Source organism: Strongylocentrotus purpuratus, unplaced genomic scaffold (genome assembly GCF_000002235.5).
Source record: "Strongylocentrotus purpuratus isolate Spur 01 unplaced genomic scaffold, Spur_5.0 spur5_contig_843, whole genome shotgun sequence".
Lineage (NCBI taxonomy): Eukaryota > Metazoa > Echinodermata > Echinoidea > Camarodonta > Strongylocentrotidae > Strongylocentrotus > Strongylocentrotus purpuratus.
Genome location: NW_022145550.1, coordinates 259,379 through 403,557, shown reverse-complemented (window position 1 = coordinate 403,557; position 144,179 = coordinate 259,379). Strand labels below are relative to the sequence as shown.

The window sequence follows — 144,179 nt, the reverse complement described above, 5'->3', positions numbered from 1 at the left end:
TTTTCTATTGAAATTGAGATTTACTATGCGCTCATAACCTCCAAAATAGTTTAAACAGTCATCTCGACTGGTATCTGATTCTTAATGCCTATTTGGATCAACTTCTGGGGCCCTGTGGTTTTAACGTATGCTACATCTTATTGTATTGTTCATAGAGGGCTTTTAACATTTACAGCCAAAATATTTGTTCTGAAATGCATGAAAAGAATGGTGGGCCCCTGAAACATAATATTTCATATTGACAGTAAATGTAACCGACGAGATTCGAGGCGAGCTCCCCTTGAATCTCTTCGGCTCGATTTATTGTACATTTGCTAGCCCTTGGAACGCCTTTGGCTTCAAAGTCGGCCTTTGCATTTCTAGATATCTCTTCATTTTTGTTTGTCTTGTCTTGTTGATGTGTTTACCGGGTAATCGAACAAAATATCGAATTACGCAGTTTCTTGTACATTATGGAAATTTGTACGTAATAGTTTCTGTTATTGTAATTTGTCTTCACATTCATGATTATCAACCACGTCCTGCACATGACATTTTGTGATATCGTTTTATTTAATGTTTGGAAATGAAAAAAAGAAAAGAAAACAAGAGAGGAAATGAAGTAAGGAACGTGTACTTGACTTTCAATCCATTTTACCTTAATTTCATTGTATAATACAGTACGTTTAACAAAACACTGTACCCGACTTTGGTAGCTCCTGATTAAAAAGTCATAAGGAATATGATTTTAAAATTGGTGTCCTGACAAAGAATAACTTATTTTCTGTCAAATGATACCCTATTCATAATATTTCTGTTTGCGGATGAATGAGCACCAGGGTCTTTAAAAGTGTTGTCAAAGTCGCCTTGTATCAAGTTTGGGCTTAAGGCTTAAGGAATGTGGGTCTGGTCAGATGTAAGTGCTTCTTTGGTATTAAATCATTTTACAAGCAAAATCATGCATCGTGCTTCATCAATAACATGATGCATCGCATCAAGGCTTTCATCGAACTTTATTTCCAATTCACAGGATAACCTTTAGTTATTTTGAACAGCCGAACAAATATTCGTCTCATGCCTATCTAAGTTCTCTCTGCTCACTTGTCAGCTGCGCCATTTCACACGGGTAAGGAACATAAGGTGTTTTTCTCGAATAGCGAATGAAAACTCAAAGGTTACTACACCCAAATGCAGGAAAGCACACATATGATGATAAATATTTAAGAAATTGACGACAGACTTTCATGATAAAAGATAACATTCCAAATAAACTTTATCCATTTTGAATCACTCAATAAGGAGGGTTAGCTTAAACACGGGATGCGACTGAAATCAATATTGTACTAATCATACCAAAGAGAATATCATAAATTTTGTGTGTAATAAGCATTTCGTTGTCTTTGGGTTGATATCAACAACATTTCCTTTCAACTGCCTAATAGTCGTTGTAAATAAATGAGCCATTGTTTTTGGAATGGGATAAACCAGACATAATAGCTTTTGACCAACATTCATTGCTTTAGCCCAAACTTGGTACAAGTGGATTTTGACAATGCTTTTTGAAAAGCCTGCTGTTCAATCATTCTTGGCAGCACAATTCTTTAAATGCTATCATTAGACAGGATATTAATTATCCCTTACATTGAAATATGATTTAAGGTTACATAATTTATAACTTTTTGATTAACGCTACTAAAATTAGGTACATTTTCTTGTATACGCACTGTAGTGCATCTTTATGGATCATATATATATATATATATATATATATATATATATATATATATATATATATATATATATATATTATAGTTGAAGGTGACTTGCCGTAATGATTTTTAACATTATATAATCAAGTTTGTAACATAATCATTTTCTAGAATATCAACCCTATTTTAACAAGAGTTTCAAGGGTGGTCAATCTGTTTGTTCATTATTTTAATGCACAATAATGACTGACTCCGACTTATGTATTGTATCTTTTCATTTTTCTTATCGAATGACGAATTCGAATGATGAAAGCGATTGCAGAATTACGAAATTGATCCATTCAATTGTACGTTGGCAGCAAGGTAGCTCGGCAATATTTGATACTTCTTTTGTGACATGTGTAGATTGAACATTTTGAAATAGATTGAAAAAAAATTGGAAATGCAGGAATAAATACGAATTTGAAAACAACGTTTTCGAAAGAAACAGAACGAAAATGTGAAGGTGAATGAAAAGCAAAGTTGTTTAAATGGAGGGGATTCCTTCATTACAAGGGGGATGCTCAGGAGATTCGTAAAAAGGAAAGAGACAAACATTAACGACTCAAATTAATCTTGGTAGCTTGTTTACTTTAATCTTCGCGTTAACGCGCCCTTTATTGACAAAGAAGATGTTGATATTGATATAACTTACTTTGGGGCTTGGAGGGAACTCTGAACTGTTTTATCTAATCATTTGACCGCCATCAAGCACTTGTGATAAGCACTCATGAAAGGTCTGTCCGAATGCGATGCACTTGGCAGCAATTATTTATAATATTGGACAGTCATTTGTACAGAATGCTTTGGTTTTGTTGTCAATTCTTATTCGACCAACTGCGCTAGCACTTTTTACTCTGCAAACATTAACGAGACCTGGATATTGCAAACGAAGGTTTTGAAAAAGTAACGGTTAATTAAGGCGTTGTATTTCAGACAAGTATCTGCGTTGGGGACAAGTGTTAGCTGTGGTTATAGTATTTCAGCAGGGGCGTATAATAGTTGGTTATTACATTATTCCATGCATATGAAGGAAAGATTGAATTTCTCCATAGGGCCGTAGAAGATGGCAACATTGAGAACGTAGAAATATTATTGATGGCTATAGATTATTTCCTCTAATCTATTTCAGTTCTTACACACACGCACTCTCTCTCTCTCTCTCTCTCTCTCTCTTTCTCTACATGATTTGTCAATTTATCATGTGACCAAATTTCACGTTTTATTCTTCCAAAGTTTGATGAACTTGTTTAAATTTTCCATTTACACTAGAATGTTTATGTTACTAATTTATAAGGTTTATCGATTATTTGAAATGCTTGATTTATGTTCTGAGAGTAACGATTGTTTAGTTGTAACGATTAAAGTTGAATTACACTTATAAAACTATATATATATGACACTCATCATTTTTGTAAGGAACGTATTTAAACAGACAGTGCTGGCTAGCAGCCTAGTGCATTTTTGCTTATACACAGATGCATCACAGATGTCTTGGACTAGGACAGCTAGAGACAGAAGAGAATGGAAATTTCATGAGGAGGGCTTTGTTCAACGTCTGGATGAACTATAGCCTGATAGATAGATAGATAGATAGATGCATCTCCGACAGTAGTCATTTTTCAATAACACTAATTGAATATTTATATAATATCACTGTAACAAAGTAACATTTTATAATTGAACTATTTATGTGTGTGTGTAACATTCATTGTTTAATTAAGTAAAAATGTACAAATGTATGTAATTTGACAACACCCATTTATTGAGAACAAAAATCCCTTCATGCTACAAAATCACTTTTATTTGCTATAATATTACTTTGTCAACATATAACAAATGGTTTGATACATTTCATGACTTGCGTAAACCAAATATGAAAAATGACCTTTCACTCTATTGTCAAAGGAATGGTTGTGTAAAAATAAAATATTCCAACTAAACCTGAACACCACATGATAACGAATCATCATCTATTATTCTTATCGTAGGCCTTCTATTAGAAATGAGCTCATAACTCGAATAATCACTTTATCTAATTTCTTGTTATCTCTTATATACCTTTAACATGCAGATTGCAATCTTTGTCCACCTGTTCCGGTGCTGATCATTCCCAATGAATTCTTGATTGACACCTTACAAAGTTTCATAATGTAGCTCCGAACTGCTTTTGGCTACTTTTCGTTCTACACTGTTTGATATGTTCTGGAGTAAAATCTGAATGATCCTCAAGCAGACACACACAGTTAATATCATGATTATTCTGAAATTAAATTTAAAATATATTTTGTGCATCTCTTTTAATGAACGATATATTTGGATACCTCCTTGTATATCAATTCAAAATGCATATGTACTTCTGCATTTAACGTACGATGTGTCCCATCTAATGGAACTAGCTTTTATTTGCTGACTATAAAAGGATGTTGATTCTTGGAAAGGCTTTAACCAGTTACACTATCAGACCCTTTCCCATCGCCCCCCCGTCTTCACTCTTGAAAAATTAAACTGATCGCCGAAAACAAATGTATTTGTATTTGTTTATGTGGCGTCATTGTGCATTTGCACGATAACTATTTTACACTGGAAACGCTCTTTAGGAAATACATGAATTTGAAATCATTTACTCAAAGCTACACTTGTCTATTATTTCCTCTAATCCATTTCAGTTCTTACACACACGCACCCTCTCCGCCCCCTTCCCCCTCTCTCTCTCTCTCTCGTTCTCTATATGATTCATCAATGTATTGTGTGACCAATGTGTATGTTTTATTCTTCCAAAGTTTGATGAACTTGCATACATTTTCCATTTACACTAGAGTGTTTATGTTACTAATTTATAAGGTTTATCGATTATTTGAAATGCTTGATCCATGTTCTAGAGATTAACGATCGTTTAGTCGTAACGATTAAAGATGGATTACACTTATAGAACTATGTATATGACACTCATAGTTTTTGTAATCAACGTATTTGAACAGAAAGTGCTGACTAGCAGCCTAGTGCATGTTGTGCTTATAGCCCCACACAGATGCATCTCCGAAAGCTATCCTTTTTCAATAATACTAGTTGAATGTTTATTTCATATCACTGTAACAAAGTAACATTTTATACTAAAAATATTTAAGTGTGTGTGTAACATTGATTGTTGAATTATGTTAAAATGTACAAATATGAGTAATTTGCCGACACCCATTTATTGAGAGCAAAAATCTGTTCACGCTACAGAAACACTTTTATTTGCTATATTACTTTGTCAACATATAACAAATGGTTTGATACATTTCATGACTTGCGTAAACCAAATATGAAAAATGACCTTTCACTCTATTGTCAAAGAAGTGGTTGTGTAAAAAATAAAATATTCCAACTAAACACCACATGATAACGAATCACCATCTATTATTCTTATCGTAGGCCTTCTATTAGAAATGAGCTCATAACTCGAATAATCACTTTATCTAATTTCTTGTTATCTCTTATATACCTTTAACATGCGGATTGCAATCTTTGTCCACCTGTTCCGGTGCTGATCATTCCCAATGAATTCTTGATTGACACCTTACAAAGTTTCATAATGTAGCTCCGAACTGCTTTTGGCTACTTTTCGTTCTACACTGTTTGATATGTTCTTGAGTAAAATCTGAATGATCTTCAAACAGTAACACAGATATTATCATGATTATTCTGAAATGAAATTTAAAATATATTTTGTGCATCTCTTTTAATGAATGATATAGTTGGATACCTCCTTGCATATCAATTAAAAATTCATATGTACTTTTGCATTTAACGTACGATGTGTCCCATCTAATAGAACTAGCTATTATTTGGTGACTGTAAAAGGATGTTGATTCTTGGAAAGTCTTTAACTACACTATCAGACTCATTCCCATCGCCCCCCCCCCGTCTTCACCCTTGAAAAATTAAACTGATCGCCGAAAACAAATGTATTTGTATTTGTTTACGTGGCGTCAATTATTTTACACTGGAAACGCTCTTTAGGGAATACATACATTTGAAATCATTTACTTAAAGCTACACTTGCCTATTATTTCCTCTAATCCATTTCAGTTCTTACACACACGCACCCTCTCCGCTTCCTCCCTCTCTCTCTCTCTCTCTCTCTCTCTCGTTCTCTATATGATTCATCAATGTATTGTGTGACCTATGTGTATGTTTTATTCTTCCAAAGTTTGATGAACTTGCATACATATTCCATTTACACTAGAGTGTTTATGTTACTAATTTATTGGGTTTATCGATTATTTAAAATGCTTGATCTATGTTCTAAAGATTGACGATTGTTTAGTCGTAACGATTAAAGATGGATTACACTAATAGAACTGTGTATGATACTCATAATTTGTGTAAGCAACGTATACAAACAGACAGTGCTGGCTAGCAGCCTAGTGCATGTTTTGCTTATACACAGATGCATCTCCGAGAGCTGTCACTTTGTAATAATACTATTTGAATATTTTTTCATATCACTGTAACAAAGTAACATTTTATACTTGAATTAAGTGTGTGTACTATTAATCGTTAAATCATGTCAAAATGTACAAATTTGCCGCCACCCATATATTGAAAACAAATATCCTTTCATGCTGCAAAATCACTTTTATTTTCTATATTACTTTGCCAACATATAACAAATGGTATGATACATTTCATGACTTGCGTAAACCAAATATGAAAAATGGCCTTTCACTCTATTGTCAAAGGAATGGTTGTGTAAAAAATAAAATATTGCAACTAAACACCACATGATAACGAATCACCATCTATTATTCTTATCGTAGGCCTTCTATTAGAAATGAGCTCATAACTCGAATAATCACTTTATCTAATTTCTTTTTATCTCTCACCTTTGAAATGCTGATTGCAATCTTTGTTCACCTGTTCCAATGCTGATTAATTCCCATGAATTCTTGATTGGCACCTTACAAAGTTTCAAAATGTAGCTCCGAACTGCTTTTGGCTACTTTTCGTTCTACACTGTTTGATATGTTCTTGAGTAAAATCTGAATGATCTTCAAGCAGACACATACAGTTAATATCATGATTATTCTGAAATGAAATTTAAAATATATTTTGTGCATCTCTTTTAATGAACGATATAGTTGGATACCTCCTTGTATATCAATTCAAAATGCATATGTACTTCTGCATTTAACGTACGATGTGTCCCATCTAATGGAACTAGCTTTTATTTGCTGACTATAAAAGGATGTTGATTCTTGGAAAGGCTTTAACCAGTTACACTATCAGACCCTTTCCCATCGCCCCCCCGTCTTCACCCTTGAAATATTAAACTGATCGCCGAAAACAAATGTATTTGTATTTGTTTATGTGGCGTCATTGTGCATTTGCACGATAACTTTTTTACACTGGAAACGCTCTTTAGGAAATACATGAATTTGAAATCATTTACTCAAAGCTACACTTGTCTATTATTTCCTCTAATCCATTTCAGTTCTTACACACACGCACCCTCTCCGCCCCCTCCCTCTCTCTCTCTCTCTCGTTCTCTATATGATTCATCAATGTATTGTGTGACCAATGTGTATGTTTTATTCTTCCAAAGTTTGATGAACTTGCATACATTTTCCATTTACACTAGAGCGTTTATGTTACTAATTTATAAGGTTTATCGATTATTTGAAATGCTTGATCCATGTTCTAGAGATTAACGATCGTTTAGTCGTAACGATTAAAAATGGATTACACTTATAGAACTATGTATATGACACTCATAGTTTTTGTAATCAACGTATTTGAACAGAAAGTGCTGACTAGCAGCCTAGTGCATGTTGTGCTTATAGCCCCACACAGATGCATCTCCGAAAGCTATCCTTTTTCAATAATACTAGTTGAATGTTTATTTCATATCACTGTAACAAAGTAACATTTTATACTAAAAATATTTAAGTGTGTGTGTAACATTGATTGTTGAATTATGTTAAAATGTACAAATATGAGTAATTTGCCGACACCCATTTATTGAGAGCAAAAATCTGTTCACGCTACAGAAACACTTTTATTTGCTATATTACTTTGTCAACATATAACAAATGGTTTGATACATTTCATGACTTGCGTAAACCAAATATGAAAAATGACCTTTCACTCTATTGTCAAAGGAATGGTTGTGTAAAAATAAAATATTCCAACTAAACACCACATGATAACGAATCACCATCTATTATTCTTATCGTAGGCCTTCTATTAGAAATGAGCTCATAACTCGAATAATCACTTTATCTAATTTCTTTTTATCTCTCACCTTTGAAATGCTGATTGCAATCTTTGTTCACCTGTTCCAATGCTGATTAATTCCCATGAATTCTTGATTGGCACCTTACAAAGTTTCAAAATGTAGCTCCGAACTGTTTTGGCTACTTTTCGTTCTACACTGTTTGATATGTTCTTGAGTAAAATCTGAATGATCTTCAAACAGTAACACACAGATATTATCATGATTATTTTGAAATGAAATGTACAATATATTTTGTGCATCTCTTTTAATAAATGATATACTTGAATACCTCCTGGTGTATCAATAAAAAATACATGTTTCCTGCATTTAACGTACAATGTGTCCCATCATACTAGCTATTATTTGCTTGGCTTGCTGTAAAAGGATGTTGATTCTGGGAAAGCTTTAACCAGCAACGCCAAAACAAATGTATTCGTATTTGTTTGTCAGTTCTTACACACACGCACTCTCTCTCTCCCTCTCTCTCTCTCCCACTCTCTCTCTCTCTCTCTCTCTCTCTCTCGTTCTCTACATGATTCAGCAATGCATTATTTGACCAATTTGGATGTTTTATTCTTCCAAAGTTTAATGAACTTGCATACATTTTCCATTTACACCAGAGTGTGTAAACTGTAAAAAAAAAAGGTTGGGCAGATGTTCCTGGGCAAATCAAAGGTGGGCAAATTTTGTCCAATAATTGGGTTATTTTCTCCCAACCATTTACTATATATAAAGTTACCTCATGAAAGGTAAACAAAAATAGGTTGGGTAGGTTTTACTTGGCAAATCGATGTTGGGCAAATATCGCCCAACAGTTGGTTTATTTCCTACCAACCATGTAGTAACCGATGCAATAATTGGATAATGTTACTGGGCAAATTATTGGGAATGTTTTCGAGAAGAATGAGTTCTGGTAAAGATGAGAAATATTTTGTGAGGTGTCTCATTTTTGTGTGTGTCGGTTTAAAAAAGGATATCTTAGTAGAAATATACCCTGATTGCCCTACAAATGCCCCTATATTCGAGATATGACCAGAAACAGTTGATAGAATGAACATCACCCTCCTGCTAATTGTGTAATCCCGTACACTCCTTTATGTGTGCAGTACATGTGAACTTAAGCAGAAATTTAGGTTTTGATGAATCCAAAACATCATAGTACATCTTGATTATGTACAAAATATCAATCTGCCTCAAACGCATCAAGTTTCTTGTATAATGTTATCCAATGATCATTAACTAACTGAATCTTAACTTACAAAAATCAAATAGAGGTGTTCGCTAAGTAGACTATACGAGCCTTGTCCAAGATTCAGATATTGATGAGAAAATATTATTCTGTTGAAGTTCTTTATTGATTATTAACTACAGGAAAATGCTTTAAATGATTTCTAAATTTCAATATTGCCCGAATCCGCCTTTCATTAAGGATGCACAATTAACACATGAAAAGGGAGAACATTACATGTCTGCTAAACATATCCATACCAGAAAGCACAAAATGGGACATATCCATGCGCAGCTGGATTAATATGTTGACGTTCACTGGGTCATGGCCGTGAGGACGGGGATGTTAAAAATGTATATACGCACTGTTCAATGTGTAAACAAATTGCGACGGCATATTATTGGGTAAAAATGACCAGGGAGCGTCTTATTATCAGTGTTTGGAGAAATCAGATATCAAAAGTAAACTATCAGGTCATAAAATATGACCATCAGTATCATAATTACGGTATTTATTTGAAGTTAATGATAACCCAAGTATTCACTTTATATGTTTACTTTTGTCTCTTGAGTGATACGTGGATTGCAACCTCCGGTCATTTGTCTTTCTATTGGCATCTAACCAAGTTTTTAAAAAATTGGCTCTAACCTGTACTTTAATTTCTTGAGTAACTTAGATACTCCTGGACACATTGGTGCCATTCTATCAATATGCTGTCACCTGCCCTGTCGATAAATATTAAACTGAAAAACAATCATGAAATTAGTGCAAGGTACTTAATGTCAAATTGCTTGTACTACTTGATAAAATTCAATTCGGTCCCCCATGCGAGCTTGCTAGACAATGATACTTTATAAGCACATGTAACGCCACTCTTCATACATCTAAAGAAGGCCAAATCTGAACACATCACCTAACGAAAAATCATCATGGAGAAAGATAAACAATTCATATCTTTTGGAAATCAATAGATTATCCATGAATTACAGTGCACATGTCAGGGATAGTTATGAATAGCTTCGAGGTTTCCCTTCAGGTGCCCCAAATTATGTAAAAGAGATTGACTTGCCAATTTCTTTTATAGAACACACTTCCAAATGTCTTTAGAAAGAAAATATATCATCTCCCTATATAGTTTGATGCTTTTGAGTCACTTGTGTAACATTTGCGACCATACAATCAGATTTTGGGTACGTTAGACATATTCCGCCTCAAAGCCTCATACCCACTAAATGTCGTTGTATTTTGCTACTGAAGTTGAGATTTACTATGCGCTTATAACCTGAAAAATAGTTTGACGCAGTCATCTTGACTGGTAACTGATTCTTATTAAAGGGCACATGACATCGAAATACAAGTGTATTCCTGTTGGTGTGCAGTCCTGTATACATCTCATATTTTGATATGTTAACTTCTGAATTTGTTTCATAGATTTTTAAATATTTTTTGAAATATTTGTTTTTCAAACTTGATAAACTCCACCCCAAAAACCTCCAGATCTCATTCCCCTTGTGACATCATCTGTCAGTCATCAATGAGCTAACTGGAGAAAGTGGCATGTAACTTTGCCAAAGTTGACCACCTGTTACAATACCACAAACAATAGCAACATATAAGTTGCTATGTCAGACATGTCAGACTAAACAAATATTCTAGAATAGACAATGGTATGTAATTTCCCACAACTTAGCACACGTTCATAATAGAATTGCATGCTTGACATGCCTGACATAGCAACTTGTATGTTGCTATTGTATTACGTATTGTAACATGTGGTCGACTTCTGCAAAGATACAAACCACTTTTTCAAATTAGCTCATTGATGACTGACAGATGATGTCACAAGAGGTTTTTGGGGTGGAGCTTAGCAAGTTTGAAAAACAAATATCTCAAAAAATATTTAAGAATCTATGAAACAAATTCAGAAGTTAACATATCAAAATATGAGATGTATACAGGACTGCACACCAACAGGAATACACTTGTATTTCGATGTCATTGGCCCTTTAAGGCCTATTTGGAACAACTTCCGGGGTCCTGTGGTTTGAACGTATAATACATGTTATTGTATTGTTTATAGAGGGTTTTTAACATTTACAGCCAAAATGTTTGTTCTGAAATGCATAAAAAGAATGGTGGGCCTCTAAAACATAATATTTCAGATTGTCAGTAAATGGAACCGACGAGATTCGAGGAGAGCTCCCCTCGAATTTCATCGGTTCCATTTCCTGTCAATTTGCAAGCCCTTGGAGCGCCTGTGGCTTCAAAGTCGGCCTTTGCATTTCTAAACATCTTTTCATGTCTTGTTTTGTGCAGGTGTTTACCTGGTAATCGAAACAAATATCGAATTATGCAGATCCTTGTACATTAAGGAAATGTTTACGTAATTGTTTATTCATTGTATTATCTTTTTCAATTTCTGATTATCAACCACGCCCTGCCCGTGCCATTATGTGATATCGTTTTATTTAGTGTTTGGAAATGAAAAAAGAGAGGAAAGGAATGAGGGAACGTATACTTGACTTTTAACCCATCTTAAGCTACGGTCACAAAGGTTCGTACGAACGATTATTTCGTACGAATCTCCCTGTTTTTCCATTGTATTCCCGAATTTTCATTGTCTGAAAATCGTTCGTACGGCGTTCGTAGCAGTTCGTAATGGCATTTGTGACCGAGGTCTTACTTTCATTTCATTGTATAATACAGTGCGTATAAAAAAGGTGTACCAAACTTTGGTTGCTACTAATTAAAAAGTCATAACCAATATGACTTTGAATTGCTTTCCTGATGAAGAGTAACATATTTGCTGTCCAATTATACCCTATTCATAATATTTCTGCTACGGATGAATGAGCATCAAGGTCTTTACAAAGTGTTGTCGAAATCGCCTTGTACCAAATAAAAGAATGTGGGTCAGGACACATGCACGTGCTTTTTTGGTCTTACATCCTTTTAAAAGCCAAAGTATGCATCATGCTTTACTGCTTCATTGATGCGTTGTATCTAGGTTTCCACAAAACTTTATTTCAATGCACAGGATGCATAGCCCACTCACTTCTTGTCTCATGATATCTAAGTTCCCTCTGCTCACTTGTCAGCTGCGCCGTTTCACAAGGGTAAGGAGCATAAAGTGTTTACCTCGAATAGCGAATGAAAACTCAAAGGTTACTACACCCTAATGCAAGAAAACACACATATGATAATAAATATCAAAGAAATTGACAGCAGACTTTCATGATAAAAGATAACAACAAAAATAAAATGTATCCATTTTTTATCACTCAATAAAAAGGATCACCTTATATTGTACCCATCATAACGAAGAGAATATACATTTCCTTGTGCTTGAATTGACATCAACACTATTTCTTTTCAACTGTCTAATAGTCATTGTAAGTAAATGAGCATTTTTGTATGGAATGAGATCACCCACACATAATAGCTTTTGACCCACACTCATTGCTTCCGCCCATACTTGGTACAAGTGGATTTTGACAATACTTTTAGAAAAGCCTGCTTTTCAGTCATTCTTGGCAGCACAATTCCTTAAATGGTATCACTAGACAGAGTATTAAGTATTCATTACTTATTCCTTAATTATAACCTTTTGATTAGAAGCTACTAAAGATAGGTACATTATTTTGTATACGCACTGTAGTGCATTTTTAATGGATCATAAAGATATTTCATAGTTGAAGGAGTTTTGCCGTAATGATTTTTAACATTAGATAGTCAAGTGTGTAACATAACCATTTTCTATAATTTAACCCCTGTATGTTAAGGGATGCACAAATGTTCATGTTGATAAATATTTCAAAGATTTAATTATTAGTACTCAGACTGATGAAGAGGCATTGAAGTGTGAAGGGTTGTTAAGTGAAAAGGAATGTGAAGACGCATTACAATGTATGGGTAATAAGAAAGCCCCTGGAAGTGATGGTCTTAGTGCTGAGTTCTACAAGGTTTTTTGGTTAGAAATTAAAGATTTGGTTATTAAATGAGGGGTATCACACAAAAAAAATTATCTTCTTCCCAAAGGCAGGGTCTTATTATGTTGTTATTTAAAAAGGGGGATAGGGTTATTTAGACATTTGGAGATCAATTTCGTTATTAAATAATGATTATAAAATAACAGACTTCAACGTGTTTAATCAAGTATCATTTTAAGGTGACTTGGTAACATTGTTGAAGGTTGATGAAAAAATTGCTTAGTTTTTGTATAAAATGTTACTTAACCCTAATAAGGCCGCGGGGCATTATGCCCCCCCCCCCGCAATTTTTCTGATTGTTCGGGAACGCATACGGATGGCGCCCCGCCGCTCGCTGACTTTTTTTGTCGAGTCTTGGGCATCTTTTGAAATAAATTTTTCGAAAATTGGCCTTACCGTTACAAAGTCACGTGACCTTTTGTCTTTGCATGTCAGCCCGAAAATCGTATGGAAAAACATATGGAAATCTCATTTTTCCAAAAAAGAGATAAAACATTGGTGATTTGGTCTTGTTTATAGTTTGGGTGTTTATTTTTGGGTTCAAAATAGTTGAATTATAGTTAGAATTAAAATAAAACAACAAAAAAAAAATACATAAATTAAAAAAAACGAAGAAATACATAGGAAATTATCAAATCAATAGATAACATAAGGAATAACACCGCTCTTCCAATTTTGTTTAGGTAATATTATTCCAAATGGTCTAAAGAATATATGTAGTGAAAACTAATGTATAAATATGAAGAATATATGATTTATGGGTAAAAAATGTGAATTGTATGACCTTGTTTGCATAAATTACCATAAATATGCAAATGAGTGAATTTTTCAAAAAATGAATTTACCATAGTATTCTATACACTTCACTTGACATGCGTGCATATTTTCGCCGCGATCGGCCGTTTCGCGGCCGAGATCTTGAGGTGGGGCCATATTGCCCCCCCCGGCCGTATTAAGACCCCAAATATCCCGGCCTTATTAGGGTTAATATATTCCTTCTACTGTACTAACCCTCTAACATGCAAAAAATCCTGAACAAATTCTCAAACCACGAAGATATCTATGGTTTTCTTTGAAGGAGTCGATGTATGACACCCTCTAACAGTGATTAACAGTAAATTCTCCCAACCATTTTTGAATTTTCCCAACCGTTTTTCCATGAAAAAAAAGACATAAAACAGGATATAAAAAATCTGTCAACACTTAAATATCTGGAATGGAATGTAGAGCCATTTTAATGCTTTGTGACGATTTCCATTCACCTAAAATGTAATTAAATTGTAATAATATTGTTGGGAGAATTAAGAAATCGATCAGATCAGTTTTTCCCAATTTGTACCATGAATAATGGTCCGTTTTCACTCAAATTTTCAGATTATCTTTAATTGTACACCTAGCATTGAAGTCACCACCTTAGCACCACTATCTCTCATCTGAACAATGTTATCAAGTCCCTTTTACTGATCAAAGAGGTTTTATAAAGAAAAGATCCGCAGCAGAAAACATACGATTAGTACAAGATGTAATCGACTATCTAAAGACATCCAATAGTTCGGGAATTATATTCTTTTTGGATTTAAAAAAAGCATTCGACAATGTATCCCATATTTTCCTATTTCATGTACTACGTTAATTCAATGTAAAATAATTTTTTTATCACCTGGATAAAAACCTGTTATACTGACGCCGTCGGTCGTGTGATGAATAATGGATGGATTTCAAAAAAGTTGCTTATTGAAAGAGGAGTTCGCCAGGGTTGCCCATTATCGGCATTACTTTTTAACATCGTAGTGGAAATATTAGCATGCAAAAAAGACGAAATTAAAAAAATTAAGTGATCGATATTTCCAGTGTTGATTTAGATATTGATAGTTTAAAAATTTCCAAATATGCAGATGACACGACATTATTTGTGGAATCTATTAATGATATACAATACATTATGAATGAAATTCACGTTTTTGGAGACTATGCAGGTCCGAAAATAAATTGGAATAAGACATTATGGAACTCCCAAAGAGATAAAATTAAACATTATGTAATTATAAGTGATATCGAAAATGGTGGATTGAATATGATTGATATTGCTAGTAAAATATCTTCACTTCGTTAAGCATGGATATCTCGTTTTTTTTTTTAATGATAACTACTCTTATTGGAAAAATATGTTAGATACTGGTCCTATAAAATAGGGGGTTTGCCACTTTGTTTACATTTCAATTGTCATATAAAGGATATTAATTTATTATGCTCTAAACATAATTTGCCAGAATTCTATGTAGATCTTTTTTGTGCTTGGTCAGAACTAAAATTCATTGATATGTTTAATAAAGAAATATTCCAAATGAAATTATTTGGAAAAATAGTAACATTACCTTTAAAAAAAATAAAATTGTGTTACCGAGAATGGCAAGATGTCGGTTTATCAAAAATTCATAATTTTATTACAAATGGTATTTGGAATGACTCTACATTACTAAATACAAAAGTGAAAGCACAACAGATTTTATTTGATTTTAAATATACAACATTAAAGAAAGTATTTCCGCAGTATTGGTTGGACAGATTAAGCTATGATTTTGAACAAGAATGTGATATTTCGAATATATTATAGAAATAGAAACCGGGGATAAAGTGAATGTTTTTGTTATGAAAGTGAAAGATTACTATCGTTTGTTAATACGTAAAAAGTCAAGAGAACAAAATACAATTTACATTTGGAATTCCTTTTTTAGCTTTGGATTATGGCTTTTTTTGGAAGGATGTATTTTTATTTTTCAAGATGAGGCATAGGTTTATTGCCTCAAAAGAAAACTTATATAAATGGCAAATTGTTAATAATAATTTATGCAACTCTTGTGGACAAGGTAACTCAACTTTTCATTTTATGTTATATTGCAAGGATGTGACTTTGTTTTGGAAAATAATATGTAATTTGATATTTAATCTATTCCAAAAGAAATACAAATAGACCAAAGATAATAGTTGGAAGCAAGAAATATTCACTTCTGAATGTTATTTTAAATTATGCGCAATATGCAATTTATAAATGTTACGTTAAAAAGATTGTTAATGGTTCTGTTTACTACCCGCATACTTTTTTTCTTCTTCAAGTCGTTGCTAAGATTATTTTTAAGATATGAATGTGTTAGCAAAGAAAATAATACTAAGCTGGAAGAATTGTTGAATATACTTTACATTTTAGCCTATGTTATGTCTCACTCAACCATTGAGTTATTAATGTAAATATATATTGATATTATGGAAATAAAAACCTCGCTTGAGGATAAGAGAAAAAAATAATATCAACCCTATTCAAACAAGAGATTCAAGTTTGGTCAATCTATTTGTTCATTAGTTTAATGCATAATAATGACTGAATTCGACTTATCTACTGTATCTCTTTATTTTTCTTATCGAATGACGAATTCGAATGACGAAAGCGATTGCAGAATGACGAAAGTGATCCATTTAATTATACGTTGGCAGCCTAGCTTGGCAATGTTTGATATTTCTTTTGGGACATTAGTAGAGTTAACATTTTGAAATAGATTGAAAAAAAAGGAAATGCATGAACAAATACGAATTTGAAAACAACGTTTTCAAAAAAAAACAGAACGAAAATGTGAAGGTGAATGAAAAGCAAAGTTGTTTAAAGATATGGTCATGTTATGGTTATGCGATTGCATTGTGAAAGAAACGTTGTGGAATCGATCAGAAAAGGTTGATCCTCTAGCATATGTATTGGTGTGTACTGCAAGGTTCTGGAATCATCAAAACGATAAGAAATTTGGCCCAGTCTTCGTAAAGTTACGAGCACTGTACACAGAAAAATGTATATTGGACTACGCACACGTGCGCGACACGTGCGTTTATCTCTCACAGTCCAATAGATAAACTAATTTACCAAATATATCAATTAGTAGGTGGTTTCCCGGCAAAATTGCTATCACCATGTATTAGTCAAAACATATTCTTCTTCACATGATTGGTAATAAGAGCTTCCATTTCATTTTTTGAAATTGGGGCGTTTCCAATACTGGTCTTTAACTTTTAATGGAGGGAATTCCTTTATTACAAGGGGAAAAACATGCTCGGGAGATTTGTAAAAGGTAAAAAGACAAACATCAATGACTCAAATTAATCTTCGTAGCTTGTTTACTTTAATCTTCGCATTAACGCGCCCTTTATTGACACGAAGGAGATATTGATATTGATATAACTTACTTTTGGGAGGGAACTCTGAACTGTTTATCTTATCATTTGACCACCACCAAGCACTTGTGATAAGCACACATGTAAGATCTGTCCGAATGCGATGCACTTGACAGCAATTATTTATGATATTGGTTAGTCATTTTTACATAATGCTCTGGTTTCGTTGTTAATTCTCATTCCGCTAACTGCAATCATCAGCATAACATCGTCGTTTTTTTCACTCCGGTTGTGAAATATATATACATTTGTCAATGGCAAATGGATATTTCAAAAGAAGGTTTTGAAATAGTAACGGTTAATTAAGGCGTTGAATTTCAGACAAGAATCAGGGTTGGGGGCAGATGTTAGCTGTGGTTATAGTACTTACGCAGGGGCGTATACTAGTTGGTTATTTCATTATTGCACGCGTGTGAAGGAAAGATGGAATTCCTCCATAGGGCCGTAACAGCCGGAGACATTGCAAACGTAGAAATATTATTGAACAAAGGAGCTGATGTAAATGCAAGGAATAGCCACGGTCTGACACCTATCTACATTGCGGCAGAAAGTGGTGATCTCGATGTTGTCAATTGCCTGATCAATAAAGGAGCTGAAGTGAACAAAGGCAACATTGATGGCTACACTGCTTTCCACCGTGCGACACTCAACTGTCAACTTCATTTGATGAAATTTCTGATTAGTCATGGAGCTAATGTGAACATTGGTAGTAAAGATGGTATGACCGCTTTGCACATCGCTGCAAGAAGTGGCAAAATTGATATCGTTCAATATGTCATTGGTCAAGGAGCTGAAGTCAATAAGGAAACCATTGATGGATACACTGCTTTACACCATGCTTCAGAGAGGGGTCAACTTGGTGTACTTGAATATCTGCTCAACAGAGGAGCTGATGTCAATAAGTGCGACGCAGACGGTTGTTCTGCTTTATACATTGCTGCAGAGAAGGGTCATATCGATATCATCAAACGCCTAACCAGACAAGGTGTTGATGTAAATCAATGCAACAACAGAGGTAGAACATGTACTTGCACTGCTGCATGGAATGGCCATCTTGATGTCGTAAGGTATCTTATTGATAGGAGGGCTGATTTCAAAAGCTGCGATAATGAAGGTTGGAGTCCCTTGACGAGTGCCACATGGAATGGGCATGTTGATGTCATTAGCTTTTTAATCAACCAAGGAGCTGATGTGAATGAAGGCGATAAGGATGGATGGACTGCCTTACATATTGCTGCGCAGAATGGCAACGTGGACATCACCCAATTCCTAATCAACAAAGGGGCTAAACTCAATAAGGTCGACAAAGACGGTGTGACCGCCCTGTTCACTGCTTCGCAGCATAGTCATCTCCGTGTTACAGAATGTCTCATAAACAATGGAGCTGATGCGAATATCTGCAGCAAGAACGGTAACACTGCTTTACATCTTGCAGTAATGAACGGTGACATTGATGTAATGAAGCATTTTATCAGTCAAGTAACGGACGTGAATAAGGGCGATAGTAGTGGAATTACGCCGCTGCACATTGCTGCACGAACTGGACATGTTGGTGCAACCAAATGTCTTATAGATGAAGGTGCCAATATCATGACGGCCAATGATGATGGCTCTACTGCCTTATACCTTGCGGCAATGGATGGTCACGTTGATGTCACCGAGTGCCTAGTAAGTCACGGCGCTGACGTGAATGAATGTAGCAAGGATGGATGGACTGCTTTGCACAAAAGTGCAGAGAAAGGTTACCTTGAAATCACCAAGTATCTAATCAGTCAGGGAGCTGATGTTAACATAAGTACAAACGAAGGCTGGACGCCAATAAACATTGCTGCAGAATATGGCCATCTTGATGTCCTCAAATATCTGAAGACCAATGGAGGTGATCTGAACAAAGGCAGTCACAACGATGACACCCCATTTCTCACTGCAGCATTACATGGGCATTTAGAGATAGTTGAATATCTCATTACGCAAGGAGCTGATGTGAATAAGGGTAATAATGTCGGTAGGACTGCATTACGTAACGCTGCGTGGAATGGCCATCTCCATGTCACTAAATGCTTAATCAGTAATGATGCCGACGTGAAAAAGGGACAGAATGACGAAAGGACTGCTTTGCATGCTGCTGCCTGGAATGGCCATTTAGATGTCGCAAAATGTCTAATTACTCACGGAGCTGAGGTAAACAAGGTTACCGACGATGGGAGGACCTCCCTACGCAGTGCTGCATGGCATGGCCACCTGGATGTAGCAAAATATCTGGTCACTGAAGGGGCTGATATAAATAGGAGCGATAGTGATGGTTGGACACCACTAACAATTGCATTACAGAGAAAGCATCCACATGTTGCCGAATATCTAATCAATACAGGAGCAGATGTGAATACGATAAAGAATATTGGAACAAATGCATTACACTTAGCTGCGTTGAATGGCTATCTTGAGATTACCAAGTATTTACTCGGTGTAGGAGTTGATGTGAATAGATGCGCTAGTGACAGTTCTACCGCTTTGTATGTTGCTGCACAAAATGGACATGCCAGTATTGTGGAATATTTGATTTCTCAAGGGGCCGATGTACAAAAGGGCCTAGACAACGGTTTCACTGCCTTACACATTGCAGCCGAGAAGGGTCATCTGGATGTTGCCAAAATACTAACCAATAATGGAGCTGAGGTCAATAAGTGCAACACAGAGAAAAGGACAGCCTTGCACACGGCAGCATTGTATGGGCAACTACTGGTCACAGAGCTCCTAATGAAGAAAGGCGGGACAGTTGACATGGATGATGAAGACGGATGGGCTGCCCTGAATCTCTCTTCACAAAATGGTCATGCCGATGTCGTCAAATATCTAATCACACAGGGAGCTGACGTTAACAAGGGAAACAATGTTGGCAGAACTGCCTTACGAAGTGCTGCTTGGAATGGTCATCTTCAAGTCATCAAATGCCTTATCACTAATGGTGCCGATGTAAATAAGGGAAACAATGACGACAGAACTGCATTACACGCTGCTGCTTGGAATGGTCATTTGGATGTCATCGAATTTCTGGTTAGTCAAGGAGCCGACGTAACTAAAGTTAACAGCGACGGAAGAACCCCCTTAAGAAGTGCTGCATGGAATGGACACCTCGAAATAGTGAAATATTTGGTCGTAAAGGGTGCTGATGTAAACAGAAGCGACGATGCTGGCTGGACACCTTTGATGATTTCTTTACAGAACAACCATATACACGCTACCGAGTATCTAATCAATCAGGAAGCTGATATAAACAAGGTCAACAACAATGGTACTACTGCATTACACTTATCCGCGTGGAAAAATCATCTCGCGCTCACCAAAAACCTTCTCGACCGTGGTGCTAATTTGAAAGAGAGCGATAACGAGGGAAGAAACGCATTACATATTGCTACACAGAATGGTCATCTTGACATAGTGCAATATCTAATCAGTCAAGGAGCTGATGTGAATAAAAGCGATAGTAATAAATGTACACCGTTACATGTTGCTGCAGGGAATGAACATTATGACGTAATACAATGTTTGCTGAGACATGAAGCTGATGTAAATAAGGGTGACGTCGATGGAAATACTGCGTTACACTATGCAGCGCGGAATGGTCATGTTGCGATCATCAAATATCTAGTAAGTCAGGAAGCCGACACAAGCAAGCATAACGACAAGGGTTGGATTGCCTTACACAGTGCAGCAAAAAATGGTCACATAAATGTAATTAAGTTTCTTATCAGTCATGGAAGCGATGTTAATCACGGAGACAAGAATGGAGCCACTCCACTGCACGTCGCCTCGGTGAATGGTCATCCGGATGTTACCAACTTTCTGATTAACCACGGAGCTGATGTAAATATTGGCGATAAAAATGGTTCAAATGCATTGCACGCTGCTGCAGCAAGTGGTCGTCTCAGGGTTACAAAATGCCTCATCAACCAAGGAGCTGCCGTGAATAAGGGTGATAACGACGGATGGACTGCCTTACACCATGCATTCCAAAACGGCCACCTAGAAGTATTTGTATTCCTACTGTCACAAGGGAGCAATATGAATGACTTGAACATCGATGGACACGCAGTTCGGGATCAACACAACTCAAACGTTACTGGTTCTTTGACAACTTGCTCGAGGGTATGTATAAAATCTGCCTAGCTTACTTAAAAATGAATTATTTAGTTCTAAAACATGTTTTATTCATAATTTCGTCAATGTTAGTTCTGAGAGAAACAATTACTACTTTTTTTTAATATTTTACGTTATCGATTAGAAGTGAAACCTTTTTTTTGTAAATTGCATATTTTGGAAATTGAATATTGATCCACCATACGCAGCGTTAGCAAAGAAACTTCTATACAGTATAAGTATAATCAATCAACGTTACTTTGACAGCTGGAATGTCCTTTTTTAATCCTTACTTTACTTACCTCTATTTTCCACAAGTCATCGCTTTTTCTACTTTCTTATGAATAACATGTGTCTACACTACAAGCATATCAAGCTACGATCATGGAAACAATCTTTCCAAGGACATGATTTTAATAATATACCAAATACGTAAACTGTTCATAATAATGAGTGCTGTCTAATTGTGTCTTCGTGTATGTTGGAATCAGCCTCTATTTACAACATATAAAATATTTTTTTTTTTCTATATTTATGTTAAAAAGAATAACGTCAATCAACGTGATCAGAACGGTTTTGCCGCTATTCACCACGCAATACATTATGGCTACACCTCGGTGATTGAGACGTTGATATCCCATGGGTCAGACATCAACATCCAGTCCAACGATGACCAGACGTGCCTGCATTATGCCATCAAACTCTGCTACCGAGAGGATGTACATGTGGAACTTACAGAGTCACTCAAAAAGGTACCACGGTTTAATATCAATCTTGGTTATCATATTTAGGGAGGAGTACTACTACAACTTAAGGCATCATCTAAGGGAGTCAGGGAGCATATAGTATTGCGGGAAATATATAAACTCTGCAATTCCGCACAATGATGAATCTTATTATGCAGAATGCCATAACGTATACTATATACTTAAACGTTTTGTTTCTGTTTTATGGATAAATAACAAGTCGAATGTTTAGTAACGTAAATAACCGTATTGTTTTGGTGTGTTTCTCGATCAATAGCTTCAGAAATTTCCGTTGAAATTATCGATTGATCAATGATTCTAACAGATATCCACAGACGTCTACCAAAACAGGTTATCAGCGGAGAGGGCGCTTGTGTTCTACCTCTTGGAAAATGGCGCTAATCCCGATGTGAAGGACAATAATGGTAACCTTCCGATTGAGTATGCGAGAGACGAAGAGATCCGACAGATGATATTTTCGAGGTTAATTGTTGTTCAATTTATTACAGATTTATAATTATGTGTGACAAAAATAATACAAGAAATTTCTGAACTATATCATCAGGATGGCTTGGATAATCTAGAAAAGTGTTCTATGACGCACTTAAACCTATTAACCTGTGTGACGGGTGTCTTAGGTGATCAGACACCTTCCAGACACCTTCCTCATATGTATACTGGCAGACTTAAGCTAGCTGCCGAACAGATAATTAAAGTTGGATGTGTCATAAAACTCTTTTTATGTCAAGAAATGCATTATGTACAAATCATGATTGTTTTCATATGCCCTCTAAGTCTTGCAGTATCAAGTTTTAGAACACCATTAGCATTTCCATATAGTCTCGCTGAGTTTTCTATCTAAAAAGAAAGAAAAAGATAACGTCAAAAGTAGCATTTTTCTAACGTGCGACCGAGACCTATTTGGAATCTGTCTCCTTATTGCAATTGTTTTTGCCGTTTCACATGTCCTGTATATTAATGCAGTTATTTCACTGGAGGAATGGCGGGCTTGTACTACTTGCGCTGCTATAAGCAGGAGAAAATAATAAAAAAGAAAATATAATAACATTTAAAAGATGATGGGAGGATGTGACAACTAATGACTTAACTGTTGCATTTTTTCTCCATTACAGGTTACCGTCGATGGAGACAACAAGGAGTTATCTCGGTAAGATAAAGTGAATTTAAAATTGAATTTTACAAAGTAACACATGTAATATACAGACATGTCACATGTAGGTATTGCATGCTCCGCAGTTCAATATAACATGATTTAAACATCGACAAACTAAGAATTTACCCGAGTGCTGTTACATTTCATTGGGACCGCAGGGCGAGGTTGAATATCATTGCACGATCCTCAATTTGGAGATTTATATGTGCGACCGATGAACGCGACAATGCATGTTAGACTCTAGATATTACTTTCATACCAGGTCAGTCTAAATGATGTGAATGCTAATCTAAGTCAGCTTACCAGATTTGAAGCATGCCACGTAGAACTTTTGATCCCCTGTCGAAATATCCCATGCAACAAACAATCAGGAAGAAAGAAAAGAAGCTAAAAAAAAAATTGTAAAAAGAAAGAAAGAAAGAAAAAAAAAAAAAAAAAAAAAAAAAAAAAAATCAATTTTGTTTGGAACATGGGCAGAGTGTTTGTAGACTACGGAAACAGCAAGTTCCATCTGTTCAACTATCCGTATGCCATATGTCAATTCCTCAACAGTCAGTGATTTTTTTTCTTACATTCATCTCATGATTTCATTTCTAAGTTAGATCTAGATCTACTCTTGAGAGTAGACTTTCACCTTACAGACATGAAAGTGTAGCTAAGCAATATCCACGAGCGCTTGGTGTTCAACTCGCCGTCACTCCGGCGCATCTTATGGTCAGCATCCGTTCAGTAACCGCTGAGAACTATGCGGGCGTTAGTAATAACATCATTGGTATGTTGAGCATCCTTTTCACGTTTTAGAGTTACTAATTCAAGGGTTGTGAACTATGCGAAACGCTTTTACTGCAGTGGCTGGCTGGTCAGACCGAGCCATGTTTATGACCATCGTACTTGTACGAATGCGCGCTCGACCAGGCATTAACTATTGCTCTATTAGTAGTGTGTATTTATACGATAGAGCGGTATATTTAAAATTAAATATAAACAATTTCTGTTAAATAAGTATAATAATCAGTATTAATAGCATGGGCAAATTTTGACACTTTTTTTTACTCTGATCGTGCATGATAGTAAGTTTTAGTATGTTCTTTTTTCTTCTTTTTTCTGTTCTTTTGTTCTCGTTTTCCTGTATGTGTGTTTTTAGGGGTAGGCTTTTATATAAGGAATCCCTCCTTTCTGCCTATATCTCAAATGCTCATATAAATTGCCATTGTATTTGTTATCACTTTCTTGTTTTTGTTATAACTCCATTCTGTATTTGTATGTTTTAAATGTTTTTATGAAGAGTGTTGAATAAACTTTGAATTTGAATTTGAATTGCGATGATTGATCAATTTCGTTACCAGAAAACTTGTTGCAAATATCAAACAAACACAATGAAGTACACAACCACCCCACTAGACAATCAGATCAGTTTCATCTACCATAGACCAGAACCGTAACTGCTCAAAAGCCTTTATAATTATATACCGGACCCCAGCTATGGAACTCATTAAATGATAACATTAAATCAACTCCTACTATTTTTTCATTTAAACGTACATGTAGAATTAAACAATAGCTTCTAGATAGATACAATTATTAAAACGAAAAAATCTATAGAGAAAACAGCTTTTGGAACAATAAGAAGAAAACAAGAAAAAAGATAAACCTGTTAGTAAGATGAGACCAAAGCATCGCAAAAGTAACCATAGTGTGTAACGTCCCCGTCCTTCATGCTTTCTCTTCGTTTTCTCATTCTTTCTTTCTTTCTCTCTTCCTCCCTCTCTCTCTCTCTCTTCTCTGCTAGAAAGGTTACCATTTGTTATTATTTCCATTATCTGTAAAATTGTATGTATACACCGATGTTTAAGACAACCTTTTTGTTTTGTAGCGTGGGGGGGGGGGGGGGGGGGGGGGGGCGGGGGTGTAGGATTACCTAAGCATTTTTATATATATTTTTTCTAAATATATTACAGAGCACTTTTTTTTATTTTCAACGGGTCTATAAAATACAAGCTATGCTTTTTTTTAATAAACTCCTCCACTATGTCTCACCACTGTGCCAATTTTAAATGACTTATTTGAATAATTGTATAATTATTTGTCGCATCTTTAGTTAAAGGGACTTGGTAACAATGTTTAGATGAGAGATAATGATGATAAGGTAGTGACTTCAATGTTAGATGTACAATTAAAGATAACCTGAAAGTTTGAGTGAAAACAGACCATTATTAATGATACAAATTGGGAGAAACTGATCTGACCGATTCCTTAATCCTCTCAACTATATTATTACAATTTAATAACATTTTAGGTGAGTGAAACCGTCACAAAGCAATGAATTTGCTGTATATACCATTCCAGACATTTAAGCATCGACGGATTTTTAAAAGCCTGATTTATGTCTTATTTTCATGGGAAAACGGTTGTGTAAATTCATAATGGTTGGGACAATTTATTATTAGTGGGTGTCGCCTTCAGTGAATACCATAAATATCTTTGATGTATGCGATTGTTTGCATGTTATAGGGTTAGTACTGTAGAAGGAATATAATAAGTAACATTTCATACAAAAATTACGCAGTTTTTTTCATCAACCTTCAACAATGTTACCGAGTCACTTTAATAATATGTTATTGAATTTGTATATATTGCAAATTCATTTCATTATGTTATATTATGTGAAAGAAAAAAAAATCACTTATTGTCTGCTAAACTATTATGGCAATAGAGTAACAAGAAAACGATTTATTATCACCGTCAATCACAATATCCTTGATTTAAAAAACAAGTATTTTTATAACTCCACTCCAAACAGAAGATACAAATTATTCACAATTTTTTCCATATTTTTTTTTCCAAAAAAAAATAAAAAATTACAATGCAATAGAAGTATGAAAACACTATTTCAATAGAGTCATTTTTTCATACACAATCTACCGTGCACAAAATCACTTTTAAGTGGCTTCTCTAATATCTAATATTTGTGGTGGTACACAAGTATTAGAAATAGTTATATTTTAGCCGTCTCCGAACCGATTTTGATCAAACAAAGATGATTTTATACAGTAGGCTTGCGGGTGCACCATGTGTGTGTGAGAGAGAGAGAGAGGGAGGGGGGGGGATTGAGGAGTCCTGAAAAGGACTCTCGGTAATCTTTCTTGAGGGTGTGTAGTCCTGAAAAGGACTGATTGTGTAGTCTTGAAAAAGACTGTTGGTTATTTTTCTTAGCTTATAGTTCTAAGGAGAACTATAGCGCTTGGAGAGGATGAGTGGCCGGAGTGGCTCGACGTTTCGAACAGGTTGACTATTCGTCGTCAGGAGTGGAGAATAGCTTTGTTGTTGTTGTTGTTGGGTTTATCGGCGCTATCCATCGATTCCGATGATTTCCGCCAGGCTGTGTGTGAGGGCGCCTTGCTCTCACTTCTGCTGGTCTACGTTTCTGTGATTCTGATACTTGCCCGGTGTGTGAGATAAAGATTTACGTTGACCTTTCTTATTGGCGAAGTGCAAGGTTATGGAGGATTAATGTGCTCGTTACTCATTATTTGTTAGTCATTTAATGTTAGAGCTGGTTGGAATTAATATCATGAAGTTTCGGTGTCAATTTATAGAGTTAATGATAAATAATGTGTCTTATGTTTAATAATAGTATGCGCATACAATAATCGCCTGTCATCATTTATTCATGCTTCGTATGTCCATCATCTCCCCCGTCAGTGGCGGATCCAGGGGGGTGGGGGGCCGGGCCCCCCCCCCCCTTGAAAAAAAAACATGTAAAATCACGTGATTTTTACCTTTTTGGGGGGTTGGGCCCCCCCCTGGCGCTCAAGGGGGGGGGGGGGGGGGTGCAAATTGAAATTTTTTTGAGGATCAAAAAAAAAAAATGTGCTCACTACCCCCCCCCCCCCCCCCCCCCCCCCCCCCCCCCCACTGAGCGCATTTTTGGCCGGCGCGTTTTTCAAATTTTCGGGAGCAAAAAAAAAAAAAAAAAAAAAAAATGTGCTCTGTACCCCCCCCCCCCCCCCCCCCCCCCCCCCCCACTGAGCGACTTTTCGGCCGGCGCGATTTTCAAATTTTCGGGAGCAAAAAAAAAAAAAGTTGGGCCCCCTCCCCTAAGAAATCCTGGATCCGCGCCTGTCCTCCGTCACTCTGTTACTTTTATGCCTTAAGGCATGAAAAGCACAAGAATGATAACAACACAATGCTATAATACACTTTATAATCTTCCGGTACCTTTTATAAAGGCTAAAATGATTGAGCAGTTTTTTGCTTTTCCAAGTAGATTTTTTAGATTAGGATTCGTCACATGAAGTCTGCGATACATACGATTCCTCTGTCTTTCATATTTAGGGCATGATAACATAAAATGTTCGATAGTGTCGAAAATGTGACAATTGTCGCAAAGGCCCGTATCATGCCTATTTATTGAGTAATTGTAATAATTAAGTCTACACTTACCAAGACGGAATTGATGTAAAATTCTATCATCCTTACGACAAAAACCTATATTCAATCACGTATATTTTACATCTCGTTGTATGGTGTAGAGATATCTGCCTTTCTCGGCAGTTTCCCATTATTTCTGCCACTCAGTTTTGTAAAAGCCATCTAATTCACTCAAAAATTCTTGTCTGTTTTTATTGACAAAAATGTCGATATTGTTCTTGGAAGCCGCTTGTTTAGCTAAAGCGTCTGCCTCCTCATTGCCTGTTAGGCCACAATGTACTGGAACCCATTCGAAATTTACTTCAATTCCAAATAAATTTATTGTCATTAGTTTCCCGTATATCTCGACTATCATACTGCTTTCATGGAAATGTCTGATGGCTTCTTAAAGCCGAGTTGAAATCAGATAAAATTACTACAGCTATTGGGAGATGCTCCTCTTCCCATTCTAAAGCCATTAGGATCGCTGCTAGTTCAGCCCTCATGATATTAACTTTACACATTTTGTGCTTATGTCTTACTTTTAGTTTCGGGATATAGCAAGCTAAACCTCTACTTCCATCTTGTAATCATGAAGCGTCTGTATAGATTGAAAAAATGAGACCATTTCTTTGTAATTACTTCATTGGCATAATATTCTTGATTCTGTTGAAGACGAAAATTTCTTACTTATATGGTCTTTAATAACAGTAGAAACATTTGGTGTTTTATATTGCCTATAGGGTCTTCTTACAAAACAGTCCACCTGTCTTTCGATATTATTATCTATTGGTTTCCTAGTTCTCTTTACAAAATGACCTTCGCCTTTTTCCCCCTGAAAATATTTCGTATTGCCAACATGGCACTAATATTCTTTTCGTGGGATGTGTTTCTTATGCAGCCCGTAAGTAGAAATGGTATTCATCTACGAACATGCTTCTTCGTAGTTAAAGGGGAATTTCAATGCAGGGCGTGCGGGTGGCGGTGGTGCACCCGCAAGCCTACTGTATACACTATCTACTTCACCATGCAAGCCGATTCTTACAAGCAGCAAAGATGATTTTATACAGTAGGTTTGCGGGTGCACCATGTGTGAGAGAGAGAGAGAGAGAGGTTTGAGGAGTCCTAAAAGGGACTCTGACTCGGTAATCTTTCTTGGAGGAGTGTAGTCCTGAAAAGGACTGTTTGTTATCTTTCTTAGCATATAGTTCTCAGGAGAACTATAGCGCTTGGAGAGGATGAGTGGCTCGACGTTTCGAACAGGTTGACTATCCGTCGCCAGGAGTGGAGAATAGCTGGCGTGCGTGAGATTAAGTCACCGGGGTGCGGACGTCAGGGAAAAATAGGTGACCGTGTCGGCTTGAGTCATCGGGGAGTGGGCATGGATGGTCGGCTGGTAATTCGTCTGACTGTCCGTCTGGGCTGGAGTCTCCGGGTTGCGGACTTAAGAGAGTTTCGAGTTGATGAGTGGGGTGTGCTGTCGGCGAGACGATGTGTGCGTCCCCGACGTAGGCGGCGTTGTAGTCTGTTGTCGTCTGCTGTGCATTGTAGCTGTGAGGCTGGCGGCTGCTTTGAGGGTTCGGCGGATGGCGGTGGTTGATGTACGGCTGTCTGTCAGGGTGGTGAGGGCGGTGGTGGAGATGGTGGTGGAGGAGGAGTGACCGGGTACTTGTTGATGAGAGGTTTCCAGATGTCGTTGATGTATAGTCCTGAGTCTTGGGGCACGGTGTTGTGGCGGTGAATTTCGATGGCTTCTCGCATTATGTGTGTATGCCAGTGTTTCATTATGGAGATGAGATGACTGTTATCCCATTCGATGGTGTGTTCGTGTTGCTGGGCGTGTTTGACGATGGCGGACTTATCCCAATCGCTGAGTCTGAAGCTGGTTCTATGCTCCTTGAGTCTTGTTTCCAGATTTCTCCCCGTTTCACCAATGTAGACTTTTCCACATTCGCATGGTATTTTGTAGAATCCAGCTTTCTTGTGGTTTGGATGCTTGTCTTTGTGGGAGTGGAGTATCGAATGGAGTTTGTTGGAGGAACTGTGTCGAACTTGGATGTCTGCTGCTTGAAGGATGCCACAACACCGTGCCCAAAGACTCAGGACTATACATCAACGACATCTGGAAACCTCTCATCAACAAGTACCCGGTCACTCCTCCTCCACCACCACCTCCTGCACCGCCCTCACCACCCTGACAGACAGCCGTACATCAACCACCGCCACCCGCCGAACCCTCAAAGCAGCCGCCAGCCTCACAGCTACAATGCACAGCAGACGACAACAGACTACAACGCCGCCTACGTCGTGGACACACACATCGTCTCGCCGACAGCACACCCGACTCATCAACTCGAAACTCTCTTAAGTCCGCAACCCGGAGACTCCAGCCCAGACGGACAGTCAGACGAATTACCAGCCGACCATCCATGCCCACTCCCCGATGACTCAAGCCGACACGGTCACCTATTTTTCCCTGACGTCCGCACCCCGGTGACTTAAGCTCACGCACGCCAGCTATTCTCCACTCCTGACGACGGATAGTCAACCTGTTCGAACGGTCGAGCCACTCATCCTCTCCAAGCGCTATAGTTCTCCTGAGAACTATATGCTAAGATTGATAACAAACAGTTCTTTTCAGAACTACACTCCTCCAAGAAAGATTACCGAGTCAGAGTCCTTTTCAGGACTCCTCAAACCCCTCTCTCTCTCACACACATGGTGCAACCGCAAACCTACTGTATATCTACATCACCACGCAAGCCGACACTTACAATAAAGATGATTTTGTCATTTTAATATTATGTTATTTCATATTTGACTCTCAGTTTTTCATTATCTCACCAAAAAAAATATTTTGTGTAGCGCCCTCTGCAGCAGAACTCAACTATCCCTTTAAGCGTTTGATTGTTTTGCCTCCAGTAATGGGGAAGAGGCCAATAATTCTTCGGTCTAATGACCACGCCGCTATTATCTATCCACATTTTTTCGCTTTTGACAGTAAATGAGCATTTGTCTGGGTGAGATCTTCTTCGATCGATCGATACCCATCTTCGTGCCTTTAATGGAGTCACACCAAGAAGCAAAAGTGTATTGAATTGATGCAAAATTCATATCATTGCGAAGGGGAAGCCTTACTGATCACATACAACAAATTTCCTCTTCAAAATATGTTTGGGGCCCGCAGAAATCAACTTTCAAAAATGTTAGTTTTGAGATCCAGATTTACTGCCTTCAGCAGTCCATCGTATGACGTCACTATTGTGACGTCACACCCTGGACACGGCTGTCTAGCTGCAGACTTATACACGTGCGACTCCGGTACCGAGCTGTTTGTCCAGGGTGTGACGTCACTATTCAGAGCTCGCTACGCTCGTGTATTTGGCTTACGTTCGGGGGCGCTTGGGGGTCTAAGGAGGGTCTTGAAAAATTGCATTTTACGCCTTTCCATGATATCTATATGATTTCTCAGCAAATTATTCGTGTTTTTCAAGAGAAAATCTTTCCATCCATATGTAATTTGTTCTTATTATCAGTTGTTAGTAAATTTTCTTTGTGTAGCTCCTTTAAGCTCGCGACGTTTGGAGATTATTATTTTTCGCATACGATAAGACACGAACTGGTTTCGATTCGTCGTCTTGTTTAGGCGCATTGCGTGCATTACTCCTTGTCGAGCGGCTGGGAGGGTTCAAAACTTCTGCGTTCCTTGAAGGAAGTCGGTGCGAACGTTCGATGTCCTTCTTCGTCAAGGTCACTTTGAGCTTTTCATTGGCAATTTCACTGAATAGGGCATCAGTATCTTTGCCGCGAATATTGTTCATGCCTTGAGCCATATTATGCATGGCCGTCCAGAGGATAGTTTTATGTTGGGGACCGGGGTAAAATGCAATAAAATTATTGAAAATTTATTGCATTTTCAGTTTTGTGTATATTTATGGAAACTGCCCCCTACCCTACCCCCCGCTGCGTACAGTCATGGTTCAGTGACAAAGCAATGGCCTTGTAACTGTGAGGCCCCAGGATCAAAACCGTGTCGATGTGCTATATTAGTGCCCTTTTGTGGGGCATAAATCCTCCTTACTGTCATTTATGACTTAAGGGCGTAGGTCCCCTAGTTGATAAGCATATAGCATACACATGCTTTAGCAGTCACGCACAACACACATTGTCAAATTAATATTCAATATAATCTGAGAATTTATACTATTATCTAGATCCATTATTTTAAAATTATTTTAAAAATAATTCCATAAATTGGGGTAAAACAAAAATATTCCAACTATATGAGCGACAGTGTATATAGTTATCAAAACAAGATGACAAACAAAGCACAGAACAAGGTTAAAGTTACATACCAGTTCATAATGGGCCATATAATAATACGTGCTCGTCTATATGTGGTATATATACAGGGCTTCGATGATGAAATCAAATATAGTTTCTCAGATTCCAGGCTAAATATCCATGCAATCAATCGGAATATCAACAAAAGTAGCTCTAGATGAAATATATAGTAAATTCAGTATATCCAGCACAGAAAATAGTAATTTTCCTGGCAATAAACGGACTCCTTGCTCTCTGTTCAACCTAGCACTTGATTAGAGAGCTAGAGACGAAATGAATACCCAAGGCAAAGAAATCCTCAGGTTGCTTTTCATTTGTGGTAGATTATACTCTATTTTCCTAAGCCTAGGTGACATCTTGTATGTCAATAAAAAGCTTTAAATCAAGTGATTATAAATAATAGTAGTTCATTCATTCAAATAAGATGGTATTCTTACAATTAAAACAATTAAAAAACAACCAAGCGTCACTAAATAGAGTTGAATAGTCCATAATGAGTAAAGAATGAAAAATAAATTACGAAGAATAGAATACATGTACATAATCCTTAACATAATAACGTAATTTTCTCACAAAATACTACAAAAGTTACAATCACAGTATAAATATTGAGGTAGGGGTAATTATGAAGAATACAAGTTTAATAATGGGATGTACAGCTTACTGAGGTATTTGTTTAAAATTGAAAGAAAAGTAGAAGCTGAAGATAGGATAAAGAATAATAATTAACGAACTGAGGTGATTCATAAAGGGCATTAGTCATGGGGAGTTGGTGCATTACAAATACTCTATATTATTATTATTATTATTAATTACCAGTATGAACATAATTTGAGATAGAAATGTTTCAATTTGGAAAGATAATTGACAGTAGGGACGGAACAAATAACATAACAAATATAATTTTAGGGTGCGATTCTAAAGAAAAGAGATAAAGGAGACTGTAATATTTACTGGGTAAGCTGTAATAGTAGGCCCGTGTGTTGTTAAAACAATGTCAAATACTTGTTATGTGTTTCTTTTTTGTTTCTTATATGCAGAGGAAAAAACTTCTTCACGCCACGAAGTCATCGTTGAAGTCGGCAGCGGTCGTAAACAGGTGGAGTTGAAAAACCAAGGGATATCAATCTGTTTTCCAGCGGGCACCTTTCAGAAACCTGAGGTGTGCAAGATTAAAGTAGCAGTTCTAGATCGTCCGAGCATGAGCATAAGGGATGATGAATCGGTGGCATGCTGCGGTATACGATTTGACCCTCCTGATCTTACCTTCAACCAGCCAGTCAAGATCACCATACCACACTCGATCAACTGTATTGACCCTAGACAAGTAACACCAGATATTGCCTCGCTTTACATTCGGGACACAGGTAGATCAATATCAATGTTCTTGAATGTCTTTCTAATAAAGCTAGCAACTGCTGAGCATTAAAATGTTGAGTAAAATGGCATTATGCACAGCAGTCGTGAAAACAATGATTAAAGCTCGTTGTTTTTCTCACCTGTCTGGAAAGGCATTGAAGACATGAGGGTTTCCTGCTAACATCTGTTGATAATCTACATTGTAGATTATCCAACCTCAACATGAAGATTTTTAAATGTCTTGTTTTAATAACTTATACACAGAGTTACAAAAGAGTACACCGGGGTTAAGCAGAGTAAGAAAATGCCATCGTTCTTCTGAACTTGCCAATAAGTAAGAATGATCCATCGTTGTGTCTTCTGCAAAAATGAAACAATATCTTATAGGTCTACTACAAGTATCTAGAAGGTCGTGGACTTCAACAGAGGATCCAACCTCGTCCTGCAAAGTGCACATGGGCTTTCTCGAGCTCTACGTAAACCGATGTGCTGAATGGTGGGTCCTCATTCCGCTCAAACAACAGTTAGATCGGCAACAAGTAGTCTGCACTCCATACGTACCAGAAGTCATTGGTCGAGGCCAGGAAATTGATATTCGACTTCATGTTCATGCAGACAATCCTAGGACTGAAGCGGTAAGCAAAAGATCGCGTCCATTTTACTTCGTTCTTTGCTTAAAGATAAACTTGAGTTCTGGTAAAAAAGAAAGAAAATGAATTCTTACAGAATCAAATGAAACTTACACTGAATGTTTAAGATAACAAACAAATGTCATTTGCCAAACAATTTTGGTAGAAAATGTATACTGGCTGAATAGTAAGCATAGAAAGATAAGGAAATCAAGGTTAGTAGCCCCGACATTTTTTGGTGTAATCCCATATACATCTTTCTGTGTACAGTGCTTGTTACTTTACCAAGACTAGGCCAAATTTATTATGATTTTGATGACTCCAGAACCTTGCAGTACACACCAATACTTACTCGCTACATGATCAACTTTTTCTGATCCATTCCAAACCTGTTCTTTCACAATGCAATCGCATGGCCAGAACTCAACTTTATCTTTAAAGGGCCACTCTAACCAAAACGGGCTAAAAATGAAAAAGAAGACATGTAGAATGATTTTTGACGAGATTCCAAACATGGCAATGATTTTTTTAAGAAATCATCAATAATCTTGGAATCTAGCTTTTAAAATGACAACTCAGAACGCTCAGAAAAAAGCCCAGTTTCGGAGCTGTATTGCGCAACTGTTTATGACGTCACTGCAGGCGCCTCTCCGGTAAAAAGAAGGTTGATTTAGGCATCAAAATATTTAAAAAAAAAGGCAAACTATGATATTAATTGGGGAAAAAAGACACCTATCCGAAAAAAATCCCAGTACGTTTCTGGACATTTCGTCATTTCTCATGTAAGATCCTTTTTTTTTTTAGGACAAATCGGAAATGCCTGCAATGACGTCAAATGCGTCATCAAGACAACGTGACCGTATTACATTTTTTCGAAGGGTGTAGCCCAGCAAGCGTGAGAACTGGAAAATGGATGGTTATAATCATTTTTTGTACAACTTAGAGATTTTCTGAAAAATCAGAGGCTGGAATATTAATAAGTAGAGGTGTATTCATGTTTTGAAAGTCTAAGTTAGTTGGGTTAGAGTAGACCTTTAAACAAAAAACGATCTATACGATATATGCTTACTTATACTTTTGAAAGCTGCGGATGAAAAATAGCCATCGGCTCTTCACACAATTTCATGCTGAAGGTGTTTTTTTTTTGTGTAACAAATTCAAAAATGCAATGTGTCCCTGCTCACATTGATTTCAAGGAGATAATAATAAAATAGTTCAGTTCTTGTATAGCGCATAATACGTTATGAAATAGCTTCTCTATGCGCTTCCAAAGAGCTTTGAAATTTATTACCCTAGCTTTAGCTCCGACAGCCTCCGATTAGCGTACAGTGCATTTCAAGGAATAATCCTACCAGGTACCCATTTACCTTACCTGGATTGAGTGTGGCAAATGTAGATCAATGTCTTGCCAAAGGACATTAGTGCCGCGGCGGGTAGAACTCATTACAATAAGTTAAGTGACATCTTCCATAGAGGCCGAGCCGCCCGGGCGTATTCGAATTCAAATCGCACCACACAGGGCGCCCAATCAGGTATAGGCTTTTGGGAGGCTTTTAGTAAAAGCCTTTTACACACACACACTCTCTCCATATTACGAAACCACATCTCCCCGAATATATCTTTCTGTACAGACAAACCTGGTTTTAATGAAAATTTATGATTAGACTTGCTGTAGATGCCAAATTTGTCTAATTTTGTGAACATTTTACATGTGTTTACTACTCGTATCTTTCGAGATAAAAATTGCAGACACTTTCTAGGGCAATTAAACACAACACACATGCTGACACTTTCTAGGGGAATTAAACACAACACACATTTTTACATTGACGCGCGGTGGAATATTTTCAACCGGATGGCCAACTTGGGCGGTGCGTTTCACTGTCAATCACGTAACATGTTGTTCATTCAGAAGAAAAAAAAACGTACATAATGTAGTTGCATTGCAACAGATCCTTATGCATATTGTGGCCGCCCCCGCCCTTAATCTCGACCTCAACGTCAGGATTGTTCCCATTCCCAGCTTGGGAATTTGATTCTTTACTACATCTGTCAGGATATTCGGCAGGCGACATCATATTAATTATGTCCGAGCGGCTAAAGAAATTAGGTCTTATCTTTTATTTGAGAGGAGACGGGGGAAGCTACAATAACTTATTTATGTTCGTTTCGTCGAAATATACGACTATGACGGAGGTGTACCAGTTGATAATTAAGACAAGTGTTTAAAGACTCATAATTTTAGTTTCACGACAAAAAGAAAAATGGTAAACTTTTATTAATACATGGACTTTAAATATTTACAACATCTTTATATCACTACTGACACAATGCCTTGTGCTCATAGTTATACTTAAGTAATTTATATAATTGTCGTTCTTATATTTGAGTACATGTAATAAACTGAAGGGCAATGATTCATTAGTTTTATGGAACTTGAAGTTTCCTTTCTAAGTTTAATTCCATTTCTATAGCATCATATGAGGAGAGGTGGACTTAGAAATCTGCCTGCGTCTTAATAGTGGTACATCTTAATTCCTGCGTCTTAAAAGTGGTACATCTTAATTCCAGCATCTTAATAGTGGTACATCTTAATTCCAGCGTCGACTTCGTTCCATACCTTCATACTCCAGTTCCAATTACAATGCCTTATGGTTATGGGGGGGGGGGGGGATTTCCAGGAAGAGCTAAATTACATGTTGTCCCGACGAAGGACCAAATACGAGTCCCCCCCCCCCTGTTTTAGAAATGTAACGGGTTATAAAGACACAATGCGGACGTGGGGGAAAACGATGCGTTGGACAAGCATAAAACTGTGCTAGTCCGTAATAGATTTATTCGTTATTTCTCATTAATAAACTTTAAAACCTAAGGTAAACCATACAATTTCAAAAGAGTATGTCTTTTGCAATGGACAGAGCATAATCATAAATCAACATAAGTATTTCTGAATCATAACTTCATCTAAACTGCGTCAGAAACGGCTAGTGCTGGGTTCGTGTGCTTTCCGTAAGCTTGTAGGGGATTCACTAAGTACAAACAGGAATGACCAGAGATCAGACAGGAATTGGAGATTAAAGCACCTATAATCAGGCGACAACGGCCCCGAAACAAGTATGCGTGTACAACTACTTTGTAATACGCGATGCTGATTGGTCAACATAAGGTCAACGCGTGATCACTTCCTAAATATTCATTCCTTCTGACTAGCGCGCAATGTGCACACTACGCACTGATTAGTTCAATGGCTTTTACCTTGCGTGTATGCAAATGAGGTCAACTCATGATAGTTATATGAGTATGTATTAAGTAATTCGTTGTGACTATGCATATCTAAAATGCAGAATACATTACTTCAGTTGTCCAATCGTTCGGTCGCTTTGTTTTCTCACGTATGTTTCTTACGGATCTGTCTCTGACTGGCTTTTGTTTTTCCTTCTTATCTTTGCTCATAACACGCTCAATCACTCCAAAAGGAAATACACGAGGAAGAGAGACAGAAGGCATATCGCAAAACCCATCGTTCGGTGCCGTTTGATGTCATTCTCCAGTCTGGTGACATAATCGTGTCGTGTAAAGGAGAGGATAAGATGGTTGTAAACGAGGTATTCCATCTTGACATTTCTGCTGTGATTATATCATATTACTAAGAAATTTGCTTGAGTCTGCTAGACATATGTTACCCTATAGGTTGTATTTCTCTAACACAATTAAACGTTCGAGATCCTGGTTTCCCCTTTTTTTTTATAGTAACAAAGTCTCTGAAAAAAGTACATTCTGTCTTATCGTACAGCTCAAACAACTAAATACAAATGAATACTTTCTAGGCCCATAGGTCTACACACGAATTTTTGAGGTACGAATGAGGTATAGATTTTTGCTGTTCACAGTATCATATTCAGAGAGATCTAGACGTTTAAATATACATGTATGTCATCGAATAACGAATGGACAACAATAGTTTTTTTTGACGTTGAGCAACATTTTTAGGGGTTCAATATCAAAGATTCATTTTCATAATATTCTAGCAGACTTTTTTAAAACAAACTGATCAGTCCCCTCAGACATTTCTCCCTCGTTTTTTTTTTTTGTTATTCTATTTTTTTCTTCTTTATAGAAGTCCATCTGTTTGGCGGATATTCGAAGTCAAATAAAACACAGCGTACTCCTCCCAGTGATGCAGAGCGAGGAAGGTTCAGAATTCCAATTGATGACCATTACAGTCTCTCAGGTTGGGAATCCAGAATTGTCGCGGTCACTCTCATTTGTCATTAGATACAGAGGTAAGGACGAATTATATTACATGAGTGATACTTAGCAAAGTAGTTTTAAAATATGGCCATTGATGAGTGTCTTACGGCAAATAAGCCGTTCCGCTGGCAAAGTATAGCTCTTTTAAAAATTCTCTATTTCACAAATTTTCTACAATTAAGTTTGATTATGTAAATATGTAAATATATACCTTTACTAACAGATGCACCACCAAGTCCGATTTCAACGCACTACTCACCATTCGTTCGGTAAGTGAATGTATTTGTATGTATTTCTGCATACTAAATGTTAAAGGTCGTTCAGATGAAAAGGAAACCCAACAAACATTACCTGACAATCTTTAGTATGAAAACTTGTGATCCAGTTAGAAATAAAATATAAATATTTGTATTTGATTACTTTAATAAAAATGAAAACAATCATTTCAAAGTTGGCATTTTCCCTATCTATTCTCCTATTGGAGTCGCCACTTGTTTGAAAAGGTGATGTCAGGGTGGTACTTTTCTAATTGTATTGACCAGCATATAAACGATCTACATTGTACCTAAAACACAGATCAGTAAGTATCTAACAAGTAATTTACTTTGACATTACTTTTTTTTTTTAATCATTAAAAAGAAAATCCAGGGGGGGGGGGGGGGGGGGGGAGGGATGTTACACCCACAAATGTAAAAACGCCCACAAATGTAATAACACTTTACCCACAAATGTAATAACACCCACAAATGTAATAACACTTTACCCACAAATGTAATAATTTTCACCCACAAATGTAATAACCACTTTACCCACAAATGTAATAATTTTGAATCACCCACACATATAATACTGACTTTACCCACAAATGTAATACATTTGAAGGGATATTGAAGGTCTAGAAAAATACCATTATCATGATTAACTAACTGCTAAAGATCTTAGAAATTTAAGTTAGGGCAAATGTGGCTATTAACTATTTTGGGAATGATATCAATTTTCCATCATCTATTATTAAATTTTTATATTTAAAAGGTAATTACCATATTCTATTTAAGACATTTTGCTCTATTGGTTCGGAAGACGTTGACAGTTGATTTAGGGTTTCTTCTTCGTTGTTTTATTCAAACTCGTATTCATACGGTATAAACTGTATTTAGTAAATTGTATTTATTTATTGATTCAATTCATAGACAAGACATGGAAATGCCACAAGGTGACCTATCAGATATTGAACTTAACAATATCGCTGAAGTTATTAAAGTGGACGAATACTATGACTTGGGTGTGGGTCTGGGGTTTACAATACAAGAACTGGATAAGCTAGAGTACAAGAGGCTTAAAGACAGAGAGCGAGCCACATATGATATGTTGAAGCAATGGAGGCAGAGACAAGGGGACTGCCAAGAAGCGAAGAGCCAGCTCCTTCTCCTTACTCAGTCTGTCGGCACGCCAGAAGACCAGATAAATATGCAAGGTTCATACTTTGGTTTCCATTAGTACAACGCTACCTCTCTTCGATTTAAGGTCTAAATCATAAACAGTCCGAACGTTTAATGCCACAAAAATAACCATATGGCCGTACAATTTTAATCTCAGGTAGAGAAGTGATTTAAATTTATGATGTGTTTTTAAAAGTCAGGACAACATGATATAGGATTTTTTAACTATCATAATGAAGTGTAACAAATCATTACTAAACCAGGTATGTGCTAATGTCGCTTGAATCAAATGACGGTTCAATGGTTCAATATGTCAATGTTGCATATTTTGTATTTGATTTTGATTCATATACATGTATATTTAGGGCCCCTCTTAAAGTGTTGGGAGCCCTATATTCGTCAAAATTTGAGGGCAACATTTCACTTAATTTGTATCACAATATGAAGGTGAATGTCATTTGTACAAAGATTTCCCCCAACAAATGTTTTTGAAGATAAATATCGATTCAAAAAAATATATAATTTGGGTAACCAAAATTTGTGTATTCTTTCGTCAATATTCGACTTCAAACACATTTGTTTTGCAAACCGTATATGCTACTACTTAGGTGAAATTTTGCCATCAATTGTTTGAGGCTCCCAACACTTTAGAGGGGCTTTTGAAAGATATTACTGATTTAGAACTTCCCTAAAAAAGGGGGGCTTGAAAATGTCTTGAAGTGGGAAAATAACGACTATTAGTTGTCGAGTCGACTTAAGTGATAGCATTACAGTGAGTAATCGTCTGATTTTCAAACCATTGTACCAAATGGTAGTACTTTTTGTGCTGCGCAAAGATTATATCAGTTTAATTTTGGCTATTACAAGAAGTGGGTTATTTATGTAGAGTCTAGACAAATGCTCATGTACCCTTTACAGTTCATTTTATGTATGTTATTACCAAAGAAAAAAAAACAGTCACTTACTCAATAGTGTCTGACAGTGAAGTCTTGCAAGTAAAAGGGTTTCCTTGAAAATTCGAATATTAGGACACTGCTAACGTTTAAATTTCACAGATAGGACAAACATGACATATTCATAATTTCTGCAAAGTTCTACAGAATTTGATGTTGGCTGCCAAAGGGACATAGTATTTTAAGACTTACGCAATTAATTTTACCCGCTCATATATTATAACGTTTTTTCTTTTACCCTGTATCATCCTGATAATAATGATAATGCGGGCATATCTTTTTTTAACGAAAAATCAATGAAAACTGAACATTATCAAAAAGCACAAATCAGCTATTCATTTCGTTGTAAGTTCGTTTGTGGAACCCCGTTGGGATGATAATAGTAAAAACAAAATATACACTCAAAATATGACATAGTTGTATACTTGTCCTATTAATTTCCCCATCAATGTACTTTTAAATTGCTGTCATGAGTTACAGATAAGTTAATTCAATTACTCATTATTCCTAAGTTTCATTTGAGGTGTTCACACTTGTACACTCATTGCTTTTTAGTGGACCCCTCTGTTTCCAACATGTATTTCTTAAATTTGTTTTAAATGCTTGTAATTGATTTGTAATGTTTTGTTGGAAACATGAATAAATTTGAAATTGAAATTGAAATAAGCACATATTACATAGGAATTGTTGGTTACTAAGTTAAACACTATTCTCTCTCTCTCTCTCTTTCTCTCTTCTATGTCATTTCACCAAAAACAGGCCTTGACGCAGCACAGTAAGTCCCTCTTTTAAAATAACCTTTATTGTTAATGGATTCCCGATTCAGATTCTTATACGAGCTTTCTTACTTGTCGTAAATATTAATTTTGGTATCATACAAGTGTTAGTCAGTGTAAAATGTTTACATGAGCAAGCTATAATGTGTATAAAGCAGTTGATTGTGGTGATTGGCATGTATAAACATACCGTATCCAAACGTATAATTACATTGATGTTGTTATCCGTTGGCCTATGCCATAAAACGTGAAGAAAGCATTAAAAGCAAAACGGATATCGTAAAAGAGAGTTTACCTAGGAGTAAAGCAATCGGAATACCAAGATACTTGTTATTAAATTGCGTTTATTTTTAATTACTCAGTGAAATTCCTGACAAGACGTTAGTGGCACTTGCTGGGCAGATGAAAGCATATAATTACTATGAGATCGGTGATAAATTGGGATTCGAACGAAACGAGCTGCAGCACATAGAACATCGAACATTTTACAGAATGAAAGATGCTGCGATCCAGATGTTTTCCAAGTGGAAAGCCTCTCAATCCGACGTACATAAAGCGTTTCAGAGGTTCAAGCTTGTATGGGGGTCACTGCAATCCGCAGCAAAAACAGAAGGTATAGAATACTATCTTATTTCATATTTCTGTTGTTTTGGCATTGATTTTTGCTCAAATTATAAATTGATTCCGGTTTGACTTTGTATTATCATTAATTTCAAATTAGAATTGTAAAATGTAAGGTATTAAACATAATTGGATAATCTTCTGATGGATGATTATGTTGGCCAGGAGCCATCGATCGGTTTTCGAACTATTTTGATGTTATAAAGGCACCCTCTATGCACCTCTCTACACAAATAATAATATGATACACTGTCAGTGATCATTGGTAATACATTTTCGTGAGTTTTAACTTGGTCAGATAGTGTGGATTCAAGTGTCCATTCAAAGTATGTACATATATCGCTATGATTTGATAAGCCTAAATGGTGCAAGAATAAAGATCATTTTAGTTTTGAAAGGTTCAATCGAAATGTTATGAATCGTTTTGCCTAAAAATGTATATTTATCGTTCTTTAAAATGAAGCTTATGATAAGGACATGGACACATTTGGACGGAAGCCAACTACAAAAGAGCTATGGAGCTTTGCCCGAGCAGCAAAAGACGTAGAGACACTCCGAAAAGCTCTAGGACTGGACGATGCAGTTTACTCAGGGTATGTTCGTGCACTAGACACAACAAAGTCAGAGATCTTCAATCAACGTAAGGTTTTCAGCATGCTACAGCATTGGGTACGGTTAGAAGGGACTCGTGGAAGACTTCTTGAAGCAGCTCAAGCGCTACACTTCACCGACGCTGCTCTGGAAATAGCGAATGGTAATATTTTTTAATCATATTTATTCAGTTGCGATCCAGTTGATAAGCCTTAATATACCAACGTTTCAATTTAAGTTATTTTCTTTTACCCAATATTCATTGTATTAATAAACGTTTTCTATGTTTGTATTTACTTATTTCAAGTCATTAAAGTGTAACTCACATATAGGAAGTGTAACGATATATATATATATATATATAAAGAGATATACTGTGTATATATATATATATATACACACATATAGTGAACTTATCATAAATCTGCTCGGAAAACTTCAGAAAATACATCTTAAACTTCGAATTCTCGCCAATAGGGCTTCATTTAGACGTGTCGCTGCCGAGTGGATATGTCACCGGACCTTAGATCACAAGGTCCGCGGTTCGAGTCCCGCCGCGGCACTAATGTCCTTTGGCAAGATATTAATATACATTTGCCACACTCGACCCAGGTGTGGTAAATGGGTACCTGTTAGGATTATTTTTTGAAATGCACTGTGCGCTTATCACGGCTGCCGAAGCTAAAGCTAGTTTAATAATTTCCAAAGCTCTTTGGAAGCGCATAAAGGCGTTGTATAATGTGATATGCGCTATACAAGAACCGAATATTATTATTATTGCGGATTTTCCACTGAATGCCTACGGCCAGAAATGCGAAGGTTTAGAAGTTCTACAGAATTTTTTATTTATTTCAACTTATGAACGAAGAGGATGCTCAAGACAAGAATAAGTGGAGGGAGGTAGTGCCATTTCGATGTGAAAGTAAGTAAATCCTCTCAAGAGGGAAAGGCTAACTTTAATAAATAATGATGATGATGATGGATGATAAGGATATCTCATGTAACCCAACCCAATACAAAGCACACTGACTTTTGGCTTGTATCATTCCAAATTCTAGCCATAGATAAAGAGGAGGGATATACAGGCTTCTTCTCCTATGATGTCATAGACGATCAGGGTGGAGTTCTGGAAATACAGGAGCTGGGTATAAGACTATCTATCCCACCGGGCTGTTTGGAGAAAGAAAAGAGATCCGTGGCGATGCTTCGTGTTTCCAGCCGTAGTAACACTACCTTGCCTATTCCAGGGGAAGAGATTCGAATTTCCCATATCATGGAATGTTCTTTGAAAGAAGAAGGATTACTCAATCTTTCGAGCCTAATTTTGCCGCACAATCTCAATCTTCGTCAGAGCGACCATGTACCCGTTCTTATTCTGTACTGCACGAAAGATTCAGGTAAACATATTGCATCTTTTTTTAATTCATAGCAAAGTTCAGCCGTGCACTGCTCTAAAGGCAGTAATGAAGGCTTGAATGTTTTGTATTAGAGGGTTTTGTTTAGACATGCTTTAATTCTGTCTTTATATTCAGCAAAAAAAGTATATGATAATAAGAAATGATATATTTTAATTTTGCATAATTGAACCGTAAAATATTCATGGCAAATAACTGTATACTCCTACACTGTAAAAAAAAATCTCTGTAATTTTACTGCAAATCTGCTGTCAGCAGAGTCGCCATAAGTTCTGATGTAAAAATACAGATTGGTTGTTATTTTCTCCTACAAACATGTCAAGTATTTTCTTTTACAAATTGTACGTTGATTAAAATTACACCGGAATGAATTTAAAAACATAATACAGAAACGTTGTATAAATACATATGTTTGTTAATTTGGTTTACAGCTTTGGTGTGGAAGTACCTTTTTGTGTATTTGTATTTGAAGCAATTCTGTTTTATTTGTTTACACCACCATGTTATTTTACAGAATGAATGTAAAAATACAGTACAAAAACGTTGTAAAAATACAAATGTTTGTTAATTTGGTTTACACCTTTGGTGTGGAAGTACCTTTTTGTGTATTTGTATTTAACCCAATTTTGTTTTATTTGTTTACACCACCATGTAATTGTACAGCATGAATGTAGAAATATAGTACAAAAACGTTGTATAAATACAAATGTTTGTTAATTTGGTTTACAGCTTTGGTGTGGAAGTACCTTTTTGTGTATTTGTATTTAACCCAATTTTGTTTTATTTGTTTACACCACCATGTAATTTTACAGCATGAATGTAGAAATATAGTACAAAAACGTTGTATAAATACAAATGTTTGTTAATTTGGTTTACAGCTTTGGTGTGGAAGTACCTTTTTGGGGTATTTGTATTTGAAGCAACTTTGTTTTATTTGTTTACACCACCATGTAATTTTACAGCATGAATGTAGAAATATAGTACACCTGCCACCGATCGGAAATACCACACATTCAAAGTCTCTGGGACTTCATTCATATGCAAATGAGCATCCTCCGCATTATGTATAAGAAGCCCACTCAAAGCCACGTGCATCAGTATTCAAAGACAAAAGGCTCATTCAATCATGCAAAGAAGGGCTGGAAAAAGACAACAAAATCAATTGTATTAATAGTCACACTGACAGAACATTCAATCAGGGAGGGACGTGATTCCTCATATTAGGCTTATACTTCGTAGAATATAAATTAAACTTCAATATTAAATTTCATTTAAATCTCGTTTAATTTAATTATTCTACTTCGTAACGCCTAATTATTAGAAATCATGTCTGGGATTTTAAGCAATATTGAATGAGATGGAACAACAAAATAGAAAAGAACCATAGTTTGATATAAAAATTTTCCGTTCTTTTATTCTTTAACGGGCTAAACATGCCCTAAAATATCAAAACATACATTATAGCACAGCTATTTGTATGTGATTGCTAAAAATAGACAAATAAAACTGTGAGCCTTATCACACAGTTCATGTATGAAGAAAAAATTGGCATAAACATGTAGACTAAACACATGCTGACCTGCTGGTCAGAGTCAATACTATTTTTAGAGTTCGAAAAAGAGCAACAAAGTTCGATATCACTTATTGCAGCGATGCAATTTCAAATGAGTTTTTCGTCAAATTCAGAGGTTTGTTGTAGAAAAGTGCGAATGTTCTTACAGAACTCCATCCTGCAGTAGCAAGAATAGTGTCAATCGCTGTGCCACTTCGAAAGGCTGCACTGGTTGATGCTGCACGAGTGCTATGTCCCTTAAACATCGAAGTGTCGATGCCGGCTAGATGAAGGACCTTCTTCAACCACCGGCTCACAGTTTGCGATGAAACGTTACGATGAGGACGATTAATGGACACGAAAAGGTATCGACTACTATGTCGACAGTGCGATGTCTTCTTAGATATTCGCGAATAGTTTGAAGAACACATATCCGCTCGTCCTCCGGATAGGCCGGTAGCTGTATGAAAGGCGCCGGCCGACCAGGTTTGCTGGTTTTTATCAGCTGCTTGATGTAAAAGGAAACTGACGAATTCGACACAGTAGAGTCTTGCGTAATAATATGAGCAATTGTTTGCGATCGTCTACCAGAGATGAGGGCGATGAGCATAACAATTTTCAGAGCTAGATTCTCAAAAGAAATGCTGTCATTAGGAACCAATGTCCGAAGATAATCCAAGATGACTTTCACGTCCCAAGTACAATTATATCGTGGTTGGGGAGGTCTCAGATTGAATACACCTTTCATGAAGCGTGACACCAGCGGGTGAGAACCGACAGCATGACCTTCACATGGAAGGAGAAGAGATGATAACGAACTGCGCAGAATATTCAAAGTACTGTAAGCTGACCTGGACTCGTATTCTTCAGCTAAAAAAATCAAAACAAATCTCACATCCGAGAAAACTGGATCAATTTTCCTTGTAGAACAGAAAAGGAGCCATTTCTTAATAACTCTTTCGCGTAGACATCCTCCATGACTGGGCGATGACGTTGACTGCTTGCTGCGAAACTCTTGCAATTGTTGCCCGATAAGTGACATGCCAGTAATGTCATGTTGTGACTCAGAGGATGTTCCCTGTCGGAAGAGGGAAGAGAAAGTATATCATTTGTCGTGGGTAGAATCAAAGGAAAATCAATGAGCATATTAAGCATTTTGGGGTACCATGTTTGTGTTTTCCACGAAGGAACAACTAGTATGGCTTCTGCCCCATCTTGAGATAATTTCTGTAATATTCGATTGATCAAACTGAAGGGAGGGAAAATATAGCTACGAAACCTCCCCCAATCAAGACAAAAGGCATGGGTTGCCAAGGCGTCAGGATCAGGTAACCACGACACAAATGGTGTAATGCGTTTGTTTAGGCGAGATGCGAATAAATCTACATCTGGATAGAAGAACGAAATAGTCAGTGAATTGAACACAGACGCATCTAGCATCCATTCCGTGTTCGTATTGAATCTACGTGAATAACTATCTGCCATAACATTCTGTTTTCCGGGAATGTGTTGGGCTGTTAACCAAATATCCCTATTTATGCACCACAACCATATTTCTCGGGAGAAGGAATGTAAGGTAGACGAATGAAATGTCCCAAATTTGTTTAGACATGACACAACAGATGTATTGTCTGATCTTATGCGGATATGTTTTCCGAAAAAATTCTGGCATAAAGCCTTACGAGCCACATTTATAATTATAATTTGAAGAAGTCTTCGATGGGAAAAAGGGTGATACTTCGTCCTAACCCAATTCATCCATTTTGTATATCGCCGATTCAACATGATGGTGAACAGAAAGTACGCATGCGTGGTAGCGGCGCAGCACATATATGAATAATGAATACGCGTACTTTCGAGATCTCTTCGTGTGTATTGTGTTTTACAGACGTGTATCAATCAGCTATGATTATTTACGTCTGGGGACCGACCTTTAACGTCGATGATGAATCGATGATATTATAGGCCTACACATGGATGAATATTGCGTTAGGACTAGGAATCACCCTTTTTTTCCATCGAAGACTTCTTCAAATTATAATTTCAAGTGGTTTTCCGGATGCCCAGAGGAGTCGAAAAACATTGTAGACTAAGTCAAAATTGTAATTAATAATAATACTTCTTTATATTTCTAAAAAATGTGCCCCAACCCGCAGTTGGAATCGTTTTCCTAAGCAGGCTCTGGAGCTCCTACCAGTCCTAGAGTACACTCCTACGCCTTCGACGGCAGGGGAGCTCCCTGGACTCTGGAGTTATACTAATAGCTAGAGTAGAGACTAGAGACTACAGTCATGAAACTTAAATGTGATCGACAGATCTAGTGCAACATTAGATCTAGTCTGAGTCTATACATCAAACTTAAAATTAAATTCCGCACCACTTCTTCAATGTTCAAACTTCGTTCAAGTGAGATCTGATCTTGCAGCACTTCACTCCAGTTCTGCTCTTTCAACACGCGTACAGGCTGTATACTGGAATCAACATGGAGGCGATCGGGCCGCACCGGTCCCGTCGACGTGCACGTTTTTAAGACTTGTTGTTGTTGTTTTTTGGTGTTATCGGCGTTTCACTCTTTTTGAGAATATTTACGCCTTTCACTTTTTCTTCTTTCCCTTCTTCCTTTTCCTTTTTTTTTTTAAATAGCTTAATCTCATATCTACTGGTCCACGAAAACCACTCACCGCGATTGGCACCTTCCTGCCAGATCGGCGCGGTGCGACAAAATACCAGATACGTGCCGTATACGCGTGGTCATGAAAGTTATGTAATCAGTATTCATTTATGCACAAGCAGTGCACGTACTCCATGCAGGTGGAAGTATTCTCCGAAAAGGGGAAACAAAGGCTATTTATGTAGAACCTCCATGGCTGTAGGAGTGATTATTTCAAAATGTACAAAGTGGGACCTCCTCGTGTTTTGAAGATCTGTGGTTATTCGGGGTCATTTGGGACACGTGCGCTAAAAAGTGAACTGGTCTATTAGACCAAATGGCCATTACCACGTGGGATGAGACCAAACGGGCATTAGACAAAGTGGGATTAAACCAAGCGGCAATTCACCCCATGTAAATTAACTTTTATAATTCTTGTAAATATAGCAAAATATTGTAATGTTTCCTTGATTTTAGTTTTATGACTTATAAGACATACAAACATAAACTTTACAAGTCCTTTTTGTGAGAAACTTGTGATAAACGCATACAACTTGTGTGAAACATATCAGTGGTAAAGAGTAAAGACAGAAAATCCGACAAAATTCAATCACATTTAGTACGTTTAGGCTACATCATTTCCATTCAAATTAATTAAGACAGCAATGTTGGAAAACGAAATCTATAAATATACTACAGTATTATTTATGTGAAATAAGTTTCATGAAATGTAAAATGCTGTCCAATCAAAACGACATTATAAAAACAGAAGTTTGTTAAAGAATCCAGTAACTGCATTCAAATTAAAGCACATCGATGTAAAACTGCACCATATCCATTCAATTTAAGAAATCGTTGTACGAATACAGACATCTGCAAAAATACATTTAGGTAAACAATTTCATCTGTAAAATTACAGGCAAACTGTATTAGTAACTCTATTTTGCCTTAAAATTACAGGCAAACTGTATTAGTACCTGTATTTTGCCTTAAAATTACAAATTTCTGATGTAAGTCAGTTTCGCAATAAAAATGAAGTATTTTTACGAGATAGATCTGTAAAATTACAGGCAAACTGTATTAGTACCTGTATTTTGCCTTAAAATTACAAATTTCTGATGTAAATCAGTTTCACAATAAAAATGAAGTATTTGTACGGGATATATGTAAAAAAAATACCTCAGAATTGCTGTATTTAGTTAAAGGTACTATGTCCCATTTGCAGGCCAAAAAATGAAAAAGTTAAATTCCAACTGCATTTGAAAGATAATACTATTTTAGAACTTCCCTAAAAAAGGTGGGGCTTGAAAATGTCTTCAAGTGGGGAAATAATGACAATTAGTTGTCAAATCGACTTTAGGGCTATAGAGCCCAAAAGTAATAGTCTTGATTTTCATACAATTGTACTGAATGTTCATACGTTTTATGCTCCGCAAAGATTCAATCAGTTTAATCTTGGCCATCACAAGAAGTGGGTTATTGATGTAGACAAATGCTCATGTACCCTTTACAACTCTTTTTATGTATGTTATTACCAAAGAAGAAAAAAATGCCAATCAGTCACTCAATAGTGTCTGACAGTGCAGTCTAGCAGTAAACGGGTTTCCTTGCATGAAATGAACATGAGGACACTGCTAACGTTTAAATTTCACAGATAGGACATACATGATATATTCATAATTCCTGCAAAGTTCTACAGCATTTGAGGTTGGCTGCAAAAGGGACATAGTACCTTTAAAACGTTACAAATCTGTATTTTTTTTCCTGTAAAAATACAGATATTTTTTACAGTGTAGCTTGTATTTTGCCACCAAGACGGAAGTCCATCATTCCTATTTGTTCCACTTTATAATTGTCCAATATGAAGACATATTTAATTATTTTGCTTTGATTGCTTGGCTCTTTATAATTTTCTTTAAATAACATATGAAATAATTTGTACTTAATTGATTAATTTAATAATTTGAGTTTGTTCTTTCGTCATTGCCATATTCAGTGTTGCTATACTCTTGTTAGTTGTTACATTTCATTTATGTAGTGATCTCCCATGAGTACTGCAAGTTGGAATGTGGGACCTTCACGGTTTCGGTGATTTAGTTTGCCTGCCCCATTCCTGGCAACTTGTAAATGCTCATGGGAATCACGATAATGTTTTTTTTTTTAATTCATCCTTTGTTTTGTATGATTTGTTCTTCTATGTAATTCTTTTGTATACACTTTGTTTTGCCGAATGAATAATAATAATAATAAAATTAATGACAACAACAAACATAATAATACAAATAACAACAACAAACATTAACAAAAATAATAATGAGTGTTTAGAAAATGTAATTTCCATTACTTGTGTCAAAAAAAGCATCGACATACGCATCTTACAGTTTTAAATGGGCATTATTCACGAGCCCACCCCTTCCAAGAAATATCACAGAAGTTTGTCAATTCGGTTTTTTCGAAGTATGCAATACATTTTCTGAAATACCTGCAGTTCTCCCAACACAAATTTTTCATCTGAATTCAAAACATTTATGTTCGTTTGTCTTATCATGTTGGTAATACAAATGTATAACGCTTAGCTTTTCAACTCATGAAAAGTAATTACCTTTTAAATCTTAACTTATCTTGTAAATGCGCACTATTTGTTCGTCATTCTTGAAATAGGATCCTTCGAACGCACAGTCTTGTCAGCAATGAGGGGCGCTCGGATATCAGAGGACACAGTCGAGTTTCCTCGTCGTCACCTTCAAATGCTGGCGATACCATCAACCAATCTCCAATCAATCAAGTTGCAATGTGTAGCTTTCCAGCCGCTCTTCATGCCGTCTCTACGCAATCCAGTCCTGCATATTCACATTTTCCTTCCCTGTAGGAAATACCTCAAGGTAAGATCTTTCTTATCATGCAATCTGATTATTTAATGAGCCATATCGCTGTTAAGTTATCAGTTAGGCTTATCAAAACTAAAAGTGTCAAACATCTTTTTTTCTCTCTCTCTCGTTATGTTGTTAAAGGAAATATATGCACTTAAAATTGATACACTTTTAATTAATTGATTTATGCACCTATATTGTATACACTTACCTTTTTAATATTACCTTTACATGTTGAATGACGGCAATAGATCGGCACAAGATAAGTGCATTTCTCTACAATTGCCCCGAGATGCAAATATTTTTGGTACCGTTAATCTTCACATAGGAAATCCAGCAAGAAGAAAGGAGATCACCGGTGCCGTACTGTCAGGTGATGGACATGGTCAAATTCAGTGTAACATCAGATGATACTGACCTTACGATCTGCTGTCACGAGGAGTCAAAAATTGCTCGAAAAATGGTGAGCCTGTTGGAATAGAATGGCTCCTGTACTAAACCTTCAAGAATGATATAATTTAGCAGTCGAATGAATAATGTAAAAGATATAGTGAGTTTTGATGAGAGCAGAATTTTGTGAATTGTAATGTCTATTTAATTTGCTTTTAAAATTCTACTTCATTAACTTTTAAAATCTCATTTTGTATTATGCCAAGCAATATCATTATGGGTATCAAACGAATATAAGTCTTTTTAGTGAAGGATTCGCACCGGCGAAGATTACTGAGAATATTATTTTCATAAGCTGTCCCGCATATTTCATAATCAAGATATTAATGCTAAGCCAACATGTCTATGTTAATGTAATTAATAACGAAAACGGGACATTCACAAGTACCCGTACAAGCTGGTGTGAATGATTGGTTCACAAGGGAGTTTTAATTTTTTGTTTAGGTTATGTACTATATGCAAATACTTCTTTCAGTGAATTTCGTCATTATGAGGCCACACAAAGTTAGGCGGAAGAGTGTTTTTGAGCCAAACAAAACACCATTATGGGAAATGTACACGACTGGTCTGCGCTGAATCAATGTTACAGTAAGGGGTTTAAAAAAGGAGTTACCCAAAGCTGACAAACATTCAGATCATCATCGTATCAATTCATTTTGTCATTGTCCTTTTTTCTTCTGTATATGGTTTAAAGATTCCGATTTCTAGTCTTGTGGAAGAAAAAAGCAACACGCGAAGCTTCCAGCTACAGTTCTCTTCAGAAGAAGAACAGAAGACAGTCTGTCTATGTATACAACAGGGTACATCAATGCTTGTTCAACAGAACATAATCACCTCAATAGAAGGTATTGTCATTTTTGTTCAATGTATTCAGTGGAAAATGAAGTTTGGAATCAACTTCGTGCCAAAATTCAAGACAAATGTATGCTTTCCATTATCCCTGAAATAGCATAATATTGTGTTATTTTCGTCAGATGCTATGTGAATCAATGGGAGGGGAGGAAAGTGCAGGATCGGTTCGTTTCATCTCTTGTTCACGTTGCCCCCCCCCCCCCCCTCTCCCTTCTCTCTCTCTCTCTCTCTCTCTACGTCTCTTTCCTTTCTCGGTTGAGGGCAGTGCCAAGTAGCACTGTTTGCAGCATTGTTTCATGGTTCTTTCATCCGATTTTATGCATTGTTAGTTATTATTTTTAAGAGACTTGATCCCTCTAACATGAGGATAAAAAGTATAATGATTCTATTATCATGTCTTTGTTTCCTTTTCCCCCTTAAAATTGTATACGAATGCAGCTGTTGAACCAGACTATGGGAGCTACGCAGCCAGTGTGTGAGTAAATACTATATGTGAAAATTCATTTTTTAAGGTAATAGAGATGACAAAAATGTATTTTTAAGGAAGGCTTCTTACTTGCAATTTTGTCGATAAAACGGTTGAAATCTGGGATTAATTTTGTACCATGTGCTAACTTCGAACTATTTTTTTCTTGTTATCTGGCTTTAGGATTTATATACAGACATTTCAATATATTTTTTCCATGTTGTCCGTGAATTATACGACCCCACAGGAAAATGGCCCATCTTTCCCACAATCTTAATTGTTCATAATTGATGACTCGGCACGTTTCTTCAAGATCAGAATTAAGATAAACATATTACTCTAAAAATAATTATTTAACAAATCTGGTCCAACTTATCCTTTGCTACAATAATTCTTCTAAATATTTTTTATATACTAATATTCAAAGCATTGTGAGAGAAAAATATTTCATGTAGACAGATACCAAGATGTAATTGGTCCAGAGCTCGTCACATGATATCGATTGCCGTGAAAGGGTGTATTGTTATATTTTCCCGGCCAGTCACTTTTGATGGTTATATTGACCAGTTGGTGAAATGAATATATTTTTAATCAATGCATGTCGCCCTTAATGGGGGACTGTATGTAACCAATTACACAAATTACATCACTACCGAGGGTCAATTTTTTTGTATCAATATATTTTTTTTTCGAATTTTTTTCCCCCCCAAAATGCTTTTATTTATATAAGAAATTCTCCCAAAAATTGCCTTTTGTTTAATAAAATTTTTTTTCTTAAAAGAAAACATTTTTCTCGAAATATCTCGAAATATTGTTTTTTCGTCAATTTTTTGTTCTCATTTTTTATTCTAAAATTGTGTTTGTCCTCGACCAAAAAATGGAAAAGATTTTGGGCAAAAAAATGGACCCCCCCCCTTCCTAAATTTTTGAACAAGGCTATCTAATATAACAGATATTGACTGGCAGGGGGTATATAACATTCTTCGGACCTGAAGGGAGTCATATTTACCCTCGGGAAAATATAACCACTTGGGGAAATATAACTCCCTTCAGTTCAGTGGTCCAAAAAATGTTATATTACACCCCTGCCAGTCAATATCTGTATATTAGGATATTAATTATACATGTACTGATACAGATATTTCTCCTTTTATAGACAAGTTGAGGTTTCCTTTGCAACGAATACTACACTGGATAAATTGGTTGCTAGCCTCAGCACCCATAAGGACGTCAGATCTCTAGGCTACAAGCTCGGTTTCTCGCACTCAGAAGTGGAAACGTATATACACAAATACGGCTCATTGGCTACCAGTGTTTCCAAGTCAGGATTCAAAGAGATGCTTTGTGACTGGAGAAGGGCCACACGGCCAATGGTACAGGTAAACATGCTATGCAACGCCTTGTTTGATGCTGGACTAGAACAGGTTATCGTCGAAATATTAGCGTAGCTGAAATTAGTATTTTTAATATTTTGCCCTCGAGATGCAGGATCTATCCTCGGATTTCGTTCTTGAATAAGGATTTTTTTAATATTTTTATTTATTATTATTATTATTACTATTATTATTATTATTATTATTATTATATATATATATATATATATATATATATATATATATATATTTATTTTTTTATTTATTTATTTCTTTATTTCTTTATTTCTTTATTTATTTATTTTTTTGAGGGGGGGGGGGCGTTGATATAATTTAGTATTATTTCTGTCATTCGAGACTAGAAGAAGTGGACAGAGAGAGTGTCATCATTGCAAGAAAGTAATTAACCCCTCGGTAGAGGGAAAATGCTGACTTTAATGAATGATTTTGATGATGATTCGTGTTGTATGTTTTCATAAATACAAAGTAACGCCAATCCTATTAAACTGCGAAAATTTCTGGATCAAAGTTTTACTCATCGTCTTGTTAATGCCTTTGTAACTTTCCACCTTGATTACTGCAATGGACTATTAATCAATCTCCCGAGCTCTCATTTAGCCCCTCTTCAACATATTCAGAACACATCAGCACGCCTCATCACACGTACAAGAAAGCATGAACACATCACACCGATCATTCGTTCTCTACACTGGCTCCCCCTCCAACAGCGTATCAAATTCAAGATTCTCATGCTGACATACAAGGCCTTTCACAAACTTGCTCCCTCATATCTCTCGGCACTCATCACTCCTAAAACTCGTATTTCATCTATCCGTCTCCGATCATCATCTACATCACATCTTCATCTAGCCCCAGGCCCTCGCACCCACACCCGCTATGACAATCGTGCCTTTTCTGTTTGTGCCCCCCTCAACTTTGGAACAATCTTCCCCATAAAAATACGCGAGTCCCCAAAGTTAGAAACATTCAAGAGTAGACTTAAGACTTATCTGTTCAATATTTAATGTAATGTAATCATATTTTGTTTGTTAAACTATAAAGCGTTATGTAAATATTAACTATTAGTATATGATGATTGTTATTAGGAATTTGTTATTATAATTATGTATCATGTATTATATTGTTGTAATTTGTAGGTTAACATAACTTTAATTTTATTTTTGTTAAGCGCTTAGAAACTTTGTAATAAGTGATATATAAATGTAATATAGTATTATTATTATTACTATCCCTTGGAATTTTTATATTGTATACGAAGTTATAACAGGTGTTATATTTGTTATCATGTTTTCTGTCATTCGAAGTTATTTAACTTACAGGGTTTTTTCTACGGTGTTATACCTTTTACCATATGTAAATATTTCTCCAGCATAATTTCAGCAGAGGGGTCGATTTCAAAGGATTGAAATCGCGTGACTATAACTGAATCTTCGTGAAAATCTGAACGATTATCATATATTTTTCTCAGTTCAGAAGCTGTACAAATAATCAAGACGCCAGGATATCCACAAGACCACAACACACATACGCTTCATAATTCCTATATTTATTCCCGTGTAAATAAATAACAAGCCTTTCCTCCAGCTCTTTTTATTGTATTCAGACAGGAAATATGTATTATATTTTAGGATACAGAGAAAATGTGAAAAAGAGAAAAGGTCACAAAGAGTAACAAACGTTGAGAAGGTCTGTTCTCACTACGTAAATATGTCAACAAACAGGGAATATACCTCCTCTGTCAAAGTTAGTTTGTGAGTGGAAATTGTATATTTGCTCTGGATATAAATATTGATTAAGTTTCTGCAAGACCAAAGTCATACTTCGTTTAGTAAAACGAAATATTTGGAAAACGTATTGTCATGAACCGTATATGTAGAGGTGTCATGGTCGAGTGGATATGTCACCGGGATGTCGATCACAAGGTCCGCGGTTCGATTCCCGCCGCGGCACTAATGTCCTTTGGCAAGACATTGATCTACATTTGCCACACTCAACCCAGGTGATGTAAATGGGTACCTGGCAGGAATTAATTCCTTGAAATGCTAGAGCGCCGTAATGGCAGCCGTGCTAACGCCAGGGTAATAATTGGGAGTGCCAGGAGTGTCCAAGTCTGACAGACATGAGCGCTATACAAGAACCCATTATTATTGATATTATTATTATTATTATGATATTTTTGCTGTTCACTTACCTGAATGTGAAAACCCCGAAATGACATGAGCTAAGTAATCAACTTTAAACAAACTCATGATAAACATTCAGATGGGTATTGTACAAGTTGTAAACATGTGTTATACTTTAAATAGATTAAAACACTATTTTGTTGTTATACATTAGGCTTGCGGATGCACCATGTGAGAGAGAGGGACAAATCTGGACAAATCCTAGGTTCTTATGATGTAACTAACAGTTGTACTATTGGTTATTTTGTTAATGTTGTAATACTTTAAACTCATGATAGTCTTTAATGTAATTTTTCTGTAAATTTGTTTATAATATCACAAGCTTATTTGTAACAAGGTTACGGACGTATGATTTCACCATTTGACAAATCTGGGGCTTCGCCGTTGTATATTTGCTTATCATACGTACCGCACAATCTTTTCCGATTCCGTTAACATGTGCATATTGACATCTGTGTTATGAAGTTGCTATATCTATCAATCTTAAACATGCAGGTTCTATAATATATCATATCATATCATGTAGATATTTTCCTGTCTTTAGCACAATAATCTATATATATAAATAAATTATATTTATATAAATTATGATATATAAATAAGTTATATGTATATACTGTAAAAATACACTGACATTAAATGTATATATCTCTGTACACGTATATAAATCACCAGCTTTTCCTCTCATATTGTAAATGTCGTTTTTATACATGAAATATACCAGCATATTATTTCACAGATAGAATTAGGTGAACAAAAGAAAACAAAGTCTCGTTAATAGTTGCAGATGTATGTGTATAAAGCTAGTCACATGGTTTACCTGCAAGCAACACGATTGCCTGTATCGGTTAAAGAGGTATAATACGATTTAAATTATTATTGACTACATGTAATGTTTATAGACTTGTTGAAAATGATGATATTCTCTATGTAAATAACACCTAATAAGTTAAGAATCTTGTGAAGATATTTTGCGAGGGAATAGATTGATCTGTCATTCGACTTGGCGATGGTGACGTGATCAAGCAAAGGCCTACCGCCATTCGCGAATTCAAAACTATATTGCAACATGATAACGAAAAACACATAATACGTACAACTAAGATTTCCCGACTGTAAACATGGGCATAAGATTAACAGTTCCCCTGACATCTTTCATCGATTATTAGACGAACAAATTATATTGTTTGTAGAGATGGTGAGATGGTATTTTATGTATAATCAAGAAAAGTTAAATTATTATTATTATGTAATAGTGTAGTAGTAGTGTTTTTTGTTTACCTTACTGCTAAAAAAGCTTAAATGCTTGTTAGTAAGCAACCAGAGGACCTACGGTTTTAGGTCCTCTCCTAAAGACCTGGTAATGAGGATTAATGCCTTACCAAAGGGCACTAGCGCACCACCTTGGTTCGAAGCCGGGTCACCGGATTACGAGACCACTGCTCTACCGATTGAGCTATCGCGCCTCCCTCCTATAACGTCACATAATATTTATTTTGGTATTTGTATAGTAAGAACGCTAGGTAGAAAATGTGTTTGTTCGTAAGCTACCGTTTTGGAATTACATTTTAATATTTCTGCTAAGCACTTGAAAAGTAATTAGGTAAAAGAGTATGTTAATTATGTTACTTGTACATCATTCAGTTTACTCTCTTTCTTCCCCTGCATACCTGAGCAACTCTGTTTCAAAATACAACCCCACACGAAGTCTTCGCTCCTCATCAGACACACTATTACTTAATACACCCAGAATAAAGCATGCTTGGGGGGAACGGGCTTTCTCAGCCATGGGTCCAAAACTGTGGAATAAGCTCCCTCTAAAATTACGTCAACTGTCATCGACAGAAACATTCAAATTACAACTAAAAACCTATTTGTTTCTTTCGTTGTAATTATTGCAATATTTTAATTTACTATGTCTAGGAGAATTCCGAATTTGTTTTTCGGTTTGTTTTTTCTTTCTTATGCCTGTTACATGTACTCTTTTCTAAGCGCCATGAGCACCGAAAGGTGGACCTGTGCGCTATACAAGTAGCCACTATTATTATTATTATTATTAGATGCCTTTGTTACACACGTTCAAGGTACTGACCATACAGAAAGTGTTGAGTTGAGTTGAGTTGTGTTGAGGTCTTATTATCCAAACGTTCAAATGCATTAATGTTATAATAATAACAATAATAAATGCGTGTTTAGCAAAGATCTTCGATGGATAAACGGGACCAGAAAATAGCATAAAATGATAATCATGTCTGGCACCTTTAAACTACAGTATCTTAATAAATAAAAATGTTTAAATATATATACATGTATATATGTGAATAATCATTGAATACAGGTATATACTTGAGTTACATACTATTCTACGTATCTAGGATAATAAATGTTTGTGTGTTTAAATACGAAACCTAAACTTGTATATGAAGGCATTCCTAATAAAATAATAATAATGATAATAATAATGTTGAAGTCATTAATGATGAGCTGAAAAGAGAAGTTCAAGAAGAATATGTTCTGAAGCAAATCAAGAGGTTGAAGAATAACAAAAACCTGGTATAAATTTGATTTTGAATGAGCTATTAAAATCTAGCTTAACGATTTCGATAAAGTTGATTAATTGGGATTTGTGCCTTCAGACTGGTCAATAGAGTTAATAGTGCCCCAGTGTCCTGGGTCTACTGTTTCTCACGATGGACGAGTTCCATTGCTTAAAGTGCATGATACACTCCAAACTATGTTACTCCATTTATTGTATTAATGTTGTCTGTAAATAGTTCAAAAACTCAATGCAGGCGTGCCTTAAACCTATCTGTACGTATATTCCTGTATATATAGTTACATAACATTTTCTCATTTTCACGTTTTACTGTTTGTCTTAAAAAACAAAAATGTTTTTGCTATATCTTTATTTACAAGTCGATCATGCCATTGCTTTTGATAATATTCTGTTGATAACATTCTGTATCGTTTCTAATATGTACCTACATACCTGATAGCGTGATTGAGTAAGGGTGTTCGTTTAGATTTAAATCCATTTTTTTTTAATGTTTTCGTCTTAAATCTAGTAAACTCTTTCCATAATGTTGTATTTTTGTTCTCACCTGTAAAAACATTGATTATAGTAGAAAGAAAGATTGTGGTTACGGCGACCATTATTTGTTATTCAAAGAATTGACGTTTGTTACGAAGTCAAGCATTCATTCAATACGAAATAAAATAGATTAAACATTAATTATTTTAGTATGATGCTCCTGTACTGTTGAAACTTTGTTAAATATGACTTTTTCGTAGTTGTAATCTTTCGAACTTTTCAGCCTTTGCATTTTTAGATCTTCTGATAATTGGTGTTGTGTTGTATCGGTGGTCAGCCACAATTGATTTTTTATTCTTGTATAATGTTCTGCATTTGTGCATTCTTAATGGTATATACTTCTTCTTCGTTTCATTTAGTCCTGAAATATATATTTTGTTGTGCTTTCATGTCAAACATCTTATTTCTCTTGACAGGTTAGCATTTCTTTGTATTCCCACCTTTAATGTCCTTTTATTTACATTTAAATTGTCACAACTTTCACGAAATCAATGTGATGTGATTTCTTTAACCAAATATTAAATTTGAGGTTCAACTATTATTGATGAGGACATGGGGATTCAATTATATTTCATTACTTTTTCGTTTTTTTCTTATAGCTTTAAGTACGTGTAATGATATACCATAGTATTTCCATAATCTTGTATTTTCTTTCTCACCTGTAAAAACATTGATTATAGTAGAAAGAAAGATTGTGGTTATGGCGACCATTATTTGTTATTCAAAGAATTGACGTTTGTTACGAAGTCAAGCATTAATTCAATACGAAATAAAATAGATTAAACATTAATTATTTTAGTATGATGCTCCTGTACTGTTGAAACTTTGTTAAATAAGACTTTTTCGTAGTTGTAATCTTTCGAACTTTTCAGCCTTTGCATTTTTAGATCTTCTGATAATTGGTGTTGTGTTGTATCGGTGGTCAGCCACAATTGACTTTTTATTCTTGTATATTGTTCTGCAGTTGTGCATTCTTAATGGTAATATACTTCTTCTTCATTTCATTTAGTCCTGAACTATATATTCTGTAGTGTTTCTGCGGTTGTGCATTCTTAATGGTATATACTTCTTCTTCATTTCATTTAGTCCTGAAATATATATTCTGTCGTGGTCTTATGTCAAACATCTTATTTCTCTTGACAGGTTAACATTTCTTTGTATTCCCACCTTTAATGTCCTTTTTATTTACATTTAAATTGTCACAACTTTCACGAAATCAATGTGATGTCATTTCTTTAACCAAATATTAAATTTGAGGCTCAACTATTATTGATGAGGACATGGGGATTCAATTATATTTCATTACTTTTCTTCTTTTTTCCCTTTGGCTTTAAGTACGTGTAATGATATACTATTATATTTGGAATGTTAACATATTTGTAATCAGTCTTGTTACTGCTTGTGATGTTAATCGTATAAAAATAAATACAGATACATATTAATGTATACATAGGCCTATTCAAATGCCCCTGTGTAGTAGGCATATTTGTGTTTGTGTGTGAGCTCATGCGTGTGCGTGTGTGTGTGTGTGCGCGCGTACGTATGGGTGTGTGTGGGTGTGCGCGTCTGTGCGTCTGTGCGTGTGTGTGTGTGTTTGTGAGTGTCGTAAAAGGTCATAACAGGACTTGGAGCCCGGACTTGGTGCTAGTGATTTAAAGAAACATTATACAGCGAGACACGTTTACAATTTTACGGTCCCTTAGATTTTTATCCAGCAATTATTGGAAACAGTAGAACAATGACACTAGCGGTTATCTTTCATTTACTAGAACTTGAGAAAAAGAGAGAGGGAGAGAGAGAGAGAGAGAGAGAACGAGAGCGAGAGTGAAAGCGAGAGCGAGAGTATGAGAACTGTAATGGATTAGAGGAAATAATAGGCAGTGTAGCTATGATTTCAGTAAATTTGTTAATTTCCTAAAAAGCGTTTTCCGTGTATAAAAGATAGACATCGTGCAAATGTACTATGGCAACGCGATCGAAATGACGCCACGTAAACAAATACAAATACATTTGTTTTCGTTGAACATTGTGATTTTTCAAGGGAAGAGGGGGGGGGTGAGAAAGGGACTTTTCGCGTGGCTGGTTAAATCCTTTCCAAGAATGAGCATTCTTTTACAGCAAGCAAATAATAGCCAGCATTACATGGGACACATTGTACGTTAAATGCAGAAGTACATGTATTTTGAATTGATATGCCAGGAGGTATTCAAATATATCATTCATTAAAAGAGATGCACAACATATATTGTAAATTTCATTTCAGAATAATCATGATAATATCATTGTGTGTATACTTGAACGTCAGTCAGATTTTACTGAATACATTATCAAACGATGTACAACGATAGGGAAACAAGATCAATTTAGAGCCAAATTTTGAAACTTGGTAAGGTGCCAATCAAGAGTGCATAATGGGTAGATCAGAACTAGAACAGATGGACAAAGGTTGCAATCCACATATAAAGGTGAGAGATAAAACCAATAATTAGATAAAATGATTATTCGAGTTGTTATCTAATCCCAAATAGAAGGCCTACGATAAAAATTATAGATGATGATTCGTTATCATGTGGTGTTCAGGTTTAGTTGGAATATTTTATTTTTACACAACCACTTCTTTGGCAATAGAGTGAAAGGCCATTTTTCATACTTGGTTTACACAAGCCATGAATTGTTATATGTTGGCAAAGTAATATAGCAAATAAAAGTGATTTTGCAGCTTGAAGGGATTTTTGCTTTCAATAAACGGGTGTTGGCAAATAACTTGTATTTGTACATTTTAACATAATTAAACAATCAATGTTACACACACACATGCATAATTCAAGTATAAAATGTTAATTTGTTACCGTGATATGATATAAACATTCAACTAGTATACAGCTGTCGGAGATGCATCTGTGTTTAAACATGCACTGGGCTGCTAGCCAGCACTTTCTGTTCAAATACGTTGCTTACCAAACTTATGAGTGTCGTAGTTATATAATTTCTATAATATATTATGTGTAATCCAAATTTGAGCGTTACGATGAAACCATCGTCAATCTCTAGAGTATAGAGCATTGATCAAGCATTTCCATAATCGTTAAACCTGATGAAATATTAGCATAAACACTCTAGTAAAAGTGGAAAATGTGTACAAGTTTTTCAAACTTTGGAAGAATAAAACATACTTAAAATTGGTCACATGATAAAAGGAAAGAAGGTAAACTTATTTCACTTTACGGGATTATGTTGCATGAATCTGAGAAGCAATGAATTAACAGTACGTTTTAAAACGGAGAAAATCAATCCAACTTCCATCCTTTTTCGTTCTGTTGATAAGGCGTATGAAAAGTAGTTCAAGCAGTTGAAAATTAAACAATGTGAAGATTTCATTGTATAGTGGTTGATTCACTTGACTTTACAGTCAAAAGCTTGATGGTTCGAACCCCAGCCCGGTACTATCGTCCTTTGGCAAGACATGTATTCCTGTTTGACACTTCCAACTACTGAATAGGTACACGCTATTCCAGAGCTCTTGATTTGGCAGCTCGGCTGAAACTAGGATGATAATGTTGGAGTGTGACGGCGTGATGAACATGAGCGATTCATAAGCCATATTTATTATTACTATAATATAAGTGAACATACTGTCGTGTATACAAAACAGGTGACATACCCAAGATGCACCGATATATTGTCCTTAAAATATTTTATAAAATAATATAAGTAAATCATATGCAAATAATCGCATGCTAATGTGTCACCTCCAAGTGGTGCATGGTCTGTGATGGACTATTTATAAGCAGGTCCTAACGAATTCATCTTAAATGTGTTTTCGTGATAGCAAACAAATTGATGATACACAACAGTATGAGCCTATCATATAACTGAAATTATAGAAACAAGTATATCACTGCACAATAACAAATCAGCTCCGAAGTTTTGAAAAGAATAATATATTCCATTGTTAATCCTGTAACGTACATATTCAATCAGCTATTAATAACAGGTATAGTTCATGATAATTAAAGATAGCCCAAATCACCCTTGATCATACAAATGACCATCACGTAGTTGCAAACTATAGGCCTACCTCAATTCTACCAGCCCTAAAACAATTGCTTTAAAAAAAATACTTTTTAGGCAATTGTTTTAGGGCTGATCCTGTACATATATGTACAGAATCAGTTATATTCCTATTTACATATCTATGTTCCGATCACTCAACTGTTCTTTCGTTGATGGATTCGCAGGGTAATGTTGTTTCTTCTTTTAGTTCAAATACATAAAGGTAGGAATATTTCAAAACCTGTCCAAGGCTTTCGATATTGTGGATCACAATATACTCTTACATAAACCGAAATATCATGGTTTCCGGGGCTTTCCACTAAACATGCGCAAATGGTTTTAAAGTTTACTTGATTATCAAGTATATGGTAATCATTTTGTTTGTATGTACAATGTATGCAGAACGATGAGTTCTAACTTACCAACTGGTTTAAAGCCAATTACTGATAATCAATAAGAATAAAACTACATCCTTTATATTCAATAATAAAAATAGAAAATATATATTAGATTTACCTATCAACTTAAATTAAGTAGAATTTACTTTATATAAGGGTATACCTTTATATATAAAGTAAATTCTACTTAATTTAAGTTGATAATTTCCTTGGAAATGAAGTGGGATGCACGTAAAAATTATGTAATTGGTAAAATATCGAGATGCACTGGTATTCTGAATAAAATAAGGCACCATCTTTCTCCTTCTATGGTTTCATTAAGATAAATACATTGCTTATAGATAGATATATTACTTATAGGTAAATACATTACTCAAAGATAGATATATTACTTATAGATATATATATTTATATATATTACTTAAAGATAGATACATTACTTAAAGATAGTTACATTACTTAAAGATAGATATATACACACCCCAAAATCTGATTCTCTTATGTTCAAAATATCCTCCCAAATACAATATCAAGTTTGACTGAAGTTATTATTGGCTTTCCCAACCATCTGACCATAACAGAAGAAGTAAAAAGTGTTTTTATATTTGGAAATTTAAATATGTATTTGAATTCAAGTGTCTGCACTAATCTCAGTAATAAAGATCACGAATCATAAGTCTATAGTCACATGAAGTTATATTCACCTTTAGATGAAATTAATGAATCTTGTGCAGAATGGGACACGGTGTGCGGAATTGCCCATTTTAGTATCTGCTCCACTTTCCATGTCATATGTTTAGAAAGTTAGATTACTTTGTGTTTGGTCAATTATTGAAAACACGATGTCTTCATGGTCTTAGAAGTTCTCCTTTCTGAATTCCATTTGGTACTGTAAGCATTTGGTTGAGAGGATCTTTCCTAGAGCAGGAGAGCCACAGAAGAACACAGTGATCTTGCCTTTGTGCTGCTGTTTCAGGTTTTGGAAAACCTAATGTGATCACGTAAATGAGAAAGGAGCGAAAGACATTCATTATTTATGTTTCCCGGTTATAATAAAGCTTCCATTTATTAATTTACACAAAATAACAAAAATGATCAGCAAAGCTATGTTCCATTAAGTTCCTGATTAAAGGCCATACAACAGTATTAAAATCATTGCAACCTCTTGCCGGTAAAGAAACAGAAAAGGGGTGCCGAACTAAACCAGTGATATTGAATTCGAGATTACATGCTGATATGGAACCTTAAAAGAAGGATGATTGAATTAAGAGCAAATTGAGAAGGAAAACAAATTCTAAGAGGATGGTGCCCAGATAGGAAAAAAGAGCAGGGACAGGGACGAAAATAGACAGAGAGTATGTGGGTGGGTGGGAGGAGAAAGAGAAATAAACATTGTTTTAATTTATCAGGAAAATGTGAAAGGAGGACGACAGAAAGGGACAGATCTACATGATTGCAAGATCATGTGGACAACATGGCCTACCTCGTCCCAATCCGGCCTTCCAGCCTGGGTCCTCGTCTTCAAGCCCGTGATTGTATCTCGCTTTTTCTTCTTGTGGATGAGATCGAGAGCGACGTGGAGTCCGATGGCCTTCATGTCACTGGGTGAGAGAGCTGATGTCATATAGAGATGGATGTCGAGAAAGCGACCTGCTGCGGGTATCTCAGCCTGTTCCAACTCGATGGCGCTGATGAGGCTGATAAACCACTCGAAGGAATGTTGATCTCGATTGATCCAAACAAAGTCCACCTTAGAAAAAAAAAGGAATTAAGAAGGGAGTGAAAGATAATCATTCCATCATCTTGATTGTCACTAAGATGAATATATCTTATATATTAATGGGTACATGCATACTTATTACCATAATTTTAGTAATCATCCTCGCCATTAAGCATTGTCATCACAACATCACTGAACTTTTCTCTTTTTGTATCGTTTCTCTACATTATTCCGTATCAGTTTATGTCTAAACTGTTGGTCAGACTTGACGCCGGAGAATGAAGAAAGCGCAATTCATATTGTTGAGATAAGTTTCCAAAGTCTGTTCAAGTATCAATAACTACATTCTTAAACCAATATCACTCCTTTCTGAATCAGATTAAAGATCACGGGCGGATCTAGATTTTTGCTAAGGGGGGAGGGTAGACGTATGACTCAATGACGATGCTGAGCATCGTCCACGAGCCGCGAAGTCCGATGTCCGAGCCGCTTAGCGGCGAGGCGATTTGTTGTTGTTGCTTGGCAGCCCTCCTTAAGCCCCATAACCCCCCCCCCCGTAGATCCGCCCCTGATTTAATTGATAGTAGGCCTACGCCGACATGTATATATTTATAATCATCAGTCGTGTTACATCTTCCCCTTCAGTTTCAGATTCAGACCCCGTCTGTTGTTTACATGTTTAGTGCTAAATTAAATAATTTCATATAATGATATGAATGTAAATTGTGTTGCTTTTCTACCTTCTTCGTTTTCAGAATAGATGATGAATCAGTCACCCAAGTATGATTGCAGTTTGGACAGTGCTTCCTGGCCGCCTTATATCTCTCGTTTATGCTTTGCAAGATCGAGGCAAACGGTGTGATGCCTATTCCTGCCCCGATGAGTACGGCATGTTCAGCCTCCATGATATGCTGCGCAGGTGCTCCATACGGACCATCTAATATAACCTGGGTGGAACAGGGTGATAATAAAAACAAATCATGATTATGCCATTCGTACGTTCTTGTAAAGCATTCAAAGTGGTATTGAGTGTTGAGTCGACGAAGCTTCAAGGTACTTTCTAATTGTGTGATAATTATCATAATTAATTTGTATAAGAAATTCATCTGTTGTGATTTGATAACCTTGTATATGACCTTGTCACCCTTAATCTGTTTTTGTTGTTGATGTTTTACGGTAAAAGCGGAAATGGAATGATTGAATTTTGAAATAATCAAGCAAGGTTGAATGCCTTTTGCAAGTATCAACTGACGTTGATGATGACATCACCCATCGCTGTTAACATGCTCATCGATCTACAGTGAACATCGCATCTTAATTACGCATTTACCATTTACTAGTTGCCATGTGTCAACATTTATCATTAATGGTTCTTCGATTTTAACAGTGAATATGTTGGTAGGCCTGCACTTACTTCCAATCCAGTGTGAGGTCTACCGCCTAAATCCTTTGACAGATCCAACGAATGTCGGGCACCGTTCCTTCTTAACGTCACTAAACTCATCTTCCTGTTAACATCGCCGTTCGGCTTTCCACAGACACTTCTCTTTTCCCGACCAACTAGGGACTGTCTAACCCTCAGTGATTGTCTTTTGGTGGTACTCCCTCGAGGTGCCTCCTGTACATCAATGCTTTGGCGTGAGTTCAACGATTTCATTTTGAAACTGTCGCCATTGACCTCTAAAGTCATAGATACTTCGCCCAGCTCTTTGTAAGACATCGGTTGGCAATCACCTTGGGAAGCAGATGGGTGATCAGCTTTACGTGGAAGACTTAATTGTGCTGCATTCACTTTCTGTGTAACTGATTCATTATCGTTCTGACCAGTGTTATATGGTTTGCCCTCTGTTACGGTCTTGGTTCCATCTTTGTCACCGTTTGGTAATTCTGGCTCGAAGCCTGAGTTGATTGCACCACTTGCGGTTCTCCTTCTTTTGCCGTATGTTTGTGAAGATCTACGTCCATTCCTATTAATATGTGTATCCGAGATGATACTCTGCTGGCCGTTAGACTCCACGGCGGGTGTACTCTTGGTAGAACTTACATCAACGATGACCTCTAAAGGTACGTCGTGGTCTTTGTCGATCTCGCCAAAGCCTGCATTTTCGTGTTCAAGAAGAGTAAGCTCACGTTCTCTGACGACATCGTAGAGTCGCTTTGTCCAATGTCCCACACATCTTATGTGAAGAGTCAAGTATTCTGTGATATAAACAATGCCATATATGGAACTGTTAGTTGTGCCTATACCCCAAGCTTAGTTCATTTGTTTGAAACAATATAAGTACACAAGAAATCCGTATATAATTAGACAATATTCAAGTTTAAATATCAGACAAAAAAAGATACGACAGAAGAATACGAAATAGCTAAAATGGTCCGATTGGTTTAGCACAAAGCCATCAAGACCACTAAATGCAATACACATCATTCAGTGGCTCTTCCATGGCAATGTGCCAACTGTGTACACTCCCCTGGCATAAAAAGAAAACAAGACAACGAAGAAAAAAGGAAGGAAAAAAACACAAGAACGGAATTGATAACAGATATATATAACCCTACATGGTACATTAAGTGGACATCATAAAAATCCTAACCCTAACCCTAACCCTAACTCTAAAACCTAACCCTAACCCTAAACCTAAACCTAACCCTAGCCCTAACCCTAATGTCTACTTAATGACTCATTTTTCACTACAAATGTCCCTCCAATGACGCCTTTAGTAACATTACATATATAGAGAGAGCTATATAAACAAAATTGGGCCTTCTATGAGAAATAACACGTTAAGAGGACACCAAATTGTCCTCCTAATGACAATGTCTACTTAATGACTCATTTTGTCACTCCAAGTGTCCCTCTAATGACGCCTTTAGTAAAATAGGGTTATATATATATATATATATATATATTATAGAAGAGGAAGAAATTGAGTGAGAGAGGGAGAGAGAGAGAGAGAGAGAAGATGAAGAAATGTACCTTGTTGTTCTGGTGCGCTGCTAATGGTGAAAGGGTGCCACTCATGAGATGCTATGAATGGAATATTAACATGGATGTATTCGCCTGCGTGAAACTTGAATTTAGCGGGACGCTGGATAACAAGTTGTACAACCTGTAACAAAATCATCAAGAAAAGAAGCTTATTCTTTAAAGTCTTCAAATCTATAGATTTAAGTCGATGAATCTATAAATTATAAAGTCTACCATTGCTTTCGTTCTCTGTCTGATGGCAGGAATCAAGTATTAATCTGGTATTCTTGTTGAATTCCTGAGGCACGATGAGAAGTTGTACCACATGAATACTGGTGAGGGGGCTTGGCTGGCTACTACCCCCCCCCCCTCAACTCATTTTTCAACGGCTGGTTAAAATATTGAATATTTGCGGGGCACCACAAATAATAGAAGTCGTTATTTTTATCGATGGTTTAGCCGTCTCTGCACAAATTTTGATCAAACAAAGATGAATTTGTCGTTTAAATTGTATATACTTTAAAATTTAACAGGGCCAACTCCGCAATTGTGGTGCTAACTCCTGCTAACCCCGCAATCGCGGTGCTAAGCAAATGAATGAGAACACAAACGAAAAATAGTCCGGTACTACGCAATGGAGCGTATCGCAGCTGGCCAGATGCGAAGTATGTCCAATCATAACATTCACGATATCCGGGGTAAAAGAAATGCAGTGAGAACAGCGGAGATTTTCTTATTCCGAAATAGGCGCTAGTACGGGACTAAAAACATCGTGTGTGAAAAGCCAAAACAAAAAAATCCGGGGTTAAGGATAGTTAGGGGCTAAGCAAAGTACGGGGTTAAGCAAAACCAGTGTGAAAAGAGTATCCGTTTTTAATTTTCTCACAAAAAATTATGTTGTGTAGCGCCCTCTGCAACAAAACTCAATCATCCCTTTAAATAGACAGTTTCAAACTACAAGACGTTAACAAATTCTTGCTCGGTTGCTACATGACCTCACAAAATACACGACTTCGGAAAATCAAATTTTCTGTAATGTTGCCACAATATGGCTGTTTTTTGTTATACTTACATTAGCCGGTAACACGTATCCTTTTTGAATGTAGACTTTACCAAATCGTGCTCGTCTAAAAAACTGAAGACGTAGAAGGCGTTCTGCAAGGTAGATTATGCCTGGTGCAATAAACCATATCCAGAAGTATTTAGAATGTATGATAATCAAGCACCAGAACACAATACACAATTGATGTGTCCAGTAAAATACCTGAGAGAGAGAGGGAGGAAAAAACACAAGAGTGTAAATCTCTCACAAAAAGTCATTATTTCTTCATTTTAAGACATTGACGGCGTATTGTGTTATCTTAAAATAGAACTCAAGCGTTGCTACTTTTATTCTGGCAGCTATTTGAAGTCACTGTGAGAACTAAGGAATTCCACGACAGATATCAGAAGTGTCATAATTGTATAGATGGGTGACAATCGGCAAATACATAAAACTAACTTTGACTGTATACGGTTATTCATGTAAAGAGACAATCAAAATCTATTGTCTAATTTATAAAAACTTGAACTAAAAGAAGATTAAAAGCTCACTTTGAAGTATCCATTCCTCCTGATAAAGGGTAATGAGCAGATCGTCATAATGATGAGTACGATAATGATCAAAATACCAGTGATGATACAAGATCCTTCAACAAGGCCAAGACCAGGAAAAGGTCGGACCAGGACATCAAGAATCCATGCGGCTGTTGTGCCATTAACATTCTCTACCTGGTAGATCAATCCTATTTGTGAAAAACACATTATACTTTCAAATTACGAGAGGGGGGATTCAAGAGCAACTCTTTAAGCAGATTATCAGTTTTTGTTGTTCCATTTTATTTGTGAACAGGATCGTGTATTCTATTGGCTTTGATGTACGTCCATTCGGTCTCATTGGTTAGTTGGTATCAGAAAACCTTTACCGTAACCCTTCGTCAATATTTACTCTAATTCTAACACAGGCTGCCCCTACCAACTTATCAAACAATGAGACACAATAATCTCAAAATTCATGAGTTGGTTCATGGTTTATTTAGATACTGAAACTGGCAGCCTCAGGGCTGAATTAAATTTAATTTACAAGATGAAAACAAATTTTACTTGCAAATCAATGTTTAACAATTATCACAAAATGTGAGATCGTTACACAATAAAACAATACGGCAAGACAATGAAAGTGTATTTCAGCTTTCTTCATTCAATTTCTTCTTCAATAAGTTTTCTTAATTTATAAAGGTGTTCATGACTGTCTCACCGATGTTTGCAATATGACCGGCGGTGTGAATAACAGACAAGATGATAATGAAGACGGCAACAATCTTGTGGATTACGACATGCTGATCGAGAGGGAGCACCGACATCAGGAACGTATTACGTAATATCGTCAACAGCTTCCGAAGCATCAGGACCAGGACAAAACAGCATTCGAAACTAAGACAGCGACCTGTAGTTTGATGTTAGCAAAATTATGTATAAGTATTGTTTTTTTTTAACAACATGGTTATCAGGCAGTATTTCCAGTGCAGCAAGTCGAGTGGGATGATAAAGGCTCGTTCAGACATTAGGCGGCGAAACCGCGTCGTTGTTGTTTTTAAAGACGGCTTAATGTGTAGTGCCTGTAATGCACTTCATATTTCTGTATCTTGTAGTACAGAGCTCGGTAGAATCGCGCAAGTAGTTACTATTCATTTATACAGTTTTAAAAAAGCGCACCGGCTTTTTTACCGCGTCGTATCTTCTTTTTGGAGAGAGCGAGGGGCGCCAGAAAGACTAGAACAGAAGAGAGAACTAATGAGATAATAAATCAAATACCTGCACTTCTGGCGATGGATATTGCCGCTGGATGCCTCTCATCACTGACGCTTTGATAACCTTCGTACGCACCCCATGCTGCCAGCCCAGCGTTGATCATCACGAAGACGATCCAGAAGATGATGACGGAGAAGTGATTGCGGAGTGTATTGTAGCTACAATGTGTCGATGTGTGTGATTGACTTTTAGGTTTCTTTGTTTTAGGGTTCAGCCACTCAGCCGCACTGATAAAATAAATTAGTTTGAGTAATCATGCTTTCGTATTAATATAACTCAATGTAAATATTGTTTGTAATAGGAATTGAAGTCATGGAAGGAATTACACAAAAACCCAAGTTCCGTTGCTACTGCAACTTTTCAGCAAGTTCATTTCTGCCGCATAACTTGTAAAGGCAAAGCTAGTTTTAATTCAGATGGCGCTCTTCAACATGTCAATGATAAAGTATCAAATCAACATTAATTTAAACTTAACCTTTAAATATCATCTGGTATCCGGTAAAATGCTCGTAAGCTGAGATTTAGCTTAACATGACTCAAAATTTTATTTGAACAATTATAGATTTGTGTATTATAGAAGTATTTTAGAACATTTAGCAAGTTTATTGATCTGGTTTTATATCCTACCTGATTGTAAGATTAGATGTGATGCCAGGGTACCGCTGTAGCTGTTCAGAAAGCTCTTCAAAGCTGACCTCACCATCGCCATCGACATCGGCATCGTCGAAGAGAATTTCAGTGAGCTCCGTCAATGTTTCGTCGCACAGGGTCATTGCAGATTCAGCTGTGCAAGACCGAAGGACCGTCTTGAGCTCATCAAAGTCGATAAATCCGCTACCTGTTAGGATTGAACGGAAACGTCAAAGACGTAGTTTTGTTGCTGTGAAATCATTTGTTGTATAGTATCTTGTAAAATAAAGAAATCACATTAAATAATTCAAACATGATGCATTATGGTTCAAGGCATAGCCACAGAGAGGATTTTTTCCTGTTGGGGACCGTGGAAAATGCAATGAATTATTGATAATTTATTGCATTTTGATAAAAACCGTGTCGATGTGCTATATTAGTGCCCTTTTGTAAGGCATTAATCCCCATTACTGTCAGTTATGACTTAAGAACGTAGGTCCCCTATGATATAAGCATAGTAGCATACACACGCTTTAGCAGTAACGCAAAACAAACACTCGCAAATTAAATAATATCTGAGAATATATACTATTATCTAGATCTATTAGCAAATAAATCATTGTCAAAATCATTCTATAAATTGTGGTACAAAAAATAATTCCACCTTTACGACCAACAGTGTATTTATGACGTTCTTTTCTATCTATAAATGTCATCATAATTTAACGTCTATAAACGTCATCATGTTTAATCTTTATTTGTATTACCAAACTTCGCTGCAATTACCGTTATCCTGCTATTGTGATTTTCCAACCTTACCATCTACGTCATAAACCTGGAAGAGAAAGTGAAGTTTCTCTTGTTCCGTTCCATTGACAAGTAGCCGCAGAGCGCCGATCAGTTCCTTCAAGCTGATACTCCCTGACTGATCCGTGTCAATTAGTTCGAAGAAACGCTCAGCAAAGAATGACTAAATAGACAAGAACAATTAATCAGATTCTAATTATAAAAACACTTCGATCCTAATGAAATACAGGCTCTGCGGGCTCCTCTGTTGGGCCTGTTACTCACAAGCATAGCTTTCATCATAGTTACCTCCATATTTCACTCTTCTTTAACGTTCATTCTTTCAATTCAATGCATTCAAACAAATTGGTATAAGATATTCATTTAATAGAATTCATATTAATTTGTACCATTAATTCGGTGAATCCATTACAAAATGGGAAATTCATGTGAAATATAAATAATAAACTGAATCTGAAACGGAAACTCCTCACATGTTTATGTTGACAGCGTATCGATTCTCCCTCTAAACTATTAATTTAGCAAATAATTATTATGCTTCTATCTTATCCACCTCTATTGTTTTGAAACCTTCTCTTCAGCTTTTATGAACATCAACTGCTTTTTATGTAAATGTGGAATAAATAAACGTCTAGCTTCAATACTTGCATCACTTTTATCCAAGAAATCTAATCAATCACTAAATAGTTATCGAAATTTCGCTTTCTCTCACAGCATAAATTTGCATCATTTAATATTTTGCATACCTATAACTTTTATATTGTTGGACGTCCGGACGTCTGTAACATCTTTTAATAAAGCTTACGATGATCCATCCATGCACAATATTTTATTCATTGATTATAAAATTGATGTGTTATGACTTATGTATGAAGATGATGTATTGGTGAATGCGTGTGTTGGGGAGGAGGTGAGTTGTGTTTGTATAAATCAATGCTAATCATATATACATATATATATATGTATATTATTTCCAAAGTGGTTGCTAGCTGCATCACAAATTAAATCAAATTAATGGGTGTGGCGCCTTGTATGTTGCGTACCTTCTTCACGTTCAGTGCATTTATGAACTCGTCCAAATCAATGAGGTTATCATCTCCTGCAACTTCTTGAAAGTGCTTCTCCAACTTCACCAACCATTTCTCATCCTTTTCTTGCCTAAAACAAGATATACAGATAAAATATTGTTTACAAATAATCTATTTCATTAGTATCAAATTCAGTTTGTAGTTGTACAATCACGTTCAAACATTTGAATTTTCTTCAGACAGATAACGAATTGATTAAGCTCCTTTCAAGCTGTAAACGATCTTTATGGAATAGAAGAAGTTTCTCATATACTATTAACAAAGAGGTTGAAACACGGACGGAGGACTGCTTGTAAATGGCAAATTTGGTTGATCTGAACTTGATATAAACTGACTGTGGACGAAATACAGACGAGATGGACGAATTGAGGACGGTTAATGACCGAACTAAAATCGTATTATAGACATTGTTTTCATATTCTATCCCGACGCCAACCCGCTTAACAATTTTCTAGGACGGTTCCAGAACGTAGTGAGAACTAGTATGATGTGATAGGGGCTTAAGAGGTATATGAATTTCCTTATAAATGGTTAGTGTTACGGTCAGTAGGCTTATTAGGCTTTTGTTATAATGGATATACACCTACATTCCTGCCATATCGCATTGGCTGAAATTATCCGATTCAGAATACGTGTCGTCACCAAGTTGCTCGTTTCAAACCGAACCCCAATAGGTTTCTGTAAGAAAAAAGAAAACAGAATATATAAACGTGAATTTGATTTGTGAATGTCCTTCGTTTGTCCCACAGGCAATCACTGAATATAGGAAACGTAGCTTTGCCTACTGGTCCGATGTTGTATAACAAACTCCCACTTTCTGTACAGTCATGCACATCATTACATTTGTTCAAAAAGCAATGCCGTCTTTTTATGCAATTACTGTAACTCTTTCACCTTCTTTGTAAAATCTCAAAAGTGCAAAATGCCTTCTACACTCTATTCCTTCTCGAATTATTTCAGTGTTTCTATTTTATTTATTGTGTGTTTTTTGTTTTTTTGTATTTTTCTTTTTAATATTTTGTAGGTGTTTTGTTTTAGGTGTGCTTTTGTTACTGTAATAATTCAGTATTTTGTTTGTTTTGATAATTAATGATAAATATTGTATGATTCAAATAGTCTTATTTTTTAAAAGATATATGTTAAATATGATATTTCACTTGTAAAATACTATGTACAATTTGTAATTATTGTATTATTATACTTATGTTTTTATACTGTCATTGTATTATGCAGGGCTTTCTTGAAAAGCAGATGTACTGGCTTCCAGTGGAACTGAATGCAACTACCCTGTTAAAAGAAATCTTGAATAAATAAATGAATAAATAATGCATGTGTTGTGAGCGTCGGTAATAGACAGCTGAATAAGATATAGGCCTGCATCATAACAATTATAACTGTGTTCGTCAGGAAGCTTGCACTAACATTGGCGTAACATTCAATTCAAGTTTCTCAGTCTCAAAATTGTAGTTAATTGATTTATTTGGACATTTTTACCTGTTTCTAAGTGGCTTGTACATTTTTGTTCCAGTTTTTTTTACGGTAGACTTACCACTGTACGATTGTTATCTGTTTATTTGTGTATATTATATTGACACTGTCATGACAATGAAATGCATATCTAGGCCGCATATCCATACACTCATCGACCGGAGATCAGTCTTGTTTACTTGAACCCATACTTTTGCCGTTTTTGAGCCTTTTTTGCTTTTTGTGCGAGACCTATCCCAAAGAAAATATATTAAAGCCACGGTCACTGCTTATGCTATTAAAAGTAAATCAGGTAGCAGTTATATGGTTATTGTCAATATGTTACGCTTGAAGGAAAGTTAGCTATCTTTGCAATTTCATAAAGCTTGCTGGCACAAGATTAAAATGCTTATCAGGTGTCGAATATATTGGCTTCGTGACCTACAAAATCGATGTCAGTCGATCTCTAATCCTTATACTCAAGCACACGCACACCCTTTACACCGTTTTACATGCCATAATTCGTATAACTATACATCCATACAGCCTTCAATGGGCGTTTAGTTTAAACCAATCAGAACGCAGAAGACTGTACGTACAAGTATTCAACTATTAGGCAATTACGATTGAGGGTATACATTATGTACGATGATGATGTATATGTTCATTAACATAAACAATCAAATCAAATCAAATCTTAGATGGATTTTTTGTTCGTATGGATCAATAATTTGATTATAATACCTAGTTCTTATAAAAGGATCCACAAAAAGGATGTGTGCGTGCAAGCACTGAATCCAATGACCGGGGTAATAGTATATTTGTAAAGCGCTTAGAGACATTTGTATAAAGCGCTATATAAAAATTAAATATTATCATTATTATTAATAAATCAGCCTAAGTACATAAACGAAATGTACAGTCGACATCAAGCCTTCCAAAAATCCTCATTATGACGATGATCACACTGCCCACACCAAATTGTTTTATTTTCCTGGCCGGTCACTTTCCGGTGTTATATTAACCAGCTGGTGAAATAAATATATATTTTAATCAGTACTTATGCCGCCCTCTTGAGGACTTTATGCCACCAATTACACACACAACCCCATTACCGAGGGTCTCTTTTAATTTAAAAAAAAATCGAATATTTTCCCTTAAAATTATTTTGTTCACATTTTTTTTCTTCCCAATTTTTTTTTTTTTTTTTTACAAGAATTTGTTTTTAAAGGTACTATGTCCCTTTGCAGCCAACCTCAAATTCTGTAGAACTTTACAGGAATTATGAATATGTCATGTATGCCCTATCTGTGAAATTTAAACGTTAGCAGTGTCCTCATATTCAAATTATGCAAGGAAACCCGTTTACGTGCTAGACTTCACTGTCAGACACTATTGAGTGACTGACTGGCTTTTTTTCTTCATTGGTAATAACATACATGAAAAGAGTTGTAAAGGGTACATGAGCATTTTTCTACATCAATAACCCACTTCTTGTGATGGCCAGATTGACTGATTGAATCTTTGCGCAGCATAAAACGTATGACCATTCGGTACAAGTGTCTGAAAATCAAGACTATTACTTTTGGGCTCTATAGCCCTGAAGTCGATTTGACAACTAATAGTCGCTATTTTCCCACTTGAAGACATTTTCAAGCCCCACTTTTTTTAGGGAAGTTCAAAATTAGTATTATCTTTCAAATGCAGTTGGAATTTAACTTTTTCATTTTTTGGGGCCTGCAAATGGGACATAGTACCTTTAAAGGATGTTATTTTTCTCGAATTATCTCGAAATATTTCTTTTCTGTCAATTTTTTTTCTTCACTTTTTTTCTTTTAAAATTGTATTTGTCCTCGAAAAAAGGGGATTTTTTTTTTTTTTTTTTTTTTTTTAAATATTTTTTTTTAGGGGGGAGGGGTCTCGAAATGTGAAAATTTAAAATTTTGTTCCGTTGGGGGGGGGGGGGGTAATTTAATTTTTTTTTAATTTTTGTAATTAAAAATCAAAAATAAAAAAAAATCACAAAGGTTACGGGGGGGGGGGGGGGGGTTCCTCCAAAATACCTGGATCTTGGTATAGCACGAAAACCATGCAAGTGATCAGGTATGGTGTACAGAGACACTTTTTGGACTTGCGTAACTCTGATATCCGTGACAAGGCAACATTCTCACACTGTGAGAATGTTTAAAGCCGTCTTATATAGTGATGCTCAAGAAGGAAGGCAAAGGCTCCACTAAGCACAAACCCGCGATCTCAACTAGTGACATGGAAATCATACAAAACTCGTCGGTGCTCGATTGTGATGATGAGGTGTCGAACAGCGGAGTGATGTACGAAATACCTGGAAGTTCAAAGTGTCCAGTTGATATGTTTGCCCTTTTCTATGGCAGAAACCAAAAGCAAAGAAGCCAGAAGATGGTGACAACTGGTACTGCAATGTTCCAGTTGGCAAAATCACAATGGGAAATAAGATGAAACAAATTTCCCAGAAAGCTGGATGCTCTAAGTTGTACACAAACCACAAACCACTGCTTAAGAGCGACATACATCACAACTCTGGATAGAGCTGTTTTCGAGTCTCGAGACATTCAATCAGTGAGTGGTCACCACAGTGAGCAATCACTCAAGAATTACTGTAACACTAGCCACGAGCAGCAGAAACAAATGTCCTCACATCTTGGAAGTCGTCTCTACGAGAAAAGAAACATCACTTTACGTTTTTACCTAGTGCAACTCAATCGGTTCCAGATCCTGGTCCAGGACCAGGCCCAAGCAGGCCTAATCGCGCCGATTCCATGCACACGACAAGACAGCCGCTATAAATAGTAGTTCCGGATCGTGACTCAAATAATGTAGACGTTCATGTGAATTCCCATAAACAACTATCTTTTGCATTTTGGCAGGAAAAGGTACACCAGGACCTTTCAACGACTTCAAATACTTTTCAAATCCACGATTGTGTGATGAACATTTATAACAAACCTTAGAGGGTCTATAGTCTAAAGACTGTTCAAGACAAGACTTTGTGTAGGCCTAGATCTTCATGTACATATGTTTGGCTATGACTTGAATTTGACTATTTCAGCGTTTTAAACTATTCTACATGTACATTATCGCTGTTTGGAAGATGCGCTTTGGAAAGACATTTTTACCTTGCTGGTTCAAGTTCTAAGTTACTTCAAGTTCTACGTAGACTCGAGTCTAGATGTACATTGTTCAAGTTGGAGTTTCAATTTCAATTTTTTTCTATGACCTGTTGCATTGATTTACAAGTTTATGAAGGATGATCCTGATGATATAAAAGGTAAGACTAAAAAAGTAAGATCAAAAAATATAAATAGTCTAGGTTAGAACTTAGATCTATAGATCATACTCTTAGATGTAGACTGATTAATGTATGGACTTTGAGTTTGAGATGAGGGTGATTGATCAAATAACAAGGATCCACGTCATAATTTTATAAAACAAATATTACACATAATTTTGTTCGGGCATTAGTAAAATTACCCACACTCGGTACCTTTGAAAAAAAAACACGCACTCGGCTATCGCCTCGTTCCTGTTAGACTTTTCCAAAGGTACCTTGTGTGGGTAATTCTTACTTATGCCCTCACTGCTGTGTATTATTTGTATAGGCTATATTTATACATGTAATATCTTTTTTATTCATGGTTTGTGGAATAAAGACGAAACGAATCATGAATCCCCTTTGAAATATAGTTTCTTTTAAATAAAGTTACTTACATAACTTGCATATAATTTACTCTTTATTGATACATCTTGAAGTCTGATAAATGCAGTATTTATGCAATTATCTATATGTAAAAAGAGAACCAATTAAAATAACTTTCATAATAATTTTAGACTAGGCAGACTGACTCCTTGATGTAAACTTTCATATCAAAATTACGTAAAGGTTTGGAACAGTTACTCACCATTCAGGACGCTCCTCTCCCCCAAAGTTAAAAATGAAAATAAACACACGTAAAAGATTTCCGGGCTTTATGAGATATTTAAGCCCTCGTTATCACTATATTTCAATACGATTCACGCTATGGTTTCCTCTTATGTTATTTGTTGCCAATATTTGTTTGAGCAGGTTTAGCCTAATTTGGTCCAGTGAATTTCATAAATCTGACCCGAACTTCTTAAATACGATTTTTCGTTTGGTTGAACAGGTGTTAAGCAACAGCTTAAATTCTTCTCGGAGGTATATCTATTATGAGTTATATGAATACAGAAACAAATCAATAATTTTATTTTTACAGGAAAGATCTTTTAGTGAACGAAATAACTGTTGATAGAAAGAGAAAACTTGAGAGATAGAGGATCAAATAGCCAAAGAGAGAGAGAGAGAGATGGCGAAAGAGAGGTTATAACAACAAAACAATCGTATGTCTTGAACTAGAAATCGCATCGGGAACGAGAGCGTCAATATTAAGATGTGCATGGCCATGGCGACTTATCCGTCTTATCATTTTAAGACAACAAAATTAATTGTCTCTGCGTAAAATTGTCAGATCTGTTTCCCATTGCATATTCTTCCCGTAGGAAAAATGCTTTGTATTCGGGTCTTAAAAGTTGTAAAGGGATGGTCGTTTCAATTATTGAAGTGAACCGTGTGAATGCCATGATCAAAATATACAATGGGTTTACATTTTAGCAAATACCTTTATAACAAAAAAAGAAAACCACAATACAAATAGCCAAGGGCGACAGCCTACCAGCTCTTAACGACGAGGCCTACATCACAAAGAAAAGGTGTAGTTGTTTAAGAAAACAGGCAATATTTTAGGATGACAACAATTTCGTAGCAAATCAAATGAAAGAAAATGACGACACTCTATCTTTTTCTATGGTTGTGGTTATTTTACCTGACTGCTAAGAAAGCATAAATGCTTGTTAGTAAGCAACCAGACGGCAGACGGTTTGAGGTCCTCTCCGAGGGACCTGGTAATGAGGATTAATGCCTTACCAAAGGGCACTAGCGCATCGCCTTGGTTTAGAACCCGGGTCACCGGATTACGAGACCACTGCTCTACCGACTGAGCTATCGCGCCTCCTATCTATTAATGGAAGAAAGAATAAAGTATAAAGTTTTCGTTATGGCTTGTTTTAATATACAATATCCAAACACTCGAATATCTCGATTGTTTGTTATTGATAAGGCCAACAATGTATACCACCAGATATGCAGAGAATAGTAAATTAATTGCTCCCCTGGTATCGTAAACACAGTTTTCTATACCAAGGTCAATATCTTTTCAACAAATTCCCTTTAAATATAAAATGAAGTAGTTAATTGCCTCTAATTAAAATATGTCGCCAATCTTTATCTCACACTCTTTAAAAATCCAAACATATAAAAGTTTGATTGATTTCAGCTGCCTTATTGTTTCAGCTCATTGGGAGGGGGGGGGGGGGGGCTTGTTTAATCTCCATTAATTTTTCTTTTACTTTTTCTTTCTTAATATCTAGTTCTCCCCCCTCCCCCCCCCCCCCCCAAATCTAGTATTAATTTGTTTTCTGCTTGATTTTTGTAAAATATAATGAATAAATGAGATGTAGGCCCCGGTTAATGTTGTTATTTCAAATAATTTTGTTATGCATTCGTTTGAATTTTCCCTTAAAACAAAAATTATTATACTTTTACGAAGTTTAATTTGTGTTTTGTTTTTTAATAAAATGTGATGTTATGTTATGCATCTGTATAATGTAGAGCTTCCTTGGAAAGCAGGTCATTTGATTATTTTTGGGGCTGGAATGGAACCATCCCTTGCGGAAACAAAACTTATTAAATTAAAACAAATACAATAGTGATTTTCTTTAAAAATACTTACACTGCTTCAAATGATCTAGGGATTATCCTCAAAATATCAAATCTGCTTTAGCGACCACCTGTATAGAAAGACCACATTTTTCGTTTCCCTTCAATATGATTTTTCATTTAAACTTGTAAAGGAACTTGCTCTGAAAGACCACCTTTCTATATTTCACTATAGTGTTTCTCATATACTGGTTTCACTGTATTAATAACACCCTAACAAAAGTGGTTGCATTATCATGGACATCCGGTAGGTGTAAACGTAGATAGGAGGAATACATAGGTTTAAAACACACTATCCCATTTTTAGTTAAATTTTGATTTTAAATTGTTTTATATTGTGTTTCATCATAAGATTATAACATTTGCTACCATATATGTTTTCCCACTGTGATCGAAATGACCAATATTTAAAAAACAGATCAAATAAGCAGAAATGCAGTAGACGAAACAGGAAACAATATATTTCATCATCATGGTTTGATTTAGAACGCCGTTTAGCCTTTGTCTAAAAACGTTTGTCGATAAGGGTTGTCATATCTTAGCCCTGCAGTCCGTTGTGTCGACGAGAAGTTGGGGATTCTGTTGTAATGAATTACAAATATCACAGAACTAAATAAGGCGACTTTGCACATATGTATGTATGATTATAAACAAGTTTAATGCAGAGCACAATGCTCAAAAAAGAGTAATGAACATAATATCACAAATCAAAAATTACACAAGCTTACAAGGATCATGATATGTATAGAAAAGACTTGAGTCATCAAGAAAGAGAATTTATTTCATTTCATGTAGTTTCATATATTTTACTATCTCTAAAAATATTTTTTTTAAAGGATCAAAATACATACATACATGTAGATATAATTATAGAAAAAAGGAAGTAGGAAATTTATAAAAGCCAAATGGCTTGTTAAAAATGATTCCCATTAAATACAAAACATACTTTAAGCCGAATATTATATTTACAAGCATTACACATTATGTTACATTATTACTGACAGGACAGAAGAAAAAAGAAGGAAAAGAGATGAGAGACATTTAATTCCACTTGATATTTATAAAGTATGTACATTATATATCATTTCAATCGAACAATAATTATATCAAAATTTCGAAATATTTTAGTGTATAGATTTTTTTAATGTTTTCACTCTAATTACTCAAAATGATTGTGCCATGAAAAAATATGGAATCTTCATAAAATTTGACATCATGTATATAGATAAGAAAGATGAGTGTTCCCAGAATGGACCCCTGTGGTACTCCACATCTTACAATGGCAGTATTGAATAAAGTGGACACAAGGTGAATATTCATATTCATTTTAAGTACCTGAGTCACTACTTGATGGATTAACAAAGTAGTGTACTAAATAACACTCACAGTCCAAGTGGCATACAGGGAGTTGAACGTACATTTAAACTCTAATTTGATAAAAACATTGATAGAGGCTTCTTTATAGGTTCAACTTTGATAATAATGCTAAATAAACAAAAATTGATTGAATTTTCCTCAAAACTTTGCACATTCTTACCCTGTTTGTGGTACATGTTGCCCAAATTTTACCCACGAACTTGGGTGTCTCCTTTGACCCAATAATAGAAAAACCTTTAACCAACGCATTCTAGAGTGCACTACATGTCTATGCCTTTCAAAGACACTGTGTCGGATAAACTCAGACAAATCGACCTGATACTGTCTATTTGCCCAACATCCAGTTCTTCTCAACTGTCTTCCCGAATACCCCAATTCCTTGAAAGGTAGCTTTTTATGTCATCTATTGCAATTTGCAAACACGACAATGACATTATTACCTAAATCTAACATGATCTTTTACAAGCAATACAATAGGTTTTTTTCCTCTTATCCTCAAACGAGGTTTTTATTTCCATAATAGTAATACATTTGTACATTAATAACTCAATGATTGAGTGAAACATAACATAGGCTAATGATTAAAGTACATTCAACAATTCTTCCAGCTTAGTATTATTTTCTTTGCTAACCCGTTCATATCTTAGAAATAATCTTAGCAACGACTTGAATTAAAAAAACAAAGTATGTGGGTAGGAAACAGAACCATTAACAATCTTCTTAACGTAACATTTATAAATTGCATATTGCGCATAATTTAAAATAATATTCAGAAGTGAATATTCCTTGTTTCCAATATCTTTACCTACAACTATTATCTTCTGGTCTATTTTGTATTTCCATTTGGAATAGATTAAATATCAAATTACATATTATTTTCCAAACTAATACAATAGGGTATATTCATTTGCCCACAGACTTTGCGATCATGTAAGTTTTAAAATGTCTCAAAATTATAAAGAACTCCTTTAAAAAACAAACTTTCAGTTTGTCTTAGTCTCGATTATTGTGGAGATAATCACGGCCAAAAATATAAAGATAATAACAATAATAATAATAATTATTATTATTATAATAAAAATAACAGTAAGAATAATAATATATGAGATTTGTAAGGCGCCGAATCTACTTCAAATTCAATGCTCAGGCGAGCTTGTGAAACAAAAACAAGAAAAGAGATCAGCATCTGCATCATAAACAAAGGAACAGAAGTAAAAAAGAACATATAAAACTACTGCACAATTAACTACGCCGTGCCGATTTAACAGATATGTTTTACGATTATTTTTAAAAACTTGAACTGAACTGCTATTACAATCTCTCAAGGAAGAGCATTCGACGGCGAAGGCCCTGCACGAGCAAATGTTTGATTTTAATGAACTTCGGATCTACCCTTTTTTGTTGCATAATTATTAAAAGCAATATTTCCAAGGTGGGATTATGATGCGAGACTACATTGGCAATGTTCCCAGGGGGCATCAAGAAAATACATTTTGCGTCAGAGTTGTACTCTTGCGTGCCTCTTCAACCTTGATGTGTCACTTTCGCTGCAAAACGTTACAAATAAACAAATAAAAAAGATATGGAGGGGAAGGATTCAACACGTTGGTTATTTTCTACTGAATGGGAAGAATAAGTCATATCAGGCAGTTGATATCTTGCATGTGGTTCTTCTAAACTGACAATCGGTTTTAACAAATTATGTACAACATGCTGCCCTATCTGTCACGTTGGTTGGCATAATGACACACGAAGATAAGGAGTGATGAATATGGGATCTACGCAAACGTATAATCATCATGAATAGGAATACCTTTATATTTCAAAACTTTTTAGGAGTGCAGATATCTTTGTATGTATGTTTGTTCGCTCTTAGCGGTGCCGTATCGATTCACTCTACTCAAGTCAGACTCGTGTCAGCTTTTCTTCTTTTATCAAACGTGACGCAGCGACGAGAAATAAAGTGGTGTGGAGAATTTCTTTCGCGCAATGTCATCTCCCGTGCTTGGTGATCACATAAACAAATACAATAGAAATTGTCATTACATGAAAAATACAAAGGAATATGTATAGACAAGGAAATTAGACGGGTGCAAAACAATCCCTAGCAGTCTCAGGTTTTATCGAAGCAGCAACGTACGTTGTTGTTCTGCTAATGTTATCTATTTCTGAAAGGAGTCGTCTAAACTGGTTGTCGAATATGCACATGCGTCCACGTCCACCCCTTCATTACATGTTTCACGTTGCCCCTTCATACTGTCCATGGGTTCTTGGGGTTTTTCTTTCATGTGTTCATCAAAGACTTCTCTCGTCGTCTCTTCCGGGGGTTCATCTATAGGTTCTTTCATGAAGCCTTTCTCTGTCTCTGCCACTGGGTCTTGAAGTGATTCATTCACTGGCTCTCCCGTTGGGTCTGCAAGTCGACTCTGTAATAGATACGAATCCAGATAAAGAGAACAGTATTTAGTAATCATGGTAGTGAACCTCAGTCTAAGATCAATGATACTCATCATTTTAATAATGGTAATAATAATAATATTCATAATAATAATAATAATTATTTAGCGCCTTTTTCAGAGGATACAAGGGTATCTCTTAGTCAATCAAGAAATTAGGAAGATTTGTAGGCTACGTTTTTAGATGTTTTTTTTAAATAAGTCAAGTGAAGTAATATTTCTTAGTAATGCAGGGAGTATATTCAATAGGCGTTTGGGCAATGGACTGATGGATCCGAGGCCAGTCTATTTCGGGATTTGGGAGCGAGAAGGGAAGGAGCTGATGTACAGCGAAGTGAATTGTATTCTCTGCTGCTGAAAGACTGAGGAGATGTATTGAGGAAGAGTGGATGACATAGCTTTAACAGTTTGAACAAGAATCTGGTATTGAATTCTGTCAGTACTATATATTCTATAGATAAATAAATGGAAAGAATGAAAAGAAACGTTTTCTTTGGAGTGAATTGGATACTGTGATTCAAAATAATTTACAAGCTTTATGAGCACATGAGCTTAGAAGCGTGGAGCATTCATTTGTAAAATGTATACTACCATGACTACAGTGGCAGCATGTTGTTGAAGAGGAGTCCTTGCAGACAATGATATAAGAAAATTATTCTAATTTCGGGTCTTCATGAGCGAACATACAAATGTTTGTTGGAGAATATCAGATAAACCTTTTTGATCACGCTTCCTAAAAATGCAATACCTCTACATGGCTCGACATCTGCTTCTGTTTTTATTCCATCCAAGTTAAAGGATCAGCCTTTGGTGGAGACTGGAGTTTGGCTTGTTTTAAGTTTGGGGTAAGGCATCGTATGAGGTGCAGGTTAAAGTTAAGAACTTAAATAGTGTAAGAAATTGACTGCGAACCAGTTGTCACTGGATCGCAAATAAAATCCAGGAGAAGTCTCGTTTACATTAGAAGAGGCAAAACCGCGGCGGTCTACCGCGTCATTTATGAACGAGCGTTAATGAGTCTACACCTTAAAGAAAATTGTATACATTTCTATCAATGATGAAAAAGTGACTTGCCCCGTCAGGTTCTCTTGCTTTGAGGGGGAAGATATATTCTGTGATTCTGTTGTTGACTTCATCATCCAGTTTAGCTATCTTACTGGCCCATAGAGCAACTATTCGGGATATATCATCAACTAGATCATCAGCACCATGGAATTGAGCCTCGGTCTGCGGGTAAAAATTATATACGCACAAACATAACACATGAACCATCCAAATACATCTGGAAATGATGAAAATGAATAGAAGTTGAAAGGCTCCAGTTTAATCTACTATCATCATAACTAGTCAATTAAAATTGATATCTTCAGATAAAAATTATCTTACAGTATTGACTATCAATTTTATTTCATTATAATGGCTTCTTGCTCTTACTTATTCTTCAGAGCTCTGGTAAAATCTAAGTATGATTTGAAATAATCAGGAGCTTAAAGTGTAACACTTTTTTTTTTTATTAATCTCTCATCATTTTACCTAAATGGTCAAATAATAGTAGATTAGTGTCAAAGCTTACAATCGATCAGCTGAAGGCCCTGTGTCGGATCCAGGCCGGGTGGGGGGGGGACAGGGAGGACATCCCCCTCCCCTTTACAATCAACAAGGCAAATCTCTCAGTACAGATCAATTATTGTAAGAAATATATCCCCCGCCCTCCTTACCCTTGACAGCATAGTACTATGACAACGAAATGTATATAATGTGAAGACCTTTTCTTTTTAATTGTCGAAGAATTTAGAGGAAAAGGGCCCCTAACCAGCCTGAGTACCTACCTGTAACATATTAACACTGCGATTCAAATCATGTTGGTTAGCTCTCCTCCTCTTTCCAAGAGCGTCTACTATGATCTGAGATATAGCATTACGTGCAGCAGTTCTCTCAGACGGAGTCTTTGTTTTCAGCTCTTCTCTAATGACTGATGATTCTACGCTGCATGTTATCCTACTGCTGTTCATCGAAGATCTCATGCTCGTTTGCAGGAGAGTGGACTGAAGCATGGACTGAAAGGTAATAGAATTGTATGGGAATGTCGGTTCTCAATAATGACATGGAAATAAAATGTATATACAGTTTTTAGAAATTACCACCTCCATGGAAGTAGCGCTGGTGCAGCCAAAGAGGGAGCCCTCGTAATATTGGGGGGGGGGGGGGTCAATAGACCTTACTGGAAGATTGATAAGTGTATTTCCACAACAACAAATTGGGGTGGATACGGGAGTAGTTGACAAGCACGAACCCTTACCAGTCGTAATGTAGAGGATCTGGGCTAAGGAGAGTATGTGAATAGTACCAGCACTGTCGAGACAGACAGAATTAGGCTCTGCTCAAGACCTTATGGAATTGAGTTCAAGTGCCATATGAGAGTATGTGCCTGCAGACTAAAATGCAGTAGGGGTCCCGTCAACGTGTCCCTCTCTCGTTTCCTTGCAAAGCTTCCTCTATCCATCTTCCTTTTTTCTCTTTACCATTTTTTTCCACAACGTTACGTCCCAGTAGCTACTCATTAAATGGTATGTCACGGTAACGCAAATGGAATTAAATAGTTTTCATTGCTATGGGAATGTTAAAAATATATCTTACCCTGTTAATGAATCTATTTCCTTTATAGTCTGGTATTTGAGATTCATCTGTCACTTCTTGGAAGTCTGGCTTGGTTATCAAGACCTCACACTCGTCTCTGTCAGTTTCATCAAGGATCTGATCCAGCTTCTGAATAACAAGCTCTACGAATGCAAAGTCTCGATCTGTCGATGCACTCCTGGTCATGCTGTTCTTCATAGACTGCCAAAATCCAAACAAGAATGATTATAATAAATGAACATGATGATCATGATGAAAGTAATAGTTGTAGTAGTAGTAGTAGTAGTAGTAGTAGAAGTAGTAGTTTTAGTAGAAGTAGTAGTAGTAGTACATGTTGTGGTTGTAGTAGTAGTAGCAGTAGTTGTAGCAATAGTAGCAGTAGCAGCAGTAGTAGTAGTAATAATACTGATAATAATTATGATTTTTTTTTTTTTAAATAGTTGTGATACTTACAATTTGTTGTAAATAGTTATTAATAATAATAATAATGTAGCAGTAGTAACAATAGCAGTAGTAGTAGTAGTAGTAGTAGTAGTAGTGATAACGGTAATACTAATATTAACAAATAATATCCCCTTTTATTGATATGGACACGATCGAAACTACATTCGAAATATCAAGGTTAAATATGCAATAGCCTCGTTTATGTCGTTTATCACCTTTTAAAACAAGCAAACATAGCAATGGCGTATTACGTTATCTGAACATAATTTGTAAAGGATATAAAAAGGGGAGGAGAAATAGCCTTTCCGTTGATTTTTCGAAAGGAGTTGCGGCCGTGTCTACTGCTCCATCACTCAGCTTCGGTAGGTACTTATTCATTACACCAGCATCGAGAGGGACACACATGGCTCAATCACCATGTGCAAGGATGTACGGACCGAGGAAGTATCGAACCCGAGTCCTCTCGTATGAGAGTCAAAAGCCTTCACAATATACATGTACTACAAGGCTCCAGCACAATATCAAATATCATATGCGGCTTGTATATGGCTTGACATCGCTAGTATCTCACAAAAATTATCTGATGATAGTGATACTGATAGTGGTAGTGGTGGTTATTTTACCTGACAGCTAAGAAAGCAATAAATGCTTGTTCGTAAGCAACCAGAAGACCGACGGCTTAAGGTCCTCTCCGACGGACCTGGTAATGAGGAGTAATGCCTTACCAAAGGGCACTAGTGCATCGACTTGATTTCGAACCCGGGTCACCGGATAACAAGACCACTGCTCTATCGACTTAGCTATCGCGCCTCAATCGGGATCCATGCTGAAAGCATTCTTAGTATTTTAGATACATTAAAGAGTGGTATATGCAAGAGATCTTTATGTTTTCATAGTTTCTATGAGATCTCTCTTTTCAAGTGGATGGGTTTATATCTTAATCTCACTCAAATCAGTCAATTCGACGAGACTGACGCCATACTGACGATAGACTGAGCAAACAATTTCATTACCCCGAATGAGCAAACTTGTTAACATCAAGCACAAAGAAATACGAAAGCGGATTTCAGAAGGGGCGGGGTCGGGGAGCGGGAAGGGGCTGGAAGTTGGCTAGTGCCGATCGGACGGTGGACTGGCTCGGGAAGAGGTTGGGTGTGAAACGTATAGAAGACAAATACCAAGAAATACAACTTACACTGTGCAATAAAGAGGCATTAAGATTAGCACTTGCGTCCATCGGCAATTCCTTGTAAGGTTTGACACGTTTGTTTAACAGTCTTATGATGACGGCCTTGAGTGACCTCTTGAAATCATCAGATAAAGACCGGAGGTCATCGAGAAGGACCTGTCCTACTAGCGGTAGTGAGACTTCAGGGGCATCCTCAAAGATCTGAAAAAGACACGGTATAGGATTGCTAAAATATGCGTAAACTTCATATAATTTCAAGCATAATATTTGAACATTTTTAAACAAACAGCCAGACTGGGGGTTGTCAAGTTTTGGCTGTTGATCAATTTTGAAGAGATTAGCAATATAGCTAGAGTACTTACTATATCTTTATTGTAGTCTTCTAGAGGACTACCCACGCTTGCCGTTTCGTCCTCACTTTTCATCCGGGACTGAATTCTGTCAAATCTCAGGTCATCCAATACTGAATGAGGCTAATGATACGAGATAACACGTCATAAATTGAAATGTTACACTTCGAAAACAAGTAGAAAATAAGATTTCATTCCCTTTATGAAATCTAATGCATTGTCTATGCATTGTCTATTTTACATTTTGGGCTCTGTGTCCTAATGAGGTGCTGAACGCCAAATGAAATTTATATTTTGAATTGACCCTCTCTCTCTCTCTCTCTCTCTCTCTTAGGCCTTTGTATACAAGTGTTAAAAACACCCACCAAATTAAAGATAGCCTTTAACACCCAACTTTAATAGCATTCATCGAATTTGGTCATTTTCGCTTTTCGCTACAAATTAACCTGATGTTTAATTGTGTTTATATGCCGTATAAGGATAACAAGTCTTTATCAGTAAAGGACTGTTGTCTTTTTGCATCATGTAAATTTATTCTAATTCAAGTATTGCAGATTAAACATGATAAATTACAGTTAAAGTAAAGAATTTGGTTGGGAACAAATTTGGAGGAAAGTTACCGTAGATGTTCGTCGAGATCTGCGGTCTTGGACACACAATTGAGTTCCTGTGAAACGAAAAAGAAATAAGCGAATTCATGAATTAAAGGTCTTTTCTATAACTTTTCCAAATTATCTAAATCAGATATATTTTACTGATGCGTATGCACCTTCGTACAAAACACGCGAAACCTGTAATCAAAATTATCGCTTGCTTGATCTCTCCAAGACGTTTTATTGATTACTCAAGCAAGAATGACTATACAGCCCCTCTATGACACCCTGCACAACTGCACATGCCAGTTACCGCCTGAGAAAACAATCCTTCTAAAATCACTTCTTCTACTTGATCAGCAACTCTTGCAAAAAAGAGATAAGCAACATTATATCTGCCCTACAAACCTTAATAAGGCAAGAAAATATTTCTATGATGTTCTGAATAAATCCTTTAGTTTCGATAACAAAATACATACTTCTGGTTTATTATTCATAGGCTTGAGGCTGATTGAAGATTGCCATTGTCACCTCGTCCTTGCTTTAAGGCCTTAGAACTTGAACATAAGCTTGATCTTGATCTAAAAATACATGTATTAATAAAAGGTGAAGTTGTTTTATGACCTTTTACAATGCACGAAAAGACGACTTGTACTACTAACCATGTCGGCGCTTGTATACCCAGAATATTATCAAGGAAATGATGACGACTAGGATTACGAAGGTTAATGATACCCCTAAAGCAAATCTTGTTTTCTGAGTGGGTCCAGTGTTCTTCCCCGACTCTCCACCTGAAGAAAATGATATGAATTGCAATGATTTACCATTTTAGTTGTTAAAGATGTGATGACAGCTACCTTAAAACAATTTTAGAATAGAACAGGAGTCCAAACAGTTGAATAAACATTTACTTGTAACACTTAGCAGACCAGGGAAATAAAATCCAGTCGCAAAGAAGTCATGAAACCAACTAAAGGGCGATTTCAATACTCTTTTGTATGGTCCTATGATATATCCCATCAAAACCATGTTCAAATAACGAAATAACCTGATAACGATCGCATATTTCAACAGGTGATTTTTTACACTGAGCTCTGCGTTAAAAGATACAGTTATATAAAAGGTACTATACGTCATCTTTAACCAAAACAAAATCACGCTTCGGTTTTGCGTTTTTGGATAACATGTGTTAAATATGTAGTCATGATGCAACATTACAATGGAGAGTATAAGAGATACAGGACAAACACATACCCTTTATACTGTAGTAGACACACACTGATCTGTTAGCGGAAACATATTGTAGATTCTGATCTCGCGCCTTGCAGACGAGAGTGATGTTTTCCCTAAACCTTGTCAAGTTAATAGACGAGGATTGGTAGATGATGCTATCCTCCTCCCAGGTGACAACCGGGGGATGAGGAAAACCTGATGCAGAACACTCCAAAGATGTAATGTTTGAACCATTGATGTTACAGCTACAACCATCCACCTCCTGCTCAGTGCCTTTGCAGTGACTAACAAAGAAATCTAGGAAAGGTAGTCATAGAGTCCAAATAACATAGTCAATCAAACTGTATTTAATTCTGAAATGTCAAGTTCACGAATGTTGAACATGATCATCGTCAGTTTCTGAAACATATAGAGGTACGGACTATACAAACAGGCACTGACGTACTGGTGGGGGGCTTGGGGGCGCCAGCCCCCCAAATAAAATTGAACCGTGACTTATTTTCACAAGTAATGTTTAAATCTTCGTGATATCATATGATTTTCAACAAAATGCTAGTTTCTCCATTATTTCTTGCAAACTGACCCATTCCCAAATAGCCAGGAAGAGCATATGCTCTATGTTTTTTGTATAGTCACTAAGGGCTTTATAGTGGCCACTCACAGTAACACTAATTCCTTTCCAGAAGCTACTGTGCAAAGCACTGTCGGGAGTCTGGAGATAACATGCTACCCACCACTCGGGCTGATGAGCATGCACAGATTTGCGAATGAGCGTTCCATACTTACATCATGTAACACTGCACAATACCATTAAGGGGCCCAGTGGGGGAAATTGAATTCAGACAAGATTAAGAGTAGAGAACGTATCGTCTTCTTTCTCTAATAATTTAATGAAACGGCAAAGCTTCCGCGCTTCGCGCGGGGGGGGGGGGCAACTAATTTCAGACTAGGATTAAGAGTCGAGAACGGTACAACGAATCGTTTTAATCTTTCTCTAATAATTAATGAAACGCGAAAATGATTTCAGACAAGGATTAAGAGTAATAATTAAATGACACGACAAAGCTTCCGCGCTTCGAGTGGAAGGGGGAACTGAATTCAGACAAAGACACAATAAAACGATTCGTCTTCTTTCTCTAATAATTTAATGAAACTTGAAAGCTTCCGCGTTTCGCGCGGGATGGGCGAAAATGAATTCAGACAAGGATTAATAGTAATAATTTATTGAAACGTCAAAGCTTCCGCGCTTTGCGCGAAAGGGGGGGCGGAGTTCAGACAAGGATTAAGAGTCGAGAACGGTTTAGTGGTACAATGGATCGTCTTCTTTCTCTATAAATTTAATGAAACGTGAAAGCTTCCGCGCTTCGCGCAGGGTGGGCGAAAGTGAATTCAGACAAGGGTTAAGAGTAATAATTTATTGAAATGTCAAAGTTTCCACATTTCGCGCGGGTGGGGGAGGGGGACTGAATTCAGACAAGGATTAAGAATTGAGACCGGTACAATGAATCGTCTTCTTTCTCTAATAATTAAATGAACGTCATAGCTTCCGCGCTTCGCGCGGGAGGGGCGAAACAAGAATTAAGAATCGAGAACGGTACAATAGATCGTCTTCTTTCTCTAATAGTTTAATGAAGTGTCAAGAATTCCGCGCTTCGCGCGGGAGGGGGAAACTGAATTCAGACAAGAACACGATACAACGAATCGTCGTCTTTCTCTAATAATTTAATGAAACGTAAAAGCTTCAGCGCTTCGCGCGGGATGAGCGAAAATGAATTCAAACAAGGATTAAGAGTAATAATGTATTGAAACGTCAAAGCTTCCGCGCTTAGCGCGGGAGGGGGGAACTGAATTCAGACAAGGATTAAGATTCGAGAACAATACAACGGATCGTCTTCTTTCTCTAATAAATTTAATGAAGTATCAAAGCTTCCGCGCTTCGCGCGGGAGGGGAAAACTGAAAAATAACTTAGTTCCTGGCCCCGGGTTTATAGGGTTAAATTAGACATTTGGACATTGGCATTTTTATATTTGTCGGTATAATATTGGTGGCTCATTTTGTCGGTAATCGTCGGCCTCTTCACCCCTCCCCCCCCCCCCCTCCCCCACTGAAAAAGACCTGATAATGACACAGTTTATACACTCGAGATAATTTTTGCAACTACTACTGGTGAAGCACCGGACCACCGTCTTTGTGCATTGTGCGGCTTCAAAGCATAATTTATACAACGTCTCACGACGTGACAGATCACTTTTCTCTAACTTCTAACCAATCAGAAGGCCTCCTTTTTTCCATGAAGTGCCGGTGGACATTAATGCGCCAATTGTGGTTCTCAAATTGCAAAAGATCCCTACTCTTGGAAGGGGTAGGAGAAAGCAATTTTACGTCATCCTACTCCAGGAAGTGCCTGAAAATGCGTCTAATTTGGTTCTAAAATTGCAAATGCTTCTTACTCTGCTAGGGGGTCACAACCCCCTCCCAGACCCACCCCCTGCTTGGTTGCTCCGCTTCCTCGCCGTTAAAGCCTCGTTCTGTCGCTTCATCGTTTTACATATATTTCACCCCATGCCATTCCTGGATCCGCCACTGATGCCCATACCCCTTGAGCTTCGGGGGCTTTGCCCCTTGAACCTCGCCGGGGCTTTGTCCCTAGACCCCACTTTGAGAAACGTTCAGCGGGGCCTGCATGTTAGAGTGGGGGTGATTCGGATTTTTTTTTTGTCAGCCCCCCCCCCCCAAACATTTTTGCTCATTACGCCACTGCAAGCAGGAATAAGCAGGTAGAATCAGTGACTATAATTATGCAGAATACTATTGTTGTTAGGCGAGGCGTCAAAATAAATATACCAGCCAGCGGCAGCTAACTGCACTTGTGCGTCCTGGCTCCATTTTTTAAATTAGCTCAGCCGGCTACCGCTGGCGGTAGGACCCTCAATTAACTCATGATGTCATCATAATGGTCTCCGAACAAAAGCATGCGCCGGCTGCCGCCTTTCGAATGGAAACCGAGCCTCAGATCCCAGCCTGGCGCAAGCCGGCTGGGCTAATAAGTGAAAAATAATTGCCCCAGCCAGGCTTCGGCCGTAATTGCAGCCTCGATGCGCCAATACGTGAGGCGGCAGCCTGCTGGTATCGATATTTTTGACGCCTCGCCTTATTGTATTTTTATATGTACTTTGATTTTCCTTTGTAGGGTTGAGGTTAGAGTATCAAAAGGTTGAACCAGACATGTTAACATTGACATGAGGTTGTGCATGTGTTGCCTGAAAAATGAGCGTACTGGTAAGAAAAGGTAAAATTATCAACTAATATGAAATTTGAGGCATCCTGGCTGATGGACAAAAGGCATCTCCATATCTATTAGGTTTCTAATAAAGTAGACCAACAAAAATAATGCACACAAATTTGAAGACGATGGTATTTAGTGATGCATGACCCCCCCCCCCTAAAAAGGAACGTATTGGAAATCATAATTATGAATAATTCTTTGGGGAGATTCGAATTCCATTGCCTGTATAATGTATTCTATTAACTGGAATTACTCACATTTGAGGGTTTTCAAATTGTTTCTTTCTCTTTCTCTCTCTCCCTCCCTCCATTACCCTCTCTCTTTCATTTCCTCTCTTTTTCTTTCTATCTATCTCACTTCTCTTCAAGCGCATAGTATTTCCTCATCATCAACATGACTACAGTACGAAAAGTGGAAGATTGTTCAATATATACTCGTACCTATCACATACAACTGAAGTGTTTTCCCAATTTCAGCCATCGACGCTAATTTGCGGGTAATTTTACAGGAATAGTTTCCAGTGTCGGTTTCCACTAGATCCGGAATGACCAGAGAAGTGGTTCTCTTGACCGAGTAATTTCTAAGGTTAATTAGCACCGAGTTGCCATTCATGGAGTATACGGTGGTCCCATTTTTCCGCCAATATAGCCAATTGAGGTCAGAATCCGCGACTGGAATTGAACACGGTAAAGTGACGTTCTGCCCGACTGATCTGGTTACGGCTATTCAAAGAAACAAAACAAAGTGAACAAGAACTGAGACATGCATGACTAACATTTATATTCTTTTTTTTCATTCGGGTAATTTATTTATACATTATGGTGACATATAACAACTCAATGTTATGCATATTAAATTGATGTTTTGATTGATCGTTTTCAGGAGAAAAATTTACACCGAACAGATTTCATCTCTATTTCTTTGATTCATTGCAATCAATATATCACGTAACTTATTGTTATCATGTTGATTGGTAATTTGTCCTGCTTGATATGATAAAAGTATATTGCACGCGGATGACGGTATCATTTCAAATCATATATTTTTTTTCTCTCTTTGCCTCTTCCATGAGGATTTTTTTTTCACGATATTTTAATACATGTTATACATATTTACAAACAAAATTTATCAAGGGTGAACAATGGAATATTTGCTGGAAATTATAACATATCAATTACTTTCTTCACTTCTTTGACATTAAACTGTTTATTTTCTGAGTGTTTCATCATTATATAGATAGATGGTGTAAACTAATTCGGAAGGACAGTTGGTTCTACAAAAACCTGTACTTTCACATAAAATAATGCTATCTATAAAAACATATAGCTTAATTGGCGATATATCTCAATGATTTCTTTCTTTTTCTCTCTGACAAATGCTGCTTGTCCTTAATTGTTTGACACGACACCCGTGTCTATAGTCTGTCTTTGAGCCCCCCCCTAAATCACTCTCTCTCTCTCTCTCTCTCTCTCTCTATCTATCTCTCTTAGTATGTCTCTTCCTGCTTGCCTTCTCTTTCTCTTTCACTTCCTGAGCTCTTCATATCCTGTTTAGAAAAAGGAATAAAAAATGGTTGTATACATCAAAAGACTTTCGTTACCCAAGTATGTGTTTTGTGTGTAAATCTACACCATTGTCGTTAATTACCTTGTGTTGACTGCGAGATAGCTGCATTAAATAAGACAAAAAGGACACTCAAAAGCTTCCTATATTCCATGATTCCATATGAACTCCTGTATATGGAAAAAAAAACATGATCAACTCGAGTACATATTACATTGGAAGCCTAACATTCGTTCAGCTTCTTTTTGACATTTATTTCGCAAATTACAGTGACATCGATGATGCCATAGACGTATACACGCTATGGTGGTCAACAAGAAGCCGTCTAGAAAAGTAGGGCCTGTTCACAATATTCCAAGCTTAAGCCGGTCCCATTCTCCGGTCACAGAACGGTGCGGAGAGGTGAGGGGGGGGGGGCGGCAATGTGCTGACAGCCCATAGTTTAATAATCAAGCTTTCAGGTGACTTTTGACCTTTGGCCTCCATTTCTAACATAATAGTTAATGGGTACGTTCACATACTCCTTACAGACATTGCAATATCAAGACATTTAGAAACGAAATGAGAATTACCCCATCAATGCACGCGAGACTTTATCTGTGGTCGCTGTAAGAGCAACAGTTGAAATAAAAATGAAGAGTCTATTGATGATAATCTACCACTCTTAGGGTGCGTTTAAGCTCAATTTTGAAGGCAGAATGAGCGATTTGAAACGCTCATCGTAATCGCAGTTTCACGGTGTACTGTTTATGCTCACTTCTCTGGCTCCTCCGGGCATGATTCTGGCTCAGAGGACATTTTTTTTTTTTTTGGTCTCGAAATTTGAAAAATTGACATTTTGCTCGGTTGGGGGGGGGGGGGGGGGTAAGGTCAACTTTTTTAGGTCAGCCATTGGTATAATTTTTTATTTTTTTATTTTTTTATTTATTAAAAAAAGAAAGACAAAACATATTACCAAAGGGGGGGGGAGAGTTTTACTCGAAAATACGCACATAAAAAATACCAAGGGGGGATTAACCCCCCCCCCTCTGTGTACGCGCCTGATGTCTACACACCGTAAAACATTTAGGTAAGCCGAGATCGACTTGTTTCAGTCATGAAAAGCAATCTAATTATGCGACAGACAAATATGATCATGGTAATGTATTATAGTCAGTTCAGCAGAATAATAATATTATAGCATAACAATGGCGAAAATTCTGGGATCAAACACATCTAAAATGGTGTGCTATTAACCATTGAGGTATAAAGCAGCCAGCGCATCAGATCATACTACTGTACTTACTTACTTTACTTTACTTTAATCCAACGATGCTATAGGACTATGCCTGTTCATCGATCGTACATTGTAGAAGTCCTCTTGAGAGTTCAGTCATTATAAATTATCACAGGGAGATGAGGGAGTTGCAACTCCCTGGTTATCCTGTGAGAATCGTACATGTAACACGAGAACGAACTTACCCGAAGGTCCGGAGGTGTACCTCTTGAAAGCCTTCCATGTAAATATGTTATAGTAGCCTATTGGAATTACAGTATTCCACTCGGGGAAGGAAGTTCAAGCAGTCATTCAAGTTCACAGTAGCACAATACTAAAACCATGCAGCTACCTGTATTATCTCTATGCTTAAACATGGCGGGTATACGAACAGAATTCCAAGGCATAATGTACGTGTACGTACACTCAGCGCAGAGCTGGAGGCATGAGATGAGACGTGGAGAATGTAGAGCGCGAGGAGGTTGGGGAATCCCCTGCCCGTGACGTCTCTCCTCCCTCAACCCCCCCCCCCCCCCCATAGTATAGTAGTATAGTATTTATTTTCCGTTTTAAAAACAAACATATAATACAAGTATATGCATAGTGTAAATAAAACGGTGGATAGCCCATATTCAGCTGTGCCAGGCACGACACTGCTGGTCTTCCGTGGGGTCCAGGAATCATATTAAGGATATATTGACTGTTTTAAGAGGCATAGTGGTTTCTATAGGGTCAAGGGAAACTCACAACCTGCTATGACCCCAAGGCGCTTGCGCCGCGGGGTCATAGCAGGTTGTGAGTTTCCCGAGACCCTATAGAAACAACTATGCCTCGAATATTAAAAGCAGTCAATATATATTTTATATACCGAAAAAAAGGAAAATGTTGACTCACCCATTTGAGATCGGTGATTTGTGTTTCACAAATCCTTTCCCTTGCTGTTTAAGCGTTGCTGAAAAACACTTGAAAATTCTTGACGAATTTGCAAAGTCTTCATGCTTGATAATGTCTACAGATTTAGTATTGAGAAAGTGACGCTGAAGTCCGAATCTGATCGTTAGCATTGATTTTTTGCTGTAATAATCGCCGTTCTTCTGCCAGCAACCCGCATAGAATTTTTGAAGGATCTTGTCCAGGTCTGCATTCGGAAGTCTGTTTACATCTCCGAGGTCCGTGTTGACATTTCGCAAGAACTCTTCAAATATTTTAATGCCGTATTTTACTGCATACTTCGTATTTTTGCTATCAGCAGAATCGATTAAGTCTTGCAGCTGAATGTCATCCATAAGTTGAAATCTTGGCATAGCTGTGTCCTCCATTTTGCCTCTTTATTGACAAAAAATTGGTAACAAAAAACCCCAGTATTTTGCGATCGAGACTAGTACACAAAATGGCGATCGGTCGTCTGCGCTGCGTGGATTGGTAGAAAAGTCGCCAGAATGCAGCGACCAAAATCGAATTGCACTCAAACACCGTTAACGGTATTGCGCATCGGTCATCGCACAAAAGAAACTTATACGGTAACACGTAAACCAAAATGGGGATCGCAGCAAAATGACGTCACGTTTCACAGCCATGGAAAAAGTGCTATGAAAAATGGATATAAACCGGTAGAGCCGGGAAAAATGACTATGAATTTCAATTAGCGGGCATGGTTAAGAACATGACTGCATTTTCAACCAATCAGAAGACAGGATTAGTAAAGAATCTTAAAATGAGGTATATAAAAATAAATATAAAATATGACGTACAATTATTTACTAAATTAAAGGGTATAAGAAAGGTACAATACACAGTTATAAATGCTTAAACTCTACAAAATGGTAGTTGTGTAAAAGGACTACGAAAGTCCACCCCCCCCCCCCTCCCGAGTCTGGAATAGGTCAATTTATTATCAAGGTCTGGGTGATTGGGCATGTGAGTAGAACAACGTTAATTCGCGCTTAAAACTATTCAGAGTGGAGGCATTTCTTACAATTACAGGGAGATTATCATAAGCAATATCTCCTCTATACTTAAAAGTTCTTTTCAAAAATCCAGTATTATGCTTAGGCGTATATAGTCTTCCGCCAAAGCGTAGGTGGTATTCGTGCACAGAGATACTAAAAAGGTCTGAAATGTAAACAGGGGTCATCTCATTAAGTGATTTAAACATAATAGCAAATGCTGATTTCTCCTGTCGTGTAACGATTCCCAGTTAAGGGCATTGTGAATTTCTAAATTGGGTATATGAGAGTCACGATTGATATGTAAAATCAAACGCCCAGCACGATTTTGGAGCTTTTGTAATCTTTCAGTTAAATATTTGCAGGCCGAACCATATACAACATCTCCATAGTCGAAGTGGGGAAGAACAACTGCATTATATATTAGTTTTAATATAGATTAATTCAAGGTGCTTCTTAATCTACCAAGAAAGCTTACCATTTGTCCTATTTTTTTCACCATCTTATCAGTGTGAATATTCCATTATATTTGCTCATCACAAATGACACCTAAGTACTTGACATTTTCCACTTGTTTAATTTTGGTCTGACAGAGGGTGACATTTAAGTTCTTTTCTTTTGACAACATGTATCGACTACCAATAAGCATACAAACTGTGTTTTCAAAATTTACACTAAGTCTATTTTCCTTCATCCACTGGTGTAAAATAAGTAGGTCACTTTTCAGAGTTGACTCAATTTTGCGTACTGAGGTATCGGAGGAATATATCATTGTGTCGTCTGCATATAACTTTAGACTGCTTGATTTAATGTATTTGACAAGATCGTTAACGTATATTATGAATAAGAGGGGCCCTAAAAGCGACCCTTGCGGGACCCCGCATGATATAAATTTGGAAGATGAAAGAGAATGATTTACAAGGGTTTTACATGTTCTTCCATTCAAATAGCTATAAAACCAGTCACTCGACATATTTTTATACCAATGTTATGCATTTTCTTCATAAGAATTTGATGGTCGACAGTGTCGAAAGCTTTTCGCAGGTCGATAAAAATACCTGTGTATTTAGACTCGTCCATGGCCTGAAGCCAATCATCTGTGACCTTTATTAGGGTAGATGTTGTCGAATGCTTAGGTCTGAATCCAGACTGTTCTCTACATCAAATATCATTTTTATGCAAGTAATCTAATAACTGGTGTTGTACAATTCGTTCCAAAATTTTAGACACACAGGGCAATATCGAAATTGGCCTGAAATTACCAGGGGAAGATTTATCACCATTCTTATGTAAAGGCACAATCTTAGCCGTTTTCCAAGGATTCGGGAATTTTCCAGTTTTCATTGATTTGTTGAATAAGTAAGTGAGGGTGGGACCAATTTCAATGGCGCTTAATTTCAAGATAAATACTGATATTCCATCAAGACCAATCGATTTTTTATTTTTCAATTTTTTGATTAAGTTCAGTGTGTCAGTTTCAGTTATGGACACAAAGCTAAAAGTGCTATCCAGGGTTGCGTTATTTTCGTGTGAATAGTGACCTGGTGGAATTTGTTCGGCTAAAGTTGTACCAATACTTGCAAAATACGAGTTAAACTCTTTCGCTATTTTAACACTTTCATTCGTATCACCAATTGTAGAATCACATGTTTTAACAGAAATGACTGATTTTAAAATTGTCCATGTTTTTCTGGGATCAGTATTTACATTTGAAAATTTATCAGTAAAATATTTGCGTTTCGCCTTTCGAATTTCAAATGTAACTTTATTACGAAGATTTCTGTACTGTGACATCATATCACCATTCTTAGTCCTGAACGCTTTATGCTTCATTTTGTCTCGATCTTTCATCAGCTTAAACATGTTCGAATTCATCCAGGGAGTATTACGTTGTTTTGACCTTTTCGTTCGAATAGGCATATGTTTATCAATTACATCGATTAAAAGTTTTTCCCATTTTCTAACAGCATCATCAATATTTTCGATGTCTTTAATTATTTCCCAAGGTTGATTTCTAAGGTCTGATTTGAATTTGTCGGTATCAAAGTTTTTGCAATTTCTAAATTGAACTGTACATGAGAATGAAGTCGATTCGGATTTCAGAACCAGAAAGCTGATGGAATGATCGCTTAATCCATTATGAATGACACCGTGTGATTTAACTCTATGTGAACAATTGCTTAACATGTGGTCTACTAGAGTTGCGGACTGGTTAGTTACTCTTGTTGGTTCAGTCGTATTTATCTGCTCAAAAGCAAAGATATCGTTAATATCACCGTACATTCTGGTATGCGAGGAAGGTACCTGCAATAATATATCACAATTTACATCACCAACCAATATGCTATCTTTCTTCAAACTATCAATATATTGCAGAAATATTTCATACGCCTTCAGTACATCAATTGTAGAACTCGGTGGCCTATACCATGTAGTAACTAAGAGCGGTTTACAAATCTTTGAATGAACAACAACAGAGACGATTTCTAAATCGTTGAGAGAGTCATGATGTAAGATCTCCACTTTTAAGGATTTATGAACATAGAGGGCGACACCTCCACCTTGACGATTCCGGTCTTTTCGAATCGTGACATAATTTTCAATTGCTATCTCGTGGTCACTTACAGAGTTGTCAATCTTGGTCTCATTCATAGCAAATATATCAATACTATTATAAAATAAAAGTGACTTTAATTCATCTAAATGCCCAATGAGACTGTTTACATTCAGCTGGGTTATCTTTAAACCCCTGCAATTAAGTTCTTCATATTTTAGATTACCCTGATTTATATCACTTGGTAAATTATTGAACTCTGGATTGGTCGTTGTTGTTAATGATTTCGAAGGTAGTTGTTCCACATTAGAAAAAGGCAGCTCTTGAAATAAGCATTTTGGACAATGCCAATTCTCAAAGGAGGTTGATAAGTTGTCGTAAACTTGAGGGGTTATTCCAACACAGCTAATGTGCAACCAGTTTGTACATACAGTACAACGGAGACCTTTCTGATTCTTTTTTACGGGTTTTTTACAGCAGACACATGGGTATTTATACTTAACATTGACAAAGGACATCGTTATAAAAACAGTATGAAAACAACAAAAAACATAAACAAATCAAAAACGTCTTAATTCAAAAATTCAACAACAAAAAAAAGAAGATAATTTATAAAGAAGACGAAGCTTGGGGTCGTGGGCCAATAGACCAGTGGACCAATAGACTGTTCAGCTCAGTCAAGCCTTAGTCTGCAGATACAGACTCTAGTTTGACACTAGAACACAATTCCACATAGTCTTGAAGCCGAGCCGATACTCTAAACGTTTCTGGCTGTGTGAAATCATGGATATCCATGGTGAAATATAGCAGAGCCTAGCTATAAGGCTAGACCGTCCAGTCTGCTTTTCTCACAGATCAGACACACTAATACGACTGACAAGGGTCTGTGCTTGTGTCAAGTATTATTCAGCTTTTATGGGTGAGTTAGGTTGGCCTACTGGTAAACTTGTAATCTATGTACTTTGATCATTCCCATTCCCAGTGATAAAGCATCATAGCAGGCAAAACAACAAGGTATGCTATTATTTTCTCCGCAAATTATATATTTTTAATCGTTGTAACTGAAATATTTGTGGCGGCTTATGTTAGTGTGTGACGTTCAATTCTATTCAATCACTGTGTGCTCGCTGCATTACTTTACAATATTTATTATTCAACAGGATTGATGTTGTTATTATTTCAGAATTTCCAAGTCCTTCTAAAAGCAATTATCCTTATTTCTTACACAACATCACAAAATAATTTGTAATAATTACACGCATACATGTTGTTTAACTTGTCCCCCTAATCCCTATACTGCCAGTGCCCCCATCAATGACTGGATCCTTTCTACTCCTTCGTGAATGTCAATGCTGAATAAAGTGTACCTGGCAGGCTGTAATTAACTTGCCATTTTTATGACGTGGCCTTCAACATTCATGATCACGATATCAACGTGATTCCCATTTGCCACTGGGTGCCGCGATTAGGTGGTACCTTCCTATTTTCAGGTGTTCTCCCCTTTCCGTCTGTCTATCTCTCTCTCTCTCTCTCTCTCTCTCTGTCTTTCTCTCGTCTCTCACTCTCTCTCTCTCTCTCTCCCGCTCCGTTTCCTCTCTTTCTATTTCATTCTATTTCTATCTCTCTCTCTCTCTCTCTCCCTTTCTTTTTCGCTTTCACTCTCTCTCTTTCTCTCTCTGTTTCTCTCTTCTGTCGCCATTTGAAAAGGGGGCACATGACCCCATGCCCACATAGTATCCTACTATATAACATTACAAGAATGGGTTTGTTTTGAGAAAAGGATCAATTTTCGATTTTATTATGTTGGTACTAAAACTGCCAATAAAGCTTCGCCTTTGACAAACCGGTAGTCATAAAATAGTCCATTATACGAAAGTTAAAACCCTTCTGAATCGTTACTTTTCTAAAAGAAAATTAGGTTTGGCAAATTTCAATAAGCTTCATGATTACAAAAAAGCATTACATTACAAAAAATGTATAATCATATAATACAACTCCAATTACACATGTGCATAATATAATGGTAATTATATACAGAATCCCGTCACAGACGCTAATATCATATACCACATGTGACATTTCCAAATGTGAAACGCATATGACTTAATTACAAATACCGAGTATGATGAAGAGCACCGAAAATTAGAATTGAAATCGAAAGAAAAAAAATCTTCTATATTCCCCTACATGCATATTAATCCTCTTCTAGTAAGAGTGCCAATAAAATTGAGAAAATTCAAGCCAAAAAAATATGTTATTTTCACAATAAAAGGCGACTGTGTCATTGTATGCGCACTCATTCACTTTACATTGAGGTTTGGGATTTTTGGACATGAAAGATATCATGTCGATGCTTGTGAATAAAATTCCTGAAATAAACCTTTTCTCTATAGTTTTTACTCGTTTTTGCACGAATAGATAAACAAAAAAAGGATGTCAAATTTACGTTGCATGTCTATTTTATGCTATATTAAAAATCGCGCCGTTTTACTGTTTTACTTTTTTGGGTTCTGTTTTCTTCTTTTTTTTCCTTTTTTTTTTCTTCTTCTTTTTCATCTTTCTTTTTCTCCCTTCTTTTCCCCCCTTTTTGTTTTCACTTGACCTCCCAAGGGGGGGGGGTTAAACCGCGGACCCCCCCCCCCCGTAGATCCGCCCCTGGCACTCTACTAAGCAATAAGTGACCTGCCAATGTCCCAAATAAGGTATAAAAAATGCTCATCTGACCGTAATTAAATACCTAAAACCCCTGAGCTTCCGGGTGCTCTGCCCCCTGAACCCCACCAAGGGCCCTAAGGCGGGCCCCTGGATGCTCATGTGACCGTAATTAAATACCTAAAACCCCTGGATGCTCATCTGACCGTAATTAAATACCTAAAACCCCGAGCATAATAATAATAATAATAATAATAATAGCCTAATAGCCTAATAGTCCACTCCAAATTTTATTAAACCGACAAGGGCCTTATAATCGCTCGCTTGATCACTGCAGCACAAACATAGCTCGTTCGACGTCACTACCAAACTAGCCAATCAGCTGTCAATGACGTCATATTGAATGCGGCGGCAAATATATTTTGTGAAATTATCGAGAAATTGACTATTTCTAATTGCAAACTAGTTTTATTTTTGGATGGAAAAGCAGCCATTGTTATCTTGACATTCATTGAAGTCATCAGAAAAGGGTAAGTTACTTCTCAGATTATTCAAGAGGTCCATTTTGTAGATAAATTTTCAATTTCTTAGAATGTTCCACTGTGTTGCAGGGCACCGGGTGTATGCTATTGGGTGTGATGTGTTCGCGCGCTATACGTACAGGCCACCGCGCCGTCGGGTGTATTCTCGTACTGATGTAGGTGCAAAGCTAGAATGGCTACCACGCCCACTTCCCTATCTTATTATGCCTTTCTGAACATTCCTTTCCTTCTCAATACAATAACTTTCACCTGCCTAAGTTATTCAAACCATACCGCCTCGCCACTTCCATTACGTAATCATTAAAAGGATCCGCATATACAACATTTTCCTGCTATACGTTGTACCGCAGGAAAATACAAATCTCCCTTTATACCTTATAGTCCAAACGATAAATATGTGCCTTTAACGAAGCAGGCGACAATCGGCGTAGCAGACTAAATTGAAAAATTACGGTGGGGGTGGATGAAATGGACATAATGAAATAGGCAGAAGTGATCTATAATAATTCATGCTTCTTATCTTTCGTGTGCTCGACCTAGAATCTTAAAATCACTTGGCAAACTGAGTCCAAAGTTCGACTTGTTTCACATGTGCATTATAGGCAATGTCGAGCTTGCAACCTATTTTGAAAAATTACGGTGGGTGAACTTTCAAAAGTCAATGAGACATGAGGGCTCCAATGAAAGAGCTAGTGATAACGTACGTCGGGGTGGATGTGCTTTTCGTTTAAACAAAAAATGAATTTTTAACGATTTAAAAAAAAACGTCCTTAGGCTAACATGTTAGGCTGCTGACTCCGACGATAGGGGGCGTTGTGAAATGAGACTAAACGGAGCAATATGAACTGCTTCCGGCGCGCCTGGTACTATGGAAGTAAGGTTTTTACTAAATGTGCATATCCCACAGGCGCGTACGCAGGGGGGTGTTTGGGGGGTTAAACACCCCCCTTTGGTATTTTTACAAGTGTAAACCCCCCTAAAAAAACCTAAAACTCCCCCCCCCCCCCCCCCTCCCCCTTTGGATTTTTTTTTTTTTTTTTTTTATTATTAAAAAAAAAAAAAAAAAAAAAAAAAATTACCTCCATGGCTGACCTAAGAAAGGTGACCTTACCCCCCCCCCAACGGAGCAACATGTCAAATTCTCAAATTTCGAGACCAAAAAAAAAAAAAAAAAGTGTCCTCTTACCCCCCCCCCCCCCCCCCCCCCCCCCCCCCCCCCCCCCCCCCCCCCCCCCCCCCCCCCCCCCCCCCTGAGCGACTTTTCGGCTGGCTGAGTCGTTGCGATTTTTTTTTGGACTCCCTAAAAAAAAAAAAAAGTGTCCGCTTACCCCCCCCCCCCCCCCCCCCCCCACTGAGCGACTTTTTGGCCGGCGCAATTTTCAAATTTTTCTGAGTCGTTGCGAAATTTTGGACCCGATTTTAAAACCCCCCCCCCTTGAAAAAATCCTGCGTACGCCACTGATATCCCACATATACATATATCGTCTACAAATGCAACTAGACATAATCTATGATAAAAAGCGAAAAGAAGTACATGTACAACTCACGAAAAGTCTCTATGTTATATCACACCTATAGTTACATGCAGATAACACTACTTACCAACCAACTCTAAATACCCTTATAAGTTCTCAAGATATGCATTATAATCCATGCGCCATTGTAATAACTACAGACTGTGAGATTTGTATCATATCCATGACGTAGGCAGTGTTCATTTTACTCACAATCGGTTCAATAATTCCTTCTATAGTTCTACATGCATGATAACACGAAAATGACAACATTGTCAATTTTTCTATAACAATTGTGACCTCAGCTTATTTCAAAATGGCAACATTCTACATGACGTTTTTATTATTTTACTCTCCTTAATTCTCTTATTAGTTTTTTCAGAATTGTATAGAGAATAATTTGCGTTTGGGTAGATAAGAAATAATACTTGTTGAGCTTTTTTACATTCTTCATATATCATAGTATAAAATTTCAAAAGATGGCTTTTCAAATGTTATCATATTCAGGATATGAGGAGAAAAGGCTCAGTTTGGACCATACTTTCTTGCCTTGAGTAAGTGGTCCCATACATACACACATTTCTGTGTGCGGTGCATGGAATGTTTAACAAAGCTGGGCCACATCTTTTTCATTTTGCCGATTACGTGAAACCTTACATTTCACAGCTAATTCTTATGTCTACATCATGAACCTGTTAACCTGTCCCATGCAATAGATTCCAGACATTTTTTTCTTCCACAATTTAATGGTATTTCAAGTACTACACACAATCTCAAAGAGGGTAAGCATAAGCTAAACGTTAGCATACGAATTTCTGTATAACATATGAAAATATTTTAAAATATAAAATATACAAAAAAAACATACACTCTTCGAAATTTAAAAGTAATCACTTCTGCAATACCTAATACCTCTATTCATTAGTAGCTAACTTTTCTGATTTAAAGGAACGATCCTTTGTATTAATCTACCAAAGCACTCTTCTGTCAAACCATCTCCTCTGATATGAAGCACAATCATGCAAAATAGGATGAGTGAAACTTCCATTATCTCTCATATGCTTGGCAATGAGATTCAATATCTTTGTATTCACCTACGCCACGTCATCGTCTATTTTCTGCAATAAGTCACTTTCCATTATCTCAAACGGTGAGAAAACTGTTACTAATAAATATGAGGTTGGTTTCAGTAGAAACGGAAACATTACAAAAGAGAAGCAGATCGGTGAATATTTGAGCAAACCTGATAAATAAGGAAGCAATTAATTTGTTAAGTTTTGGTCAATGCAAACGTGTCTTTCGAGGTCCTATCCCCTTTTTCTGTACAAAAATGTAATCAATTTTCATTTGCCTAGTTGTTGATGAAGGATTCTTTTATCATACTGGGGTTGTGTAACATTATTTTGTGTAAAGATAGTAACTAGGGTGCATGCACGATTAGAACTTTTTAGTTCCTAGAAATAAAAAGTTGTTGATTCTTCTTTTGTGTAGAAAAGAGCAAAATGGAGGAGAACTTGCAAGATGCATTAACAAGTTGTCAAGATATGTTTGATCGATTGCGACTTCCAACAATTAATACCTTCCATATTTTTCAGGTTTTGCTCAAACATTTACTTATCTGTTTCTCGACTGTTTGCGCTTCTACTGAATTTACAACGATTTTAGGTGGACTTCCCCTTTAATAGCTTGACATGAATTCAGGTAATAGGAGGTATGCAGTAAATAGACTCTTCGCTATCTCGGCATTTTGTCTCCGAGAAGCTTTGCTGTCGAGGGAATGTCTGGAATCTCGTCCTCTTCCTGCCGAGTTTTTACGACTGGTTGTGAATCTGAACTCTGTGAAAAAAACAGAAGCAGAAATAGCAAAAATGAGACAAGGTATCATACAATATCAAGGCCTTCTTCTCAAGACGGTCCTTTTATAGTAAAAGGAAAAGCGCCCGAATGTAAAAGAAAAGGATGTTTAAACACTTGGTTATATTAATATGTAAAATTGAAGTTGAAAGGTGTAATCAATTATCACGAATTTTAGAGTGAAAATTACCTTAAAGCTATAATTTTGATTTAACCATTGATGTGATTCAAATTTAATTGAGATTTCCATAAAGTGCTTAATATCTGAAAAATAGAGAGAAAAAAAGGACCATATTCTTATGATATTGGTATGCTTGCCTTGTTGACATTTCTTGGTTTGAGAGGAAATAAATACTTCTTGATGCGATTGTTGACGCCATTGTCTAGCTTCACAATCTTACTGGTCCAGAAAGCAACAAGTCGTGAAACCTCTTCATCTACGACTTCATGTGCATACGATGAAGCATTGATACCCTGAGTAAAGATATACAACAGAGAAAAATAATCAACAAAATAAAGAACCGATGCATTTATGAAATGCTTATTTATATTATGGACAATATTATACGATAAGAAGTGTGTTTTCCAAAACTCTCCAAAACCACCTTAGGAATATATACTCTATCACTTTGTCATGAAAACAACGAGTTCACGTAATTATAAGAAAATGGTGAAGTAAAGCTATACCTTCACTTTGCAAAGGATATGAAGAGTTAGAGTCATACACCCTCTCACTCTCCCCTCCTACCGAAGCCCCTGTATTCCTTGCCCTATGCGATGTACGATGCACCAAATGAATCTCATCTCCGAGTAGTATCTTAACAAACTATTCTCACACATATACTATTTAATGAAGTGTGTAACATTTACAGATTTCATCTCTACTTACCGGCAACATAACGGTACTGCAATTCAAATAACTGCTGACCTCTAGTCCCAGGTGCCCTGTCTCCTGAAAATCCAGAATGATTTGAGAAATAGCGTTGCGTATCGCTGTTCTATCGGTTGGCTTCTTCACTAGTTTCTCACGTAAGGCAGTAGCCAGTGGGTGGCATGCCACCATACTCCTGATCATTGATGACTTCATGTTTGCTTGCATGGGTAGAGACTGAAGTTAAATAAGAAATATTGTAATCATAACATGGGGGTATATTCCATTTAATAGCGTTATTATGAAGTTGGTAAGTTTTTTTAAAGGAATTGACATCAACAATCAAGCAATAATACCTGGCCAAGTTACCACTGCAAACATAGCAAAAATTTCGTCTATACAAGGACAAGTCCAAGATATTTACTCCCATATGTAACCGACCAGGCGCGGATCCACGGGGGGGGGGGGGGGCGACAGGACCGCCCCCCTGGTCTTTTTTTCTTCTTCTAAAAAAAAAAAAAAAAATCTTAATATTTGTTGTTGTTGTAGGAAGTGCTCAAACTTAACCCCCCCCCCCCCTCCCACTGAGCGAAAAAAAAAAACTGTCTGCGTTTTTCAACTTCCCCCCTATCGGCAAATCCTGGAACCGACTTCATGTCAACATTCAAGATTTCAGTATCTGATGACTGCATCGATGTGATAGCCCTAATAGAGCTTGAATCAGGCAAAGAGTTCACAATGCCATAATACGAAGTAACAATACATGGGACCTACCTTGAACTTGCTGATACAGATTTTAGGTGTATGGTTTACTTGTAACGCTATAACCTACTTGTACTTCCTCAGATACCGGTTCAAACATGATGAAAAATGTTCTCACCTGATTGATGTCTGTTTTACCCTGATAGGCTGGTATTTGAGATTCATCGTTCACTTCCTGGAAGTCTGGCTTGGTTATCAAGATCTCACACTCGTCTCTGTCTCTTTCATCAAGAATCATATCAAGGTCCTGAAGAACCATATATACGAATGCAGTATCAGGATCGCCTAAGTTCTCAGTCTTCATGCTCTTTTGCAAAGTCTCATTCTAAAGGAAATAACGGAAAATAATGCATTTACTGGGTGGATCGCCTAAATTTTGCAAACTCTAGTCTTCCCAAAGATAAATTCACCCTTGATAAATATTATTCGTTGTGTGTATATGTTTGTGAATATGTATAACATGTACAAATATAGTGAAAATCAATAAATCCTCATGGAAGAGGAAAAGAGAAAAAAAGTCTTTTAAAAGACATGCATGTGACGGTCAATGTAAAGATTTTGTGGTCTAGTAAATAAGTTTCCAGACTGTGAACCTCGAGGTACGGGGTTCAAATCTCTGCTATAGCACTAACGACCTCTGGTAATACGCCTGCCACACTCGACCCATGTTTAGTAAGTGAGTACATGGTAAGATTTATTCTTTGAATGAACCGAGTGCAACGGGTGCATGAGCTAAAGCTATTAAGGTAACGGTATCTCTTTGGACGATCATCCACATGTTATAACACGATAATGTGATATGCGCGATATAACGGCAGGATTTATTATTATCAAGTTTTATTAAATCTGTATCTCTCATGAATATGAAGAAGACGGATCCCTTCTGGCACATCTCTTTATAAACGAGTGTATGGTAGAAGCATTTTATCAAATGAACAACCTATTGATGTACAAAACTTAATCAACTGACCATGATTGAAGCATGGATAGTAACAGTGGGATCCACAGGTGACTGTTCAAATTTGTAAGGTTCGACACGTTTTTGCACCAATGCATTGACGGCAGCCTTAATCGATTCCTTGGTTTCTTCTGGCACGGAACGTAGATCATCAAGAAGCAGCAGTCCAACCAATGAGAGTTGTTGCTCATCGTTCACCACCTGAGAAACAAACCCGATAAAACACACTATTAAAACAGGAAATAACTGTACTTTCACGTGAAAAAGATGAATATGATACTCACATGTCTAATGTGGCACAATTCTGCCAGTGCGAATCACATGACCGTTTCTATTTTTGTTAGGAGATAACAAGGTCATGTTATGTAGTGGTCATGCGATTGATAAATGTAACAGTGTCCAGAATATTTCTTGGGAGGAGGAAATAAGGCTAGATTTTGATTTTATTGATTCATTAACGACTACTGTTCGGTAGTGTGGTAAGCACATACTTTCCGAGTTCTGATACTACTGACAGAGAGTGACTGCTACTACAGACTGCTCCCACTGAACCTCATTTCATTCATTACATAACTGAGACTGACAAGTCTGTTTCTGTTAAGAAATTTAAGAAAGTTGTCGTTACTTAATTGGACTTTATTTAACGTTCAGAATCTATTTATGCCTATCAAATACTGTTGGTGTTTTGACAAACTTGTTGAGCTCACACACATTTTATACATTTTTAAAAGATAGTTGAGACATGTTGGTAAAACTTACTGCTTCTTGATTGCAGTCCTTTGGAGAATGATCATCATCAATTCCATCCTCGATGGATATGATCCCTGGTTGTGATGTGGGTTGAAATCCTACGCTGCTTCCTTTGGACTGAAAACGATGTACATAATTATAGTACACTGTTGCCCATGAAGTTGGAATATTTTGTTCTTACCTATTTTCAAGAAATGAGTGTGACAATATGAATTAATCTTGATAGATGGAGTTTGTATCTTCTCAGAACTTTATTGATCATCTTTAAAGTTCTGAGCAGATGTACCTTACATATCAAGAATAAATGATATTGGCAAAAATATTTCATGAAAAGAGGCAAGAAAAATAATTCCAACTCTATGGCAAACAGTCCATATGTTTATTCGTTTTCTTCAAGATTGTCACGACTGAGTAACTGAGCTTCTCGGAGTAGACAGATAGATTTTTCATTCGATGAATGCCAACTAGAAATACGGAGTTCGTATTTTGTATAAAGATTGTTATATATATTTTTTTCCAACGCCCCTCACAATGAACACAATGACATCTTAGAGTGAGACTACAAGCTGCTTAATGAGTAATTGTCCTATAATGAGGTTGTTGACCTTGAGCGAGGCATTTCCTCTACATTGATTCTATCCACCCAGGTGTTTGATACCAGATAGGATGTGAATGTCATTTTACTTGGATTAACATGGGCGTGCTTAGGAGCACTCTAATGTGTACAACCGTAATTAAATCCAGTGACTGGGTTTATACCATAATAATACTTTTAGCGCTGTGGACGATTACATACCATCTTTGTGACTGACGGAATGCTGATGTTTATTTATCTATTCATATTTATATTGTTGTATTGGGCCTTCCTCACCATTATAATCATTTCAAATATTACATGTATCACCTTTAATAGAAGCTACTTTCGATTTTTCTAATGTATAACGTATGCCTACTTGTAAGTTTTGATTATAATTATATGTAATTATTTCTATATATGTCTTTATTTCTATTGTCTTCTACATTTGTAAAGCGCATTGGTATTACCTTCGGTAATTAAATGCGCTATATAAGAGCTAACTATTATTATTATTATTATAACTGAAAAGGCACTGAAAAAAAACTTAGTAGTAGTAGTTGTCGTTTTGGAATATAGTTTCATGTGTTGTCCTAACGGGTGGTTTATGCAGGCGCGGATCCAGGATTTCTTAGGGGAGGGGGCCCACCTTTTTTTTTTTTTTTTGCTCCCGAAAATGTGAAAATCGCGCCGGCCGAAAAGTCGCTCAGTGGGGGGGGGGGGGGGGGGGGGGGGGGGGGGGGGGGGTAAGCGGACACTTTTTTTTTTTTTTTTGAGTCCCCCCAAAAAATCGCAACGACTCAACCAGTCGAAAATTTTAAAATTTGCATCCCCCCTTGAGCGCCAGGGGGGGGGGGGGCCCCAACCCCCCAAAAAGGTAAAAATCGCGTGATTTTACATGATTTTTTTCTCAAGGGGGGGGGGGGGGGGGGGGCCCCCCGGGGCCCCCCCCCCCCTGGATCCGCCACTGGGTTTATGTTGGTAGTTTCCGGTGGACAGGGATAATAGTCATAGGATAGATCTGTCCTTTGGATCTGTCCTTTGGATCTGGCATCATTGGAGCAATATTTACAATACATTGACCATTATCAGACGGAACAATTACGTTGCGATAGTAAAGTTTCAATAGTGTTGAGAAGTATTTTCACAAACATATAACAACAAATTAAGTTGAATGACTATGGAATGCGTCAGTTCCATTTTGTTTTTGTATTGGTAGATCATTAAATAAATGAATGAATGATACCGATATGGTCTACTCACATTTTTCCAGCTGTCCTTTAAAACACCGAAATTTCCTCCAGTTGGTTTGGGCTACAGTTAAAAATAACGTAAGAAGTGATTAATGATGTGCACGTGTTTCTTCGGGAAATAATTTTCATGAATTAACAAAGAGCAATTCATTATTAGCCTAATGACGATGTAATTTTAAATGCGAATACACACTTTTTTCATTTTTGAATCCTTGAAAATTCTGTTTGTTTAGGTTACTGCATGTTTTTAATTGTTTGTTAAATATATTATTGCTATAGTAAAGTTTCAATAGTGTTGAGAAGTATTTTCACAAACATATAACAAAAAATTAAGTTGAATGACTATGGCATGCATCAGGGTTTTTTCTTTTTGCATTCTTAGATAATTGAACGAATGAATGAATGAATGTTGACAATATGTTCTACTTACATTTTTCCAACTATCCTTCAGTACTCGAGTTGGTTCTGGCTACAGTTTAAAATAACGTAAGAAGTGATTAATGATGTGCACGTGTTTCATGGGAAAATAATTTCATGAATTAACAAAGAGCAATTCATTCTTAGCCTAATTACGATGTATTTTTAAATGCGAATACACACTTTTTCGTATTTTGAATCCTTGAAAATTCTCTTTGTTTAGGTTACTGCATGTTTTTAATTGTTTGTTAAATGTATTATATTGAACAAACGGATATGACGTTAGGTAGGATCACGATTATTACCTTTGAAGTCCACCTGAATATGAGTGGTAAACGGAAGGCTTTCTCTAGTAAACAGGAAAAACAAGAGAAAACAGAAATTTTGGTCATAAAATGTTTTACAGTGTTCATTGTGTAAATGACTTCTTAATTTGTTTTGTTTCTTTTATGTTCTTTTATTTGATATAGGCCTATATAAAACTATCATATTTACCGAAAAAATCGAATCTGTCCTTGGTATAATTTGTACAGTGAGATCAAACTTATTCTTTAATGCTAAATATCATCAGATCAATATGATCAATGATCACTAGTATTATTACATTAACTGTTCTGAATAGTCACATTATTCGTTGAGACATTTTATTCGCTAGGGAAAGGAACGTTCAAGATTAGTATAACCCATATAAGGGTGTATCAGATAACTGATACAAGTTAAAGCTATTTGTAAAGCAAACATCTATATATTCGCTTGTCTAAATGTTTAAAATACTATCAACACAATTAATACTAACCTTTTTTGCGTCTACACACAGCTGCTAAGCAAAGTATGAACCCTATTAAGAGCAAGAGGATCAGTACGGTGGATAATACAATAGCGGCAACACGTGCTTGATCGTTTACACATGCAGTAGTTGTTTCTACTGGGGATCCACCAGACGAAGTTACTTCTGAAAGTAGACAATATTCATACGCCAATATGCATTTCATTACAAGTAAGGTCTTTAATATGTTGAAATGTATTTTCGGTTAATTACTTCTGAATTAAATAAATCACCATGAACTCTAAATAAACTGCTAGCAAATCCAGGTGGGGCTCAATTATATTTAAACGTCTTTGGGCTCAACCCACAAGGCACTCACAGCTCGGTTCGCGCGCTCGTTGGCTTCGCGCCCTCCCGCCCCCTCCTTTTTGAAAAATCCTGGATCCACCGCTGGTTAGGATAGTCTGTTAATGTAGCATTTGTTGATGATCGTATGGTTTAACGTATTAATGATAACTACATGTACGTGTAGGAAATAATTATTCTAGCTTTATAATTTTGAACTTGTTTTTCACGCAGGGGAGAAAGGGAAACTGACGCAGAGAGTGGCAAAGATAGAAAGAGAAAGAGAGAGAAGGACGTAGAAGGAAATCGCATTTGTTTACATAGAGAAAAAAAACGGTATAAATGCATACATGTTGCGCCATGCTACAAAGTACAAACGGTATAAACTGTTGATGAGCAGCAGCAAATAAATTTTACGTTGGAAATGTGCAATTAGATACAAAAGTTTTCTAAGTGAAAAAGCTCAAATCGATAATGTTTGTCCATTTGCATGCATCTAAACGACAGAGAAATACAATAGGTTGTAAAAGTTCAACTAACCACGCGCATAGTAGACGCACACGGATTTATTTGCCTCGGCACCCTGCAGATTCTCATCCCTTGCCTTGCAGGTGAGAGTGATGTTTTCACTAAACCTTGTTAAGTCAACAGATGAGGATTGGTAGATGACTATATCCTCCTGGACCTCCTCCCAGGTGATAACTGGAGGGTGAGGAAAACCTGACGCAGAACACTGCAAGGAAGTAATGTGTGAACCATTGATCTTACAGCTACAACCTTCCACCTGCTGCCCAGTGTCTTTGCAGTGGCTAACAGAGACGTCTAAAACAAATTAAGAAGAAAAAGGAGCAAACGAAGAAGGGGATGAGGAGGAGGGGAAGAAAAAGAAGAAGAAGAAGGAGAAAATGATGATAAAGAGCTAACATATGGGACGAGGTCGTGGTAGAATATCAGTCTTACAAATGACAGTTGAAAGTGTAAATCAATTCAACAGTCACTTGAACACCTGCTCCTTCCCTACGTCTCAATACCAGGGATAATAAGTAGTTTCCGATGGTTCTAGGACACCTACCCCTGGACAACCACCAGCCCTAGGATAACCACCCTATAGGAAACTACCCCCTAGGACACTTACCCCCCCCCCTAGGGCAACCACCCTCTAGGAAGACTACCCCCTAGGACAACTAACCACCGGACAACTACCCCTCAGACAACTACCCCCGGACAAACTACTCCTCATACAACTAACCCCTAGGACAACTACTCCCCTAACCGCCAAGTATCCCCCCGAACAACTACCCTCCATACAACTACCCCCTACGAAAGCCATCCTCCTGGACAGCTACCACCTGACAACTATCCTAGGGGGTAGTTGTCTGCGGGTAGTTGTCCGGGGGTAGTTGTCCGGGGTATTTGTACTAGGGGTATTTGTCCGGGGGTAGCTGTACGGGGGATATTTCTCCGGGGGGGGGGTAGTTGTCCTAAAGGGTAGTTGTTCTAAGGGGTTGTTGTCCTAGGGGTGGTTATCCGGGGGTGAAGGTCCAGGGGGTAGGTGTCCGGATACGGTTTTCGATACATCTGCGGACTTCCAATAGCGATCTCTCTGGACATTTCTTTTTAGTAAAGTGTAAACATACTGTAGGCCTAATGCTTAGGTAATATGTTTTAGTAAACGATAAAAAAACTAATAATCAATCTCACAGTAATGAGGCAATAGTTAATCATAAATTTAATGCAATGGTCGTTGCACATAAAGTTGCTCTCACACTCTGCCGTGTAAGCCTACCGTCCACCTGCCGGGCTATTAAAAAAACAACAGAGTCCAGAACGTTGGGTTTGAGCGAACTTGTCCCCGGCCGCAAAAAAAATTCATAAAATTAATCTTTTCACCGTTTCGTTGCCATCTTCTGACCGTTCTCACCGGGCGCATACCGGGTGTTGAACGTGCTTCTACCGTCTTCCCCGCCCAGATTGACTTTCGTTGAAAATTTTGGCCGTTTCCATACCGGGCCCATACCGGGTCTCGAACGTGTGCACCGGGTTTGTAGCAGCCACCTACCAGTCAGTTAGCATCCCCTCACCGCTCGGAGCGTCCTGTGAGCGAGTCCCCGGACTGCTGACGTCATGACACGACTGCCATAAATACCCCGATTTGAACGGCAACGGTCAGTCCGCTCTCCATTTTTCATCACCGTTCTGTAACGGGTTATGAGCGTGTTGTGAACGTGTTCTTACAGTGTGACCGTTTTCATAACGTATTCATACCGTCCTCATACCGTTCAACACCGTCCTCTTGCCGCTTACTTGCGGCCGGTGCCAGCCGGCCAAAGTTTTGAACATGCCCAAAACTTTCACCGGGTCCGGGTGTAAATAAGCGCCAACGCCCTATTAACGTGTTGCCCGCTTTGATAACGAACCACCGTGTGCCCTCGCCGTTCTCCACCGTCCGCAGACATTTTCGCGCACGGTGGCACACGGTAGGCCTACACGGCAGAGTGTGAGAGTCACTTAAGGCGTAACTTGTCCGACGCAAGACAGCTTAAAGTTAAATGACAGGTTAGGTGTATGACGCGCCCTACGGTCTTAACATCGTGCAAACAATGACTTGAAAATTAACAGTGCCTGCAATTGCGATGAATTGTAAATTTAATAACTCATTATTCAAGCTGTGGTCAAGAATCAGAGCAGCGACCGACCGATTAGTAGCCTGCTCGATCGCCACTGGAATTTAGGCATCGCCCAACGATTTGTTGGAAAAGTCGAGCAGGCTGTATAGCCCCAGCGATGCCTGGGCGGTGCCCTGTCGATTTCCCGTCGGTCGCCAGTCAATTTTAGGTCAAAATACTGGGCGAAATCGGAGAGCTTCTCCGAGCGGCGTCCCGGCAGTGACCGCCCGATGACCCATCGATACCCGAGCGGTCTCCCACCGGCCACCGGCTAATTTTAAGGAATATGCCCGGCAGCCGGTCGGTGATCGGCGGGTCGCCAAAATACGCTCGGTGCCCGGGCGTTCGCCGCCCAGACACCAACCTAATCGAGCGTTCGCCGTCGAGCCCCTAGGTCAAAGGTTGCTGACCGATTTTGAACTCGCCGCCCAGAGACCGCTTGATCTCCCAGCGGTGACCGGGTGGCGAACGCTCAGCAGCCTTTGACTTAGCGGCTTCGATTTTCGACCTAAATCGCTCGACGGCGAACGCTCGATTAGGTCGGTGCCCGGGCGGCGACCGGCCGGGCATTGAGCATACTCTGGGCGGCGAGTGAAAATGAGCAGGCGCCGCCCGAATTTTAATTCTGCGCTACTTCAGCAGCGACCGAGCGATGCCCTAAAAAATAAGCGGTGCCCGAGCGAAATTAAAACTCGCCGCCCGGCCACCGAGCAGGCTACTTTTAGGTGATGTGACCATAGCTAAGCCTATTTGAGGGGTCCACAACAAGCATTGCTTTTTAGTGGACCCCTCTGTTTCCAATATGAATTCCTCAATTCTTGTAAAGATTATAATTGATTTGTAATAGTTTGTTGGAAACAGAAATAAAATTGAACTTTGAATTTTTTTAATTTTAATTCATCGTATGCGTGAATCGCCTTCACAGACTTGATTGACACAGGCGATAACACGATTGAAATGACGCTCAGTGTGCAACCGGTATACTGTTGGAAAGGACATGGTGTTGACGTATAATGTCTTTTCAGAAAGCTGTCGAACCATAATCCGATGTCCTTGTTGCTTTTTACTTGAGCGCATGCGAATTGGTCACCATTACGACTACAGACGAAAACGTCAATATGTGAGCGGGACTTATATTAATTGAATTTGATACTACACAAATAATGAATGCTTATGAGTTCAATAGTGCGAATATGTTCATGAGTTGAAATAATAAAATTCTATTCAACGAGGCGTCAGCTGAGTTGAATAGAATTTACGTTAATCTGTCAACAAATGGAAATATTGGCACTAATGAACGAATGAAAAACATTCATTATTTGTTTCATACAACATCGAAGTAGATCTAATAGAACGTTAATCTTTCAACAAATTATGCTTTGCTTCTTATGAAGGATAAATTAAAGTTGGAGTCGGGCCTTATCTTGATTACATTCAGATTGCCTCCACGTCAGATGCGCGCAGCTAATATAACAATGGGATACGCGCAGGGCAGAGAGATACGTATAGTCTGTATATAACCAAAATGCACGCCCGTGCAATAGTACATCTATTGAATATCATATGACTAACAATCCTGCAATCAAATGACAGGGATCTACTTAGGTGTTGTATACTACCATAGAATATTCCTTTTCATATCACTTTTACTTCCTACCTATCACGTATAGCTGCATGATATCACTCTCCTCAATTGCAAGTGACTTTCGACCAACTACGCAGGAATAGTTTCCAGCGTCGCTCTCCATGGCATCAGGTATGACGAGAGACGCTCCGTCAATTACCAAGTTCTTCCCACTAGTATGCTCCCCCTTGCTTGTTCGGGAATAGATTATTTTCTCATCTTTCTCCCAGTGAAGAAACTGAAGATCAGAGTCCAGGTTTGCAATCTGACAAGGGAGAGTTGCATTCTTCCCAAATGACGTCGCTATAACTGGATCTAAATAAACAAGAATATGCACATGACCCGTTGGATAATAGAGCAATAATAAAATAAGTGTATATTAAAACATAAAACTGTCGGGATTAAAGATAGTATAAATAATATAGAACCTCAATATTGTTTCTTCTGTGTGATCAAAATCAAAAACATAAGATAAATCAATATTGAACATATTTTTGACAGTATCAGATCTCTGTTTGTGGTAACACCTGTTACTGGAATAATGGTTTAACCTAAACTAGAGTTTACATTCAACAAGAATTTAGAATACAGGACTATCTTCTTATTTCATTCTAAAGAGTTACAAAAGCGTAATAGTAAACACAGCGATTCCGCATAATGGAGAGTTCAAGTCAAGTATATGCGTTAAATTAGCATGCACGTAATTTATTCTGTTATTGAAATTGTAGACACTATATAATTACCAGATGCATAAAAGTGATGAGCAAGAAAATTATTTTTTTAAAGATAGAACTGGTCGCATAACAAGCAATTTCAAAAACCAATACACACAAAAACAGGGACTGGTAGCCATGTTTTTGCCCAAATTTAACGGTTAATAACTAATTTTCAACTAGTTCATAATATTATTGAATATTCTGTTTCATTAACGTTTCATGATTTAATACAAACCATCTGCACGTTCATCGTAAATTGGTGAACATTTTATTTCATGTTTTCGTTGCTGCTGTCACACTATAAATACAAAATAATTAACAGTTTTTTGTCAATCTCTGGCCAGTAAGTTAGAGTTTGTCAAATTACCTTGTGATCCATAAGAACAATATACACTGGTCAAGAGAGAGACGGTGATCCATATATAACGGTAATCCATCTTAGGAGACAAACACCTGTAGACCAACAAGAAAGGGTTGAAGTGATTATGAACATTGAAAATCCTAAACCCCTCCAAGATAATACATATATATATATATATATATACATAGAAGGTGAAGGATGAAGTGAAGTAACATAGCAATGGTGAATTATAGGACGATGCGTAGTGAGAGCGGTAGTAGCAGGAGCACTAGAGGTATTTATAATATTATTAGTAGTAACAGTATAGGCAGTAGAAATAGTAGTAGTAGTAGTATTTATTATTATTATTAACACAAATCGGGGCTCCATTTCGAAGTGTTGTTGAGGTATTCTACTGAGACGCTCGCGACTTGTGAAATATAGGCTAGATCTAGAACTTAAAATTCGCGGGTCGAATTTATATCCAATCGAGACTTTATATCGTTGGTAGATCACAAACGAAAGTGAGACGAAGGTTGGAAAGAAAGTGGAGAAGGTGTAAATCCAGCGAGGAAGGCAAACTTCAACATAAGAGATACCAAGAGCAATGCCGAAGTGTTGTTAAGCTCATAAAGGATGCAAAAAGACAGTTCTATTTATCTGCGGTTGAGAGCTGTACTTCAGATCAGAAAGCTTTGTTCACCATCATTGATGAGCTCCTTCAGAAGAAAGGAGATCCTATATTACCATAAAGTCCATCTGAGGGGTTATTAGCCAACAGATTCTCAGAGCATTTCATGAGCAAGATTAACACGATTCGCGATTCGTTGGTGCAGTTTCTGGAGATCGGTGAAAAGCCTACACCTGGAGCACCGTATATGGCCAGCTTCCATGTAGCATCCGAGGATGAAGTCGAGAAACTCATCAAACGATCGCCGTCAAGCTCTTGTCAACAAGACCCTATTCCAACATGGCTGATCAAGGAACATGTTCGTGCATTTGTGCCATTCATTACGAAGTTGGTTAACAGGTCTTTTACTCTAGCTGTTTTTCCGGAGAACTTGAAGCATGCCACCATCAGGCCCTTACTAAAGAAGCCTAACCTGGATAAGGAGAGACTGGAAAACTAACTTAAAGCTAACTTGAAATTCATAGGAAAAGTGGTCGAGAGAGCAGTTACTGCACGCATTCTTAGATGTGTAGCTGACCAGTCTCTTCAGGATCCTTTCCAATCAGCCTATAGAAAGAACCATTCAGTGGAGACAGCCGTCTTGCGAGTGAGTAATGGCGTCTTACGGGCCATGGATAGGGGCATGCTGACAGGACTAGTTCTACTGGATTTGAGCTCAGCGTTTGACACGGTAGATCATCGTGTCTTACTACAGAGACTACAAGAAGTTGGTATAGGAGGTTCGGATTTGAGTTGGTGTCAATCATACCTTGATGGTCGCACTCAGGCTGTTCGCATTGGTGAGAATGACTTCTCGGACCCAGTTTCTCTAAACTGTTCTGTGCCTCAGGGTTCAGTGCTCGGTCCGCAACTGTTTTTTTTGTACATTTTACCGATTTGTGACATTATCAACAGGCATAATTTCATGTATCACATATACGCTGATGATATTCAGCTGTATATGTCGTGCCTGCCTAATCAAACTGATGTGGACAACACCCTTGCCAGATTTGAGTCATGCATAACAGAGATCTCCAAATGGATGGGGCAGAACTACTTAAGAATTAATCAGGCGAAGACCGAATTTATCTTCTTCGGTTCTTCTCAACAGATGAAGAAGGTCATTGTTCCCCATCTCACAGTTGGTGAGGCACGTGTAAGTCCGGCTTCCAAAGTACGCTCACTAGGTCTAACACTGGATTCCAACATGTCAATGGAACCCCAAATCTCTAGCTGCATCCGATCAGCATGTTATCACATCAGGCACATTCGTCGAATCCGGGATTATCTGACTCCACATGCCACGAAGCAGGCAGTCCATGCACTCGTCACGTCACGATTGGACATGTACAATAGTACCCTGAATGGACTGCCCGACACTCTCATCAAACGACTGCAGAAGGTCCAAAATTCTGCGGCTCGGCTTGTCACCCGATCAAAGCTATCTGATCATATAACCCCCGTTCTCGAGGATCTGCACTGGCTGCCTGTGAGGCAAAGACTCGAGTACAAGGTACTTTCCCTGGTTTTTAAAACCAAAACCAACCAGACACACTGGCGTACCTATGGGGGGGGGCAGGGGGGCAGAGTGCCCCCTGACGGGCTCCAGGAGAAAAAAAGGAAAAGGGGAAAGAAAAAAAAGAAAGGAAAAGGAAAGAAAAAGAAAAAAGGAAAAGGGAAGAAAAAAGGAAAGAAAGAGAAAAAAAAAAAAAAAGAAAGAAAAAAGGAAGAAGAAGAGAAAAGGAAGAAAAAGGGGGAAAAAAAAGGAAAGGAATAAAAATGGGGAAATTAAAAAAAAAAAAAGACCATGGCCGTACGCACCAGGGGGGGGGGGGGCAGTTGACCCCAGATATTTTGAAAACGTACAGTTTTTTTTCCTGAAAATGTAGTGTAGGCCTATACCAAATCCTTCAATTCTACTTTTGAAAATGCAAAAGTACCCTCATGACCAGTTCGGTCGCTCGAACTCCCTTCACTCCTTTTGCTTTCCCCCTCCCCCACCAGAAAATTATTCCGCATACGGCCCTGAAAAATTAAAACAAATGAAAATAGGAAAATATAAGTGATATAACAAATTTAAAACTCTTCGCTGGCGCGAACTGCTTGCTAGCCTATTTTGTATTAAATGTTTTCACTTGCTCGTCCCCCTGAAAAAAGAAAAGGATTAGTATTGCCTAGAATACAATTGTGCCTGCCCCGACGGGCCCCGACCTGCAACCATGGCAACAATAACACACAATATATGTACCAAATGTTACTAAAAGAGACTAATTCATTTTTCTCGCTCGCTACACTCGCTCACGAATAAAATGAATAGACATTGCTTTGGAAACAATTGTGCCCACCCTTGACCTGCAACAATATCATTAAAAATGGAAGAGTGTTTTCGCCCTCTCGCCAAAAAGGAATTGAATCGCGTTAAACGCGATTGCGTCCATCCTGACCTGCACCAATAAAAACAAGTTTATTTATTAATTTCTATTAAAAGATAATTTATTTGTTTTGCTTGCTCGCTATGCTCGCTCGCCAAAATGGAATTGACACCGCTATAACGTGCCCGCCCCAACCTGCAATAACCAGTTAATAATTATGTACCAAACGTTATTCAAAGAAGTTTTGGTGTGCTCGTGCTCGCCAAAATGGAATTAACATCACCTTAGACATGATTGTGTAAGCCCTGCCCTGCACCAAAAAAATCTGAAATTTATGAACCAATTATAATTACAAGTTTTTTTGCTCGCTCGCCAAAATAGAAATAACACCGCTTTTAATAATCACGTCCCTGACATGGAACAATGAACCCAAGATTATATACCATATTTTCCCTATAAAAGAGAAGTGATTTTTTTTGCTCGCTCGCTACGCTCGCTCGCCAAAATAGAAATAACACCGCTTTTAATTATCACGTCCCTGACATGGAACAATGAACCCAAGTTTTATGTACCATATTTTCCCTATAAAAGAGAAGTGATTTTTTTTTTGCTCGCTCGCTCGCCAAAATAGAAATAACACCGCTTTTAATAATCACGTCCCTGACATGGAACAATGAACCCAAGTTTTATGTACCATATTTTCCCTATAAAAGAAAAGTTTTTTTTTTTTTCGCTCGCTACGCTCGCTAGCTCGTGGAATTATGTGCCCACCACTAACTTGCTACAATATCATTAAAAAGAGAAATGTAGGGGGTTGCCTGCCCGCCAATATGGGATTGACATTACCTTAAACACGATTGTGCCCGCCCCCTACCTGCGACAATGAAACAAATTTTATATAGCAATTCATTGAGAGAAAGATGTATTTTCGCTTGCTAGCTAAAATGGGTATAAAATCACCCTAAACACAATATTGTTCCCGCGCCCTGCATGGGACAATTGAACCAAGTTTAAGTGGCAATTATTAAAAAAGAAGTGATTTTTTTTTTCTTGCTCGCTACACTCGTATGCAAAAAAATGAAATTAACGTCGCTAACAAGTGAATGTTCCCACCCCCAACTTGCAACAATACCAGTTTATATACCAAACGTTACTTAAAGATTTTTTTTTTGCTCGCTCGCTCGCCAGAAGTGAAAATTAGCATCGCCTTTTTTTGTTTGTTTCGGTCGCTTGCCCCCCCCCCCCCCTGACGGAGTACCCCAGGTACGCCACTGACCAGACACCATTATACTTGTCAGATCTACTGGAGGAGAAGAGATCCTCTAGACTTGGTCTACGTTCAGGAAATGTCCACCAGTTTCAGGAAGCTCGAACAAGGCGGTTTTGGGGCGACAGGTCCTTCTCTGTAGCAGCCCCGCGTTTGTGGAATGCACTCCCTTCATACATTAAACTAAGTAAAACAATTGTACTATTCCACAAGCATCTAAAGACCTACCTTATGAAGGAAAAATATGATTAACTCACATGAACATTTCAATGTCTTACTGAATCTGTAATTTGCATTTGTTTTTTAATTGTTGATTTATTATTAGTTTGTTAATTTCAATTTGATTATTGTTTGTATATGAAATGTTAAAAGTGAACCTTTATTGTGCGCCTTGAGTGCCATTATAGGCAGATATGTGCGCTATACACATCTTAAATTATTATTATTATTAGTAGTAGTAGTAGTAGTAGTAGTAGTAGTAGTAGTAGTAGTATAGGTAGTAGTACTAGCAGAAATAGTAGTAGAAGTGTAGTAGAGGTAGTAGTAGTAGTAGTAGTAGTAGTAGTAGTAGTAGTAGTATGGTAGATGTGGTAGTGGTAGCAGTAGTAGTAGTAGTAGTAGTAGTAGCAGAATACTAGTACCAGTAGTATAGTAGTAGTAGTAGAAGAAATCGGCTGTATTAACGTGTGTGCCAGGCGCGGATCCAGGGGGGGGGCGAGCGGGCCTTGCCCCCCCCCCCCCATTAGAATATAAGAGAGAAGGAAGGAAATGAAAAGAAAAATGAAAAATAGGAACTAAAGGGGAGGAAAAAAGAGTAAAAAGAAAAGAAAAAAAGGGGGATATCAGTTGCGATTTTCCGGCAAAAGGCCGTTGCCTTACCCCCCCCCCTCCAATTCCCGCCCCCTTAAAGGGGGAAGCAAGGGAAAGGGAAAAAGGGACATAAAAGGGAACAAAAAAAAAGGAAGAAGAAAAGAAAAGGGTGAAAAGAAGGGGAGAACAGTTGCGATTAATCACCGCCAACAACGTGTGGATCGGGGGGGGGGGCGAAAGGCCCTTGCTTCATCCAAGCAAACCTAAAACAGAGAGAAGGAAGGAAAAGGAAAGGAAAAGAGAAAAAAAGAGAAAAAAAGAGAAAAAAGAAAGGTAGGGGAGATCAGTTACAAGGTGTAGATCGGGAGAGGGGCACTGGCGAACTGATGGGGTGAGGGGGCTTGGATGGCCCCAATATTATTCAAACCTGCTTTATTTCTTATTCGATACCGGTGATTTACAAATGTTGCTGAAATGACATAATTTTCCGAGATTTGTCCTCAATGTTTAGTTAAAGATACTTTTTTCATGCGTTTCTGGAAAATGGCAAATTCATGAAGAAAGAAAGAAAGAATAGTGACCTGCCTATGTCACAAAATAATAAGGTGTCAAAATTTGCTTGTCTGACCGTGATTAAATGCCTGAAACCCCTGAGCTTCCAGGGTGTCTGCCTCCTCGATTCTATCTAGGGTCCTACGGCGGGAACCTGGATGCTCATATGACGGTAATTTAATGTATACAAACAATGAGCTTCCGGGGGCTCCGCCCCCTGGACCCTAGGCCAATTCGTGACCTGTCAGTGTCACAAATAAGGTATCAAAATATTTTCATCTGACCGTAATTAAATGCCTAAAACCCCTGAGCTTCCGGGACTTCGCCCCCTCGACCCCACCAGAGACCCTAAGGCGGGCCCCTGCATGCTTATCTGACCGTTATAAAATGCCTAAAACCCCTGAGCTTCTGGGGGCTCCGCCCCGTGGACCCCACGAAAATTAGTGATCTGCCAGTGTCACAAATAAGGTATCAAAACATGCTCATCTGCCCGTAATTTATTGCCCAAAACCCCTGATTTTCCGGGGGCTCCGCCCCCTGGACCCCACACCGATTCGTGATCTGTCAGTGTCACAAATAAGGTTTCAAAATATGCTTATCTGACGGTAATTTAATGAATAAAAACCATGAGCTTCCGGGAACTCCGCCCCCTGGACCCTAGGCCAATTCGTGACCTGTCATTGTCACAAATAAGGTATCAAAATATGTTCATCTGACCGTAATTAAATGCCTAGAACCACTGAGCATCCGGGGCTTTTTGCATACCCCTCTCCCCGTCCCCAAACGTTTTTCTCATTTCGCCACTGCCGGTGTCACCATTACGTTCCAATATTTGGCTCGCATAATTTCAAATGTGGTCCCCCCCCCCCCAAAGAAATCCTGGACCCGCGCCTGGCATCTGTCTACATCAATAACCCACGTTCTTGTAATAGCCAAAATGCAGCATGAAACGTACGACCTTTCGGTATAAGGGTCTGAAAATCAGACTATTTACTTAAGTGATTGCAATCACTTAAGTCAATTTGATAACTAATGTTCGTTATTTTACCACAAAAATCCATTTCCAAGCCCTTACGTTTTGAGGGAAGTTCTTAATTAGTATTGTCTTTCAAATGTCGTTAGAATTTAACCTTAACATTTTTGTTGGCCTGCAAATGAGACATAGTACTTTTAAAGGGCACTTGCCTGTGTGATGAAAGACATTGGCATTGAAAGTCATTGAAAGTGAAGAAGAGGAGTAACCCCTTAGGTATTTTCTAAGGGTGGGTAAGGGGGATCTCAGTGGCGTAGTTGTCGACGTGTAAAAGTAGGATGTCCGGGGTATTGGTCGATAGAGTATCCGTTACTGTCCGCAGGAGATATGCCACGTGTGGTATTCCTGATTATGAAATACGCTTTCTTCTTGTCGATTGAAAACTGCACCTAAACCGCAGCCCCCCCCCCCCCCCTGTCCCACGTCCCATGATTCAAATTCAAATTCAATTAATATTTATCGAAAATAAAAACCTGACATACAGTATAGAAAGTATAGTATAGAAAGGATTGTTATAATAATAAACAAACAAATTAATAAACTAACAAAACGGAACAAAGAAAAACAAAATAGAGAACCCGTTTCCCTGACGCTAAACCATCTAATCATTATAAGCATATGGGCATATAGTATGTGCAAGATAAAAACATATGTCATATGAATGATATTATTATGATAACTTGATATAAAAAAATAAAAAAACTAACCTCGTTTGTATAAGTCAGATTTACGAATTATCCCGCTATATATAGCCAAATACACTAAAAATAACCTTATTATGTACATCATTCTCTCTCTCTAAGTGCCATTTCGTTTGACTTTGGCGATCACGCTGTTCCACAACCCTCGGCTCCTAGCCTTCTGTATTAGTACCACTCCCAGTTCTTTCACTCCTCTCTCTTCCAACAATTTCTGCAGACTGTCCATCCACAGTATCCTCCTCCTTCTTCCCACAATTTTCCCTGTCAAAGCAAGATTCTCTACGCCTTCTTTACGTATAATGCGACCCATGAACTTCAACTGCCTAATTAACATCTCACGTATCATTTTCTTTGCACTCCAGCTCGAGTAAGAACTTCCTCATTGCTAACTTTGTCAGTCCAGGGGACTTTCATCATTCTTCTTAAAAACTACAACTTTCACAACTTTCCAAACGCTTTTTAGTATCAGAATGAGGCTAAACTCCATGTTTCACTACCATAGATAAGTACTGGGTAGATGTAAAAAATCAATACTCTTATTCTTGTCCTCATACACATTGTTCGATTTGTCAAAATTTTGCCTAACTCTGAAAATGCAGATTTAGCTGTCTCACATCTGGCATCCTCCGTGATCATGCTGCCAAGATAGTTAAATGAGGAGACTTGTTTAATAATCTGTTCTTTCAGTTTCAAGTAACATTTTGGACTGCTCTTCTTGGATACCACCAGGTACTTTGTCTTGGTATAGTTGATCTCTAGTCCCACTCTCACTTTCTTTTACAACTACACTCAGGAGTCTCTGGAGATCTTTCTCTGATTCAGAAAATAAAACAGTGTCATCAGCATATCTAATATTTGTGATTGAATGGCCACGTATAAGGAAAATCTCAATATTTCCCGTTAAAAACAATACAACTAAACTTACCTTCTGGGAGTCCATGTCCGACTGTTTCATGTTTGGAGGTTTACAAAAAACTGTCAAGAGTGCAACAGGCAACGGCTGGAGGTACGCACTCACCATCAAAATGGAGATTCTACACATTTACTTGAATAGTCTGTAAACACAGACTTTGTTCTGTGACAAATAATGGCAGGTACTTTTCGTGTTTTTCCTATTCAGGTCGTTAATGAAAAAGAGGGGCCTGGGTAAAATGAATAACATCAATAATCGTAATGGATACGAAACCAGCAGAGAAACTTGAGATCGGGTAAAACCTACTTTTTAAAAGTACATTATATTAGAAAAGTACATTAGGCTTGTATAGACAATAGTATACAATGTCATCTTACCCAAAAGGTTGATTTGCTTGAGCCCCTGAATAAAACAAGACTGCTAGACAAAAGAAACTGTGCGCAATGCTATTAAACTTAATGGTAAGTGAAATGATTTCGGAATAGTCATATTGTTTCAAGAGAAACAATTAGTTGTCTACTTCAGATGGCACGTTCACCAGAGTTGTGTTTCAAAGACTACTTAATGTTTTATAAATAGATGTGGAAAATATCCACGCTACCATGGCGGGTTATTATTGAGTCGCTTCCGAGTATTCACGCCATAGGAGTTATAAATATTGCTACTGTAGGGCCCTTCCATTTAATTTCTTTTGGTGGTATATACTGATATACAGTCTGGCACAGATCATGTCCGTATGGTAATATTTTCCCTCTCCCTTGTTGTATTGATAGGATGGCCCATGAAAGACCGAGAGCTTAATTACGGAAGAGATCCCCTTTTTTTACAGAGGTAATATTAATATTTTGCAAATATTTGTAAATTGTAATATGCAGTAAACTAATATGAATTATAACTTGGTGTACAAAACTTACCCCGTGTTTTATATATTTTGTTTGCAGACGTCAGATCTATGGATGATCCCGTCATATATAATCAAGTGCACAGTATTCACATTTACAAAGTCTACATCAATCAATATAAATTCCGAGTTGAAAACACGATGCAGTGTACATGTACTCACGAACCGTATAATCCTAACACACATGAATAGTCTGTAAACGAAGATTTTGTACCGTGTCAAATAATGGCGGATACTTTTCTTTTCACTCGTGGCAGAAATTGTCTGTCTCCCTCATTCTCTCCCTCTCCCTCTCTCTCAGTCTCTCTCTCTCTCTCTCTCCCTCTCTCTCTCTCTCTCTTGTCGCCATTTCAATAGAGGCACGTTCCCCGTCGCCCACATATTAGGGACTTTTATATTTGCACGTCGACATAGTGGACTACTACGTCCAGGCGTAGATCCAGGATTTCTTTAATAGGGGTAGGCCCAAATATAAAATCAATTTGAAATTTAGTGTGCTGACATTTTAAAAATCATACCGGCCGGTGTTCCGCTCAGTGGGGAGGGGGGGGGGGGTGAATCCCCCCCCCTCCCCCCTCCTTGAACAAAAAAAAAAGGTAATTTCGGGTAACAATTGTCTTTGTGTACCTTTTGAGGGGCCAATTGAAGGCTCGCTCGCCCCCCCCCCCCCCGCGCGGTCCGCACCTGGCTACGTGTGACGTCCTTTTAACAGTGCCTTAAAGGACGTCACACATAACAGTCCACTATGTCGACTTACAAATTTAGAAGTCCCTAATATCCGGCCTACATAACATGAAAGGAATGGGTTTGTTTTGAGAAAAAGATACATTTTCGGTTTTATTAAAAATTAGTTCTACGCTGTTGGTACTTGCACTGCCGATTAAGCTGTGTCTTTCACAAACTGGTATTCATGAGGAAATCCATAATACCAAAGTTAAATCCCTTTTGAATCAGTAGTAATTTTAACAAAACAAAAAGTCAACTATATGGTTTAGCAAATTGCAATAAGCTTCATATAGGGGAATTAAAATTGAATCATAAACGTAGCTGTGTGATCATGCGATAATGTTGTAGGGCTGTATATTGTACTCCGAATTAACCTTTGAAGTTCACTTTGTTTTCCTAAAAGTTGTAAGTTCAATGGTTGCTATCATTAGCCTCGTTAATTTCTATAGACTCTGTGTCCCTATTCACCACCAAGAATGTTCTTCTTTTCATGTTCACATCCCACCGCTGCCGCACTCAGACATTTACTTTCTTTGTCCACTCTAAAGCAGGGCTCCCACTTAGCCGAGTTGGAACCTCGAGTTGTGGCGAGTTTGCGCGATCTTATGGAAAGCCGTTTTATTATTAATTGATATCAAGAATTCAATTCTTGTTATCAAGAAATAATTTTATGTTGAAAAGCAATGGTACTTCTTGATATCAAGAATTCAATTCCTAATATCACGAAATCGAATTCTTGATATCACGAATTCAATTATTGATATCAAGAATTACCGATGCTTTACAACGTAAAATTATTTCTTGATATCAAGAAATATTTTTTTAATGATAAAACGGCTTGCCATAAGCTTGCGCCAGCTCGCCACAACTCGAGGCTCCAACTCGGCTAAGTGGGAGCCCTGCTTAATACAAGAAACCCCTTTCCCTCCTCTCCTGTCACCTCACCACTCTTCCAGCCATAACGGTCACATGACACACCACCGTGCACTCTCTCTTTTGCTTGGCCCACTTCCTTTGCATATTTAGTGTGTAGTCACATGACTCACTTCCTTTTTAAATATTAATGACGATGTTACTGCTATACTTAGTTGCTTAGTTCAACTTCAAACATATGCATGCATGTTGGAAAGAGCAGAGAATAAACTTAGAGCTTCTGAGCAAAGAGGCATTCTGAACCAGAGGTACCAAACAGTAAACATTGCCTCCTCGCTTCCTCCTTTCTGTTGTGGAAAAGAACACATGCAGGCTCACACAAAACTGAGCCCCACAATGCTATCAAATTCACCACGATCCCACAACAAATAGAAATTACTATAAGGTTGTGCAGCCGGATTAAAATTACAAAAACATAATATAATTGTAACACAATAAATTGTAATCATATAATACGATTCCAGTTCATACACAAGTCATGTGCATTATAATGGTGATTATATAAAGAATCCCGTCACAGACGTTAATATCATATAACACAAAAAGTCATGTGACATTTCCAAATGTGAAACGTATATGAATTTATTACAATATCAAGTATGATGGCGAGCCCTATGTCTGCATGAGCACCGAAAATTAGACTTGAAATCGAAAGGAATTGTCTTCTATATTCCCCTATAGTACATGCATATTATTCCTCTTCTCTTAAGAGTAAGAATGCGATTAACATTGAGACAATTAAAGCAAATTCGATATTACTTTCACAAGAAAAGGCGACTGTGTCGTTGTATGCGCACTCATTAATTTTACATCGAGATTTGGTATTTTTGATGTGAAAGATAGCATGTCGATGCTTGTGAATAAAATTACTGAAATATAAGACTTTTCTCTATAGTTTTGACTAGTTTTTACAGGAATAGTTAAAAAAAAAAATAGGGAAAAAAGGTATTATGCGTGACGTTACAATAAAAAAACCGCATATGCCTGAACTATGCGCTTTCCCAATGACAATGACAATGACAATTTATTCTCATGTCACCCACATTGGGGTATTGGAGAAGTTTACAATCAGTTTGAATTTGTCAATTAAACACTGTGAAATATACAATACAAATAGAATTAATGTTAATCCATACAAAATAACACTATCGACAATAGTGAGACAAATTATGATGATAATGATAACAATAATGATGATGATAATAATAATAATAATCAAAAACAAAACGATAATATTAATTAAAACGATAATTAATGACGAAATTAATGGAAGCAATTGAAAAAGAAATTTACTGGCACCAGTAAATTGATATCTGAATTAATGAATTACTGAAAATATATTTGATATCAATTTAATAAATTGATATAAGACAAAAAAGAGAAACATAAAGTTAATATTGAACTCATAACATGTTTTTGGACATACTTAAATTAATGAAAACGAAGCATTATTATTCGACAGAATTTTACTAAGTTTAAACGTGTTTGAACATTATTGGAGTTAAAAAGCTGATCCATTTTCAGTGTATTTGGTCTTTCAATGAAATATTTATCGATGAACAATTTTCTTTCTGAACGAAAGGTAGGGCATACAAACAAGTAATGAAACTCATCCCCAAGCGATTGCAAATTGCACAGCGTACATAGCCTCATTTCCCTTGGAGTATTTGAATATCTACCAGCTACAATCGGCAGGTAATGATTGCCACAGCGAAAACGACTTAATATTGTCCGATCTCTTTTAATGAGATCGATTAAGTATCTTTCTAAACATAAAGAATGTTTGAAGATTCGATAGTTAACACAATGCGAATTATCATACATACAAGCAGACCAATACTGAGCATGAGAATCTCTCAATCGACGTTCCACAGTTTGTTTGACCCACTCATAGCTAGTATTTTCACAAATTTCCCATAAATTAGACATCCCCATATTGTCCAGAGTCAGCTTGATTTTTTTTAACCAAGGTGCCTGATATATATTCTTCTCAAAGAGTAATTTTAAGATAATATACACCTTACCAGAAAATTTATCCTGTCCACTATGTACAATCCTACACCAGAAGTTTATCATTCTGCTTTCGATATATGTCTCAAGTTTAAGCCTCCCCAATTCACCAAGTACCATACAATTTGCAGTTGTTTTGTTGACAGAAAGGGCTTGCTTACAAAATTTCATGTGGAAAATTTCAAGATCATGTAGCACTTCAAATCCCCATATCTCACTTCCATAGAGCAGAATGGGCAACACAAGTTGATCAAATAATTCCAAGAGGATATCAATAGGTAAGTGCAGTTGATAAGTTTTAGATAATAGACTATACATTGCTCGTCTAGCTTGATTAAGTTGCTTAATTTGAGCTTTACGAAATTTGTTGTTGTAGTTAAAAGTAGTTCCAAGATAGACGTATTCATCAACAACTTCTACAATATCATGATCAAATTTAAATATAGGAGTTTTTCGAACTTTACCACGAGAAAATACAACAACTTTGGTTTTAGCTGTGTTAACTTGAAGAAACCATTTTTTACAGTAATCAGATACTGCATCAAGAGCAAGCTGAAGTTCACTTTCAGTTTTTGCAAGAACTATTGTATCGTCTGCATACAGCAATGTAAAAAGCCTGAGATATACATCTATACCTTTTTGATACGCAGCTGCATCAATCTTGTCAGGAAGAATATTTATGCCTCCAAACTTTTCACAAATGAATTGTTTGAAGTCATTTAAAAAAAGGGCAAATAGCATCGGAGACAAATTTTCTCCTTGTCGCACACCAATGTTACAATCAAATGAAGAAGACTTTTCTGTACCAGAAATTACACATGACTTAGCCTGAGCATACATATGCTTAATTACATTGAAAAACTTTCCATCAACATTATTCTTAAGTAATTTATTCCAAAGAGAACTCCTGTCAACCAAATCAAATGCCTTCTTGTAGTCAATAGATGCACAATAAACCCTCTCTTTTGAAGAGAGATATAAATCGATCACTGAATGAAGAACAAAAATGTGATCAAGCGTTGAATGACCATTTCGAAAACCAGCCTGTTCATCACCTAGCAATTCATTATCTTCGAGATAAGACGTAAGTCGCTCATTCAAGACTGCTGTAAACAGCTTGCCAAGACAATTAAGCAATGTTATTCCTCTATAGTTGTTCGGATCATTAGGATTTCCTTTCTTCTTATAAAGAGGGTGAATTAACCCTATTGTCCATTCAGATGGTACAATTCCACTTTCTAATACAATGTTAAATAACCTAATGATTACTGATAAAACAGACTTTGTGCTACACTTCAAAAATTCATTTAGAACTAAATCATCGCCATGTGCCTTACCGTTTTTCAGTCTATTTATTTGACGTGTTACTTCTTCCCTGCTTATAGAACGATTGATACATTGATTGCTCGAAAGAATTTGGTCAGGTTCTAATATATCTGCATTATCTCTTTGATTTTGGCTCAGACCACGAAAGTGTTGTTCAAGAGAATGAATTTCAATTGGGTTTTTTTCATTATTTAAACCGTTAGCTGAATTAATAATTTTCCAATATGCTTGTGGTTGATTGATTTTAAGATTTCTTAATTCACTGTGGATTTTTATATCAAAGTTGCTTTGAGCTGAACGAATAGCTTTTTTATACATTTTCTTAACTTTGGTATATTCCTTTTCAATACGTTCAGATTTATCAGTCTTCCTAAGATTTTTAAGATGAAAATACTGAGCCCTTAACCGAGCACAGTTTGCATCAAACCGCTTTCGACCAGATTTACAAGGTTTATAATTTCCATAGGTTTTTACCATTCCACTTTTTTTGGCCGCCGTAAGGTAAATATTTTTTAATAAACAAGCTACATTATCGATTGATTCCTGATCAATCTGAATGTCGTGACCCTCCAAACGATCAACAGCATGATGTATATTTTCAACTAGACTTTGATCGATGTTATCAACAAAATCTTTAGCAGAATCTACACTCCATTTAATTTTCGTCGTTGATCCCGAAACTTTTTTCACTTTTCCTTCACTTTTACATTTTTCATAACTGCTTTCGCTATTCAATCTTAATACAATGGGATTATGTTTGTCAGACAAAAAAGGGTCAAATACATCAACCGCAAAATGATTAAGGACATGGAATAATTCGAGCGATGCGGCACAATAATCAATGGTACTTGTGTTAGCACATGTAAAATCACCTTGTTTATCCACGCCTACACGACCGTTTGCAATAATCAGTTTAAAATGTCTACATAGTTCAAGAAATCTTTTTCCGTGGTTATTAATAACAGCGTCGCTGTTACATCTTCTCAACCTTATGTTATAAGTCTGGAAATTATCAGTGTTTATATAATCGTTATCAAAATCGTTCACATAATGACTGTTGGCGCAATCCTCAGAATAACCAGAGATTTCATTTTCAACACCTGTTCTTGCATTAAAATCTCCAAGAAGACAAAATGGCATGTTATGTACATTTTTTAACATGAGAAGATCAGAAGCAATGTCATCAAACATAGACTCGTTAAAATATTTAGAATTTTCAGGAGGAATGTAAACAGCACCAAGTATAAACGGAAATCCAAATGCCTTCTCGCCGATCTTTAACCAAAATACTGTTTCAGATTTAGCCTGTTTAATAATTGACACAAAATTGAATATTTCTTTTCGTAGTAGAACACCAAGTCCGTGAACGCCACCAAACGGAAAGTTGCTTTGACTTTGTTTGTCTTTAAAGAGGTATTTGAAGCCATCAGGTAAAAAAGGTTCATTAATATCGTCAACTTTAGTTTCACTCAAACATACAATATGAAAATCTTTAATGTACTGTTCCAATATTCCATCATTTAATTTTTTCTTAACCCGCAAACGTTTAAACTTAAAAGATTAGCGTGCTTCGTCACATTCACCGGGCCGACGTATCCCTACCCCATCAAGAAAAGACCTGAAGAACGAAGACGGTCCTCGGACCACCCGATCTTCAGGAGGTCATCAGGCGTGTCGATTATTACCTTCGTGCCGCCATTCAGTAGGCAAAAGATTCTGCCATCGATGGTCCAGACTTTCTCGATACTTTCGCGGTCTTCTTTTACCTTCCTGAGCATCTTGGCACGGAGCGAAGTCAGATCTTCTGCGATGAAGACATCCCGCTTCGTCTCCCTCAGTCGTCGCTTCTTCTTCATGAACTCCGTCCTCTTTTCTCTGCGAACGAACTTGGCCAAGATTGGCGCCGGCTTACCAGATCGTCCTCCAGGTAGACGGTGAGAGACGCTGATGTCATCTCTCGTCACCTCCACACCAATCTCCCTCCCCAGCTTCACCACCACATCGGACGTGTTCTCCCCAGCTATCACAGGCAGGCCATAAATCTTGATGTTTTCCCGACGACTGTATTGCTCCAGACGGTCCACCTCAAACCTTAGAACGTTGGTCTGGGCGGATGCTGCTGCAGACGGAGTAGGAGGAGGAGGAGGAGGAGGAGGAGGAGGAGGAGGAGTCAATTTCCTCAAGCCTTCCATCACAGAATCCATGGCTGCAGTTACAGCAGTCGCCACGGTCTTGATGATGATTGGTTGCAGAACCTCAACAACCTGACGCACTAGATCTGCGACGAGATCGTTGTTGAGCTTCGGTCCCGGTGTCCTGGGCGTTGTCGAAGACTGCGGCCTCTTCTTTGTGCTAGCACCAGCAACCAAGGCATAACTAACAGCTTCCGAGACGGAGTCCTTAACAGTAGATTTCATAGACACTTCATCGTCTAGTAAGTGAAAGTTACTCGCCATAACAAATTAACAGGTGTCTAAGCTATGACGTAATAATAGAGATGCGCGAATGATGAAGCGTTGCAACCAAAGATGTGATGAGGATGCGTAAAGTAAGATAAGCAGATGAAAGTGATGGTTGTTAACGGAATGTTTTTTTTATTGTTATGAAAATTAAGTAGGTACGCGTAGGGCCTATATCTTGTTGATATTCAAAAGTTCTTATTGACCGAAAAACGAAACGAAAGTCACAAAAGTCTCCAAAATTGAGATGAAAATTATTGATTTCACGAGAAAATTTTCAGAAAATAATCACCATCACGTACGCCATCCAGCGAAGTATAGGAGTTCGCGTGAAAATGTAAAATGTCTGCAAATAAGGCAATTTATCGGAGAGCTCAACAAAATACGTCCACCTGTCCACCTGTCCACCTGCCCACCTGTCCACCAGTTTCCCAGCGAGCGCGTACATGATTTCAAAGTGCCTTTGCGCGGTCAACCCCTGCGGTGTAACGGCGCTCAAGCCATATGCAATTTACGCTGTGCGATAACTGCACTACACTAGCGCCAGCTAAACATTTTTACATACTTCAATGTTTTATTTGAGCCGTGCAATTTTCTTTATTTCTTTTCGATCTGAATGTAGATGTGAATGTGAGTATAAGGTTCATGTTATTACAGAAGTGTACGAGGAATAATACAGATGGAAGGGATATAAAACAAATATAAAATGACTCATTCTCTGAACAAGCTAAAACTATTCGCACTCAGGAACATCATTAGTACTTTTCTCCCTCGGGCCGATGGCCCTCGGGAGAATAGTACTAGTTGATGTTCCTTCGATGCGAATAGTTTCAGCTAGATCCTCGAGTGTCATTGTATATTTGTATACTATATTAAAAAGGCGCAGACATGGGCACTCTAACCAAATATAATACATAAATTAAAATGATCATCATATCTTTCCATAACTAGAAATAACACTCACAGTTGTGCAAAAATAGCCATGTAGGTTGCAAACTAAAGTCTTTTTCAATATAGGGTACTATGGAAGTAAGGTTTTTACTAAATGTGAATATCCCACGTATACATATATCGTCTACAAATGCAACTAGACATAATCTATGATAAAAAGCGAAAAGAAGTACATGTGCAACTCACGAATAGTCTCTATGTTATATCACACCTATAGTTACATGCAAATAACACTACTTACCAACCAACTCTAAATACCCTTATAAGTTCTCAAGATATGCATTATAATCCATGCGCCATTGTAATAACTGCAGACTGTGAGGTTTGTATCATATCAATGACGTAGGCAGTGTTCATTTTACTCACAATCAGTTCAATAATTCCTTCTATAGTTCTACATGCATAAAACGAAAATGACAGCATTGTCAATTTTTCTATATCAAATGTGACTTCAGCTTATTTCAAAATCGCAACATTCGTACATGACGTTTTTATTATTTTACTCTCCGTAATTCTCTCATTAGCTTTTTCAGAATTTTATAGAGAATAATTTGTATTTGGGTGGATAAGAAATAATAATTATTGAGGTTTTTTACATTCTTCATATATCATAGTATAAAATTCCAAAAGATTGCTCTTCAAATGTTATTATATTCAGGATATGACGAGAAAAGGCTCAGTTTGGACCAAACTTTCTTGCCATGAGTAAGTGGTCCCATCATACACACATTTCTTTGTGCGGTGCATGGAATTTTTAACAAGGCTGGGCCAACATCTTTTTAATTTTCCGATTACGTGAAACCTTACATTTCACAGCTAAGTCTTATGTCTACATCACGAACCTGTTAAACCTGTCCCATGCAGTAGATTCCAGATAGTTTTTTTCTTCCACAATTTAATTTAAGTACTACACACAATCTCAAGGAGGGTAAGTATATGAAGCCAAACATTAGCATACGAATTTCTGTACATGTGAAAATATTAAAAAAAAAAAAAACATACACTCTTCAAAATTTAAAAGTAATCACTTCTGCAATACTTTATACCTCTATTCATTTGTAGCTAACTTTTTGTGATTTAAAGGAACGATCCTCTTTATTAATCTACCAAAGCACTCTTCTGTCAAACCATCTCCTCTGATATGAAGCACAATCATGCAAAATAGGATGAGTGAAACTTCCATTATCTCTCATATGCTTGGCAATGAGATTCAATTAAATTCAATATCTTTGTATTCACTTACGCCACGTCATCGTCTATTTTCTGCAATAAGTCACTTGTCATTATATCAAACGGCAAGAAAACTGTTACTTAAATATAAGGTTGGTTTCAGCAGAAACGCAAAACATTACAAACAGAGAAGCAGATCGGTGAATATTTGAGCAAACCTGATAAAGAACGAAGCAATTAAATTGTTAAGTTTTGGTCAACCAAACGTATCTTTCGAGGTCCAATCCCCTTTTTTCTGTACAAAAATGTAATAAATTTTCAGTTTCCTAGTTGTTGATGAAGGATTCTGTTATCATACTGGGGTTGTGTAACATTTGTGTAAAGATAATACTTAGGGTTCATGCGCGATTAGAACTTTTTTGTTCCTAGAAAAAAAAAAGTTTTTGATTCTTCTTTTGTGTTGAAAAGTACAAATGGGAGGAGAACTCGCAAGATGCGTTCAAAAGTTGTCAATATATGTTTGATCGATTGCGACTTCCAACAATTAATTACTTCCATTTTTTCAGGTTTTGCTCAAACATTCACCGATCTGTTTCTCGACTGTTTGCGCTTTTACCGAGGTGGACATTTTAGGTGGACTTCCCCTTTAATAGTTTGACATGAATTCAGGTAATAGGAGGTATGCAGTTAATAGACTCTTCGCTATCTCGGCATTTTGTCTCCGAGAAGCTTTGCTGTCGCGGGAATGTCTGGAATCTCGTCCTCTTCCTGCCGAGTTTTCACGACTGGATGTGAATCTGAACTCTGTGAAAAAAACAGAAGCAGCAATTGTTAAGTTAAAATAGCAAAATAAACGAGACAAGGTATCATAAAATATCAAGGCCTTCTTCTCAAGACGGTCCTTTTATAGTAAAAGGAAAAGTGCCTGAATGTAAAAGAAAAGGATGCTTAAACACTTGGTTATATTAATATGTAGAGTGAAACTTACCGCGAAGCTATAATTTTGATTTAGCCATTGATGTGATTCAAATTTAATTGAAATTCCATAAAGTACTAAATAGCTGAAAGTGAGAGAAAGAGAAAGGACCACATTATTATGATATTGGTATGCTTGCCTTGTTGACATTTCTTGGTTTGAGAGGAAATAAATACTTCATGATTTGACTGTTGACGTCATTGTCTAGTTTGACAGTCTTACTGGTCCAAAAAGCAACAAGTCGGGAAACCTCGTCGTCTACGACTTCATGTGCATACGATGAAGCATTGGTACACTAAGAAAAAATACAATAACAGAGGAAATAAATTTAAATAACAACCAATACATTGATAAAATGCTTATTTAGATTCTGGACAATATTTACAAAGTTAATAAATATATGTTTAAACATTCAGTAAGTGTGTTTCCCATAATATTCCAAAAGGCCACCTTGGCGAAAAAAAATCATCACTTTAGCATGAAAACAACAGTTTCAGGTAATCAAAAATAAATAAATAAGTAAAGCTAGCATACAGTCCACCCAACATTTTCAGATTACGGATTATAGTGACGGGCGAAATGCTAAAATTTATTCTGTGAAAGCTTCCCTCAAATATCGTAGTAATCAGAATCATGACTGGTTTCTAGAATAACCGGGAGGAAAGGCAGAATAGAGGGATGGCCTTAATTATATAAATCGGTTGCACTCTTACAAATTCAATTATTACTGTATCCATATAGGACCTTCACTATGCAGGGGGCATACAACCCTACCGAAGCCCCTGTATTCCTTGCCCTAGGCGATGAATAAATGAAGTTTATCTTCGAGTAACATATTAATAGTCTATTCTCACATATACTGTTTACTAAAGTATGTTATATACCTTTATTTAGAAATCTAGCCATCTGATTGGACGAAATTGGAGTCGTGATTTTAGCTATTTCCGTAAAGAAACGAACAATGCCAGCACCGGTTAATAGCTCATGAGTGAGATTCCCACAAGATTCCGGGTACCGGGAAAATAGTAAAATTTTGCTGCGATCCCCATTGGTTTAAGTGTTAAAAACATACAATGCTTTTTGTCTGCGATTCCCAAATGATTGTATTAAACATTCAGTCATCTTTCCAGCACAGATTAACAGACAGTGTTACTCAAGAAAATGATAAGGTAAGAGTTCTTATTAGATTATTTTGTGTTAATTCGGTATATATAAGACAAATCGACTGCTTTAATATTCGAGGCCTTGCTGTTGGCTCTTGGGAACTTTGCATCCTCCCTGACCCCTTGAGTCTATAAAATAGCCAGGCTTCTCATGGCATTCGATATATCTATATTACATTTACAGATGTCATATCTACCTACCGGCAACATAGCAGTACTGCAATTCAAGTTATATTTATTGTTGATCTTTAGTCCGGGGTGCCCTGTCTTCAGAGAATCCAGAATGATTTGTGAAATAGCGTTGCGTATCGCAGCTCTCTCGGATGGCTTCTTCACTAGTTTCTCCCGTAAGACAGTAGGCATTGGGTTACACGCCACCATACTACTGTTCATTGATGACGTCATGTTTGCTGGCATGGGAAGAGACTGTGTAAAGAAATATCGTAATCAAAACATGAATGTTAAAAGGATATATTCCTCTAAACTCGTGATAGTGAAGGTGGTAACAAAGGTTTGCCTGTAAAATAAAATAAAAACAACAACACAAAATTAAAAAATTGACTCAACAATCAAGCAATAATTATACTCAAATTTACTATATCACTAATTATGTTTACATAAGGTCAAGTCCAAGATATTTAGTCCCATATGTAACCAACCACATGTCTACATTTGAGATTTTATTATCTGATCACTGCATCGAGGTGATAGCCCTAATAAAGCTTGAATCAGGCAAAAGGTTCACAATGCCATACGATGTAATAATACTTGTTAATGTATGGGACCTACCTTGATCTTTCTGATACAGATTCTAGGTGTATGGTTTACTTTTTGCGTTATATAGCTTTGTTGTATTGCGTTGATACCAATACAAACATGATGAAAAATGTTCTCACCTGATTGATGAATCTATTTCCTTGATAGTCTGGTATTTGAGATTCATCCGTCACTTCTTGGAAGTCAGGCTTGGTGATCAAGATCTCACACTCGTCTCTGTCTATTTCATCACGAATCTTATCAAGGGCTTGAAGAACCATATCTACGAATGCAGCATCAGGATTACCTAAGTTCTCAGTCTTCATGCTTCTCTGCAAAGTCGCATTCTAAAGGAAATAACGGGAAATATGGCATAGTACTGCGTGGATCGTCTAAATGACAGCATATGTATATGATGGTAAATGTAAATATTTTTTGGCCTAGTAGATAAGTTTCCAGACTGTGAACCTCGAGGTACGGAGTTCTAATCTCTGCCATAGCACTATACGACATCTGGCAATACATAATCTACGTCTGCCACACTCGACCCAGGTATACTATGTAAGTACATGGTAGGATTTCTTCTTTGAATGAACCGAGTGCAACGGTTGCCCGAGCTAAAGCTATTACAGTAATGGTATCCAAAGTAATATGCGCTTTAGAACGGCATGAATGATTATTATATAAGGTCTTAAATCTGTATCTCTCATAACTATGACAAAAATGAATCCCTTCTGGCTTATCTCTTTATAATGCGATTGTATGTTTAAATACAAGCATTTTATCAAATGAACAATAAACCTATTGATATACAAAACGTAATCAACTGACCATAAATGAAGTATTGGGATCCACATGTGACTGGTAAATCTTGTAAGGTTTGACACGTTTTTCTACCAATGTATTGACGACCCCCTTAATACAATCCTTCGTTTCTTCTGGCGCGGAGCTTAGATCATCGAGAAGCACCTGTCCCACCAATGGGAGCTGTTGCTCATCGCCCACCTCCTAAGACACAAACCCGGAAATAAGATGTTTGTCTTTTTATAATAGTGGTGTTTTGAAAGTTGAAGATATTATCATTTACAACTAGGAGCTCTAAGGTATAAATTGAATACAGGTCTACTGCCAGTAGCCTTGGCTAGAATATTTAAGAAAAATAACCAAGTTCATAGTTATTCCACACGACAGGCGCAAGCATATCACTTACCTCTTGTTAGAACGCAATTTGCCCTTAATATTTTGGGGTCCACTGGACCTAGGTTTTTGAATTCCCTTGAACCAAGAATAGCGCAATCGGTCAGTATTTATGTATTTAAGCGCAAACTGAAGTTACTTTATTTGAGTCGATATCGTCTAGATTTATAGTTGTGATCAATATTTAAGACAATTATTTGCTATGTAGGTCAGTATAATTCTA

The 144,179-nt window shown here is 37.1% G+C and overlaps 6 protein-coding genes across 6 annotated transcripts; 2 read left to right on the top strand and 4 right to left on the bottom strand.

The window, feature by feature from the left end:
* Positions 1–17,844: 17,844 nt before the first annotated feature.
* On the top strand, positions 17,845–23,486 carry LOC587632 (serine/threonine-protein phosphatase 6 regulatory ankyrin repeat subunit B-like). Its single transcript, XM_030989776.1, has 4 exons — positions 17,845–20,475; positions 22,104–22,310; positions 22,630–22,787; positions 23,438–23,486. The coding sequence occupies exons 1-4, from the start codon at positions 17,845–17,847 to the stop codon at positions 23,484–23,486; spliced, it is 3,045 nt and encodes a 1,014-aa protein (XP_030845636.1).
* Positions 23,487–64,931: 41,445 nt separating this feature from the next.
* LOC580939 (NADPH oxidase 5-like) lies at positions 64,932–74,886 on the bottom strand. The gene is made up of 13 exons (XM_030989775.1): positions 74,876–74,886; positions 74,244–74,358; positions 73,213–73,363; positions 72,391–72,601; positions 71,767–71,921; positions 71,210–71,398; positions 70,584–70,697; positions 69,986–70,086; positions 68,923–69,055; positions 67,360–68,144; positions 66,686–66,892; positions 65,709–65,975; positions 64,932–65,213 (listed from the first exon to the last, which is right to left on the bottom strand). Exons 1-13 carry the CDS (start codon positions 74,884–74,886, stop codon positions 65,082–65,084), a joined length of 2,571 nt encoding a protein of 856 aa, XP_030845635.1. The 3' UTR covers positions 64,932–65,081.
* A 10,235-nt stretch (positions 74,887–85,121) lies between these two features.
* On the bottom strand, positions 85,122–99,285 carry LOC105442897. Its single transcript, XM_030989774.1, has 12 exons — positions 98,861–99,285; positions 96,796–96,881; positions 95,589–95,870; positions 91,883–92,158; positions 91,291–91,419; positions 90,656–90,702; positions 90,048–90,158; positions 89,692–89,886; positions 88,053–88,253; positions 87,245–87,472; positions 86,490–86,642; positions 85,122–85,385 (listed from the first exon to the last, which is right to left on the bottom strand). The coding sequence occupies exons 1-12, from the start codon at positions 99,283–99,285 to the stop codon at positions 85,122–85,124; spliced, it is 2,397 nt and encodes a 798-aa protein (XP_030845634.1).
* An 8,615-nt stretch (positions 99,286–107,900) lies between these two features.
* On the bottom strand, positions 107,901–111,856 carry LOC105439857. The gene is made up of 5 exons (XM_030989939.1): positions 111,632–111,856; positions 110,780–110,986; positions 109,918–110,136; positions 109,347–109,502; positions 107,901–109,010 (listed from the first exon to the last, which is right to left on the bottom strand). Exons 1-5 carry the CDS (start codon positions 111,632–111,634, stop codon positions 108,909–108,911), a joined length of 687 nt encoding a protein of 228 aa, XP_030845799.1. The 5' UTR covers positions 111,635–111,856; the 3' UTR covers positions 107,901–108,908.
* A 10,515-nt stretch (positions 111,857–122,371) lies between these two features.
* Positions 122,372–130,173, top strand: LOC115925755. Its single transcript, XM_030989773.1, has 3 exons — positions 122,372–122,563; positions 122,852–123,253; positions 130,162–130,173. The coding sequence occupies exons 1-3, from the start codon at positions 122,372–122,374 to the stop codon at positions 130,171–130,173; spliced, it is 606 nt and encodes a 201-aa protein (XP_030845633.1).
* A 10,393-nt stretch (positions 130,174–140,566) lies between these two features.
* LOC115925742 lies at positions 140,567–143,105 on the bottom strand. The gene is made up of 4 exons (XM_030989772.1): positions 142,900–143,105; positions 142,205–142,429; positions 140,980–141,135; positions 140,567–140,668 (listed from the first exon to the last, which is right to left on the bottom strand). The coding sequence occupies exons 1-4, from the start codon at positions 143,083–143,085 to the stop codon at positions 140,567–140,569; spliced, it is 669 nt and encodes a 222-aa protein (XP_030845632.1). The 5' UTR covers positions 143,086–143,105.
* Positions 143,106–144,179: the final 1,074 nt, after the last annotated feature.

Bases quoted from the DNA above. Each gene is read 5' to 3' on its own strand.
- LOC587632 (XM_030989776.1), top strand. From the start codon at position 17,845: ATGGAATTCCTCCATAGGGCCGTAACAGCCGGAGACATTGCAAACGTA. The intron at 20,476-22,103 runs GTTAGTCAAGGA...TATGTTAAAAAG, and splicing joins TGGATGTCATCGAATTTCTG to AATAACGTCAATCAACGTGA. The intron at 22,311-22,629 runs GTACCACGGTTT...TGATTCTAACAG, and splicing joins TTACAGAGTCACTCAAAAAG to ATATCCACAGACGTCTACCA.
- LOC580939 (XM_030989775.1), bottom strand. The intron at 66,893-67,359 runs GTAAGTGCAGGC...TGTTCCACCCAG, and splicing joins GACCTCACACTGGATTGGAA to GTTATATTAGATGGTCCGTA. The intron at 65,214-65,708 runs GTAGGCCATGTT...TGATCACATTAG, and splicing joins GAAGGCCGGATTGGGACGAG to GTTTTCCAAAACCTGAAACA.
- LOC105442897 (XM_030989774.1), bottom strand. From the start codon at position 99,285: ATGGAGGACACAGCTATGCCAAGATTTCAACTTATGGATGACATTCAG. The intron at 92,159-95,588 runs GTACGAGTATAT...TACCTTTCCTAG, and splicing joins ACTTCAGTTGTATGTGATAG to ATTTCTTTGTTAGTCACTGC. The intron at 89,887-90,047 runs GTAAGTACTCTA...TGTCTTTTTCAG, and splicing joins AAGACTACAATAAAGATATA to ATCTTTGAGGATGCCCCTGA.
- LOC105439857 (XM_030989939.1), bottom strand. The intron at 109,503-109,917 runs GTAAGTAGAGAT...ATCTTTACTCAG, and splicing joins GCAGTACCGTTATGTTGCCG to GGTATCAATGCTTCATCGTA. The intron at 109,011-109,346 runs GCAAGCATACCA...TTTTTTTCACAG, and splicing joins AACCAAGAAATGTCAACAAG to AGTTCAGATTCACAACCAGT.
- LOC115925755 (XM_030989773.1), top strand. From the start codon at position 122,372: ATGGATAGGGGCATGCTGACAGGACTAGTTCTACTGGATTTGAGCTCA. The intron at 122,564-122,851 runs GTTTCTCTAAAC...TCTTCTCAACAG, and splicing joins AGAATGACTTCTCGGACCCA to ATGAAGAAGGTCATTGTTCC.
- LOC115925742 (XM_030989772.1), bottom strand. From the start codon at position 143,085: ATGAAGACTGAGAACTTAGGTAATCCTGATGCTGCATTCGTAGATATG. The intron at 141,136-142,204 runs GTAGGTAGATAT...ATTTTTTCTTAG, and splicing joins GCAGTACTGCTATGTTGCCG to TGTACCAATGCTTCATCGTA. The intron at 140,669-140,979 runs GCAAGCATACCA...TTTTTTTCACAG, and splicing joins AACCAAGAAATGTCAACAAG to AGTTCAGATTCACATCCAGT.